The sequence below is a fragment of the Ostrea edulis genome, chromosome 1, assembly GCF_947568905.1.
Source record: "Ostrea edulis chromosome 1, xbOstEdul1.1, whole genome shotgun sequence".
In the NCBI taxonomy this organism is placed as follows: Eukaryota; Metazoa; Mollusca; class Bivalvia; order Ostreida; family Ostreidae; genus Ostrea; species Ostrea edulis.
Window position 1 is genome coordinate 87,678,334 of NC_079164.1, and position 144,179 is coordinate 87,822,512.

Consider the following 144,179-nt stretch of genomic DNA (forward strand, 5'->3'; position numbering starts at 1 on the left):
GATCAAATATCTAGTGGCTCTCGGCGTAATATGGCATTATCCTCTCTTCAGAAAGTTCTTCTTACTTTGAGGTTTCTAGCTACGGGCAAAATGCAGCTGTGCAACGGCGATGACATGGGTGTTTCTCAGCCAACTGTCTCACGGGCCATTACCGTAACACTGGCAAGCCTTACCTCCCCTCTTATGATCAGTCGGTTTGTACAATTTCCATCTAGCGCAGCAGAGATTAGAAGAAACCAAGAGTCTTTTCACGCAATCGCGGGCTTCCCAGGGATAGTAGGCGCCATCGATGGTACCCACATTCAAATAATTGCACCACACGAATATGAAAATGAATACGTCAATAGACATAACTACCACAGTATTAACACACAAGTTGTTTTTGATGCAAAATATAGAATCATTGATGTTGTTGCTAAATGGCCAGGCTCCACTCACGATTCCCGAATCCTTAACGAAAGTGGTTTGAGAGTCCTGTTCGAAAATAATCACATCCCCATTCACACACATTTGCTTGGCGACAGCGGATATCCCTCCAAACGTTGGTTATTGACTCCTTTTCTGAGACCAAACCAACCATCGCAGTTAAATTACAACAGGTAAAGATTTAAAATCTTCTTTCATACACAAGACACATGCACACCTTTAAATATTCTAAATAAACATGATAAACGAGTCTTTGCTTTTCTCACATCCATATTTCCCTCTTGGTATAAACAAATTCTGATTGGTGTAAAATTAGTTCGAAACTTAGCGCCCCCTATTTGAGAAACAATCGGGTGGATCCAACAGTTTCCAAATGGAGGGGTGTAAACATGAAACTAAATAAAAACCACTTCAATATTTGGTTTTATTACTATTAGTAGTATTAGTATTATTATTCCAATTTACATTTATTGTAAATTTTCTCCTCTTTCTTGCATGTATTGTTTAAAAAATGGGGGGGGGGGGGGGGACTTGTGAGATTGACAAAATAAGTATGTAAAAGTGTTTCAACATATAAATTATAAAATATATATACTGGCACTTTCATGAATTGAAATCAAATACAGACACTGCATCATGGATATGGATAATATTAGTTAGGTAACGTCAAATTCAGAATATAATGTCACATAAATGTGATGTAAACAGCTGTCAATTCTTTAGACTGTGCAATTTCAGCTTAATTGGCTCTTTTTGATTATTGCAATTCTTAGAATTTAAATTCCTTTTCTTGCATGTAATCTATAAAATAATAAAATATATATCTACTTTGATTGTTTTATTTCACTGACATGTAAATAAAGGGTACATTATTAATTATTTTGTAAATAAAAGGGGGAGGGTGGTACATGTCACATGCACCTGACTATCACATACTCAGGTAACACAGTACCAGAATATATATTGATAACCAATATTTTTTTAAACATAAAATTCAAACTTAGAAATTATTTCGATATAAACATATAAACATATAGCATAACGAGATGTGGGGAATTTTCTTTTCTTTTCTTCTTCTTTTTTAACAATTTGAAAATAGATGAGCATTGACTATTGGGGCGGGTGGAAGATTTTTTTTACTACAATAATTCATATGAAACATGCTTTTATGAAAGTTTTGTCATTCCCGGCAGTGTTGTTTTTTTTTTTTTTTTTTTTTTTTTTTTAATTTAATATTAACAATTAATGCCTACAATGGGGATTTACTATAGAAGTCTTCTGAATGATTTTTTTTTGTAATTCGCATCCAAGATATTATGCTTCTCAAATAACAATTGGTCATACTTAAAACATGCCCCCCCCCCTTCTCTCTCTACACATAATGATATCAATATTAACATATATAACTTGATTGTTGTATTCATGTGATTTATTATGTGTACAACAACCAATTTTTTTAAATAAGCAAACCAATCAGATTTTACCATACTGATTTATAGAGCTCACAAGAAAACAAGATCTGTGGTGGAAAGGGGTATGGACAACTGAAGAGGCGATTTCATGTACTACATGGTGAAATCCGCTTGTCACCTGAGAAGGCATGTCAGGTTATTTTGTCCTGTGCCATTTTGCATAACATTTGCAAAGATCGATGCATTCCATGCCCACAAGATCATGAAGATGATGGTGAAGATCAACAAGTTAATGTACATGTACCACACATATTTAACAACAATGGCAATGATGGTCTGAGATACCGACAACAGTTTGCAGAGACTCACTTTTGAGTTGCATTGGGAGTTGTGTATGTATTGACTGCATGTATGTAACTAGAAGTTGAAGAGTGGATCATTAAAGTACAAAATAATGAAAATGATGAGATATACATGTACTTCCCTATAAATTTTTAAACCTCATTATGACCTTGGGGTATACCATTTTAACCAATTTGAATCTAAATAATGATGTAATGATGCTTGTGTGGGTTGTGGTGGTATACATTAAACAACAACACCAATCAATGTTTAACACATGAGTTAATTTATATTTTTTCCAGCTCTGAACATATATATAACATTTACAAACAAACATACACACACACATACATACATACATACATACATACATACATATATAAAAGATAAAAAATCAACAACAAAAACTCATTTGCCAAGCACAATTTACAATCAACATCTTTACTTTAACAGTGCTTAGAAATGATAGATTATAAATGAACTTCAAATTTGGCTACTGATTTACTATATGGTATATAATTGATAAATAGATTTATCTTACTCGACTATTACTTTAAAAATCATAGACTGAATAAACTTCATATGAATATTCAAAAACTTAACAGAATGCAAAAAACATAAAATAATAACAAATATCAAATCAATGCAATGCAAAGCATACCTATGTGTGACACAGAACCTTTAATAAATATTAATCTATATACAAATAATCATATATTACCATATATTGACCACTTATCCACAGAAGGAAATTATAAAAAAAAAATGAAAATACATTGTAGTTGAATACTAATCGAACACTCCAAAATCCACACATAAATTTTTAAACTACTAAATTTTAATTTATCATGATAATTCATATTTTAAATGTACATTCAAACTGATGTAAATTTTCATTACTCTTAGTCATCCACTATCATACAAAATGCATACCATCTGAATATTCAGCAAATACATTATATACATGTACATAGATGAGATTAATGACCATAATGATTCTATAATCTATGAATAACTTAGAGATATGTACAAATTATCAAATTATACATAAATTAAAGCAGGTTAAAAATAAAGGCATGTGATAATCTTTATGAGCTACTTAAATTACAGCTTTTTTAAATAATAATATGTTTCATATAGTAATGAAATAATATATCTACTTAGGAAAACACCACACTGTCTTACAAATGTATTACATTTTGACCATGCAATTTAGCTATGGGGTTCTTGAGGGGGAAAATGCCCAAGGATGTATTGTGCCAATTTTGGTTGAAATTGGCCTAGTCATTCTAGTAAGGAAAATGAAAATGTGAAAAGTTAAAAGCCAACAACTACTTTATATGGAAAGTGAAAATTTTAACACACATATCATTAATTTCATCTATTGAGTATCTACTTATTAATGTTGAAATATGAAACATAAAAAACTTAACTTATTAATTATTAATATCTATTATGACAAACACAACAATGTCTGGTAAAGTATACTGAATTTCTATGTCTTTCAGATATCATATACAATAATAGTATGAAATCTAAATGTTTTATCAGTTACGGCATCATATTTACATGTCTATTTAATGTGAAAGAAAGAAAACATGTAGTTAATAATCAATGGTATTACAAATGGTATGGTAAATTAGAGTTTATACCTATAGCCCCAGAGGGTGACAACTGAATTTAATGATCTTGCTGGAGAGGATTTAAAAAAAAAATTCTTTGTTTATAATATATCCATGTTCTATGTAAAATTTTATCATAGATTCTAGCCCACCCTTAAAACCAGGTTCCTTGATGGTCCTACAGCTGTTATATGATTCTGCACTACAATAGATTGCTTGCTTGTTAATATTACTAACCATGGCCTTGTTGTTCTTGAAAAGATTTACAAAATATTTCCCATGTATAAAAAAAATGATCTATTCATGTGGCCCAACTGTGTGCCAACAGACAATGGACAGAGTTTGATCAGATTTAAAAGGTCACTTGAACCTTTCACTCAGATGAGATAAGAACATGTACATATAGTACATCAATTAAAATGCTTTTAAATATAAACAAGAGGCCCAGGGGCCACATTGCATTATGTCAGGAAGCTTTCATGTAAATCTCAGCTTTTCTAGTTCAGTGGTTCTTGAGAAGATTTTTAAAGATTTATCCTACATATTAGTATGTAAAACTTTGATCCCTTATTGTGGCCCCATCCAATCCCTGGGGGCCATGATTTGAACAAACTTAAATCTGCACTATGTCAGGAAGCTTTCATGAAAATTTCAGCTTTTCTGACCCAATGGTTCTTGAGAAGATTTTTAAATGACCCCACTCTATTTTTGCATTTTTGTGATTGTCTCCCCTTTGAAAGGGACATGGCCCTTCATTTGAACAAACCTGAAAGCCCTTCACCTAAGAATGCTTTGTGGCAAGTTTGGTTGAAATTGGCCCAGTGGTTCTTGAGAGGAAGATGAAAAATGTGAAAAGTTTACGACGACGACATACAACGGACAAATTTTGATCAGAAAAGCTCACTTGAGCCTTCGGCTCAGGTGAGCTAATAAAATTCATTCCTCTTGCTTTAGTTTTTTTTATCTTTAATTCCATATACTGGACTTCCAGTTCCAACTTCCTGCAAATTAGCTCCTCGATTCTCCTTTTCAAATCAGGCTGACTGCTTCTATTTTCAGAGGCCTGCAAACTTGTAGTCATGGATGTTAATGGTAGTGAAGGCTCTTGTACAGATGCGGCGACTAGAGGGCTAGAGTTGAGAATGAGGGGATCCATACCAGGAGGTCCCTCAAAGACATTGATTCCCCTGTGATGAAAAGAGATTAATTAAATGCTTACTTAGTATTCTCCTTTCTATATCTTCTGCAGCTCTTTTGAATTATTAAATTATATGATTGCATTGAATGTTTATTACAATGAATGTTATTCTTTTTTATGTTGATGTTCATATTCTATACAAATCGAATTAATACAGAAAAGACAATTCTGTCATTGAAAAAATTGAAGCTAATTTACCCCAAATTCTAACATTTGAATATACACAACATGACTGAGGTTGATTATATGATGAATTTAATGATTATTTTAATAATTGTTTTTTATTATAATTATTTAGATGTTAATAAAAAGATAATAATAATAATCCATTCATATAAATGGAATTACAAAGATACAAAGAACAATTCTATCATGACAGATTTCAAGTAATTTCATCTATCCTTGCAGTGCATGAATCACTGCATTCATGTACATATAATAATTAATGATGATGATGAATTATGACAGATAACTACATACAATACAATATAAGTGAATATGTAGACAAATTTTCTTGTATTTACTCACACTGGTTGACTCCCTTCTCCAATGTTTAATATCTGCAAGAGAGAGGAGTCAATCCCACCATCAATCCCACTGAGGCAAGCATTATCCTCTCCTACCACACCACACACTGTTGTGGCAACTGCGCTGAGAGGTTTTGGTGGTGGGCCCCCGCCTAAAATATATTCATATACTATAAAGAATATTCCTAGATGCCATAGTAAATTACTGTGAGTGAAAATACATGTAGTAAATATTGTTCCAAACTGTTAAAGATTAGTACATTTATAGTAATGTTGATATCCTGTGGGGCACCTCAAAATATTTTCATTGGAGTTATCCCCCTTTTCTCACCTTGGAAACGTAAACAATATTCAGACAAGCACGGAAGTAGTCAAGTCATAAGGCAACAGTTTGCTAAGTGCTTTACCTACTTCATAATGATATTTATAGTCAAATTCGATGCATAAGAAGACCGCTTTTCTTTGGTATATACCAATGTTGACAGATTTAAATAAAGCTTTACGCAAGTTCAACAAGTGTGCATGTACACACGCACATATTTATATATATAGACAGTTTAAGTATCTAAGTTCTATCAATAATAACCAACCTGTCCCAGTCACAACTCTTCTGTGATCTGAGATTTCAGATTTAGATTTGGAGAAGACGTTGTGCCACTTCTTCTCCACTTCCACCGCTGTCCTAGCTGGACCCACCCCCATCGCGGCTAGTCTTTCGGCAATACTTTGCCAAGTGCGGTGCTTCATCTCGGAGGTTAAAGTGGGCCCTAATTTCCCCCTCAGGATATGCTTGTTCTCTTCTACTAACGAAGCCAAGGCAAGCGTTTCATCAGCATTCCAATTAGGCTTTCTTTTCGTCTGCTTGGATTCCATGATGTTGTTGTTGACATCACTATCCTCAACTTTTTACCTCTTTTGCTGGAGAGTGCGGTAAAAATTCCGGGAAATCGTTCGCGTTGCCATAGAATTTCTACTTAAGTGTTTCATTTTTCTAAGATTGAAACTTAGTTAAGAATTATGCTTAACATTTTTATGAATTAATACTTAAGTATTTTTCTTAGCTAAGAATTTTTTTACTACTTAAGTATGAGATCTAAGAATTTTCTTAGAATCTTTATGAATCCCGGCCCAGGTGGACTGGTTTCTTTTGTGTCAAGTGCATATGGAGGTAGTGCAAGCGACAGACAGGTCTTTGCTCAACAATTGTGATCCATATGATAGTATTATGGCTGATAAGGGATTTAATGTCCAAGACATTTTCGCACCAAGAATAATAACCATAAATGTCCCTACTTTTTTAAAAAAGGAAAACCGCCTCTGATCAAAAATCATCATTGTGACTTTTTGTCCTGCGACTTTTTGTCCAACCGATTTTGTTACTTTTTGTCCTGTGACTTTTTGTCTTGTGACTTTCCGTCCGTATACATGTACCTAGGGGATGTTCTTCCTTTTCTCCAAGCATATTTTGCAAATTATACTTTTAATTTAAATTGAAAATGTTTCTTGACAGGCTGGTTCCCCAATCCTCCCACTTTTTGTCGCTGAGCAGTCAAATACTCATGTCGTAATGCATAATAGAATTCATTTTTTTTTTTTTTCATTTCAGAAAAGTCGGAACTTAACAACCTCCCCCCTCCAAAAAAAAATTCAACCGAAAGCGAATTTTCGTGTTCATGAAATTCTTTTTATTGGCTTGTCAGCTATATTTTAGATAAGATTGTGAATTATATTTCTGTCAACCCTCCCTTTCAAAACCCATCCTAAGTGTCTGTAAAATACTGATTGTGATTATTGTATCATCTGCACTCCTGCACTACGCCTTACTGTATATATGTTATTTATGAAATTGTATACAATAAGATATAAGTCCTACGTAACAAAGTGCATTGATGCTCTTTAAATGTAATTGTATCACATTTTAATTAATTAATGCTAATATTTATATTATGGTGCGTGTTTTGCGATATAGTGAAACAAATGGTTTACTTCATGATATGATAATGGAACGCTTGAATTATGGTATTGATCGCTGTAGACATGCTCTTGGAAATATTTAGTAAACCAATTGCAATAGGATATATTTTTATTTTCTTCAATAACATTTCTACTTTGGCTATTTTTTTTAAAAGATATGCTAATTTTATACATATATTTCGGGCCATAAGATTGAAAACAAATGATTTGTGAACGAAAACTCGATCAGGGGAATACTGAAGCAGATTTTGCAGGCAGGTTTGATTTGGCTCCTTTGCTGTCATGCCACCAACTCCAAAATATTTTATTCTCGGGTCTGCTTCGGTAGATCTTCCGAGACGCGAGACAAAAGACGATCCAAAAGACGGCAGCTTTTATGATGATATTAAACAGTGTACATACATGTACCTATCATATTATTGACTGACTGTAAAGAGTGAGATTCACTCAAAGTACTGCTCATTTTTACGTAGTTCCTTGTCATGAATTTGATATAAGAAAATTGTAATTTTATGATGTATGAAAAATGATTCAAATAAATGTTCCTAATTAGAACCAGGATCATGAAAATATTTCAACTTTTAAAGTCATAATTAATATATACATTGTGCTGAAATTATGAACCTTTCAAACCATTTACAACTTTACAAATTACAAAAAGTCACGGCCAATATGACCATGGGCAAATTTTATGAAAGTAGGACAAAATGTCACAATTTTATAAAAAAAAAAAAAAGAAAAAAGAAAAAAGAAAAAAAAAAAAAAAAAGAAGGACCAAGTCGGCGTCGGTGGCCTAGTGGTTAGGCCGTCAGACTCTCGACCGAAAGGTCGTGGGTTCGAGTCCTGGTCGCGGCAGGGCTGACGTTGTGTCCTTGAGAAAGGTACTTTACATGAATTTCCTCACTCCACCCAAGTGTAAAAGGGGTACCTGGCTATAGACAGTGAAAGATATTGTTAGAATGTTAGTGCTCTAGCGCTTGTAATGGCAGCTTGCACTGTATGCTTCCTAGGAGGCTGAGAAAGTTCTAGATTGATATAAGGTCTGCCGGGGTAATAATGTACATTGATAATTGTAAAGCGCTTTGAGCAGCATACGCTGGATAAGGCGCTATATAAAACCAATCATTATTATTATTAAGTCACAATTAGAATTTTATGATAGTAGAACAAAATGTCACAGGACAAAAAGTCACAGTTTGTAAGAAAATAAATAAGATTTTTGATATATATTTGAAAACATACATGTATCTGTTCTTTTTGTAAAGTTTAAGAAAATATATATGCAAAATTTATATTTTCTATGAGATTTTGATAATAATTATAAAATTGTTATTCCTTTTATCATATTTATTGTAAAATATCATTTTTATTTTTAAAAAGAGAGCTTTCTTATTTAGATAAAATAAAAATAAGTTGGATGATCATTTGGTTTAGTATACTTCATATTACATGTAATGATTGTCAAAACAAAATCTGATGACATAATTATGGTTGGCTTCCTTTCACTCCAGATCATTGTCAAAACAAAAAGTAAGTGAACTATCATATAATAATTGCTACATAAACAAGTTAAATGATTTTTTCCTCTCTTATTATCTAATAATGAACATTTAATAATGAACTAAAGGTGCTAAATATGGCAAAACAAACACCAATAATGATGACATGTATTCCCTTCTACCTCCTATCCACTGTAAGAAATGTCTGGTGTCTGAACAACAGCTTTAGTGAGCATTTGGGTACCACCTGTTATTATTAGCTTAAAGGTATATATGGGGTCTCATTTGCTAAGTCATTTTTGTGACTTTTCCTACATATTTTGTGACTTTCTGTCCAGTGACGTTTATCCTATGACTTTTTGTCCGTATACCAAACATGTATTCTATTCTGACTAATTTTGTGAAACTGAAACGTGTCCTTTGTAAGCAATTATAGTTGGGGCATAAGTGAAAACATATACGTTGACCTTGAAAATAAATAAATAGATATTAGGTAAATAAAGAAGAAAAAGCCGCCAGACGTTAGTTTTGTTGTCTTATGGTTTTTATTGGGAATAAGAAGGGTGGAACGATCCCTCATGCCTGCTGGTTCCTATACACGTCCCTGCTATATGTATATAGAGTCTAGTTGGTTAAATGTTAACACAAAAACAATTATCTCGTATTAGGAAAGTCGTCCACTTTTGTACAAAAATACCCAAAGTAAACCTCCCAAGTTGTATACAGTAGATGTGTGGTTGTTCGCATATCGGTAATAATTTGAATTCAGATAATCAGAAAATATATTTGAAATAAAAGAGTGTGAGAGAAGAAAAATACTATGCAAAATAAATAAATGAATGATGAAACAATGTTGAATATCGTTCTTAATTTGGTTGAGTGGTACTTGTAATTACATGTATACGATTACGAAGGTTGGTCACGGTAGAATAACCTGGTGTTTACAGGTAATTGTTTACACTTGCACGTTAATCCAAGTTTAAGACATCTAGCTGTGCCTTGTTCACACCTGTTATCATGTGATTAAAATATAAAAGATGACTTAAGAATTGTTATGGAGATAACACTATTGTAAATATGCTTTGAATAAAAAGCCATTGTTTTCAAGTTGTTTATTCGTTATTAGATATCTTAGACATAATCTAGAAATCTTATGCATTAAAATATCAATTTTGGAGTTTTATAATACAAGTTAATTTGTATCTTTCAAGTTATGATGTGCATACGAAACAGAAAACTGAGAAGGGGGTGTATTATTACTATATGGATTTAAAACCAATGGGGCACCGCTTCGAGTTAAACACCACGCATGCGCAGAAGTCGGTGATTCGAGTAGTTCTTTCCCTATATATTCTATTAAGAGCGACTCTGGTCACCAGCGACAGCCACCACGGTTACACCGGTTAAGTAAAGTTGTGTAAAATTCTTGAGCAATAAGATAACAACAAAAAATGGTGCTTAAATTGTCCGATTACGGAAACCGTAAATTGTGTACATGTGTGTATGTGGGGAGGGGGGGGGGGGCTAGTAATCTGAAACTGTCTCAATTCCTCCTTCCGACTTCAATTTCTTAAATCGCACAATGGGTAGGTCGCTACAAATTTCAAGCTTTCATATTACACCCTCTCCTATTCTACTTCCCTGTAATCAATATTTAAGGATGTAAAACTTCGGTGTCAAATGCAACTAGTTCATGAAAAAAGACTAATATCAATCTAAACAGAAATGACTTAACGATCATTTGCTTTTATTCATATACGCTATCGATTGTTAAAATCTTTAATTGATATATGAAATAATGAAATTTTTTAGATGCATTAGATAATGAAAGCAGCAGAGAGAGAGAGGGGGGGGGGCTCTCGAACAGAAAGTCACAGGACAGAAAGTCACAAAATCCGTAGGACAAAACGTCACTGGACCAAAAGTCACAAAAAAGTCACAGAAGTGCTCACTAAAGCTGTTCAGACACCAGACATTTCTTACAGTGGATGGGAGGTAGAAGGGAATACATGTCATCATTCTTATTGGTGTTTGTTTTGCCACATTTAGCACTTTCAGTTCATTATTAGATGTTCATTATTAGATAATAAGAAAGGAAAAATCATTAACTTGTTTATGTAGCAATTATGATATGACAGTTCACTTACTTCCTGTTTTGACAATAATCTGGAGTGAAAGGAAGCCAACCATAATTTTGCCATCAGATTTTGTTTTGACAATCATTAATATGTACATGTAGTATACTAAACCAAATGATCATAAAGCTTATTTTTATTTAATCTCTTTTTAAAAATAAAAAAGATATTTTACAATAAATATGATAAAAGGAATAACAATTTTATGATTATTATCAAAATCTCAAAGAAAATATAAATTTTGCATATAATGTATATTTTCTTAAACTTCACAAACAGAACAGATATATTTTAATATATATATAAAAATCAATACTTTTTATTTTCTTATAAACTGTTACTTTTTGTCCTGTGACATTTTGTCCTGTGACATTTTGTCCTACATTGTACTTTCATAAAATTTCTTATTGTGACTTTTCGTCCATGGTCATTTTTTCCGTGACTTTTTGTTTGTGGCTTTTTGTCCTATGACCTTCTGTCCTACATTCAGAGAGAGCATTGGTAATCATTGATTATAATATTCATGAATGTATGCAGATACGGGAATTCACGAAGTACAATGCATTATGAATAAGAATAGGAGATCGGATCAACGTAACTATAAAAAGCAGCATCAACAAATCTTCACAATCGTGAGAGTGGACTACTAATACCCCACCCCAAAAATTTCAGTCCCAGGGGTAGGGGTCTTCGATGATTTCGAACCCGATGTTTATTCACTAAGTGTAATGATTTATTTAAAAAAGTTGGAGGAGCGGATCTTCATAACAAAAGAGAGTAACATCACCATTTTTTCACAGTGGTGGGAGAAGACCACTAATACCATACCCTTAAAATTTCAGCCCCCGGGGTAGGGGTCTTCGATGACTCCTAACCCGATGTTTATCCACTAAGTCCAATGCATTATGCATAAAAATTGGAGGAGTGGATCTCCGTAACTAGAGAGAGTAACATCACCATTTCTTCACAGTGGTGGGAGAGGACCACTAATACCCTTACCCTAAAATTTCAGTCCCCGAGGTAGGGGTCTTCGATGATTTCGAACCCGATGTTTATTCACTTAGTGTAATGCGTTATTAAAAAAGTTGGAGGTGCGGATCTCCATCACTAAAGAGAGTAACATCACCATTTCTTCTTAGTGGTGGGAAAGGACCACTAATACCCTTCCCCCAAAATTTCAGTCCCCGGGGTAGTGGTCTTCGATGATTCCGAACCCGACGTTTATTCACTTAGTGTAATGCATTATGCATAAAAATTGTAGGGGGGATCTCCGTAACTAGAGAGATTAACATCACCATTTCTTCACAGTGGTGGGAGAGAACCACTAACACCCTTCTCCCAAAATTTCATTCCCCTGGGTAGGGGTCTTCGATGATTCCGAACCCGATGTTCATTCACTTAGTGTAAAGCATCATGCATAAAAATTGGAAGGGCGGATCTCCGTAACCAGAGAGAGTAACATCACCATTTCTTCATAGTGGTGGGAGAGGACCACTAATGCCATACCCCCAAAATTTCAGTGCCCGGGGTAGGTGTCTTCGATGATTCCGAACCCGATGTTTATTCACTAAGTGTAATGCGTTATTCAAAACTGTCGGAGTAGCGGATCTCCTTAACTAAAGAGAGTAACATCACCATTTCTTCATAGTGGTGGAAGAGTACCACTAATACCCTTCCCCCAAAATTTCAGTCCCCGGAGTTGGGGTCTTCGATGATTCCGAACCAGATGTTTATTCACTTAGTGTATGCATTATGCATGAAAATTGGAGGGGCGGATCTCCGTAACTAGAGTGAGTAATGATTTCGGTCACGTGACACAGAACAGGGTAGACGTGTTTTCGCCTTGCTCCTGTGTTTTTGACTATTGTCGCCGTTTTTCGGAACTTTGAACATTCTGTTCAATGTGAGTGTATATATGTGATATTTTTCTTTCTTTTTCCAAAATTGGATTTGTATATATTTTCTATACTGGTCGTACGAAGTACGAAGTGAGTGATTATCACCTGAGTTCACCTGTATCGTTTGTAAACTGCCCAACATGGTCGAACAGCTCGATAGAACTGTAGTGGTCCTGGAGGTGCTAGGCACGAATTGCCTTGCCACCTCCGATTACGTAGTACAATGATCACACGCCTGCTGTGACGTGTACAGCTCCTCGCTCTCTCTTGTCTGTTAACTGTCGACTAGGACAGACGTGTTTCTGTCAGCTTACTATTGTATTGTATATTGTAATTGCGGGCACTGGAATAAATGGGGATTATTTTACCGTAGTGTTTCTCTGTTCCGCCATCACCGCACTTGGGTTTAAGTTAATGTAGAGAAACGCTATAGAACGATAAAACCGTTATACCTGAAGGACTCTGATGTTCAGTGCTGTGACGATAATCGGGTTACTGATTTCATGCTAATGGAGCGTGTGATGGAAGTTATTGGCAACTCACTCCACTGCCTTCAGCTTGACAGGAACCTATGGCGTATATATGTGAAAACCCCAAATAGTAGGGGAAAACTGCTTAAGGAGGGTATATCCACACAAAGCATTTCCTTGTCATTTTTTTTTTTTATACAAACCCGTATTCTTCAGGAAATCACGACCCTACAGTCAACACATTGAAAATTCGCCTTTGCGGATTACCTCTCTCCATCGACGAGTCTGCCGTGATCGAGCTTTTGGATAAGCTTGGTGTCAAGTTAAGAAGCAAAATCCTGTATGAAAAAATACGGCATCCTGTGACAAACAAAATGACAAGCATTCTCAATGGGAACCGCTTTGTGTATATAGAACCCCTTGAGAACGGAAAAGTTTTACCTCGAGTAAATTACTGCGCAGGAATTCGCTGCCTATTGTTCCACTACGGTCAACCTAAAATTCAGAGAAATCTTACCTGTAACCAATGCTGGGAAACGGGGCATACTGCGAAAAACTGTAAAAACACACCTAGATGTAGAGTCTGTAAAACCACTGGTCACAAACCAGGAGATTCAAAATGCATTTCTTATCAAATTCAAGAAAATGTTGTATCTTTCAATGGTGAGAACAATATTCTGTCAAATTTTTTCCCATGCGAACTCAATGTATTTGGAGTACAGCATAAATCCGTGGAACACGCTTTCCAATATTCCAAAGCTTTAAGATGTGGGGACCAGGATGCTGCCAAATCAATTCACAATGCTACAGATGCGCTTTCCGCTAAACGCATTGGTGATAAAGTGAAAGTCAATGATCAATGGAACGAATCCTCTGAGGATGTTATGAAAGAAATAATAGAAAATAAATGCATTCAAGTGGAGAGATTCAGAGAAAAGCTCAGATTGTTAAAAAGGATACCCTGTTCGTCGAGTCTACTTTTAATGACAAGTGGGGGACAGGACTGGACCAGACAGGTACCCAAAACACGAAACCATCTGACTGGCCCGGACAGAATCTCTTAGGACAAATCATTGGTAAAGTGGCCCAAAAAAATCAGAAAACGCAAAAAGAGCGACCAATGGAGTCAGCCCAAGCCAAGTTTTAGGAACCAGAAAAGGCACGGTAAATCCCAGAAAAATATCGCCGAAATGTTCCGCTCTTTGCGCGCTGAAACGGAAGTCGAATCCACGTCAGGATGCGATGCTTCATCGGAAAATGACTCTGACCCTGGTGAATCCGCGAATGGATAGACTCCGAACTTATGCCCAGTACACGTATAAAAGATACGAACTTGAACGGACTGAACTAGGGACTGGATTTTGAAATTGCGGTAATGATGTTTAGATACATTAGTACTACCAATTGTTGTTTAACGTACTTAATTGTATTATATAATAATTTCATCATATTGACACTATATGGACACTATACATCATGGAAAAGATAAATTTTATATCAGTAAATGTTAGGGGTCTAAATACTGATGTTAAAAGGAATAAGTTATATTCATGGCTATTAGAAACGAAAATAGAAATTGTAGTTTTACAAGAAACACATTTTGTTAAAAAGTATGAAAGCAAATATAATCTGGTTGGAAAGGAAAATCATTCCATAACTACAGCGACTCAGTATTTAGTAAAGGGGTCTCAATTTTATTTAGAGAAAATCTTGATATTGAAGTTTTGAATGTTAAAAGGTCTTTAGATGGTAGAAAAATTCTTTTAAATGTTGATATAAAGGGTAGTATATTTTCTATTGTTAATATATACGAGTTATAAAAGATGTGATTTTTTCAAGAATTTAAAGTTTTATTTCAAAAAATTGTTTAAATGACAACATAATTCTCTGTGGAGATTTCAACTGTTAATTAAATGATAAACATGACAAAAGTATAGATTCGCTTAATAATATAGTAAATAGTTTTGATTTAATTGATTTCTGGAAAAGAAATTATCCCGACATGTGTGGTCTAACATGGTGTGATGCTGATAATAATCCAAAAAGTCGGATAGATTATGTTTTCATTAATGATAACTTTTGTCCCAAATTTAGCGGAATGATAATAAGAAAAATTCCAGGCACTCACTCCAAGGGATCTCGAATGTCTGATCATAGATTTTTAAAATTTCACTTTTTAATTTCAAACGATAAGAGAGGACCAGGGTACTGGAAATTAAACGTATCACACTTACAAGATGAGAAATATAAAAACGGAATTAAAAACGTCATAAACAACATTGACAATTCATTAAACCCAATTGATAAATGGGAACAAATTAAACGCGCAGTAAAAGAATTTTCGATAAATTTTTCAATATTTAAACAAAGATCGGTTAAAAAAAGGATTAAAGCAATTGAGGAAGAAATTGAAAAATTAGAAACTGGGAGACCCGAAGACTTAAATTACAAAAAACTTAAAACTCTAGAAGTAGAGCTAGATTGTATTTATGATAAAAAATCTAAAGGCTCACAAATAAGATCAAAAGCTAAATGGAGAGAAAAGTACTTCTTATTTCTTAAACTTAGAAAAACAGCATCAATCCTCAAATGTCATTACAGAAATTCTAAACTCAAACAATAAAAAGATAAACAAACCTAATAAAATATATGGGGAAATGGTTGATTTTTATCAAAATTTATATGCTAGTAAAAACTTAGATGATGAAATCATTGACAGTTATTTGTCGGAAGTAAATATACCACTATTAAGTGATGAAAATAAAAACATGTTGGAACTTTTCCCAACTTTCGAAGAATGTACGGAGGCGGTTTCTAATATGAAAAGTGATAAATCACCTGGTCTCGATGGTTTGCCTAATGAATTTTACCAAATTTTCTGGAATGAAATTGGACCATATTTTTATGATGCTCTAAAAGAGATTTTTAATAATGAAACAATGACACATACTCAAAGATTATCAGTAATATCGTTGGTTTTTAAAAAGGGAGCAAAGAATCAACTTAAAAATTATAGACCGATAAGTTTGACAAATACTGACTATAAAATAATTGCCATTATTTTTGCTAAAAGACTGCAAAAAGTTTTATCAGGTATAATTAATGAAAACCAAACTGCTTATATTAAAGGACGTTATATTGGGGAGAATGCAAGACTCCTACTAGACATATTTGAATATTGTAAAACTGAAAATTTGGAAGGAATATTACTATTATTAGATTTTGAAAAAGCATTCGATTCTGTGGAATGGAATTTTCTTTTTAAAGTGTTGAATAAATTCAATATAGGAAATAATTTTATCAAATGGACTAAAATTCTATATACAGAACCAATCTTTAAAAATGAAAAATAATGGATGGCTTTCTAAAATATGCTCGATGACAAGGGGGATTAGACAAGGGTGTCCCCTATCAGCCCTCCTTTTTCTTTTTGTAGCAGAAATCTTAGCGATTAGAATAAAAAAAACAATAACAGCATTAACGGTGTTGTGATAAATAATTCTGAAATAAAGAGTATACAGCACGCAGACGATTTAACAGTTGCGGTAAATAATGAAATTTCTATGAAAAATGCCCTAGATGAAATAAATAAATTCTGTGAAAGTGCTGGCTTTAAAATTAATATCAACAAAACTGAATGTATTTTGCTTGGAAGATTGAAAAATCAGTTTGAAGAACTTTCTGGTATTAGAGTTACAAGTAAAGCGGTCAAGTGTCTAGGCATTTTTTTAGGTCACGATAAAGAAGAATGTTACAATAAAAATTGGAAGAGAATATATAATGAAATGGTTGTATATGATATTTTTATGATTTCGAAAAATATTTGATATTATGTATTTTCATATAAATTATATATATGCCTTATATAAAATAATATTATAATAAAACACATTCAATCCAATGGGCCCCTGGCACCATTGGTGAAAATTAGAGGGGGTATCCGAGGATATTTTATCCCAAATAGTATGTATACTTTTTAATAAATGATGAAAATTAAAAAAAAAAAAAAAAATAGAGAGAGTAACATCACCATTTCTCTCATATCTACGTATGTAAGATACAGATATTCTATGAAAGAAAGGTATGTAAGATATTTCTATCTTTCATATCACGTGACGTTTATCTTACATATCCCGTGACGTCATAATCAATACACAACTAGCTTGCAACTTACCTCGCCTCGATTGACGAACACTATAGCGCGTATAGCGTCTGCAAAGCTCTTGTACAAAAAATGACAGATTGTAATGTCCCTGATAATCTCCAGGTGTATGTGACCGGACACAAAAATACACATTCCTTGAACAATTAAACTCTACTGCACACTCAACGACAGTCACAAATTCCTCATACACCTATGTCATCCGGTGCATTATGCCAGTTCACAGAAACCCAGCCCACACGGTCTATTACTTCTAGGCCTACCTCCACATTCACTCTGTCAACGTCTACTGTCCGTGTCTCAGGTGAAATAAGTGCCTTCAATGTCCATGAGACTCGAGTCCTTGCACGCGTGAAAAACGAAAGTCTATGGACTTGGATCCATGCCCATATTCACCAACAAAAACCACTTGGAATTTCTCTTCACACACTCGTCATTAAATAACTGCTCAATTAATATCAATATCAATGCTCCTCTAAGAAAAGAAAAAAACCTGCAGTTGTGGATTCATATTCTCTGATTAGGTCTGTCAAAATGTTTCGCGCTGATGGACTGTCGAGTTACGTCACGCATCACCCTGATTATTGATTTATTCAAAGAGGAATAACTCTAATACAATTCACTTATACACTCGTTGGCCGATTTTTTGTCGGCAACGTAGTTGCCAAAATGAAGGTCGTAGAATTCGATTCTGGTGTTATTTTTAATGTACAGCAAAAAATTAATTAATTGGGAATTTCTCAAAATCGCGTTGCTAGGCACAAGGAAAACGGAAAACTCTAGAAATATGAGAGAAAAATACTCTCTTATGAGTTGCCATGAAATATTAAGGTGATTCCACCCTTGGGGTTGCAAAAAAGCAGTAAAACCCTCGGCAAAGCCTCGGGTTTCACAGCTTTTTTGCAACCCTCGGGTGGAATCACCTTATATTTCATGGCTACTCATAAGAGAGTCTTATATTCTTCACAGTGGTGGGAGAAGACCACTAATACCCTACCACCAAAATTTCAGTCCCCAGGGTAGGGGTCTTCGATGATTCCGAACCAGATGTTTATTCACTAAGTGTAATAAGTTATGCATAAAAATTGGAGGGGCGGATCTACGTAACTAGAGAGATTACCATCACCATTTCTTCACAGTGTTTGGGGTTGGTAACTGGCACCCCATCCTTATAATTCCAGTGTGATGTTGTTTTATGCATATAGAAATTTGAATTGCGAACTGCGTTCTGGAATGCAGTTCACTATTGAATTGCGAATAGTGAATTGCGAACTGCGTTCCAAAATCTGAAAGCCTGATTTCCGCCTTTTTATGTCATGCAATACAAACATTTCCTCCTTTAGAAAATTGGAATATATTGAAAATATTGCTAAATAATTATGATTTAGAATTGGGGACGGATTGTCATTGTACATGTATTCAACGTCTATCCTAGAGGAATTTCTAAGGAATTATGATGTATACTGACAATGATAATAATCGGTATCAAGTTAAGTTCTGCTTTTATTGGAACTTAATTTCGATATTTACCGTTGTTTATTCCAAAAGATTGTGCGAAGGGTAAGTGAAACTACTCTTGGAAATACTTTATTACTTTATCATCACAGTGGTTACAGCGCAATGATCGTTCAAAGGATACAATTAGTTATCTCTCGTGGTTACGAAATTAAACAAGATATCCCTTCAACTATGCTAGCAGAAATACTCAATCAGTGAAAAACGTAGAACGATATCAATATCCTGTAAGTAATAGCTATTGTATATTTATTTCGGTGTATCTTGATTTATTTGGACGAAGGGCGGTGACGAGTGCGAAGCGCCCTTCGTCCAAAAAAATCAAGATGCACCGACATAAATATTCAATAACTTACTTGTATCATGACCAATTAGAAATATAATATCTGTCATGTGACCAGTGGTTATTGCATGATTTTTTATAAATACTCCAATGAAAAATACAGTTTTTGTCAGTTGATCGCTTGGGTATTTTCCTCTTCCAGCCATGCATGCTCATCGCGCACTTATCGCCCGTTAGTTTGTGATCAGAGCACCTCAGCCCTAGATCATTGGCGATTTACACGATTTGGGTTTACAGTTTTTATTCAATGATTACCATGAGGATTTTCTTACAAGCATGTGAGGATTACATATTTCGTGGATGATAAAATGGATATCAACACGGCCGCGAGCCAAGATCTTTGAACTTCACCATGTGTTGAAATTGGCAGGTGGTGTTCAATAATTTATTTACACAGATCAGTTTTAAAAAAAAATGCAAGTGATGTTTCCGTCCCATGGTGTATCTCCAGTTATTGTACACTTTTTATAAAAGGAAAAACACCACGGCCAAGATACAAATGATAGAAACAATATGACGATAACATACGCGTGTAAAAGCTCTCAGATGCGTTTCGCTTACACAAATTGTAAATACTGTGTTTCATAATGCATGCATCTTGCTGAAACACAAGCAAAAATTCACAACTCAAAAGGTCTATATTATTATATTTACATCCCACCAATGTCTGCAACAACAGTTTATCGATTCCCCGTGTCATTTCTGCACGGCGCGTAAGTGACTTGTTAATCTGAATTAAGATACCTACACTTATATGTACAGTATGTCATAGATGAATTTTTACGCAATATATATACATGATGAATTTGTCCACCATGTTCATACCGTAGGTGATATAGAAACAATGGTAGCATGGGTAACATCATATTAATTGAATTATCCCGTATTCTATTATGGACATACTCAGTGAGAGAATGGACATAAAATAAACACATACACCTTTAAGGTTTATGGACGTAAAATAAACATAATAAATTTTGTATATATATAATTATATATATATATTATGATAATCATAATAATGTGGGGGGTACCCTACGGCTTTCCATAGGGTTAAAAAAAAGGGGGGGGGGTCCTCAGTACCCCTTGCTTGTCGTTGAAGGTGACTAAATGGGGCGGTCCTTCGGATGAGACAGCAAAAACCGAGGTCCCGTTTCACAGCTGGTGTGGCACGATAAAGACCCCTCCCTGCTCAAAGACCATAAGCGCCGAGCATAGGTCGAAATTTTGCAGCCCTTCACCGGCAGTGGTGACGTCTCCATATGAGTGAAATATTCTCGAGAGGGACGTTAAACAATATTCAATCAATCATCAATCTAAAGATAATGTGTGACTTTAAATCGGGTTAGTTTATAATTATTGCGGCAGTATAATTATAATAATGTCAGTTAAATGAAGAATATTTCTTTTTCGGGGATGAAATTATAATTTGGTGTCTGAAAATCGGGACAGATTATTATTATTGCTGCGATTTAATAATGTCAGCAAATAGGGGGAGTTTTTTTTTATTTTTGGAAGAGATTATAATTTTGGTATTTTATATAGGGAAAAATAATAATGATGTGGGGGTAACCTACAGCTTTCCAAAATATGTACATATATACAATGTATATCTATATATATATATATATATATATATATATATATATATATATATATATATACATTATGTATATATATATATATATTCTTGTCTGGGTGTTTGATGACCTGTCAATACTTTTTCACTTCTATTAAAACGTCACCAGCTGTAGGTAAAGTACTACAAGACCAATGCCACCACTACTAACGTTATTGTTATTCAAATTTACACCACGTGGGTTTTAACCCATTAAAAGGTTAGAGGTAAGGTCAAATTCCGCAGTGAAGGAAACCGGAAATAAATCTGCCAAAGCTGTAGTCATTTTCTATATAATATACATACAAGTATCATCAATGCATTGCAATTACGTAGAAAATTCAATTAAGTACTGTCATTACCGGCGATGATTGTGAAATAACGAAAAGTTCAGGAAGTTGATCTAGATTGTATTAACAAAATGCAGTTTAACTGATATTTAGTCTTACCGTCGTGTCATGAGGGGGTGCCTTTTCTTCTTTTGTCTTGGGGAGGGGACGGTAATAATTCAATTTTTTATAACGTATGCAAATAAAGAAATTGGGGTGGCGGCTCTCTTCCATTTTCATATACATGTATAGTGGTAGTTAGGGTAAAGACAAAACTGCAAACATGTATCGATGGAGAATTTGTACATATGTCAACCCTCTTTCCTCCCCGAATTACGAAATAGAAGGTAAGAACAAAATTGATCTTTGCTAGTAAGTTTTTAACACACCCCCCCCCCCCCGAATTAAGAAATCAAGATTTTTTTTAGAACTTAGGAACCCCCGCCCCCTCCCCGATTAAGGATTTTGAAGAGTGGGCAAGTCACAGGACAAAAGATTTTGTTTTCAATTCAAATACAAATTATATGAATATATAAATATTTTCTATATATCTTAAAGGGACTGCTTCACGATTTTTGATAAAAGTATTTTTCATTTTTTAATGTAAACATTTAAAATATAACTCATTATATTATAAATTATCTCAATTGTGCATAGTCCAAATTTTAACTTTTAGATGACACATTTTACCCCAAAACTGCTTGAAATGTGAAAGATATATAATAAACTTAAATCGATATCCATTTCGTTTGAAAATTTCGTAAACAATAACATACAGCAATCTTTGTTTACAAAACAAATAATAAACATCAAAATGGGCTTCTATGATAATCTATAACCTTAATTTTTATGTGAAATCTTTTAAACACATTAGACAGTAGATTTTGATCACTAAAAAGTGAAAAAGAAAATTTGGGGGGAAATCGTGAATCAATCCCTTTAAGAAATAATCTGTGAAAAGCCTAACATGCATATTAAGATACCAATTTTACTCTAAATTATACTAAAGAAATTCATCAGCAAATGTGAATCATTACTACGGCTGTGCTCTGCAATGCATGCAAGCAGGTAGTTATAGTTATACAGTATTAAAGTTGGTTAAGAAGTACTATGTACAGGTTACTGCTCATAAATGAAAATTGAATAGTTCAAAATTTCCCACATGTACTGGAATATACATAGTTTTTTTTATCTACATATATTGATCCATCGTATTGATCAGAAAGTAAGACAATGTTACACCATTGTATCTGCATAAACGTTTTTTTTTTAGTCTTAAATATTAAAGAAATCAAACCTTTAGAGTGGAAAATCTCTAAAATATGTCTATGTATACATAAAATCAGATGCTGAAATTTTATAAAATTTAATTATTCAATATCAGTAAATATACATACATTTTAAAGTTATAACAATTTCTTAAAAATTCTTGAAAGTTGTATTCATAACTTTAGTCTGTGACATGCACATTAATTAGAGTATCTCAGACACCATAATACAGGATATATTTACATTTGCCAATGCACTTCCTTATATGACAGTACTAATGAAATTGATGTTCAATTTCGTGTGACATGAATTTGGTCACGTGATCATTTCTTGCGTATGGATACAATCACCGTTTCAAAAGTCAGTTCCTGTATTTTCATCTGGCTTCTTGCTTATGCAATGCAGTGGGGGATTTAGACACCCCCCCCCCCTTTCGTCACAAATTTAAATAATAGAAATAGTGTGAGTAAAATTCCAGATTGGCACCCAAAATGGCTAGGCATTTTGGCTAATACTTGACTTTCACACACACCCTTTCGTAAACCCTGGATCCGCCACTGCAATGACATCATAACAGAAATAAACGCAGCAGGATATTTATACAGTTTATTTTGTAAACAAACAAGAATTTCATCAATTTATAAAATAGAAACATTAAACATATATCGTTCTGTTGTTTCATTTTATACAGTTTTAAATACCGTCTGCAACTTCTGCATGGCGAATTTATAAAATAAAGTTCTATGATATTGGAAGCGAAAACATGTAGGCAGAGTTATAAGCCTACATGTATTTACTTCATGATGATAAGTTAACCTGTTGTTTCCATGCAACTTCCATCACGGCTATGACTCGGCATGATTATAAGCGAGGCTGATTTCGAGGCTCGAAAAATGTACATGTTCATGTCAGGGTACCGGTGCGAGTCTTCATTAAAATCCTACAACAAAAATCTCTCAAGTGAACAAAAACTCCGTCAGTTCGTTTTTATTTTATTTTACATACACTGAAGGTAAATAAAAGACGCAACCTACCTGCACTTGGTCTAAATCTGTCCTACTGTCTTGAATCGTCTCCTGCATGGCTACAACCGCGAGTCCTAACGATGAACATACCGTTGTTTCTTTCCAAAAACCTGACTAAGAGCTTAACGTTAACTTGACCCATCATATCCACCATCAATTCTCTCAGATCCTTTGAATTTCTGTCGAAATCTGTGATCAACAATTGCGTTTTCAATTTAGTAAGCTAGACCGACGCCAGTTTCTCCATCGCTGATCGCGACCAAATCACACCACGGATTTAGTTTACTCCGCTCTTCTTGTCGTCATTTCATTTAACTTTACGCTCTAAATTACCTTTATTTTTACACATGTTTCGTCTTTTTTTTAACATTTTCAATTAAATATCTCTATCTTATATTTTCTTTGATATTGTTCCTAATTTTTTATTCGATAAAACTCTCACGAACTATATTTTGTGTTCTATACGATCGTTATTTTGGTCATCTGCTACATAATCATGGAAGCTCGGTAAGAACACAAATCAAAAAAGAAAATATAAATATAAGAAATAAAATATCATTTTTGAATGTTATTGGGATATGACATGAAGTTGGTACGTGATCAAATCTACTATAACGCCCTGGGGTTGCGAAATTCACAATTTTGGTCAATCCATTTCTACTTTTCATAATATATGTAAATCAACACAACATGATGTACTAATTTGGACCCACCTAAAGTCAATACCCTGGGGTTGCGAAATTCACAATTTTGATCCATCCATTTCTACTTTTCATAATTATGCATGGGTTTTTTATACTGTATCAGCAAATTTACAGAAGTCCTTTTCAAATGATAAGGACAATAATCACCTTGGAATAAAAAGTCCCTACCCCTGGAATCATGAAATTAATTCCAATTTTGGTAAAGGCCTTGAGAAGATTTTAAAAGATTTGCCCATTACATTTGCATGTAAAACTTTGATCCCCTATTGTGGTCCCATCTTACCCCTGGGGGCCACGATTTTAACAAACTTGAATCTGCACTATGTCAGAAATCTTTCATGTGAATTTCAGCTCTTCTGGCCAAGTGGTTCTTGAGAAGATTTTCAAATGACCCCACCCAATTTTTGCATTTTTGCTATTATCTCCCCTTTGAAAGGGACATGACCCTTCATATGAACAAACTTGAAAGCCCTTTACCCAAGGATGCTTTGTGGCAAATTTGGTTGAAATTGGCCCAGCGGTTCTTGAGAAGAAGTCGAAAATGTGAAAAGTTTACGACGACGACAGACAACGGACAAATTTTTATCAGAAAAGCTCACTTGAGCCTTTTGGCTCAGGTGAGCTAATAAAAACAATATGTATTCCCCTGAAAGAGGAGAGACATTATAAACTAACTGTAACATCATGCTTCAAAATACTTACAATTTATACTAAGACACTGACTACTTACAATTTACACAAAGACACTGTACTATTTGTTGGGACTTCTAAAACAAGAAAAAAATCATGCAGTTATTCAGTATATAACAAAAAATGTAATATTATGAAATTATACGATTTGTCAATTATTAAGATTCAATATTCCATGAAACAGTGTGTGTCATCTACAAGTGTATTATATTCAACCAAGACAGAAAGACAGGCAAAGTGATAGCATAAGCAATGATGTATCTCTTCATGAAAATATTTCTAAGATCTGCTTCATGTAGAATTATTAGCTTTATTCTTATAATCTTAAATTTTTTGACTTGTATCTGATGAAAGTTTTGAGGTAGAAATTGTGTTTGTGCCTTTGTATGCATGTACATAATATGTAAATGTAGTTGTACTCCTATTAAGTAGATTTTACATAATAAAACACTAAACACATACCTGTACTTCATAACTTCTGTTACATGTACATATGTAAATATACAACCATAAAAAGATGTTTAAATACTATAAACAAAATTGTAAGAAACATAATTATCTGCATGCAGTGTATAGGTTGGCCAAAACTTTAAGGACAGATAAAATGATCTTGCTTTGTGGGTAACAGCTAGAATAATCTACTGTAAAATCTTGAAAACATAATCATTACATTCAATTATCATAGAAGATGCGTTACCTTGACAAATCTAGGATTCCTTTGAGGACCTCAATATACCTTTGTTCAAAGGGTGCATGGTGAATCAGTCGAATTTCCTAAAACGTACACTGAAAACAGACACATGCACAAATATGTATTATGATTTGAAATTTAGGCTAAAATATAAATTGCTGTGTTTCCTCGAACATTTAAGTCAAAATAATGACAAGTTGGATAAGGATAAAAAGAATTCCGCTTCTCTACGATACACTTCCATGTATTGAGGTGTACCGAAGACGAGTCGAATACACCAGTCTAATCTTAATTCAGATTGGGATATATAATTTGTATCTTATTTCTTTAACTGTAAACAAAGTTTTAACATTCTGATCATTATCTCCATTTAAACAAATCAATCATGTCTTATTGAACATGAGGGGCTCATTTTTCACCTGTGAATGCAACTTTTAGATTTAGTTTCATTAAAATTACTTATTATAGATGAAGTAATCGAATCACAGATTGATGTCAAGTCCCCCAAACAATGTTTCTTCAATGTCAGATCTCTTCAACAATATACATGTAATGCAAGGTGAAGATAACGAACAGTGATCCATCTCATAACTCCTATAAGCAATACAAAATAGATATATTGTTTATTTAAAAAACAAGGGGTAGTTTGTTTAATTTAGGGTCAAAAACACAACAATTTTTATTTGAGACCTTAATTATGCTTTTAAATTTTTAAACCTCCATCAACATGCAATATATTTGATCATTTACAATTGTATTTAATTCACAATTCTTTTTACAAGGCTATTCAGTTAAATATAGCACAAACTAAAACATGTAAAATAATTAACATTGCACCGTCAGCTTTTCATTAAAGAGAGCTGATAATTACAAAATTCTTTACTTTAGGTTAAATAATACTCAGTGCACACTTTGAACCTAACTTGGCCAAACTTGAAACAAAATTCATGTATGATCATGCAAAATAATTTCTTCTGTAGTAGAACAGTTTCTGGCTCACAGCTCAATTTTGATTTCTGAGACTTAACTATTTAATTATGTTGAGAAATGTAATACTTATATAATTGAAACAGCAAAGGTTTCTTACAGACAAAATATAGTTGATGTATATTAAAACAATAGTTAATTAGGGTCGTGCAATGTAATCCTAATTGTGATTCAATATTTGATTTAAGATTTTTAATTTTTGTACAGGTTAATTGTCCTCTAACGTACAGATACATGCCTAATCTAAATATGGAAAAGATTATTGATTATATTACATGTGTGTTTCTGTAATTATAAGTTTGTAATTGGAGTAAGTAAATCTTAGAAATTGATTAAAAAGAGAAATGCATGTAGGTATTTTAATCATAAAGGGGAACAATGTTAAGAAATGACTTAATGAAAAATATTTACTGATTGATGTATCAGTAATGTCATGATGTACATCCATGTGTATCGTCCTGTCACATTAATATAATGTGTTAATAATTATTTATATATCATAAATGCTTGCATAAATAAACATTAGTAATACATGTGAACTCTGAGTTATAGACTGTCAATCTGTAAATGAGTATGAAACCTGCACCACTCAGGAATTTTAAATGTTTTCTACTATGATTTTATATTAAGACTGCGATTTTTTGCTACATATAAGAAGAATCTATGGTCCCGGCATGATCTGATAAAATTCTTTTAATTAACGCATTGTCCCCTGGTGTCTTATGCACATTTATTACCAGATTTAACATACATGTTATATTGACAATTAGAATCCTGCATTAGATACAGGGAGGATCCTGTTAAATATAATGCACTGTCCCCTTATGTCTTTGCAGTTTTGTGATCAACTTTTAAAATTATCACTGGTACATTATATGCTTTGGCAATGGTATACATGCATTGTACTACATCTAGTCATGTTCTAATTTCCTTTTATTGTTGATTTCTCTCCACTTTAAAACAATCCATAATTGGTCATTAAATCATATCATATTTAGGAAAAGTTGGAATTTTTCATTACATATGTACCAAATGATTAGCATACAAATACATGTCATGTACTTTTCATTCAGTCTAATTTTCTTAGGTGTACTGCATGCATCAATGAGATTAATTAAGAAAATCTTTACATTTCATTAAATTATGAATGGGTATAGTATACATGTACACCCCCACCACAATAGATCCAATCAATATTTACTTTCTTCATAAAATAAATTCACTTTATTTATATTGCTAAATCAGAAAAAAAAATTATGTTTCCACCAAAGAAATATTAAGTTTAGATGTTTTACGATACTTGCAATGCATCTTTCTTTGCTTGTAACATGCACATTCACAGATACATATACACCTCAAACATGAAACAGACTATGGTATTTTCTGCGTGAAAATGGTAAATTGTATGTAACATTTCAATGTTTGATAAATTGAACACAATCCCTATGCAACATTAAAATTTAAATATGAGAATTTGAAATAGAAAGATGCCCTCTCAAATTTTTGTTGGCTTAGGTCCAAATCTAAGGACGATAACTCTTTCTTACCATTTCTTATTTAAGCTTTATTAGCTGATGGCGGTAGGAAAATAATGCATTGATACGTAGATCTACATGTATATATTGCAAAAAGAAATAAAGCACAATATACCATAATTTCTAATTTCTAACCTTAGCACTGGGATTCCTTAAAGCACATCCATATCCGGTAGAAAATTCACCGGGTCTCAGGTAGCTCGCGTTGGAGCCTCGGAGTAGCGAGATTATATTTCATTCGATAGTCTCTGATTTTACGCTCTACTTAACACCGATAAAGAATATGTTCCGAACACGTTAGTAGGGGTGTATGCTTAGCGGTTACGGCTGTTGTAGACATGGCTGTTTAACGTGCCATAGCCTCACGCGACTTCCATCTTTTAAGGTCATATTCGAAAGACCAGCGATTTTCACTTTTGAATGACAAACGTTTGGCGAAGGAATAATCACAGTTTACGTTTACGTCTTGTGTTTGACGCGGCCATGGTACAAGCGCGGCTCGAACTAACGACCTCAAAGTTACGACGCGAACGCTCTATACTAAGCTACCGCGAGCGGTAAGATATGTATTGTTTGATGTCGACACTCGATATATTTTTTATTTACAATATGCTTGTTGTCAGTAACATACATTTAGGATTAAGCTTTGTGACTGTTCTAAATAAATTTAACCCATAAGATGACCCTCAAGTCAAATATAACGATACAGTATCAGCGAATCAACTACATCATATCGATCCAATTTGAAAAGTAGACATATAAAGTCCGAGTGTTTACTTTCCCTTAGAATTACATTTCCTCATCACTCACTTTAACTGACCTCAACCTCGCTGTAAAACGTTCATAATCTTATCAGTTATCTATAAATATACCCTTCCATGAAATGCATAATTTTCTAATAGAGAAGCAGTAGTATTTGTTATACATGGTTATCTGAGTTAAATTTAGCAGTAAGAGTTCCAAGTACCTGTTTATGAATCTGTGATTTTATAATACTTATTTCTTTCACAGAGAAACAGGAAAGGTTTGCTGTGCAGGGTATGTGTGGAATAGTGACGTTAGAGAATGCCAAGGTATATTATCAAACATATTTACACACATCATCAAAATAAGATTAAACGACTTAAATAAAAATAAATGTGCCACCAAATAAAGTTCTCTTATTAAATACTTTCAATTTCATCTCTTCTTTATTCTTTAAAAGTTTGCGGGCATATATCACACGATATATGCCCAGAAACATTCCGGCCCGCAAACATTACGTCACAATCAAATTTCTACGCCGTTAATTTTCTAATTTTTCGTGTTTTTCATCTTTTACTCAGTTAAACCGATAAAGTTATTGTTAAAAATAAAATTATTGTTAGTTTCTAAATGAAATTGAAAGTATATAATAAAAAGGTTATAGACTTTGTACGGGAAATATGACGACCTCGTTTTTTGTCGCAAGCTCGGTCCGTCTTCGCGCCAAAAAACTCGGTCGTCATATTTTCCCATACAAAGTCTATAACCTATTAGTATGTGCCGCACATGAAATTTAACAAATATCCATCGAAAAAGTATATTGCCTGTAAAAGTATTGAATCTAGGTATATGGCATATACAAAAACCCCTAAACAAATTCAAATTCCTACTAAAAATCATATAGCGCTAAGTGTAGTTAATGAAATGTGGATCATGTGTACTTAGTCATCGTTGGATATATTTTTTCTACTTATTACCTATACCATGAATATTTTGTGCAATCTCTCTCTCTCTCTCTCTCTCTCTCTCTCTCCAACAAACATCACATATTATCTGAATACATAACTCAATTGCTTTATAGCTCTTTACCTGATAACCGTGATATTCATGTACTCGCTCAGATCAATTGTACATTTATATCTAGAATGCCTTCCTGGATATTTTGGAATCAATTGTTCGCAGCAATGTCGTTTTCCGAGCTACGGTGGTGAATGTCAAAATATTTGTTCCTGTGAGCCAGCCTCGTGTCATCATGCAATCGGTTGTAAGGAGATGAACAGTAGGTTTTGTTATCACCGATGAAATACACAATTATGTGCTTATTGTTGGGGTTATATGTATATCCTTGGAGCATCGTAAACTTACTCCACTCACCTACATGAAAAAATGAAGACAACGAACAGTGATTAATCTAAAACATCCTATGAAGAATTGAATATTAAGAGTAGGATAAAAATAGAGGTGGATACAAATGCCGAGAATGAATACGCAACCATGTTGACTGATCACAGTCATTGAAACGTACATGCAGTATGAGGAAATATTGTTATGATAAGCGAGTAAAAAGGTTTAGTAAGAAGAAACCAGCGTAGGGTTTTTAGGAAGTTAAAAAAATTATAATGATGTATACATTCACATCCCAATACCAAATATTCAAACACAGCATACATGTATGTAACATATTATGGTTCACGTGTAACATGTACAAAACAATTTCCTTATCAACAGATACAATTGTGAGCAGATTCCAAGGACAATAGAGGGAGAGGACAAAATGAATTGTATGTGGTGGTTTCATTGTCCAAATGTTAGAAAAATTACAAATGACTACTCGGTAGCGACCTACACTTCAGCAATAAATATGAGATGGCTATCGCTTAAATCTAAACTGAAAAACAAAGCCGATTTAATTAAAACTATCCGCACATCTATCATCAAATATCAGAGCATTCATCATCAAATGATATGACCTTCCCTATTCTCGAATAATTTACATAACCATTACACTTCCTTGTACATATTTACAATTTGAGATGAATTGCATTTATTTCTATAAATTCCCTTTGAATCGGTATAAATTAGTAAAATACTTAAACTACGATAACATCTTTTTCCGGTTTTCCACCTTTTGCAGTGTATTGATCACGGTTTTGAAGAACTATATTTAGCTGTTGCACCGCACACACTATGTGAGCGCACCATTATTTCCTTATCTGATGTTGTTTACACACTGATTGTTTACCTGATCAAGATATAGGACTCACGGCGGGTGTGACTGGTCGACAGGCAATGTTTACTCCTCCTGGGCACCTGGTCCCATCTCTAGGTATATTCAGGGGTCCATGTTTGCCCTACTCTTAATTTTATATTCCTTCTAGGAGTTATGAGATCGATCACTGTTAGTTTATGTTCGTTGTCTTCACCAAATTTTCATTGCAAAGCAGATATAAATTCATCATCAAAACATTAGTTTGTCTATTTTTGAAAACAGAGAGATATTTGAAATGAAACTTTGCTTTAAATTTTCAGATAAATCTATTCCAAAAGTTCAAGAAAAAGACGATATTACACAAACGGAAAAAACAGAACAGGAAAAAGAAACGACTAACATCGGCGCTAGTACTCAATCTGTGCCTACTCAGGAGAACACGAAAATACTGCTTCTAAGTATCATTGCCCTTATAGCAATTTTCGTTTTAATATTTTTCGTCTTTTGCACGTTCTACATTTTTAATAAAATGTGCAAAAGAGAACAAAAGCCGAAAAACGTATCTTTGTCATACGGGTGTCTCAACAAAGAACAATCCGGCGTGAATATCGAAATGACAACGTACAGATCTAGAGGTGCTGCGTTTGGAGTAGACAGAACGTCGACATCCACAGTAGACGGATACGAGGATGATCATTACGATAGACCAGAGGACATTATAGATAACCAAGTAACTTATGGAAACATTCCAACCAATCCTAACCAAAGTTATCATGTCAGTCCATTGACTAACAACATGTATCTTTCACCAGTTACAATCAATTGATATAATGGGAAGAACATACCATACACTTGAATCCACATAAGGCTGACTCGTATAGCGTTAATTACACTTTTAGTAATCGTACTTATACTCCAACTGCCCTTTCAAAAGATGAAATTCTTCAAAACCATGCTTCAGCTTTAGACACATTTAAAATACCAGTCAATGGGTCGAATGAATATGAGTTAACGTACATATACTGGATTCCTGAACTTCATAAAAACCCTTACAAAGATATATTGCTGGATCCAGTAAGTGTTCTACGAAGCCCCTATCTTTGCTCCTCACGAAAATACGTGGGTGAATCAATGAGTTACCAGTCTAACTTATTTGCAGTTGAGATCCACCTCTTTTTTGTTGTTGATATAATTGACCTCTAGTGTGATGCACATAGACCAACGGTGTTCAAGTGTCATCAGTTCAGAACTAAAAAAGTCAGGGTCCTTTCCATTGACCCACTCCTCAGCTGCCGCCACGACTTCTTCGTCAATTCGGAAATGACGTTCATGGATATCCTTTTTCAAGTTTGAAAATAGGAAGAAGTCGCTAGGAGCTAGGTCAAGCGAATAGGCAGGTTGTCGCAAAAGAAAATCATCTTTTGACCTAAAACGCTTCAACAAGGCGCTACATACTGATGCTGTGGTTGCCATTTGCTCATCGTTAAGGGATTTGGGGACCCATCAGACTGTTAGCTTGCACATACCTAAAGATCATGTAAGATTGTTGAAATGCTACTATGTGAAATGCCTAATTCCTGCACTATTTCTTCCACCTGAATTCGCCTATTAGAGTATACTAGATCCCGAACTTTCCTACACATTTCTTCCTCAGTGGTATCCAGTAGGCGTCCAGACGTTGCTTCCTCTTCTAAAGACGTTCTACCGCATTTGATTGCCCTTACCCAGAATTTAATCTTAACATATGATGGTGCAGAAGACCCATAAACATCGGCTAGCTCGCCGTGTATTTATTTGCCTGTTTTACCTACATTAAATACAAGTACCGAATTATAGCAAGGCACTCAACTTTAGATGAAAAACACGCCTTTGCATCACTAGCCTTGTTTGACATTCAATATGTTATTAAAGAATGACTTGATACGCGTGCACCCAGGTATAAAACATGTACTGTGGAATCATCATTGTTCGTGGGGGTTGATGTTCGTGGATTCGTGGGTCACTCTTACCCACGAATTTACGTGTTCTTGAACATTTTTTTAAACCAAGTGGAGTTATCTCTCCTAGTGACAACGTATCGCTTACCCACGAAATAACATCCCCACGGACCTGCACAATTCTGCTTTCCTACGAACATTGGCCCCCACGAATTGAAATGATTCCACAGTATTGAAACAAGTCATGAAAATTGTGACCGTCTCGGACAATCGGAAATGGGATAGGCTGGTTACATATTGACTTGCCCTCGTATTAACAGTTGTGAAAGAGAAACTTCAAACGTACTATGTCACTACATATGCCAGAAGTGGTGTAAATTGAATGTGGATTTTATAACAAATCTAAAGAACTTTTAGGAAAATTGAAATCGCAAAGCTTTTCTCAAATCAACAATATCAAAATGTATGATTTTTCAAATCTTTATTCGACCGTTCCTCACGATAAATTAAAGACTATGGTTTTTGACATCATGGATAGTTGCTTCTTCAACAAAATTGGAAAACGGGAATATTCCTATCTAGTGATCAATCATCCAAACAATTACTCCGTTAAACACCACTCCGATTCCACGCACAAATACTCTGAAATTTAAATTAAAAGTATGCTGGAGTTCCCCATTTATCATATCTTCGTACTCTTTGGTGATCAGATCTTCCAAGAGTCTGTTGGAATTCCCATTTGTTCGAATTGTGCTCCTTTGTTAGTTGACCTGGTTTTATATTCTTATGAAGCAGGTTATTTTGAAGAAAAAAAATTCTACGTGAGAAGAAAAAAATCTCTTGCTGTGACATTCAATATGACATTTAGATATAGCGACGACGTTTTATCTGTTAACAATAGCAATCTTCATTCATATGTTGATGCGAAATATCCCTGTGAACTCGAAATAAAAGACACCACAGAGTCGTCGATGTCTGCACCGTACTTACGTATTTTATTGAAAATAGATATGAACGGCAAACTAACAACTCAACATTATAATAAACGGTATTATTTCAGCTTCTTCATTTTCAACTTCCCATATTTATGTAGCAACGTTCCATTATCTCCTGCACATGGTGCTTATATATTTCAACTGATTCGATACACAAGAGCTTGTTCTGCATATGATCAGTTTTAAAAAATCGAGACAGACTAATATTGATTGATTAATGTTTTCCGCCACACTCAACAATTTTTCAGTTATATGGTGGCGCCCAATTTTTAATAAAAATAAGTTGATGGTGCAGGAATTTCAACAGCCTCCTGTAAAACCAGCATTTTGCAAATTCTGTTGTGGTTATAACAATCAAGTTTTGAAAGTCTGCATAATCAACTTGTTTGTCAGTAGCCTATCTCGATTTTAAAACTTATCATACGGATAACAAGCTCTCATAGCTCATTCCACTTGAGGTTATTTAAGTTTATTATTGCTACTTCGTACATTGCGAATCAGCTCTTTACACGAATAGGACATGTCCTATTTCGTTCCTCTGTTAGCATTGATTGGCAAGCTTAAAAACCAAAAAGATGAAGTCTGCGGTGTAAATACGTTTATAGATTTAGTGTAGATTTTAGTACTAGGTGTATTTACATATATTTTTCGTTGGTTTTGTATTATTCTATGTTAATATTGACCACATTATGTCATTCTTTTCGCTTGTCCCGAAGGAGCGCAAATTTGAGATCTCGTTTGGCTCATGTCGTTGGTCATTTTAGTGTTTTGTATAATTTTTGTATTTGACCTTGTATTTACATTGCGGATCCGATACTTATAGGTATCGGGTGTTGTTGGAACTTATACATATAAGCGTGGGTTTAACCACAGTAATATCAGGTTTCATCGGATTGCAAAAGTTATAGAAATGCATATAAAGAGATGTACTTAAGCTGTCAAGTAACAATTCACGAACTATGCATAAATGCATGACTAAGCATGGCGACATACTCGTCGACATACATACAATGGCTGTTATAATCATTAAATATGCAAATACTATATGTTTTCCGAAGAATCTCAAGTATCATATTTGAAAATGGGCTTCATGGAGCATGACATATTTCCACGGGTTTGTAAAGAAGAATCTTACGTTTTCATTCACTCTATTTCAGGAGCACAAATGCTCATGATATTTGACATCACGTCACGACAAGAAGTGAATGCCATTTTATGACAGTTGAAATGCGTAAAAGTGAAGGACGTGTTTTTAAAGAGTGGAAATAACATTGATTGATTGATTACTTAATTATTGTTTAACGTCCCTCTCGAGAATATTTCACTCATATGGAGACGTCGCCACTGCCGGTGAAGGGCTGCAAAATTTAGGCCTATGCTCAGTGCTTATGGCCATTGAGCATGAAGGGATCTTTACCGTGCCACAGCTGCTGTGACACGGGACCTCGGTTTTTACGGTCTCATCCGAAGGACCGCCCCATTTAGTCGCCTCTTACGACAAGCAAGGGGGTACTGAGGACCTATTGTAACCCGGATCCCCACGGGACGAAATAACATTGAAAAAAAATTGTTCCATGAAGTCGCAATCTGCCGTGTAAAAGTTATTGTATCCCCTTTTTTTATTTTGCAATAAATATGCAAGATTTTTACTGCAAGTCATGAAGTGCTGAAATCTAAATAAAATAAAACCCTCATGAAGCTATTCTCTTTCAACTTACCGTGTTTTTCAAGTGAACTTTCAACTATATTTTCAAACAGTCTCCATAGTAAAATGGCAAATTAAAGCCAGCCCAGATGCATGTAGATAAAAAGATTCAACTTTCACATCCGAACCCTCACCATGCATCATTTGAAAACTGAATTATTACTACCAAATTCCACATCATCTTTCTAATATCAACAATAAATTAACAATAATCTATACGAATTTGTTCAATGAATGTAAAACTATACTTTATGCAAGGTGAAGATAAGGAACAGTGATCAATCTCATAACTCCTATAAGCAATACAAAATAAATAGTTGGGCAAACACGGACCCCTGGACACACCAGAGGTGGGATCAGGTGCCTAGGAGGAGTAAGCATCCCCTGTTGACCGGTCACATCCGCCGTGAGCCCTATATCCTGATCAGGTAAACAGAGTTATCCGCAGTCAAAATCAGTGTGCCAAGAACGGCTTAACAATCGGTATGAAACACGTCAGACAGCATTTCACCCAAGGCGAGGTTGTACTGACGAACTAGATCGTTATAACGACCATAGAATTTGCGAAATGCTGACTTCAATCGAGACTGTTGAAACCCCTGTACCATCAACTTGTTTGTCAGTAGCTTACCTCGATTTAAAAACTGACTATACGCTGAACAAACTTTTGCATATCGAATCAGTTGAGATATATAAACACCATATGCAGGTGATAATGGAATATTACTACATAAATATGGGAAGCTGAAATCATCCCGTTTGTCATACAGTTGAGTTGTCAGTTTGCCGTTAATGTCTACTTTCAATAAAATATCTAAGTATGAAGCAGAAGTGGACGACTCTGTGGTGTCCTTTATTTCGAGCTCACAGGGATATATCAAATCGACATATGAATGACAATATACTATATCCAGGAAATATTGATCGGAAATAAATGAACATCGTCAGAGAAAAGCTATAACCTAGTGTTTTTAGACGCCACCTCTCTCTGGCTACATAAAGTTACAATTTCTGACAGACAGATTAGTCCAACAGTTAATACTATAATCAAAGCACCAACACTCCCGATGGCTTTTGCACTGTGACGCGGGTCATATGCAGATATCAAACTCAGCTCATATGCACTATTGTTGTGTCTAGGGACTCTAAGACCTTCAAAAGCATTTGGTGGCAAAACGAAATTTGTTGTATTGGTAACATTCGATCCTGAAAGGCAAAAATCAGAAAATATATGTATTGGTTTAATATGCACTATGTAAAATAAACTTTCAATTTTGCCTAACTTGTAGAAGAAAGAATACGGATTGTTAAGCCGTTCTTGGCACACTGATTTTGACTGCGGATAACTCCGTTTACCTGATCAGGATATGGGGCTCACGGCGGGTGTGACCGGTGAACAGGGGATGCTTACTCCTCCTAGGCACCCGATCCCACCTCTGGTGTGTCCAGGGGTCCGTGTTTGCCCAACTATCTATTTTGTATTGCTTGTAGGAGTTATGAGATTGATCACTGTTCGTTATCTCACCTTGCATAAGGACGGTTGCCCCCGGCGTATAATTTTTTGTCGAGATAATGTCACACTTACGAATGCCTATTACTGCAAACCAAAACTAAATAAAAATCAACATTATCATATAGAATACGAAATTATTAAATAAAAAACGAAAATATTAAATAAAAAACGAAAAAATTATATAAAAATCGAATTTATTATATAGAAAACGAAAATATTGTATAAAATATGAAATTATTATATAAAAACCGAAAATATCAAATGAAAAACGAAAATATCAAATTAAAAACGAAAATATTTCATAAAAAACAATCCTAAATAAAAAACGAAATTATTATATAAAAACGAAATTATTATATGAAAAACGAAATTATTAAATAAAAAACGAAATTAATGAATGCATAAGAAAAGGAACGTATTGTACTGATGTGAACTGATAAGCCATTAATTCTACATGACACAGCAATTTTTTCAGCGCTTGGCATAAACAAAGGCCACCAGTTTTAGCAGCCACACTGGTACACACCGTATCACACCGCCAAAACTTAATTAGTGTAAAGTCAAGTGATTGTTGAGGTACGTGGCTGATGAGAGTCATTTGTTTTCTTACTAGATTTATGGGGGCTAGTGTTGAAGCAGTTTTGGAGAAATTTTGTTATCCGAAACACAACGCCTGGGACCTTTCAGCGAACATGGTAGATAAACGTGTAGTGAATGAATAAGTTGGCTGTTTTGTATTTGTCATTAGATTTCTGTATAACTCCATTAACGATGATGAAATCGCCATAAATCAAAGAATTAGGAGCTATGTTTCCTTCCTTGTTAATGAGGTATGCTACACCAGAGAAATTTGATATGGATGAAATGTGGACGATATGTACAACAATATTTTGAAATTGAAACTTTCAAATTTACTTTATTAAGTAAAAAAAATGCAGTTTTATTTGAAAGCAATCTATATAAAATTTAAAACCCCTGCTGCACTGGAACACACGGTCTACAATTCAGCAGTCGACGTGCTTACCTACTGAGCTACTCAGCTAGGCGAGAATGTTTGAAATGAATAGACAAATATTGCTGATATTTATATTTTCATCCATGTTTGAAAAGGAAGTCAGCCATTATGACGATGTATAATACCTCCTTAAGCTCTACTGACACACACACACATAATATTCTCAAAACCTGTTCTTAATTTCGGTTTTTATTTAGTAATTTCGTTTTTTAGTTTAGTTTTCGTTTTTTAATTCAATAATTTCTTTTTTTTTATTCAGTTTTGGTTTTTTATACATTAATTTTGTTTTTTAATTAATATTTTCGTTTTCATTTATTAATTTCCTATTTTATTTAATAATTTCGTTTTATATCTAATTATTTTGATTTTTATTTATTGATTTCGTTTTTATTTAATAATTTTGATTTTTATTTAGTTTTGGCTTTTTATATATATATTAATTTCGTTTTATATTTAGTAATTTCGTTTTTTGAATTTAGTTTTGGTTTGCACTAATGGGCTTCTGTACACACTTATATGCATTTAATGTACATGAAGGTTATTTATGTTTTCCGTAGATCACTTATACTTTCATGTAAATAGATCCAAATTACATATTCTCCAGAGACAAAGTTGCAGTTTTTATTATTACAAACATATATGTTTTGATGTCCCCCCCCCCCCCACACACACACATAGAAAGAGAGATGGAGAGAGAGGGGGTGTTACAAGGAAATACAGACCATTAGAAACATAGGTCCATGTATCACAATTACAACCAAATACAAACCTTTAAATGCACCAGACACAGAGGTCCACTTTTCATAATTGCCAGAAAATACTAACTTTCACACACTCCAGAGACAGAGGTCCAGACTCCATTTTCACAAGCACTCCAGTGGACATCGCCAGATGCTCTGTAACCGGCTCTACAGGTGTACATCGCCATCGAGACGTTCCAGAAGACATCTGCGTTTGGTAATGGCAACGGTGAATCACAAGGCACCGGATCTACATGTACCAACATATATCCATATGTTCAATTTACCATTCATACCTCGAAATCCCGGGAGTTGTCAAACATTATACAATTCATACAGAATAGTAAACATTTCCATATGTATCTGTCTCCCTTACTCAATGTTTAGAGCTACTAAATAAATTCCAATATAATATAGTTTATTTTCATCATGATACAATTCCTTTTTCAATTGGTATTTCTTAATATTGCTCATTTTCGTGATCGGGATTACATCATATCCTTGCCAAATTAACTCTTTACCGACTAAACAGGTGTAGTTCGTCCCTGTCCATTGATCCCCAATACACCAAATTAATGGATCTGCATTATTAGCAGTGAATCCACTCATACAAAAGTACAATGTCACGTTTCCATTCGTTCGTCCACTCGAGGTCTTCAGTGCGTTAGTGATGTCTGGATGATTCGGGCATGACATTTCTGTGAATAATTTACATCTTCATGGTGAGAAATTAATGAGGAATTTTACAATCTACTGATGTCAGGCTGAACAATGCGCCCTCTCAGTCGGATATTATACAACCAACGACGATCTTATGCCTTGTCGAGAAACCCTAACGGGAATAGAATGTAGCATTTTTGTAAATCACTTAACACATGTACTAATTGTTTGAACACGATGTATTTATTTTATTATCACTATTATTTTCCAAACTAAAGGTTAAAATAGTCATTCCCAGAATCAAATTGCTCACGTCTATTTTTTGCCAACAGCAAGTGTAGTATTAGCTAGACTGGTATACTTTATCCTATCAAAAGATATTATTTAAAAAGAACAGAAAAAGCTCCTTGTGGCTTTCAGCACGACATATAGATACCTTGATGATATTTTATCTTTTAACAATATTCACATTAATTCATATCGCAATTCCATATATGCCAGGAAACTCGAAACCAATTTTTTTTTAATATCTACTTCACATTTTGATATTTTAGTGAACATATACGTTAACGCAAACCAACGACTAAATTCTGTGACAAGGGGAATGTCTTTGCATCTTCCCCATTGTTAGCTTTCCATAATTATGTAGCAATGTTCCACTATCAACTGCAAATCGTGCTTATGTCTCTCAACTGATTTGATAGGCGATAAAATGTTCTGCGAATGATCAATTTTCAAATAGTAAACATTTTGAAAATGATATAGTCGTTATAATGATCCAATTTGTAAATGCAACCTGACGATAAGTTGAATGTTGTCTGAAGTGTTTGAGACAAATCGCTAGGCCATTCATTGCAAACTGAACCTAACTAAAATCTACTAAATTAAAAGTTACGCTTTTTTAATATTCGAGACTTAGGGACCACGGAAGGTATGACCGGTCAATAGAGGTTGGTTATTATTCCTAGGCACATGATCCAACCTCTGGTGTTTCCAGTGGCTCGGAGTTGCCCTACTCTCAAATTTGTATTCTTTTCAGGATTTAATAATATGCAAGGTGAAGATAACGAACAGTGATCAATCTCATAATTCCTATATAAGCAATACAAAATAGATAGTAGGGCAAACACGAACCCCTGTACACACCAGAGGTTGGATCAGGTGCCTAGGAGGAGTAAGCATCCCCTGTTGACCGGTCACTTCCGCCGTGAGCCCTATATCCTGATCAGGTAAACAGAGTTATCCGCAGTTAAAATTAGTGTGCCAAGAACGGCTTAACAATCGGTATGAAACACGTCAGACAGCATTTGACCCAATGATAGGTTGTATTGACGAACTAGATCGTTATAACGATCATAGAATTTGCGAAATGCTGACTTCAATCGAGACTGTTGAAACCCCTGTACCATGAGCTTGTTTGTCAGTAGCTTACCTCGATTTGAAAACTGACTATACGCTGAACAAGCTCTTGCATATCGAATCAGTTGAGATATATAAACACCATATGCAGGTGATAATGGAATATTGCTACATAAATATGGGAAGTTGACGATGGAGAAGCTGAAAGCATCCCGTTTGTCATACAGTTGAGTTGTCAGTTTGCCGTTAATGTCTACTTTCAATAAAATATCTAAGTATGAAGCAGAAGTGGACGACTCTGTGGTGTCCTTTATTTCGAGCTCACAGGAATATATCAAATCGACATATGAATGAAAGTTTTTATTGTTAATAGACAAAACCTCATCGATATATCGAAATGTCGAATTGAAGGCCACAGCGAGAAATTTTTTCTTCTCACGTTGAAGTTTTTGAACAAATTCTGCTTCATATGAATATAGAAACAGGTCAGCTAACAAAGGAGCACAGTATGTTCACTTTCGTCATATTTACTTTCTGATAATCATTTGCTATGGTGTTTATCTAAAATATGTCTAAATTAACAGTTCAGAACTAAAAGAACTAATCGTTTTGAAGAGTGTCATCGAGTTGGTTTAATTCCTTTTAACTACATCTTAATTGGTAAAAGTCGTTATAACAACAAATCATCACCCTGTTTATGAGATTGATCACTGTTATCTTCACCTTTCATGTATACAACAAAGAACAATACTCTAAGTTAATACATTTAGACAAGAGGATATCTTTGTTAGCTTTTTGTCGTCCAAGGACCAATTCCAGAAATGTTTACTCATATTGATATCTCACCAGCTTTAGGTGAAATATTACAATTTCTGACGTACGTATGACGCTTAATGTCGTTCCTACCTTGAACCGTTGCCTCTCTTGTCGAACTCATATCTGAAATACTCGTGTCTGGCACGTGCCAGACGACTGGCTAAGGAACAGTCACTACATGTGTGAAAATGATTATGTACCAATTGCCCAAAGTCCTAGAATACCGTCAACCATTACAAAATGATTTATGGAAATACATGAATTCCATAATTTAATATCACTATTCTGCCCTTTACATAGTTAACCAACACTAACACCAACAGAACACAACTCTAAGTATGACCCAGCTTTATTCCTCCAAAATCCTGTTCGAGTGTGTGTACATACATGTGAGTGCGTGAGAGTACGGTAAGAAGCTACACATTAACAAATAGCTTGTAGAAATACAACGTTACACATTCCATAGGCATCAGTACGTAATGTCAATGTTCATTAAATAACACTACAGAAATTACTTTAACTCTATAAAACAGGTTTACGAATTCTCAAAAGTATCCCAATTACAAAAGTGATTGTTTACATGTATATACAACTTACAACATTATATATATATATATATATATATATGTATAAATTCAAACAATTACTATGACCAATTATATAAAAACAAGTATTTACTTAGTTCTGTAAATGACCCGGTCTCCAGTGTTTTCAGAATATGTCGGAAATCACTTGTACATGATTCCACTGTGCACGATATGTATCCTTTGTGTCCAAACTTTCTGGTAGGACAGGTAAGTAATTAACTTTTCCAGTTAACAACATTGCAGGGCGAAGAACGTCGATTTCGGATCGGAGGAAATCTGCACCAAAGGTATTGAGTTTTAAATAGAACACACTTCTGCCATAAAGACAGTCAAAGTTTCATGTGTTAGCTGTTCAGCATTTGGATCCAGCAGCATGGAATCGAGAATCCTTCTTATGAGGCCGATCATGCGCTCCCATGTGAAAGGAATGTGGGGAATTGAATATCCACACTGCTACAATTTCATTCAAATGTTTGCCGATTGGACCAGCCTCTACAATGAACAAATTTTATTTTTTGTAATACTTTTAACAAATGTATTCGTTACAACATTTCATAATCCAGTAATGTTAACGTCGAATAAAGTCAATTTCAATACACTCGAAAGACACTGGTATTCAAACTTGAATTAACAAAGTTAATAACGCGTGTGACCATCATTTGCATTCACGCATGCTTGACAACGGCGCCTCATTGATGCCACTATAGTGTTCAGAAATGCTTGAGGGATGTTGTTCCAGATGTTGGTTAAAGCCTGGCCTAAATCAGCCAATATCACTGGTTGATTTGGCAAACGGCGTAGACGTCGTTCCATTTCATCCCAGACGTGCTCGATCGGCGATAAATCGGGGGAAACAGCTGGCCAAGGCAAGACATCGACATTCTGTTGAACAAAAAAGTCCCTGACTACACGTACACCATGTGGTCTTGCGTTGTCTTGCTGCAGAGTGATGTGATTTTGCTGTCTCTGTATGAAGAGTATCACATGGCGCTGAATAATTTCGTCTCGATAGCGTATGCCGGTGAGATTTCCATTGACAATTTGTAGAGGGGTCCTTCCACGTGCTGTTATTCCACCCCACACCATAACGATACCTCCACCGAATTGTCGACGTTGCACAACACAAGCGTCTTGGTACCCCTCCCCAACGCGACAATACACTCTACAACGGCCGTCACTGCTATCCAAAAGAAATCTGGATTCATCAGTGAACAGAATATTGGCCCAGTCCTGTATTCTGAATCGCAGATGTTGTCTGCACCACCACGCTAGTCTAACGATACGATGACGCTGAAGCAGTATTGGACGCACCGCTCGACGTCTTGGTCTGATGTGCTCGTGCAGACGATTACACACAGTTCTTTGACTGATTGGTCGAAGTCCAGGAATGCTACGAGGAGTCAAACTTGCTGTCTGGAAACGATTTCGCAGGTGCACAAGTCTAATGTGGTTGTCCAGTCGACGCGACGTCACCCGAGAATGCCCAGAACGTGGTCGATCCCGAGTGTTACCAGATTGTTGAAAACGTCTCTATAATGACTGGATGGTGTTCCGATGAACTCCAAAGTGTCTTGCTACGATATTTTGTGCCATTCCAGCTTGAAGCATCCCAACAGCACGATTGCGTTGGTTTTCGCTGAGTCGTGGCATGACAGAATGGTAAATTTTGTCAAAACTAAAGTGCTTTCCTTAACGAATAGTGTCCGAACAAACCTTATACACTTCTTACTCCAAACAGTATTGGCCAGTAAAACTCGTGCGTATGAATACTTCAATAAACAACATGTGTTCACTAACCATGAAAAAGTCCGTGCATCTGAGTCGGGTACTATCCGATATTGTTAAAAAAACATCACCTTTATCGATTGTTTAGATTTTATAGATATAAACAATAAATATAGAAAAATTATACTAAAATTTATAATGCACAGTTTCTTTTTTCCGCTAGTATATATTGGATTGATTTATCCTGTAGGCAACATATGTTTCACATTGTTGAGTTGTCCACCAACTCTCAGTAAATCATCACAGTCTAATATAGGACAAAGTTGTGAAATAGAACTGCTCTTTGGTAAAGTTCTTTTTTCTTCAAGACACCGAATTTCATCATTGAAACATTCTTTCTGTACTTCACGCAACACAAATTTTTGTGTTTCTTGACACGACTGGACACTCACACTCTCTCTGCAGAAATGCCATCCAAACGTGTGTTGTTTACGGTTGAATGTTTTTACAGAATGACGAAGGAATGCAATGGAAGAGATCAGAGTTTTCCATTTTTGAAATTTTTTCAGAGAGGTCAGTCAAAGGCTTCTTTGATGTATTGACTGAAGTTTTTATGACCTTGACATCTGAACAAATCTCTCAGGGGATACTGAGAATCTGAAGTTGTCTCATCATCTGTATGTTGGATATTGATTTTCCAAGAATGAATCCAAGGTTACTGTTGTTGGTCGCTGCAGTGGCTTTTCTATGCATCCGAAAAAACATGCAGTTCTACATTGCTGACACAACTCAAAGATACAGGAATTCCCATTTCATGTAAATACTCCAAGGATGTTTAACACTCTTTTCACTTCCAGTCAAAAGAGAAAGGTAATAGCTGATCCCAGTCGATACCAGTTGTTTCTCGGAGGATTTTTCCAGCAACAGTAACAGGTGATAGAAATCCAAGTGGGTCAAAAATCCTATTTAGAAGCGAAAACATTTCTCTTCGTGTGTTTGGTATCATTATTTAAGTACCATGAAAGACCAAGGCTATGTTGAACAGGTAACATGGAGTTATTTTCCCCGAACTCAATTTCCTTAAGATTCTTATTCAGGTCTTCTTCACAAAGGCTGTTCAAAATTTCCGTCATTTGAGGCAATGCTATGTGGACGAAGTTTACAGGTGTCTCGTAGGGCTGATTTAGTTCGAATGACCAAGTCGAAGACTTTTTCACGAGATGATGATACTAATCCGTCGTCAACATAAAAGTCTTTGTGCACAAAGTAGTTGACATCAGAACGATAAAGATCTTCACATTCTTCTGCAATTTTCCTAAGGTTGTAAGTGACAAAAGCAGAAGACTGCATTGCCAAAGACGTGTACTCACATGCGATACTCAATGAGGCGAAGTTTAGGATTATTGTCTTTATACCAGAAAAACCTAAGAAAGTCTCTTTGTCCCTTCTTAACATAAAACTAGTAGAACATATGTTCTATGTCTGCATCCTGGTCCTTGCGGAAGCGAATAAGGATTCCAGGTAGACTGTTTGTAAGGTTTAGGCCCTGTCATTAGCATTTTGTCGAGATATATTCCTTCAATATTCACATTCTTTTCAATGGACGGTAGTTGATGTACAATAGAGTTCAAATGTTCATGGAAAAGTGCAACAAGAATTTCGAATCCTATCAAATTAAACACCAATTTGGTTACAGCACAATCACATTAATTCCATATATAACAACAGTCAATATATATATAGGGAATCATTTAATGTGTATAAGATTCGAATTATTTACTTTTAAGCAGGAAGAAAAACGAGACGTGTACAAGATTCGAATTGTTTACTTTTAAGCAGGAAAAACTGACTGTGAAACCATGATCTTGGGTGATTTTAACATTTGTACAGCCAACAAGAACCATCCGTTATATAAACATTATTTGAATACTTTGAATTTATTTTGTCTCGACCAAATTATACTTGATCCAACAAGAGTTACCTGCAACACAGAGTCTGTAATTGATCATATCCTTTGTAATTTCAATATAAAACATTGTTAACGCAGGTGTTATCACCACTGGTATAAGTTATCATTATTTAACGTTTTGTACAAGGAAAGTATCTAGAGGTACTTTTAAGGATCACAATACAATTAAGATTAGATGATTAAACAATTATTCTGTTGAATCAATTCAATTTCTTTTGTCTAGTGTAGAATGGAGTAACTGTTTAAATTGTGAATGTGTCGATGGAGCTTGGTCCATTTCTAAACAAATATTTACAAAAGTATTAGATACTTTGGCTCCAGTTGTTGAAATACGAGCAAAGCAGATAACCGAGCCATGGATGACTTCTTATAATTATTTGGAGTCTTATTAAAGATAGAGATAAACATTGTTACTTATATATAAAAAAAAAAAACCCACAGAAACCAAGAGGACTACAAGCAATTTAATAGACTGAATAACAGATTTAGAAATTGATTTCAAAATTAAGGATGATCTCCCTCACGCATAGCTCTTATCCTTAGACGAATTTGACTCCACTTTTTTGCACTTTGTTTTTCCATAAAATAGTTCTTACAGCTTTATTGTTATTTCAGATTTCAAAACTTTCGGTTGAGCATCACTGAAGAGACATTATTTGTCGAAATGCGCATCTGGTGCATCAAAATTGGTACCGTATAAGTTTTACATTATGACGCCTGGGTCGAGGCCTCTGCTGGTGGACTGTTAGTCCCCGATGGCCTCTACAGCCTAGTAGCTAAGTACTTCGTTACTAGCTTGAAAATACGGATGTATATCGAATTGCTGTGATAAAATTTAGAAATTCATTTCAAAATTAAGGATTATCTCCCTCATATCCTTTGACGAATTTGACTCCACTTTTTAGCACTCTGTTTTCCCTTAAATAGCTCTTACAAGTTTATTGTTATTTCAGATTTAAAAAATGTCGGTTGAGCATCACTAAAGAGACATTATTTGTCGAAATGCGCATCTGGTGCATTATAATTGGTACCGTATAAGTTTAACATTGAGAAATCTTGTACAAAGAGAAATTAAAAAAGCAAGATCATGTTACTTCCAACACACACTCGAAGAAAATAGGTCTGAACCAAAGAAATTATGGCAACAACTTAAGAATATTGGTTATAAGAACAAATAAAAACGTAATGACAACATTGTTTTAAGAATTGATGGACAGGTTCAGCATGAAGGTAAAACTATTACATATTTTTAACAGCTTTTTTACTACAATTGCACCCAAACTCGTGAGCAAGTTACCTTGTAATGATAGGTTGTATTGACGAACTAGATCGTCATAACGACCATAGAATTTGCGAAATGCTGACTTCAATCGAGACTGTTGAAACCCCTGTACCATGAGCTTGTTTGTCAGTAGCTTACCTCGATTTAAAAACTGACTATACGCAGAACAAGCTCTTGCATTGCATATTGAATCAGTTGAGAGATATAAACACCATATGCAGGTGATAATGGAATATAGCTACATAAATATGGGAAGTTGACGATTCAATTTTAACCCAATAGATTGTGGAGTACCTCAGGGGAGCAATTTAGGCCCTCTTCTATTCTTAATGCATGTCAGTGATATGTCTAGAAGTATTGACAAAGACTGCATGTTGATTTTATATGCCGACGATAGTGCTGTATCTTATGTTTATAGAGATTTTGGTGCCATTGCACAAAAACTAGGAAATGTTATGGAAAATTGCTCTTCATGGCTTGTAGATAACAAACTGTCTTTTCACCTTGGAAAAACATTAACCATTTTATTTACACCACCCCAAAAATTGAAAAATGTTACAAGTTTTAAACTTCTATGTAATGGTCATGAAATCAAAGCATCTGATAGTGTTAAATATTTAGGTGTATGTATAGATAGATTTTTCTCATGTGAAAATATTGTTTCAAGCATTCTACAAAAGGTAAATGCTAGACTTCATTTTTAGTACAGAAATGCATCTTGCCTAAATTTACAGTCAAGACAGACGTTATGTCCTGCTTTAACACAATGTTATTTTGATTATGCATGTTCTTATTGGTATTGTGGTATTGGCAAAGTTGTCAGATTTAATTTAAATCTAGGTCCTATAGTTAGCATTTATAGTGACATTCTAGATTCTTTGGGCATGTTAAGAATGGATGACAAAGCTACTCAACTAAGATTTAACCATGTATTTAATATATTTCATGGTAAAGCCCCACGTTATCTCTGTGGTCGATTTGCTCGAAACAATAATAATATTAGAATTGCTACAAATAAAAAAAATATCATACCTAAGATAAAGGCAAAGAATCTTCTTGGTTTTTTTTAAAAGGCTGTAAAGTCCTTATTAGCTAGCAAGGCAAGGGGTATAACCAGATAACATGTCCAATTTTGTTTAATACTTATGGTTTTTACACATTAGTAATCTATTATAAAATATGTCTGAAGCTTGTCATTTTTCAACGCATAATGCAACTATTAATCAAAACCTGCCAAAATTCCAATTGTTAGTCATATAATGTTTATTCTTTTTGTCTGTTGATCATATCTATTGTATAAATATATGGACCCCATTGGAAATAAGCTAATTTAAGCTTTTATGGGTTATCCTTAGGTTATTATATCATCATTTGTCATGTTATTCATACAGTTACTTATTCTTTAACTGTTATAACTACATAGTGCTATAGATTATGCCAGGTTTTAATTTGTTATTCTAAAATAATCATGACAGTCTGTGGTATTTTATACCTGAATAAAATGAAATGAAAAAAAAAACAATGAGACGTATATGCGTCTTTTTTTTCTTCCGAGACTTATTGAAAATAATGTTTTATGAAATTGCATATGTACTGAAAAATATCTACATTACATAATTCAAAGCAGAACGGACGTCATCATATGAGCGAGCCACAAATGTTTTCAGAGGGAGGGAGTCTTTTTATGAAGATAGTTCATAACCAGTATCACATTATCTACACCTTTATTTACATAACAGATAAACTATCTCTAGTAGGTAGCCGCGACAGATCTAAGTCGTTAAAACAGGTAGTGACAGTTGTTCCATCGCCAAACGCTTGACATCAGGTGTGAATGTCACGGGTCCTTGGAAATTACCTTAAAAACGGATATCCCTGTCACAGTAGGTGGTGCATGCTAAAGAAACCTCACTGTCATAAGCGCCGAGCAATGGCTTAAATTTGAAGCCCTTAACCGGTCTTGGTGATGTCTCCATATGGGTGAAAAATTCTCGAGAAGTTAAACAAGATACAATCAACCAATGAATGTCTAAGATTGAAATTGAAGTGAAAGATTCTGTTTTTTCCAATATTTAACATAGATTGTATTTCCAAATTTGTGATCAGCCACCGGAAAACCAGGCTTATTGAGTTGGGTTTTTTTTTTCTTCAAGAAAATGAGATTTTAACATTTGTTAAGAGGTTTAATATCAATAAATAAAAATATTAAATATTTCAGTAAAGCTCCTTATATCTATTGAGTTACAACATTGCAAAGTTGACACCTTCCTTCTGAAAATTGCATTACGTCGATGTAACGTTACGTGTGTACGTGTGTAATGTATTTATAATGTTTACTGTTCATTTATTTCATTTAAGAACAGGAATCACTATATGAATAGAAATTATAAACTTCTACAGTAAATTTTATGCATGCTAAAATGACTCCCTTGTCATATTCTTTCAGAATTAATGAAAGGAAAATCAAATTGATTTATTGATGTTACATAATCTCTGTAAACTTAAAACTATGATACAGAGGTGTATTTTTTCGAAGGGGTGTGTGTGTATTTTTGCACTTTTTACTATGATCCAGATGTAATATTGATGAGTTATAAGACGTAAATTCCTACTATGTTTCTTATAACAATATAAAGATAACGGTGTCATATTAGAATACAATTATATGATAGTGCATTAATAACAATCATCAATCATTATATATATATATATATATATATATATATATATATATATATAAAGAGAAATATATATTTACATACATTTCCTCTGCACCAGGTAGATAATCATCGTCATATATGTCAAAATCACTATGGAGAATTATGTAATACCAATGATTGTCCTTAAAAATGGAAAATATGCCTCATGAAATCATACATATACGTAAATAAAAAGACTACACATTTATAGATAGTTGTATTGATAAAAGAATATGTAAGTATACCTACCCAAATACATTATCTAAGTGAATTCTGTGTGTTTCGGGTTGCAAAAAAGTAAAATTAATGGAAATTTCTCCTTCATGGATAATTACTAAATATACTATTTCAGATAGAGGATGAGATACCCAATGTCTGTTTCTTCTTTTGTTTCATCCTTTTGGTGTTACTGAAAATTGTTGTGTGGGTATTATTATGTATCGTTGTACTGTAAACGTCTGACCATATGTGTATATCATATTGATTACATTTCCGATGGTTTTGCCTTCAAATCTTTACCAATTGAAATGATAGGCATTTCCTCAGGAATGTGAATTATGTGCATGGGGATCTTAATAGATATAGTACGACTATTTTAACGACCGGGAATTCTCGACAGAAATGAAAATAGAGTTTGAATATAAAACATAGAAAATAAATCTCATTTTTGAAAATACATGAAGGTATAAACACCAACACTTTACGCCGGCGTACTTTTCCTGTAGGACTGAAGTATACAGGCGTAAATCTTCACAGTTCATACCATCATGTGCAAGGTGAAGATAACGAACAGTGATCAATCTCATAACTCCTATAAGCAATACAAATAAATAGTTGGGCAAATACGGACCCCTGGACACACCAGAGGTGGGATCAGGTGCATAGGAGGAGTAAGCATCCCCTGTTGACCGGTCACATCCGCCGTGTTCGTTATCTTCATCTTGCATGCTGATGTGATTTACCGGAACCCTTTCCTTTTATTTCCCTTATCGCATTCCAAACTTTATTTATAGGAGTATGTGAATTTAGACTCGAAACAATTATTTTCCTGGATTTTGTTTTAATAATATGTATGGTTCTATGAGCCTTTGCTTGATATATGCGAAAATTATTCAGATTTAAAGAAGTGCGTGATGAAAGGTGAGGATAACGAACAGTGATTAATCTCATAACTCCTACAAGCAATACAAAATAGATCTATTGATCTATTGAATGTCTCTACTTTTTTACGAGCTTTAATTGCTTCTTTGCATTGACCTTTTAACAGAAATTGTCGAGGTTTTAGGTATGCATTTATTTGCTATCTGTAGTAGAGTTTCGGTAAATTTGTTAATGGGGTCTGGGTGGTTTTCAAACTTTTCAGCAGAGATATCTTGCACACTCAGAGTTCTGAAACATGTCCAATCAGCTTTGTCCAGTTTTAACAGAATCCTTTTCTGGAGGAGTATTTGCTTTAACAATAATAGGGAAATTATCGCTTCCGCACAAACCATCATGTACAGATCAGTTTAAATCCATAAGTAAAAGGGATCCACTATACTAATATCGATTAAAGAATATGAACCAATGCCCGGATGAAGATACGTGTTAGAGCCCTCTTTGAAATACAAAGATTGTGATGAGATATTTCATCTTTGAGTGTTTCTTCTTACTTATATCTGTCATTTTATCACTACCCCATAGCGGGTTATAGGCATTGAAATCGTTCATAAGGAGTTGGAAGTTGTTGCATTAAATCTACAAGTTCCCGAAATTGCAGTTGATAGTTTGGAGGAATATATCTAGAACAAAGGGAATTTGTTTTAACAAGGGAAAAACGAATTGCTATAGCTTGAAGATTTGTTTTCAAGTTAATTTGGCTATGAATGTAGTTGTTATGGACTGCTATTGAAGAACCACTAGAGGTTCTGTCTGCTTAAGCGTAATGGTTATACATAGTATATATTTTTGTTTAATATTTATCGTACATGTAGCTGTATCTTTCAAATGTGTTTCTTGTTAACATACATGTATGGTTATCGGGTTGTGGTTCTGATTAAGTAACGATAATTCATTGAAATTTACTCTAAAGCCTCGAAAATTCCATTGAATTAATGTCGGATGATTCATGATTTCTTATGTGTTACCTCCCATCATTATCCCAGACTCGTGATGAGGAGTGTGATGGATTAAACTCCATTTCCCCCCAAATCCCAAATATTATACATAGCGACGGGATCTTTCGCCCCCTTGGGCACCCAATCACTATACTGTTTTGGTCGATTTTTGTTGTTGTGAATATGAGTTAGATGGTTTGGCGGCATCTGCAGCTGCAGGCTCCGCAGGAGTTGCAGCTTCAGGCTTTTTAGAAGTTGCAAGTACAAGCTTAGCTGCGGACCCTGAAGCAACTGTTGAATTTATTCTACATTTGTCTTTAGGAATATGTCATTCTCACAGACTTGAGTTGACATATCCTTCATTGAGGATGCTTTTAAAACTGTTGCAAATAATGGAAAATTTGGTTTTGGAACACTACATATTGACAGTGCGTTGGCCTCGTGGTAAGTTAAGCGTTTTTCTGCTTAAGGATGTATTGGACTGACGATTTTGAAATTACCGCGCAACCTTGGAGGAAGCCGTGTGGGAACCTTTCCAATTTTTTTTATTTGTGTTCCTTGTGATAACTTTTTCCTCACCACACCTAAAGAAAGCTTCGGAGCCTTTACAATTTGTTTGTCCATGGTCAGATCGCTGATATATAAATCCACGCAGCGGATTTCGTACAAACATTTCTATCTTCTTTTGGTAAGCTCGACTTTAATATTTGTTGGAAGTATTGGCATTCCAAAACTTAATAAACAAGCATTTGTTGCTTCAATGTTCTCATTCCGTTTTCTAGTAAACCTTTTGACATTGACCACTCCCCGGGGTTCCAATTCTTTTTGGATTTCCTGTTCCTGATCTCTGTAAAAAGGATGTCATTATCTTTGATTTAGCCAATATTGACTTAAAGCTGTTGATCATGATTTTGGACACGAATTTACAAATGGCTCTAAACTTGCAATGATATAATGAAATTCAAATTTTCAAAACATTCAAATCTCTATTTGTATGAGGCAAAATTGATCATATGAGAGTATTAATTATGAGTTTTGGCCATGAATTTACTAATTGCACCAACATTTCAATACTAGTATATAATTTAAAAATTTGAATTATTAATTTTACCATTTAAATGAGAAAAAAGACGTCACTTGTGACTGTCAATCATACCTGGTAATATTTGGGCATCAATTTAACTACTTCGAGCAAAAAGGGCCCTTAAGTAATTTGGTGCTAAAGTATAAACTTTTCAATTCAATTTATTGGACCTCATCACCATTATACAACAGAATACAGAAATATAGCAAACAAAGAGCTGTTACATATACAGTTGAGATATATACACATCACAAGTAGGTGATAATAGAGTATTGCTACATGTACATAAATATGGGAAATTGACGATGGAGAAACTGAAATCATCCCGTTTGTCATGACGTTGAGTTGTCGTTAATATCTATTTTCTATACAATGTCTAAGTATGAAGCAGAAGTGGACGACACTGTGGTGTCTTTTATCTCAAGTTCACAGGGATGTATCGAATTAACATATGAATGAAAATTATTCTTTTTGATAGATAAAACGTCGTCTATATATCTAAATGTCGACCCGAGGGCCACAGCAAGATATTTTCTCTTCTTACATAGTAGTTGATATAATTTTGCTTCATAAGAATATTAAAACAGGTCAGTTGACAAAGTAGCACAATTTGCGCCCATGGGAATTCCAACAGACTACGAAAATACTCTCAATGAGGAACTCCAGCAGATTTTTAAAAATTTCAGTTTCATAGTACTTGTGCTTGGAATAAGTGGTGCTGAATAATTAATAGGACAAACACAGACCCTAGACACACCAGGGGTGGTATGAGGTGTCTAGAAGGAGCAAGATCCCCTGTTAAACGGCCACACCCGCTGTGAGCCCTATATCTTGATGAGGTAAACGGAGTTATTCAAAGAATTTGCGAATTTCGGAAAATTCCGTATCTTTCCTTGCGGTAATCTTGCTATATTATAGTCAGATTCCCTTGCAAGAAGTGGTTAAGGGGAAGGGCTACTTTACAATACCACAATCAGACGTAGAATTCCGAGATATCAACAATTGGTATGAAAGCACGGCAGACAGATTTGACCAAATGACAAATTGTATTTGCAAATTAGATCCTTATAACGACCATATAATCTGTGTATTTTTTCATGATATATGACTCACGATATACCAAGAAGAAGCAAATGCGTTTATTAGAAGAAAAAAAATGGAGTTTATTTGTTCCTTGATTTACTGTTCAATACAGTCTCACTAAAGAGCTGGTTACATTCCATCATCCAATTACATTACCACTGTAGATGACGGTCGTGTTTCTACTGTAGTAGCAGTAGTGGACGGTGTGGTAATGATCACAGTCCTCGTCATACGGGTAAAAATGATAAGAACAGCGGCTGTACGAGTATGCGTAGGGATACTTAACCCACTCATCACTATATCGCATTCCGAACACCTTTTGACATTTCCTCGTTCTCTGATCAGGATAAAGGTAGAAGGGTTCTTGGTAAGGTAGAATTATCGGCTGATCAACCGATCCATCATTCCTTTTGCAAAAATAAGAGTAATTATGTAATAATAAAACAACTAATGCTGAGATAAAATTGACGATATAATGTATGTCTCAACATTGCCCCCAGTACTACTGCAGAGAAAAAGTCTCGGCATTTGATTGGACGACAAGCCGGGAATATGAGGGCATATACCCTGCTAAGAATAAATGGGATACAAAATGGATTCGATAGATCTGCTATTTTACCACTTCGTAAAATATACTATTTTTTATCCACGGTATATTTTTAGCAATTTTATAAACTATTTCTTTAAATCCAACTTTTATATACTTTTAATTTATATGTAAAATTACATTTATCTACTTTGATTAATGAAAATAGCTCCGCTCGAGACGTAATAACGATGTTTATCGCCTGTGTGTTTGTAAAAAAAACCAAAAACATGAAGCGATTTGAAAGCCACTCAAATGAAGATATCTTTAGAAATTGAAGAAAATGCAATTGTTCTTGTTTAAAAGTTGTTGAAATAGTTAACAAATGTTAAAATTGACGTTTTCTCTCAAGTTTCTTTCTCTTTGTTTCCTGACCCCTTACTCCCCTATCCCATCTTTTTTTATATATATATATATATATTTTTTTAAACATACACACAGTATATATATACATACATTCTGCAAAGAAACTTGTACAAAATGTTTATAAGAACTATCAAAGGTATGTGTATATATAATCATCTTGATTGTCCGCTTTTTACAATGATCCCTCTGAAGATGGACATATTCGTTATATGGATTATTGGCAAGGTATATGGACCCACATTCCCTCGGGAGTATATAAACTTTGACAGGGATTGCAAGTCCACATACCCTGCTAAGAATCCATAAAACTATTAATACCTATAAGTATAGGACATTACATGCAACATCCAAACATTTTGATAACCTTACTATAATTTGGTATGATAAAGAACCATCACTGCATGGAAAATAGCCTAATGGAATTGTTAGATCTGATATTAATGATTCTGAAATTTCAAAGAAATAGCTAATTTTCTACATTGGTATTCACTAATTTTCCTGACGCAGTGCATAATTAGTGCCCCACTCCATAAAGAAACGTATGTATTACCTGCAGCAGTAATTCACCACATAATTTTGTCCCGGCGATGTTTGAATGTTCGGAATTCCTCCAGAGATTCCTACCAGATGAATGACTTGTTGGGGGTGATGTCTAGAATATAGACTGTACCTGATGTATCCGCTGGAAAACCCTAAAAGTAGCGAAACACTAAGCATTGGTATTGTCATTGTCATCGTATATAATATCCATACTCCAGTATTGAGATATGTAAGGATTGTTATGATATGCGATATATATTTCTAAACTTGGGTTCGTTTCCGCTTAATAATCCGTTTCAAGTTAATTTTTACTTACGTTATACGGTAGAGAGTAACCTAAATTGGTGTAGTTTACACTTGATCACCCGCGAAGCGGATTGTAAAGAGCGTAGACTGCCCTACGACATCACACAAAACACGTCGTCAAATACATGTACCAGAAAATGCAACGATTTTGCGAATTTGGCTTTTATGAATGTTTTAAATCACCTAAAAAAAACTTTTCATAGCATGTAACATTATCACTAATTAAAATCCGACACAATAAAATAGAACGATTCAATAAGACGTGACGTCATATGATAAAATGTGACGCATTCAACACGCTTTGAGAGGCGGATCAAGCATCCTAAGTCTAAATGTATTAAATGGCAAAATTTGCGAATATTTGATATACTATTCTTTTGCATATGCTGTTGTTGTTTCACGCTACATGTAATATCTTTTACGTTGCGACCGTTGAAATGAGTGAAGAGCCACAACATCTTGCAACACCTATCCAGGCATTCAATCAACCAATTCATTTAACGCGGGAAATATAACGCAGTCGATGTAAACAGTGTACAACCGGAAGGGAGAAAATACAACGGACCTGACCACGATTAGAATCCGGACCCACTGAATCTCTATTCAGGTGTTATACCAACTGAACTATCTGTCCATCGGCGATCGAACCCGTCTGACCGCTACATCCCACCCTCCTAGGTGTCTTCACACCAACTGTACATAGTATAGGAGAGGAGAAACAATGCCAAATGTAACAGAAAGGGATTTAAACTCGGGCTTTTCTGAATTCTCTGGTTAGGAGTTCTACTAACTGAGCTATCTGGCTACCGGAGATCGAACCCGTCTGACCCCTACATTCCTAATTTTATTTCATTGTGACGTCATACATGTAATAGCTGCGTATTTCTTCATTTTTTCTTTCTTTCAAACCAAGCAACAACAAAACGTACGAGGGTATGAGAAAGCTTGTCTGGAATTCAAAAACCTTCGTAGTACCTTCCAAATTATTTATTTGACTTATCTAAGGGGTTGTCCATGAAGTATACCGCAGTAACGGTGACATTTTTCCAGATGCATTAAGTCAAAATTTTCTCAGTTGATGAAGAGCAAATCACGTGAGTCAAATGTGTAATCATTGGAGCGAGCTCTTTGCGTCGCTTTGCGAGCTTCAATCGTTACTACTTAAATGCATGTATCATAGAGAAATTATATTGAAATTTTATCGCATTGCTTTGTATACCACTAGATCTACGTCTTGTTCGACATAAAAAAAAGTTTCACTAACAACGATATCTTATTCTGCACGTATAATTCCCTTGATTTTTTAAAACTTCATGATAAACTTACAACTCAACAGTGATACGATGTAAAGTTGAAAAAAAAAATACCCTCTTGAGTTTTCAAGGTTCTGTGTTCCCATACCAATGCTTCGTTCACACTTAGAATTTAATTCGTATTAAACGTAAGTTAATGCAAATTAAATCTGAACCACGTTCACACGGATAATTTAATACGCATTATTTTACTTCGAATTAAGTTTACGCCGCGATTTTTAAACACAAATCAAAACTTCCCATCAACTGTGTGAACGCAAAGCGAAGATAATGCGCAGTAAATGTAGACACATGAGTATTGGAAAATTTTGATCGCATGCATTATACCCGTGGTCGGCTTTATATATATTAATGTTATTTTTGAGCGAAAAACTAATCAAAATGATAGTAATCACTAAAAACATGTACAAACAGCATGCCATTAGATAATGTCAGACGTAAATCTGTGCTCTGTATAGATATATTGAGTAATTTACATATGGAAGGAATTGTTTTTGAATATGATAAAAATGTTTTAAAATGACATGACTTTTTAAAAATACATTCCAAACAAATAATTGTAACTCAATGTGTAAATTTCATACCATATGACGTCATAGTAGACTTCTAATGCGTATTCGTAATTAAATATCACTTCACAATATTAATCAGCGGAATGGTGAGGGTGTTAAGGGTTCATGAAGAATTTAAGGCGAAGTTAAATTTAATGCACATTCGTGTGAACGAGCCATAAGTTAGGTTCTACAATATAAATAAATTTTCTTTAGTGTGCTCAGCCAATGAAATTGAGTGTTACAAGTTTACATTATCTAACAATGTGCTAATTTACCTGCAGGACATTGATTTGATACTTGAGCAATGCAGTAAGATCCTTTAGGCCAGGGATCCTCCAAAGGAATACTGGACTGATTTCGACTACAGTAGGACATTTCGAAAACCGATGACTTCTGCAAACCTGAATGAGAAGTAGATAATTTCAAATAAAACTAATAATGAGTAAAAGGGCTGCCACACTGAGGGGACAGTATCGTTATACGATTTTTTTTCCCATTTATGCTAAAGGCAGAATACAACATAGACATGTCGTCGTAAAGATATTCAATTATTGATATTTCCTCAGCTTGATGTGTTAGCTTCCCTTAAGTACAATATGCACTTTTGGGCATATAAGACAATGCCTGATTGGCCACCTTTGTTTTCAAATATAGCGCAAGACTTAATCAAAACTGATAAGAATAACAAGATTTCATTGGATGACCAAAATATAATAACCAATCACATCAGTTTGAAAATTTCACGTTTTTTGTTTTTTGTTTTTTTTTTTTACCGATGTCGAAAATTCGAATTGTATATTCATAGGCATGCGGAGGTGAAAATGATATTATTTTTCTAATATTTTGGATCTCAGTCATTCTTAAATTCGTATTAAGATATTTAAGTACTAAACATATGTATTCGCATATTTGACGTCAATGCAATGGTTTAGCTACCTGAGGAGTACGATATTAACATATAACATAATACATATTAACATATTCAATGTTTTAAAGTTTGGTACTGCTATTCATTCTCTAAATTTCTTTGTATTTGGTATATGACAATATTTAGGAGCCAAACATTCTTTCCGCAAAGTGGATAGAAATTTACTTATGTTGGTTTGATGTTCTGAATTTAACAGGGGGTTTCCTATTTTTGAAAGAATGCTTTAAAGTATTTTTGGAAGCAAAATTTTAGCTTGAAATTTTATAGATTTGGTCCTTTGACGAATCATTCATATCATTTGTCCTCTTGTATTGATGGAGATGTTTTATCATAAGATTGATTAATTCAAAACATTGAAAATGATGCTCGAACCTTAGATATTTACATTTGCCAATGCACTTCCTTATATGACAGTACTAATGAAATTGATGTTCAATTTCGTGTGACATGAATTTGGTCATGTGATCAGTTTGCTCTTGCGTATGAATACAATCACCGCTTCATAATTCAGTTCCTGTATTTTCACCTGCCTTCTTGCTTATACAGTGCAGTGGGGGATTTAGACCCCCCCCCCCCTCTCGCCACAAATTTTAAATAATAGAAATATTGCGAGTAAAATTCCAGATTGGCACCCAATGGCTAAGCATTTTGGCTAATACTTGTCTTTCACACACACCCTTTCGTAGACCCTGGATCCGCCACTGCAATGACATCATAATAGAAATAAACGCAGCAGGATATTTATACAGTTTATTTGGTAAACAAACAAGAATTTCATCAATTTATAAAAGAGAAACATTAATCATATATTGTTCTGTTGTTTCATTTTATACAGTTTTAAATACCGTCTGCAACTTCTGTATGGCGATTTTAAAAAATAAAGTTCTATGATATTGGAAGCGAAAACGTGTAGGCAGAGTTATAAGCCTACATGTATTTACTTCATGAGGATAAGTTAACCTGTTTTTTCCTGGCAACTTCCATCACGGCTTTGACTCGGCATGATTATAAGCGAGGCTGGTTTCGAAGCTCGAAAAAATTACATGTTCATGTCAGGGTACCGGTGCGAGTCTTCATTAAAATCCTACAACACAAATCTCACAAGTGAACAAAAACTCCGTCAGTTTGGTTTTTTTTATTTTACACACACTGAAGGTAAATAAAAGACGCAACCTACCTGCACTTGGTCTAAATCTGTCCTACTGTCTTGAATCGTCTCCTGCATGGCTACAATCGTGAGTCCTAACGATGAACATACCGTTGTTTCTTTCCAAAAACCTGACTAAGAGCTTAACGTTAACTTGACCCATCATATCCACCATCAATTCTCTCAGATCCTTTGAATTTCTGTCGAAATCTGTGATCAACAATTGCGTTTTCAACTTAGTAAGCTAGACCGACGCCAGTCCCTCCATCGCTGATCTCGACCAAATCACACCACGGATGTAGGTTACTCCGCTCTTCTTGTCATTTCAGTTAACTTTACGCTCTAAATTACCTTTATTTTTACACATGTTTCGTCCTTTGTTTTAACATTTTCAATTAAATAACTTATATTCTCTTTGATATTGTTCCTAATTTTTTATTCGATAAAACTCTTACGAACTATATTTTGTGTTCTACGATCGTTATTTTGGTCATCTGCTACATAATCATGGAAGCTCGGTAAGAACACAAATTAAAATAGAAAATAGAAATATAAGAAATAAAATATCATTTTTGAATATTATTGGGATATGACATGAAGTTGGTACGTGATCAAATCTACTATAACGCCCTTCGGGCGTTATAGGATTTGATCACGTGACCAACTTCATGTCATATCCCAACAACATTCAAATTGGTATCTTATTTCTTAAATAACTGATCGGCCATTGCAATTTAAAACTTAAGTACGAAACCTAGTCGAAAGTGATTAGATTTTGTTAATTACATGATTGAATAATTTTAAAAAAGCAAACTAACTACTAGAGTTTACCAAACGGTACCTGGTCGGTCATCTTTATATCTTTAGGGTCCAAGATATGGTCGAAAATAGTCTAGATCATCCCGACATTCGTATATAGTATTTTTTCGGAACTATATAGCTGCAGAACTGTAGCTCTCTGAAAAAATATTTTGACATTACAGAGAGCTACAGAGCCACCCCTTATAAAAACCTTCGATTTACGGCGCACAAAAAGCTGCGCATGGTTGAGGCCTTATATCGTTGTATTCTTGAGTTCCTGTCTCATAAATCTAATATCAAAAAATTCTTAACATATTTTCCTACTATACTTGTGTCTAAACATACCTTCAAATATTCATTAAAGCCCCATACGACCTGAAAACTCCCAGCTTCAAATGATTTCGTTTGTTGACGTAGCCATGTTAGGTGGCCGGTCAATTCGAATCCTGGTTAATTTTCATACTAGCACAATACCGTCTAGATGTGAACTAATATCCCTACACACATTTTAGCTCAATATTTTAAATAATATATCATCCCAGTGCCTTTAAATAATAATTATTCAAATAGCTAAACTCATGGCAATGCGGCTTTCATTAGTCTGGTCCGATCTCCATCCCTGCCACACGAGTGTTAAGGACTTTAGTAGCATTTTCATGAATCAAGAGCTGTATTTACCTTTAGAAAAACTTTATTTTTTTAATTTCTATAAATTATTCGTATTGATAATAAATGAAGAGTGAATACATAACATATAAAGAATTTTATGAATATATACCAACAACAACAGGGTACGAATTGACCGGCTACCTAACATGGCTACGTCAACAAACGAAATCATTTGAAGCTGGGAGTTTTCAGGTCGTATGGGGCTTTAATGAATATTTGAAGGTATGTTTAGACACAAGTATAGTAGGAAAATATGTTAAGAATTTTTTGATATTAGATTTATGAGACAGCAACTCAAGAATACAACAATATAAGGCCTCAACCGTGCGCAGCTTTTTGTGCGCCGAAAATCGAAGGTTTTCATAAGGGGTGGCTCTGTGGCTCTCTGTAATGTCAAAATATTTTTTCAGAGAGCTACAGTTCTGCAGCTAGGAACTATAAAGAAAAGCTTATCAACGTACTGATAAAGACGCCATACCTGCACTTATAGAAGCATAAATTTTCCACTGAATGAAAAAGAAATTCAGTCTTTAGAACATTTTTCTCCGGAAAAGATGCGTCAATATTCTTCCTTGCATATCTATTATGTAAGTTGAATGTAACGCCAAAAATAACCCTATTTTGAAATACAGTATTTTCAATTAATCCTGCCTAATCAAGTATCGGTTTTCTTTTGATACGCCAGTTTTTCAAGGCACATACATGTATATGTCTGTACGTCCATCCGTCTGTTTGAGGTCTTCCGTATTCATTTCTCTGTCACATATCAAGCTGAAACTTGCTATATAGCCTTTTTGTGGGTCACTCTTGATATTGTTGCAATTTTAATCTATTTTGACTTCTCTTATAGACGTTTTGCCCCTGTATTTGAAAATCAATGTTAGATTGAGGGTATATATAATTTGTCCAACTAACTCCTCCCACAATTTGCAAATGAAGACTTTCGTATTTTATAGTGTTTTTATGGATATTAAAGATGTGCATGTGGTAAAAATTTATTTTCTTCAATTTTGGGGGGAAATTACAATCTTTTTGAACTTAGTCATTGGGTGGGGGGTACACAGAAAGTATAAAGTGTGTCTGTTTAATTCCTCCCAAAGTTTTCAAATGAAAAACTTCCTAGACTTGTGAGAATCCAAATTAGAATAGGTCCTCAGTACCCTTTCCTTGTCGTAAGAGGGGACTAAATGGGGTGGTCCTTCAGATGAGACCGAAGCGAAGTCCCGTGTCACAGCAGGTGTAACATGACACAGCCCGAATAAAGGCCTACATTCCGCAACCCGTCACCGGCAATGACGACGTTCCCAGTAAGAGAAAAATTCTTGAGCAGGACAAAGTCTCTATATGAGTGAAATATTCTCGAGAGTGTTTGTATGGTATTAAAGATGTATATGTGGCAAGAATTTTGATTTTCTTCAATGTTGGAGAAAATTACACTTTGTTGAACGTAGTCAGTTTTGAGGAAATTTTACATAGAAAGTACATGGTTTGTCTGGCTAACGCCTCCCCCAGTTTTCAAGTGAAGACCTCCATATTTTACAGTGTTGGTATGGGTACTGAAAATATGCATATGACAAGGATTCTTCAATATTTGATACATTCACACGCTGTTGAAATATCATATACTAAGTGTATGATTTGCCCTTTTAACTCCTCTAACACTTTTAAAGCTAGGGCCTTTGTAAACAGTTAGAGATGTACATATTGCAATGATTTTGATTCTCAACAGAAAGATGTCATGTTGATGGAAGTTGAAGGAGGAATGAGAACCCAAGAAATTCATAAGAAAAGGAAGGCGACCAACTCTGACCTCCAAGTAGCTAGATTACAGGAGTACGCCACCACTTCCAGTCATATAATATTGAGCTGATGTAATAGATTTTGGATAAACTCTTGCAAAAGTACATTTATTGTTGAATTAAAAATTCAAATTCTGCGAGATTCAAATCTATGATCCACATATTTCTAGGTTAACCCAAATATCGAATAAGCAACCCTGAATAGATAAAAAAAATATCAGATAATATAAATTATTGTTGACCTTCATTATTTATATGTTACAAAACAAAGTATGTCACAGCTTGATGATGGCTGATACTACCTTAAGGAAATTTCTACAACTCCTGGCAATTTTGCCATGTCACAAATCAAACATCTTATGATAAAAACACCCTAAATGTTTTATAACCGTCTCACGGGCATACATGTATTATGAACCGTTTACGGTACTTTTCTTTAATCTCATACTCTCGATTTTCATCAGGCACTATTGCAAACATATTTTCTTTTAAAAAGTCCTTATAACTTGTTTAACAGATCAATGCCAACTAACTTGGATATTTTTATCTAATGAAAGCTCCCAGGCGTTTGTGGTAAGTATGTGCAAGCGTACCCATGTCTGGAGCTTAAATTCGCAACAACCTATCAGTGCTTACCATGATACGGCCCTTCGATTTTAAGTTCATTAACCTTTATATCGGGCACTTGGAAAAGATAGGTCACTACCTATATATATCAAGGGTTTTATGTTTGTTGTGACGTTGGGATGGATAACTGAATTTGGACCTCCCGGATGCGAACCCTAGCCACTAGGCTACCTCGACCGGTCTGCAATTAAAGTATGCATACCTTTCAAATGTATTCCTTGATAATGGAAAGTGTTGTTGGGAAATAAAACCTTGCCGGCACCAACTTGATGGGTCACATTTCCAATTTTCCAAAGACTTTTATCTCCAGGGCAACCTGTAAGGGGTTCTGGAAGTGCAAAAGGCGGCCTAGGCCAGGAGAAGGAATGTTCCAGAGTTGATTCTTGCATGCGAAAAAATCGAGAGAATTCTTTCACTGTATTACAAAATCTTGCGGACCAGATAAATAGCTAAAGTTAGTTTCATTACAACATGAAATATAAACTCATTATAAAGTGTGAATTCTAAGTTTTAACCGTAAACCTGTAGCAGTTGGTGCGTTGTGATATGCTGCGTAAAGACCCATAGCTTTCTTGATGTTTCGCTGCCACACAGGTAGTAAGTTCTCAAAGCCTGATGCACAATGTCTTTCATCCACAATATCAGCCGGAGTCTGCCAGTAATCTACATTCAACATTTCGTCTATGCTTACAACCTTGTATTTTATTGGTTCGCTGATTTGCTTACTGCCCCTTGACGACGTTGAGACGGTGGTCATCTTTGCAGTTAGGGTTTTGAGAGAGTTCTGGTTTTCAGTGAACGATTTGGACACAGAGATCGTAGAAGTGTGGACATTGACAGCACCTGTTGGTACCAGGAGTTCGGGATTCTAAAACACAGGTTTATGAAAGACATGGCATTTTTGTAACTACTAAATAAATCAGTAAACAGAAAGACATCGGTAATCCAGTAGTTACGGCACTCATTTTGTACCCGAAAAATCTTTCGAATGAGGACCTCATTCTCAATGAGGGCCTCAAATCACTCATTCTAAAAAGTCCTAAATACAGAGAACCTTGGTCTTTCAATTGGCGACAGAACTTCATCTCGATTATGAATTCTGTCGATGGGCTAAATATGAAAAATAAGAACATAATACATTGTTTGGCACGCTGTTTTAGACTATATTTAGATCTAAAACTTCATAGTTATTTCGGATTTCAAACATTTCGGTTGAGCATCACTGAAGAGACATTATTTGTCGAAATGCGCATCTGGTGCATCAAAATTGGTACCGTATAAGTTTTACATTGACAAAATCGTTAAAAGTATAAGGAACATTAAAATCCCACATTAGACATATTAAAATAAAAGTACGTACCATCTATCCTTCTGTGTTAAGTAAACCAGAGGTGATAAAAGAATTAGATAGGTTACATGAGGAATATGTTTTGGTTCCAGCTGACAAAGCTTGTAACAACGTAGTCTTTGCTTGTAAGGCACATTATTACAACTGTATTTTAAATGAACTTGGCATTAATTCCACTTTTGGTAATCGTACTTATACACCAACTGCTCTTTGGAAAGGGCGAAATTCTTTTTAAACACATTTAATATCCCAGTCCATTGGTCGGATGAATATGAGTTACCGTACCTATACTGGATTCCCAAACTCCAGAAAACCCTTACAAACAAAGATACATTGCTGGGTCCAGTAAATGTTCTACCAAGCCCTTATCTTTGCTCCTCACGAAATGGAAAACGCAAATATTCCTATCTAATGATCAGACATCCAAACCATTACTTAGTTAAACCCCACTCTGAATCCACGCAGAAGTACTCTGAAGTTGAAATAAAAAATGTCCTGGACTTCCTCATTGACAATACCTTCGTGGTCTTTGGTGATCACTTCTTCCAACGGTCTGTTTGAATCCCCATGGCAACGAATAGTGCTCCTTTGTTAGTTGACTTGTTTTTATATTCATATCAAGCAGAATGTATTCAAAAACGTCTACGTGAGAAGAAAAAATCTCTTACTGTGGCCTTCAATTCGACATTTTGAGATATCAACGACGTTTTGTCTATTAACAATAATAATTTTCATTCATATGTCGATTCGATATATCTCTGTGAACTCGAAATAAAAGATACGACAGAGTCGTCTACTTCTGCTTCATACTTAGATATTCTATCAAAAGTAGACATTAACGGCAAACTGACAACTCAACTGTATTTCATCATCTTCTCCATTGTCAACTTCCCATATTAAGCAGCAATATTCCACACCTGCACATGATGTTTACTGTGGAATCATTAGAATTCGGGTGGCTCAATTTTCGTGGAATTCGTGGGTACCTCTTACCCACAAATTTACAACCTCAACGAATAAAGAAAAAATCAAACATTTCAGAGTTTCCTTTCTTACAAATATATAAATCCACGAAATTACGTCCCCACGAACCCGTAAAAATTCAGCAATCCGCGAAAATTTACTCCCACGAATTTGAATGATTCTACAGTTTATCTCACAACTGATTCGATACGCAAGAGCTTGTTCTGCTTATGGCAAGTTTTTAAAACGAAGCAGATGACTGACAAACAAGTTGATAATGAAAGGGTGCCAACAACCTCGTTTAAGGTCAGCATTTCGCAAAATCTATGGTCGTTATAACGATCTAGTTTGCCAATACAACCTGTCAATGGGTCAAATGCCGTCTGACGTGTTTCATACCGATTGCTAGGACGTTCTTGGCACACTGATTTTGATTACGGATAACTCCGTTTACCTGATCAAGATATAGGGCTCACAGTGGGTGTGATCTGTCGACAGAGGATGCTTATTTCTCCTAGGCACCTGATCCCGCCTCTGGTATATCCAGGGGTCCATGTTTGCCCAACTTTCTAGTTTATATTGCTTATAGGAGTTATGAGATTGATCACTGTTCGTTATCTTCACCTTTCATACAGCTTGCAACATGTAGGTCACGGTAGGTGTTGACACGATATCGCCTACTAAATGCTAAGGCCTTAAGCAACGTGCAAATCACTTTACCTACAGTTGGTGATCATTCTATGTGAGTGAAATTCTCTAATGGAACGTGAAAGAACAGTAAAACAATTCAATGATGACAGATAACCTACAGTTGCAACAAGAGACTGAACGATGTTTTTCATAGCTATTCTCTTTCTTGTCTTGGTCTCCCAACCAAATTCAACTTCCATGATGACATGCTGAAAAAATATATAATTTAGAGTTTCACAATTGAACATTTCTTCTTCTTTATCTATACACAACACCACACCATAATAATTTAGATTCACACTTACAGTGCCCCAGTCCTGCAGAAATTTCATGTAGATTTGCTGGTCGTATGCTCTAGAAAGTGTGCATACGGAAACTGCGAACTCGTCCCCGATATTGAACTTGTGGCTGCGTGCCAAACTGGACATGTACCTGGATCTACCCTTATTGCAGAAGCTGATTTCATCGATATACACAAAATCTTCTTGACTGGTTCCCCGACTTATAACCTGAAAACCTTTACAGAAATCGTACAGGCATTAAGGTAGTATTAAGGTAGTCTGTATATATAGATGACATTGAATTATAAACAATCTTTATCTATTAGATTAATTATATATTCGCAGATTCGTTGGTCATTATAACGATCTAGTTTACCAATAGAACATATCATTGGGTTAAATGCTGTCTGCCGTGTTTCATACCGATTGTTAGATAGTTTTTGACACACTGACATTGACTACGGATAACTCCATTTGCCTGATCAAGATAAAGGGCTCACAGCAGGTGTTTACTCTTCCTGGGTAACTGACCCCACCTCTGGCGTGTCCAGAGGCCCGTGTTTGTATTGCTTATAGGAGTTATAAGATTGATTACTGTTCGTTATCTTCGCCGTTCATACTAGTAATAAAAAATGAATTGTACTATCATATATTCGAATCATTACTGGTAATTGCTGTGTGGTATAGATTTCCCAACAAAAGAGAGGTTATCCTGTTTACTGTCTGGTTTTGATGGTTTGTGAATACTTACCTTCGCTTAAAGAGAATGCATGGCTTGTTATATTCGCTGTAGTATTCCCTACAATAAACAGGTGTTTTATTCACAGAGAATGCTGAAATTGCATACCATAGATCCATAGCAGTTTAAATATTGTTACCGATATCTATGAGGTCATGGAGAAGCCTGCTTTGGTAGGATTTGGTTCCGTAGAAGACTTCTCTATAGTGAGTAGGGAAACACAGGGAATATTCGTGGTAAGATAGTTCCCGCGGGGTATCTGGTGGATCCAGTTTTAGAATTTGGCGCGTCATCAACAGCCCCGGATCTTTTCCAACATTCACATGACTATCACCGTCCGGGTTTCCCTTAAGAATGTCATATCCCATCCCCACAAACAGGGCCGCCGAGGGAACAGTGCCATGTACAACGTGTACTTGTTGAAAGAGTGATATATAGAGACCCACCGTCAAAGACCACTGGAAAAGGAAACTATGTAAAAAAGTATACGTGCTTTGTGTTAATATTAATACCCATACATATATATAAACGGCCATACATATCTACTACGCTTATAAAGTCTATAATCGTGGATCTTGTTCTACTTACATACTTGGTAACTTAATTATTGGTTATGGGTTTCGGTGGTAGGGAACTCTTTAGCTGAATTGTTTCTTTAAAAATTGTATCTTGATATTTATCTCTTTGTAGTAGATATACTTTGGAACCTGATACTTGACACAAAGGTCAGTTGAAGCCAAATATTTGCTCTAGCCACAAGTATGATGGAGAGACATTTGAAGTTCATGTTTGATACAGAAGTAGGTTATAAACAAATGAGTCATGAACCAAAAAAATTAAATTAAATTTATATTTGCAAATAATTCTCCCCAGATGAACCTACTAAATATGAAACCAGTTCATTTTTGTGTAAACCTTCTAAAGGATCAAAAGGTCATCCATCACCTAATCACGTGTTGTATTCGTATCTTTCTATAAATGAGTTTTAAAAAGCTATCTCTTTCAATGAAATTTCTATGTTACTTGTAATGTAAAACTTATACGGTACCAATTTTGATGCACCAGATGCGCATTTCGACAAATAATGTCTCTTCAGTGATTCTCAACCGAAATGTTTGAAATCCGAAATAACTATGAAGTTTTAGATCTAAATATAGCCAAAAACAGCGTGCCAAACAAGTGGAGCCAAATTCGTCCAAGGATAAGAGCTATGCATGAAGCAGAATTTATTCAAAAACTTCTACGTGAGAAGAAAAAATCTCTCGCTGTGACCTTCAATTTGACTTTTAGATATATCGATGACGTTTTGTCTATTAACAATGATAGCTTTCATTCATATGTCGATTTGATATATCCCTGTGAGCTCGAAATAAAGGACACCACAGAGTCGTCCACTTCTGCTTCATACTTAGATATTTTATTGAAAGTAGACATTAACGGCAAACTGACAACTCAACTGTATGACGGGATGATTTCAGCTTCTCCATCGTCAACTTCCCACATTTATGTAGCAATATTCCATTATCACCTGCATATGGTGTTTATATCTCTCAACTGATTCGATATGCGAGAGCTTGTTCTGGGTATAGTCAGTTTTTAAATCGAGGTAAGCTACTGACAAACAAGTTGATGGTACAGGGATTTCAACAGTCTCGATTGAAGTCAGCATTTCGCAAATTCTATGGTCGTTATAACGATCTAGTTCGTCAATACAACCTCGCATTGGGTCAAATGCTGTCTGACGTGTTTCATACCGATTGTTAAGTCGTTCTTGGCACACTGATTTTGACTGCGGATAACTCCGTTTACCTGATCAGGATATGGGGCTCACGGCGGGTGTGACCGGTCAACAGGGGATGCTTACTCCTCCTAGGCACCTGATCCCACCTCTGGTGTGTCCAGGGGTCCGTGTTTGCCCAACTATCTATTTTGTATTGCTTGTAAGAGTTATGAGATTGATCACTGTTCGTTATCTTCACCTTGCATGAGGGAGATCATCCTTAATTTTGAAATGAATTTCTAAATTTTATAACAGCAATTAAATATACATCCGTATTTTCAAGCTAGTAACGAAGTACTTAGCTACTGGGGTGTAGAGACCCTCGGGGACTAACAGTCCACCAGCAGAGGCCTCGACCCAGGGGTCATAATGTAAAACTTATACGGTACCAATTTTGATGCACCAGATGCGCATTTCGACAAATAATGTCTCTTCGGTGATGCTCAACCGAAATGTTTGAAATCCGAAATAACTATGAAGTTTTAGATCTAAATATAGCCAAAAACAGCGTACCAAACAAGTGGAGCCAAATTCGTCCAAGGATAAGAGTTATGCATGAGGGAGATAATCCTTAATTTTGAAATGAATTTCTAAATTTTATAACAGCAATTAAATATACATCCGTATTTTCAAGCTAGGAATTCATATTGTTCATCGCTTTCTTTGTTTAGATTAATGTATAAGACAAATTCTGACTCAAAAAAATCGGAACAAAAGTTTTAGTGTCTCATTTAGTTTAGATATTAGGCCTACTATATGGCGGATATTTAGAATCGTAATTCTGAATTATCACTTTTCTGAAATATGAATGCAAAAAAATAAAAATAAAGAACAATGTTTAAAAGCTCACTTGGTTATAGAGTTGGTTGGTACGTGATAAGGTCTTTACAGGATTCAAGATTTTTTAACAGTGTTCATTTATTCTTCAATGGATTTTGTAATAGAATCAATACTTGGCACAAGGGTTGCTATTGAGCATATGTAAGATGTTGTATTTATATATAAATGACATTTTGGCGAGGTCTCTAACATTAAGAAAGTTAGAAGTATCTCCTCGTGGAGAAACTCTTTAATCTTGAATCATTGGAAGGTAATGATTGACACATATATTTTTTATGACCAAACATTGGGTCATGACCCGAAATCAAGGTCATATGGTCAAGATTACTGATTTCAGGTTTAAATTAGGAAAATAACTCCGTCAGGAAGGGTCCCACAGAGAACTCAAAAGTAGTCCAGTGGTTAGGACTCTCAAACTGAAGACGTTTAACATACGTAGTGACTATTCCTTCGTCAAGCGCCCGGCATTAGAAGTGAACGTCAGTAGTCTTTTGGCTGTGACCTTCGAAACGGAGACATCGTGACAAGAGATGGAGGTCCCGTGTCATAGTAGGCGTTCACACGATAACGAAACCCCAGTGTCACGGCCATAAGCGTCAAGATAAGTTAAAATTTTATGGCACTTCACCTAAGCTGTTACCGTATCACTCAGGGAGTTCCTGGTGTCTGTTTCTGTCCGTTGTCGTGCGTCGGACGTAAACTTTTGAACATTTAGAGCTCTTTTCTGAATAGGCTAAACCATTTTCAACCACATTTAGTACATGCATATAACATCTATGGGTGAAGAGGAACAAAAAGTTTGAATTGCATGGACCCTACCTCCCTGGAGCTTGAGGGGTGTGGTCAAAATAATGAAATCTTCAAAAAATTTCTGTACTCCTAAACAACAATCAGTCAAACTATTAGCATGATTACAACAAGCAATGAGCCCTTTATCAAAATTGTGAAATTCATGAATGTTGGGTTCAGACCTCGGTTAGAAATCTTCTTTACTTTTGGACATCAAAAAGTTAAACTGTTGGCATGGTTAGAATGAGCAATGTAAAATTCATCATCCCCGCGTTCAGAGTTTATGTCCCAGGATAGAGCTACATGCAAGTTAAAATGAATATATTAAATAACATTATATATTAGAAAATCTTCTTTATTTCAGGACAAATATTGCTTGTATTATCATATTGAACATTTACCTCTCTACCAAATGTGAAATTCATTACCCTTGGGTTGGGGTCCTAGGATGGGGCCAAGTTGGTCATATATTGAAACTATCATAACTTAGAAAACTGTCTTCACTTCTGGACATCCAGGAGGTATTCATAATTATAATTGGCATTTAGTCCTCTACCAGAACTGTGAAATTCATCTCTTTAGGGTGCAGATACCAGGGTGGTGCTAAATTGGCCATATACATTATACATGTATAAAAAATTCTTTATAACTGGACATCAAACAGACCGATTCTTTGTATGATTATCATGAGGAATGTGATATGTATCACCCTTAGTTTCAGGTCCCATGGTGGGGTTTAGTTGATCACACGTTAAAAACTCAATATATTTAGAAAATGTTTACATTTTGACTCCTAAACAAATATTTTGCATATGATAACCTAATATGAGCAAGAACCCTCTTAGAAAACTGTAAATTTGATTTGGCCTTTAAAGGGGCATGGACACGATTTGAGCTGCAAATTTTCAAATTTTATTTTTCCATATTTATTGTTTCCAATGCTTAACTAAAGTATTTCTAATGGTCAACCAAACTGTGGATATCAGTTTTTGAGTTATGAATGAGATACAACACTCGGAATTCTTTGTTATGTAAACAAGTATCGTGTCATGTTTTTGTTTACATTAGACTGTTTAATAGCAAAATAGCGTGTTTAAAACAAAATGAGATGTGCCAAACACGAGAAAATATTGAATTGTGTTGAGAATTCACTTATAAATTGAAAAAATCTGCTGTAAACGAAACATTTACTATTCTATTTAACCTATGTAAAAAAAAAAATGGCACCAGCCTTGTTTACATAACAAGGACTTGTGACCTCAGTATCTCCCATGTACCTTGACTACTGATATTCAAATTTTTGCTGATCATTAGTAATACCTTAGTTAAGCATTCTAAACATTAAAAATCAAAAAAAAAAAATGAAAATTTTCAGCTCAAATCGTGTCCATGTCACTTTAAGAAATCAAATAGAAAATCACCTCTGTGACGTGATAAAACTTCCTCACCAATAAAAGAATTCTAGATCACTTCGACCTTGTAATTCCCATAGTGTATTAATTTCTTTGAAAGGCTGGCATAGCTAAATTCCTGTGTCTGTATTTTTCTTGAAATGTACAAGACAACAGTGTTTGAATCATACAACAGAAGTTGCTCTCTATACTACTTTTTAATTGAAATATAAGGATGACGTCACCAGTTGGCGGTTCCTTTCTTTTACGTGTATGGTAAATGTCACGGATAACTCTCTCCATGTCACTGGCATTTCGGATCTCATTTTTCCATCTGTGCACCCGAAGTTTTAAGACTTTCCAGACATTTTCAATAATGTCAATGTCTGGACTCTGTGGAAGCCATGGAAGCCTATTGATGATTCTGCTTCCACTGTTTAGAGGGCAAAGATACGTGACAAGGGACAACTGGCGAAATAACTCATCTACTTATAACTGTTAATGTTTCCATAAACATCTTTTAAAATGTCAGCACCATAGTAGGATATACAGCCCCTGAACCTAACAGAAGCTCGACATGCGTCTCTCTATCATCGCGTAATCTTTCATCTCATTTCCTCCAAACATAAATCTTATCATGACCAAGTTCAATGGAAGATCAGTGATTATCACCTGTCTAGTGTAATGATTGCCCACAAATCTAGTCCTTTTCTTCCGATGCACTTAAGATGTTTTCTTGGAAACTACACATCGTTTATAGTCGTCTTCAAATAATCGTCTGCTCACAATCCTGGTCGACACATTCATCCGGTCCATGCATTAAATCTGCTTGTACATATAACATATTTAAATGTATGACGCCGATTGCTTTTTTATGCTACGATATAGGATTCTGTCATCACGCGGCGTAATTTTTCTCCTGCATCCACTTCGAAGTAAGTTTAATTTCTATCGTGACCCTTTCTTTCACAAGCTTCAGAAACTGAACTGTTCTGCTGTGTATCCCCGTCATTACTTCAATTTTATGATTTGAAAATCCATCATTTGACATTTAGAAAAATGATATCTTTCTGCTCTCTTGTCGAATCCTTGTCGTGCGGTTCCATATTGATAACGGTATTTGTTTATCAAAGGGAGATAATTTAAAAACTCAAAGAAACGAAAGTAGAGAACAACTAAAAATTATCGGGAACACATATCTTAATTCTGGATAACAACGAATGTATCTTATTTCTCATTCTGTATATACGCAGGTCGCATGTGATAGTTTACAACGTCAGCCATCTTGCGGACTCATTTATGTGTCCTATTTACTGTAATGGGAACTGGGAATACTTTTGTGCATGTTTGGATGCAATGGCCCCATAACCTGGTTGTCTTGCCACTTTGCTTACAAAACAGGAGACGTGCTTGTGATATATTATTACTTATTAGGTGTGAGCCGTCTATGACATTGATCAACCCAAAACATATCCGTAAGCAGTCAGTTACAAACCTAATAAGTTATTTATTTTCTCGAGGAACATTATGTGATACTAGTAAGAAGTCGACATATAATCAAGATATTGAATATAATGGCATATATTTAATTCATTAAAAATAAGCAATAAATCAACAGGATTGAATTAAACATACTTATTCTGTCAACAAATCACCAATAGTTCAACATTTTTTGTGCCCATAAACAATTTTGAAAAATTAAATTTAAATACTCCTGTGGTAACAATGACATACATGTCATCGATTGTTTGTTTTACGTCCTGTCGAGAATTGTCACTCATATTGACACGTCACCAGCTGTGGTCAGTCAGACGCAAACTAGAAATTCTAATTCAAATATATTGTGTATTCCCAGGGCAAAAACAGAATATTTTAGAAGCACAATGTGGAATGCCTTGAGTGAAAATATAAGAACCTCAACAAATGTTGTGTGTTTTAAGAGAAATTATCTCGCAACCTCGTGCATTTTCACAGTCAACTCGCGCCAATTTTCACCAATGTAAGTTCGATAACCCTATAAAATTGAGGCTAAGAATAAAAGTGTTGCGCATCCCCTGTGTTAAGGGGGATATACGTCTCGCTTCATTGTGAAAAATGTATCCCATTTTGTTTTCCAATATCCCGAGAATATATATGTCACAATTGGTCGTACGATATCTAAAAAGTATAGGTCTACTAAATACAAACGACCACGACTTCAGACAGGAACGATTACAGAAGTAACCTTAAACAACCGGTGTAAACAGTTCATCTAAAACAACCGGTGTAAACAGTTCATCTTAAACAACCGGTGTAAACAGTTCATTTTAAACCAAATTTGGAGATAAATTCTCAAGAAACTCTTACCATTCCTGACCCTGTCATTTATGAGTTGGCCTACATGCATTATGTTTCGATAAGGGGACAGATGAAGTATATAAGAAACATAGATAAGAATTCCTTTGAAATTTATCATAGAACGTTCAATTGCAGGGTGTTGCTAAAACGCGGAACGGAACGTAAAATATTTTATGCAATAATGTTATGAGGAGGTCATCATTTTTTAGAGTCACAAGGCTTATTATGAACAAGGGCAGCAGAAATTACAGAGAGATGTCATCCACATAATCTACCGTTTGATGTACTTCATACTAATGCATATGTATTTTAAAACCACTAACTTATCATGAAAAAAATATTAAAGCAAGCGCCGGTGGGTACCATCCTTTTCACCGGCTTGGTCATTGTCTGCCCCCCCCCCCTCCAATTGTGACAGTATGTTGTTTCAAAAATAAAGGGGGGAAAATAAACATACTGAAAAAGACTGGGATTATAATTCGACCCCTTTCAAATTTTATTAATTTATTCTGGCAGCTACCTCAATTAAAGATTTTATGAGCCTATCCAATGAATGAAAGGTGAATTTTACGACGAACAGTGAACAGTGATCAATCTCATAACTCCTACAAGCAATACAAAATAGAGAGTTGGGCAAACACGGACCCCTGGACACACTAGAGGTGGGATCTGGTGCTTCGATTCAGATGTGAAAGATATAAACACCACATGTAGGTGATAATGGAATATTGCTACATAAATATGCAATGTTAACGATGGAGAACCGGAAATCATCCCGTTTGTCATGAAGTTGAGTTGTCGTTAATACCTATTTTCTATACGATGTCTAAGTATGAAGCAGAAATGGACGACTCTGTGGTGTTTTTTTTATTTCAAGTTCACAGGGATGTATCGAATCGACATATGAATAAAAGTTATTCTTTTTAATAGATAAAACGTCGTCGATATACCTGAATGTCGACCTGAGGGCCACAGCAAGATATTTTTTCTTCTTAACTGTTGCAGTTAATATAATTCTGTTTCATAAGAATATTAAAACAGGTCAGCTAACAAAGGAGCACAATTTGCGCCCATGGAAATTCCAACAGACTGTTCGGAAAACCTGATCACCAACGACTACGAAAATACTGTCAATGGGGAACTCCAGCGTATTTTTTTTCAATTTCAACTTCATAGTACTTGTGCTTGGAATAGGTGGTGCTGAAAAATTAATAGGCCAAACACGGACCCTAGACACACCAGAGGTGGTATGAGGTGTCTAGAAGGAGTAAGCATCCCCTGTTAAACGGTCACACCCACCGGGAGCCCTATATATTGATGAGGTAAACAGAGTAATCCGTAGATTTTGCGAATTTACGAAAATTACTTATCTTTCCTTAGGGTAATCCTGCAGTCAGATTCCGTAGTGAGAAGTGGTTGAGCGGAAAGACTAATTTACAATACCGGAATCATACGCAGAATTCCGAGATATCAACAATTGGTATGAAAGTACGGCAGTCAGATTTGACCAAATGACAAATTGTATTTGCAAATTAGATCCTTATAACGACCATAGAATCGGTGTATTTTTCATGATATATGACTCACGAAATACCAAGGAGAAGTTAATGCGTTTATTAGAAGAAAAAATGGAGTTTATTTGCCCCTTGATTTACTGTTGAATACGGTCTCACTAGACAGCTGGTTACATTCCATCATCCAATTACATTACCACTATAGATGACGGTCGTGTTTCTACTGTAGTAGCAGTAGTGGACAGTGTGGAAATGATCACAGTCCTCGTCATACGGGTAAAAATGATAACAGCGGCTGTACAACTGTGTGTAGGGATACTTAACCCATTCATCACTATATCGCATTCCGAACACCTTTTGACATTTCCTCGTTCTCTGATCAGGATAAAGGTAGAAGGGTTCTTGGTAAGGTAGAATTATCGGCTGGTCAATCGATCCATCATTTCTTATGCAAAAGAAAGAGTAATTATGTAATAATAAAACAACTAATACTGAGATAAAATTGACGATATAATGTATGTCTTAACATTGCCCCCAATCCTACTGCAGAGAAAAATCTCGGCATTTGATTGGACGACAAGCCGGGAATATGAGGTCATATACTCTGTCAAAAATAGATGGGATACAAAATGGCTTCGATAGATCTAAATACTTAACCGCTTTGTAAAATAGACTATTTTTTTATCCACCGTATAGTTTTAGTATTTTTATAAACTATTTTTTAAAAGCCACCTTTTAGTTTTAGCATTTTTGTGTAAAATTACATTTATCTACTTTAAATAATGAAGATAGTTCCGCTCGTGACGTAATAATGATGTTTCTCGTCTGTGTGTATGTAAACAAAAACATGAAGCGATTTGAAAGCCACTCATATGAAGATCTGTTTTGAAATTTAAAAACAATTACAATTGTTCTTGTTTGAAAGTTGTTTGTTGAAATAGTTAACAAATGTTAAAATTAAGGTTTTCTTTCAAGTTTCTCTCTCTCTCTCTCTTTGTTTCCTGACCCCCTACTCCCCTATCCTATATATATGGATTCTTAGCATGGTATATGGACCGACATTCCCTAACGGCTCGGGAGAATATACACTTTTACAGGGAATGCGAGTCCACATACCCTGCTAAAAGTTCATATAACTATTATTACCTACAAGCATAGGACATTAAATTCAACATCCAAACATTTTGATGACCTAAATTTTTACAATTGGGGCTATAATTTAGTAAAAGAAAGAACCATCACTGTACGAAAATGGACTAATGGAATTGTTAGATCTGATTTTAATGATTCTGAAATTTCAAAGAAATAGCTAATTTTCTACTTCAGTATTCAATAATTATCCTGACGCAGTGCATAATTAGTGCCCACTCCATAAAGAAACGTATGTATTACCTGCAGCAATAATACACCATATAATTGCGACCCGGCGATATTTGATACTTTGGAACTCCTCCAGAGATTCCTACCTGATGAATGACTGGTTGGGGGTAATGTCTAGAATATAGACTGTAACTGATGTATCCGCTGGAAAAACCTAAAAGTAGCGAAACACAAAGCATTGATAATGAATGTCTTTTTTCACTTCGTATGTCATTGTATATACAAGTAATATTCATACTCATACTCTAGTAATGAGATATGTGAAGATTAAAGCTAATTTTTACCTGTTATGCTATGCGATATATATTTCCCAATTTGGGTTAGTTTCCACTTAATGATCCGTTTCAACTAATTTCTACTTACGTCATACGGTACACAATAACCTAAATTGGTGTAGTTTACGCTTTATCACCCGCGAAGCGGATTGTAAACAGGGGCGGATCCAGGAATTGCGCTTACGCGGGCGTTACTTTATGAGGCAGTGGGTCCAGGGCGAAATCCTGGTGGGGGCCAAGGGGGCGAAGGCCCCGGAAGCTCCTGGTCTTTACAAATTTTATAGGGCTTGAAATATGTCTCCTATTTAGTCATTTGTATTATTTTCTATCATTTTTTTATAAGGTGAAATTAATACAATTACGTAAATTTTAAGGGTTTTTCGAAAGAAAAAAAATAAGTTCTCCTAATAAAGTAATTCAAGAAATCAAAAGATTGTGTCATTTTTTTCTCCGAGAGTGGAAGAAATCATTGCTTCTTTTATCCTTTAGTACATTTTTCTAATTAAGATACCACGATTTACCTTAAATTTGAAAATTTTAGGGGTGGGGGGGGGCGCCCCGGCCGCGCCCCGCCTTGACTGCCCTACGACATCACACAAGTCATGTCTTCAAATACATGTACCAGAAAATGCAACGATTTTGAGAATTTGGCTTTTATGAATGTTTTAAATCACCTAAAAGAAAAACTTATCATAGCATGTAACATTGTCACTAATTAAATCCGACAGTCAAATAGAAGCAAGTATTTTATCGCGATACACAGGTTAATTGATTCAGTAAGACGTGACATCATCTGATAAAATGGGACGCATTCAAGACGCTTTGAGAGGTGAATCAAGCAATTCTATCCTAAGTGTAAATGTAGTAGCAAAATTTGCGAATACTTGAGATACTATCATTTTGCATATATTGCTGTTGTTTCACGCTACATGTAATATCTTTTACGATGCGACCATTGAAATGAATGAAGAACCATACCATCTTGCAACACCTATCTAGGCATTTAATCCGCCTATTCATTTAACGCGGGAAATATAACGCAGTCGATGTAAACAGTGTGCAACCGGAAGGGAGAAAATACAACGGACCTGACCACGATTCGAATCCGTACTCCCTGAATATCTATGCAGGTGCTATACCAACTGAGCTATATGTCCATCGGCGATCGAACCCGTCTGACCGCTACATCCCACCCTCCTAGGTGTCTTCACACCAACTGTACATAGTATAGGAGAGGAGAAACAATACCAAATGTAACAGAAAGGGAGAAAACGGACCAGACCGGGATTTGTTTTCGTTATCATATATGTCTAATAAATGTATGACATTGAATGTAAAACAAAATAATGTATGTAGTTGAGGGTAACATTGATTTCACCCCTCGAAAACTAGTGAAAAGTAATCAGAATTTTCTGCAGAGAAAGTTATTACGAATTTGTTGACGTTTTAAACTAGAACTGTCCTAATGGGACTAATACCCCCCGCGGGGCATATAACTTCATTGTTGAACTTCTTTCCACTTCTTCAATTCCTGATTGACTTATGAGCGTAAAACGGTATTAGAAATAAACTCTGGACAAATTGTGTCTATTACTACAAGTACAACCAAACCAGAAAATGTCCGTAACTTCCATAACTGTTAAAATATTTCAATGAAAATAGCAGATGCACAACTACATTATATATATAAGATGAGAATAAAGTTTGAATCAAATCTGTTCAACGGTATTAGAATTAAACTCTGGACAAAGTGCGCAACCCCCAAAATGAAAAGAAAATGTGCGTAACTTCTATAACTGTTAAAATATTTCAATGAAAATAGGAGATGCACAACTACATAATATATAGATGTGCATAAAGTTTGAATGAAATATGTCCAGCGGTATTAGAAATAAACTTCGGACAAATTCCGTCTACGGACAAACGGACGGACAGACGGACGGACAAAGTGATTCCAGTATACCCCCCCCCCCAAACTTCGTTTGCAGGGGGTATAATAAAAAAAAATACATGGTACAAGTTAATAAATGTGTAATAGTTTTTTTAACGTTCAGATTATTCAGGATAATAAAACTATTATGGACTGTTTAGCAGGAAGACATCACAAAGTATCAGGTATTAGTAAAGTTATCACCCTCGGGCGCATAGGCGCCCTCGGATGATAACTCTACTAAGATCTGATAAATTGTTATGCCTCCCTGCTAAACAGTCCATAATTGTATGTCAGACGTAAATCTGTGCTCTGCATAGACATACTGAGTAATACATATGGAAGGATTGTTTTTAAATACGATTAAAGATGTTTTAAAATGATGTGATTTTTTAAAAAATATTTCTAAAACAAATATGTAACTCATTGTGTAAATTCCATACGATATGACGTCACAGTAGATGTAAATATTGTTCCACTCCAAATCGTCGCCCGGCATCCGAAATCATCGCCCCGGCGACGATTAGGTACAAGATTGCACTATTACTAGAGGCGACGATTTGGGACAAGATTGCACTATTACTAGGGGCGACGATTAGGGACAAGATTGCACTATTACTAGGGGCGACGATTAGGGACAAGATTGCACTATTACTAGGGGCGACGATTAGGGACAAGATTGCACTATTACTAGGGGCGACGATTTGGGATGTACTATAGTAAACCTCAAATTGTCGCCTGTCCTAAAGCGTCGCCGGTCAATATTTGATTGACGTTTTTAGGATACATATGTAGATTACACAGAAGTTGTTTTATTGTACCCCCTCTTATTGCACAAATATATCTGGTGTTTGTCAACCTATTGGGCTGACATTTTGTATGTAGATTACAAGTGACCCTCTGACATGTCTCCCCAAAAATGAGAATTCTGGAATGAGAGCTAACAAGATTAATCTAGTACAATCTGATGTCACTAACAAATCTGCGGTGCACAAGACCTAACAACCTCATGATTAGCAGAATGACCCTACAACAAAAGGTAAAATGATATAATATCGTACTGTCGGACACCCCCCACGCTCTCTCTCTCTCTCTCTCTCTCTCTCTCTCTCTCTGACTGGACGAAAAAATTCATATACATATGTAGACAACAATGACACCACCAACAACAATAAATATATTTTTTTCAATAGTAACAACACCACTACCAACCACAACAACAATAACTAATACTGTGATCATCATAAATCTTCTTCTTTTTTTAAATCAGAACAAGTAAAAGTCGAAGTAGAAGATTAGAATGTCTTGCGTATAGGGTCCAGAGAACCTTTTGCGGTTATTACTGAAGAAGAAGAAAAAGGAGGAGAGGAAAAAGAGTTAACAAACACGACCAGTTTTTATGTAAACGATGTTTCCAAATTCATGTAGTTGCAGCAAGGGGGACGGCAGTTTGGAGTGTGAAGTTATGCCCAAATCATCACCTGATTTTGGAAGGGCAACTCTTGTTGTTACATCAGAAACCCCAAATCGTCGCCGGCGAGGATTTGGGAAGGGCGGGGATTTGGGGTGTAACGAATATCACCTCACACCATTAATCATCGGAATGGTGAAGGTGTTAAGTGGGCTCATGAAGAATTAGATGCGAAGTAAAATTTAATGCACATTCGTGTGAACGAGGCATAAATTAGGTTCTATAATAGAAACTAAATTTTGTAGTGTGCTCAGTCAATGAAATCGAATGTTACAAGTTTAAATTATCTAAAAATGCGCTAATTTACCTGCAGGACATTGATTTGATACTTGAGCAATGCAGTAAGATCCTTTAGGCCAGGGATCCTCCGAAGGACTACTGGACAGATTTCGACCACAGTAGGACATTTTGAAAACCGATGACTTCTGCAAACCTGGTTGAGATGTAAATAATTTTAAATAAAACGAATAATGAGTAAAAGGGCTGTCACACTGAGGGAACAGTATCGTTATACGATTTTCTTTTCTTTCATCCTAAAGGCAGAATACAACATAGACATGTCGTCGTAAAGAAATTCAACTATTAACATTTCCTCAGTGCGATGTGTTAGCTTCCGTGATGTACAATATGCACCTTTGGGCATATAAGACAATGCCTGATTGGCCACCTTTGTTTTCAAATATAGCGCAAGACTTAATCAAAACTGATCAGAATAGCAAGTTTTTATTGGACGACCAAAATATAATAACCAATCACTTCAAGTTGAAAATTTCCTGTTTATTTTTGGACCGATGTCGAAAATTCGAACATTATATGTACGAAGGCATGCGGAGGTGAAAATAATCTCATTTATCTTGGATCTCAGTCATTCTTAAATTCGTATTAAGATATTTTTAGAAGTACTGAACATATGTATTCGCATATTTGACGTCAATGCAATGATTTAGCTACTTGAGGAGTACGTTATTAACCGTGCTCGGAGGGCAATTCAATTCATTTATTCGCTCAAACCATTCATACGATGCTACATGAGGTATCTGATCATACATGTATAAGTTTACTTAGTATTTATACAATATTGCCACAGGTACAAATATATAACTAATACATGCACTAATACATGGCACACTGATTTTGACTGTGGATAACTCCGTTTACCTGATCAGGATATAGGGCTCACGGCGAGTGTGACCGGTCAACAGGGGATGCTTACTCCTCCTAGGCACCTGATCCCACCTCTGGTGTGTCCAGGGGTCCTGTTTGCCCAACTATCTATTTTGTATTGCTTATAGGACTTATGAGATTGATCACTGTTCGTTATCTTCACCTTGCATGCATGTATTCAATGTTTCAAAGTTTGATGCTGTCATTACCGGTAATTAATTCTCTAAACTTCAGTGCATTTGGTACATGACAATATCTAGGAGCCAACTATTCTTTCCGTAAAATGGATAGAAAATTCTTTCTATGGGCAAATGTTGGTTTCATGTTCTGAATTTGACAGGGATTTCCTATGTTTTGACAGAATGCTTTAAAGTATTTTTGGAAGCAAAATTTTAGCTTAAAATTTGATAGATTTGGTCCTTTGACGAATCATTCATATCATTTGTCCTCTTGTATTGATGGAGATGTTTATCATTAGATTGATTACAGTGTAATTCATACCATTAAAAATATGCTAGAGTTCCTTATTGACAATATCTTCGTGATCTTTGGTAATCAGGTCTTCTAATGTTGGAATTCCCATGGCACGAATTGTGCTAATTTGTTAGCTGACCTGTTTCTATATTCTTATGAAGCAGAATTTATTATAAAAAAAAAAAACTTCTACGTGAGAAGAAAAAATCTCTTGCTGTTGCCTTCAATTCGACATCTAGAGGTATCGACGACGTTTTGTCTATTAACAATAATAACTTTCATTCATATGTCGATTCGATTTATCCCTATGCGCTCGAAATAAAAGACACCACAGAGTCGTCCACTTCTGCTTCATACTTAGATATCTTATTGAAATTAGACATTAATGGCAAACTGCCAACTCAACTGTATAACAAACGGAACGATTTCAGCTTGTCTATAGTCAACTTCCCATATTTATGTAGCAATACTAGTATTCCATTATCACCTGTATATGGTGTTTATATATCTCAACTGAGTCGATACGCTGGAGTTTGTTCTGGGTATAGTCAGTTTTTATACGCCCGTCTTTAGACGGGACGTATTATGGTACAGCGTTGTCTGTACGTACGTCCGTCCGTTCGGTGTTTTCTCTTTATAATTTCATTTCCCTTTCACATATCATGCTGAAACTTGCTGTGTAGCTTCTTTGTGGGTCACTCTAGATCATACTGCAATTTTGATCCATTTCGACCTTTTTTCCAGGAGTTTTGCCCCTTTATTTGGAAAAGATTATTATATGAAGGGTACATAATTTGTCCTCCCTACTCCTCCCACAGTTTTCAAGTGAGGACCATCTTATTTTGTGGAGTGTTTGTATGGGTATTGAAGATGTGCATCTGGGGAAGGATTTTGATTTTCTTCCATTTTTGAAAAAAATTACAGGTTGTTGAACTTGGTCCATTTTGAGGAAATCTCGATTTGTAAGTCAAGACCCTTTGTTCATATGAAAGTTTGTCACAGCCTTATTATGGCTGATACTACCTGAAGCAAAGTTATACAAATTATAGCACAAGAAAAACACCCTATGTAAGCATTTCACGGGCGTATTATGTACCGTTTGCGGTACTCTTGTTAAATCGAGGCAAGCTACTTACAAATAAGTTGATGATACAAGGGTTTCAACAGTCTCGATTGAAATCAGCATTTCGCAAATTCTATGGTCGTTATAACGATCTAGTTCGTCAATACACCCTATCATTGGATGAAATGCTGTCTGACGTGTTTCATATCGATTATCAGGCCTTTCTTGGCACACTGATTTTGACTACGGATAACTCCGTTTACCTGATCAGGATATAGGACTCACGGAGGATGAGTCCAGGGGTCCATGTTTGTCCAACTATCTATTTTGCATTGCTTATAGGAGTTATGAGATTGATCACTGTTCGCTATCTTCAACTTTCATTGAAACGGGTTCTACAACCTTAGAAACGATTACTGATCGACCATTGCGGTTTAAAACTACAGTAAGAATCCTAGTCGAAAGTGATTAGATTTTGTTAATTACATGATTGAATAACTTAAAACAAAAAGCAAACCGACTACTAGAGCTCACCAAACGATATAGTCGAAAGTGACTAGATCATACCTACATTCGTATATAGTATTTTTTCGGAACTATAAAGAAAGGCTTATCGACGTACTGATAAAGACGCCATACCTGCACTTATAGAAGCATACATTTTCCACTGAATGAAAAACAAATTCAGTGTTTAGAACATTTTTCTCCGGAAAAGATGCGTCAGTACACTTCCTTGCGTATCTATTACGGAAGTTGAATGTAACGCCTAGGATAACCCTAGTTTGAAATACAGTATTTTCAATTAATCCTGCCTGATCAAGTATGAAAGGTGAAGATAGCAAACGGTGATCAATCTCATAACTCCTATAAGTAATACAAATTAGAGAGTTGGGCAAACACGGACCCCTGGATATACCAGAGGTGGGATAAGGTGCCTAGGAGGAATAAGCATCCCCAATAGACCCACCATGAGTCCTATATCTTGATCAGGTAAACGGAGTTATCCGTATTCAAAATCAGTGTGCCAAGAACGGCCAGACCAATCAGTATGAAACACGTCAGACACCATTTGACCCAATGATAGTTTGTATTGGATAACTAGATCGTTATAACGACCTTGCGAAATGCTGATTTTAAACGAGACTGTTGGGACCTCTGCACCATCAACTTGTTTGTCAGCAGCCTGCTTCGATTTAAAAACGAACTATAAGTAAAACAAGCTCTAGCGTATCGAATTAGTTGAGAGATATAAACACCATATGGAGGTGATAATGGAATATTGCTACATAAATATCGGTTTTCTTTTATATGCCCGTTTTTTCATGGTACGGCGATGGCTGCACGTCCATCCGTCGGGTTGGGGTCTTCTGTTTTCATTTCTCTATCTCATATCTAGCTGAAACTTGCTATGTAGCTTTTTTGTGGGTCACTTTACATATTATTGCAATTTTAATCCATTTTGACTTCTCTTGCGAGAAATTTGTCCCTTTATTTGAAAATTAATGTTAGATTGATGGTACATGTTTTGTCCGTCTGACTCCTCCCACAATTTTCAGGTGAATAGCTTCTTATTTTAAAGCGTGTTTCTATGGGTATTGAAGATGTGCATGTGGCGAGAATATCATTTTCTTCAATTTTTGAGAAAATTGCATGTTGTTGAACTTAGTCATTTTTAAGGGGAAAATTACATAGAAAGTAAATGGTTTATATGTTTGATTCCTCCTAGTATTCAGATGAGGAACTGTTTAGTCCCGTGAGGATCCAAGTTAGAATTAGATCCTCAGTAACCCTTGCTTGTCGTAAGAGGCGACTAAATAGGGCGGTCCTTCCGATGAAACCGAAAAAAAAACGAGGTCCCGTGTCACATCAGGTGTGGTACGATAAAGATTCATTCCTGCTCAAAGGCAATAAAGCGCCGAGCATAAGGCTAACGTTTTGCAATGCCATCTAACGTGGATATTTATTCTATTGGTTTCCGGGCGTTTGTGGCAAGTATATGCAAAACGTACCCATGCCTTGAGCTTAAATTCGCAATATCCTGTCAATGCTTACCATGACACGGTCTTTCGATTTTAAGCTCATAGTTATATAGGACGCTTGCCTGACTTGGCAAAGAACGGTCACTCCCTATATATATTAATGGTCTTATCTTTGTTGCGGCGCTGGGATGGATAATTGAATTTGGACCTCCCGGGTGCGAACCCTAGCCACTGGACTACATACATGTACCTCGACCGGTCTGCAATTAAAGAATATGCTAAAGTGAATATACCTTTCAAATGCATTCCTTGATAGTGAAAAGTGTTGTTTGGAAATAGAACCCTGCTGGCATTAACTTGATGGGTCACATTTCCAATTTTCCAAAGACTTTTATCTCCAGGGCAGCCTGTAAGGGGTTCCGGAAGTGCAAACGGTGGGGTAGGCCAGGACAGGGGATATTCCAGCGTCGATTCTTAAATGCAAAAAAAAAAACCGAGAGAATTTCTTTCACTATATTACAAAACATTTGCAGTCCAAATAAATACCTAAAATTAGATTCATTAGAACATGAAATATAAACTCATTATAAAGTGTGAATTCGAAGTTTTAACCGTAAACCTGTAGCAGTTGGTGCGTTGTGATATGCTGCGTAATGACCCATAGCTTTCTTGATGTTCTGTTGCCACACAGGTAGTAAGTTCTCAAAGCCTGATGCACAGTGTCCTTCATCCACAATATCAGCGGGAGTCTGCCAGTAATCTACATTCAACATCTCGTCTATGCTTACAACTTTGTATTTGATTGGTTCGCTGATTTGCTTACTGCCCCTTGACGACGTTGAGACGGTGGTCATCTTTGCAGTTAGGGTTTCGAGAGAGCTTTGGTTTTCAATGAACGATTTGGACACGGAGACCGTAGAAGTGTGACCATTGACAACACCTGTTGGTACCAGGAGTTCGGGATGCTAAAAGACAGGTTTACGAAAGACATGCTATTTTTATAACTACTAAGTAAATCAGTGTTATATCAGTGAACAGAGAGGCAGAGGTATTCCAGTAGTTACAGTGCTCATTTTGTACCCGAAAAGTCTTTCGAATGAGGACCTCAAATCACTTATTCTAAAAAGTCTTAAATACAGAGAACCTATGTCTTTCAATTGGCGACAGGCTTTTAGGAAAAGCATGAAACGGGTCACGGTAGGCGTTGACACGATATCGCCTATTAAACGTTACTGCCTTGAGCAACGTGCAGATCACTTTACCTACAGTTGGTGATCTTTCTGAGTGAAATTCTTGAATGGAACGTGAAACAACAATAAAACAATTCACTGACGACAGATAACCTACATTTGCAATAAGAGACTGAATGATGTCTTTCACAGCTAGTCTCTTTCTTGTCTTGGTCTCCCAACCAAATTCAACTTCCATGATGACATGCTGAAAAAATATATAATTCAGAGTTTCACAATTGAACATTTTTTTCTTCCGTACAGAATACCACACCATGATCACTTAGATTCACACTTACAGTACCCCAGTCCTGCAGAAAGTTCATGTAGATTTGCTGGTCGTATGATCTTGGAAGTGCACACACGGAAGCTGCGAACTCGTCCCCGATATTGAACTTGTGGCTGCGTGCCAAACTGGACATGTACCTGGATCTACCCTTGTTGCAGAAGCTGATTTCATCGATATACACAAAACCTTCTTGACTGGTTCCCCGACTTATAACCTGAAAACCTTTACAGAAATCGTACAAGTATTGAAATGTTTTGTATGCATAAATGCTATTGAATTATAAACTATCTCTATCATTTAGATTAATTATATATTAGTAACAAAATCATACATTTGAATCATTACTGGTAATTGCTATGTGGTATAGATTTCCCAACAAAAGAGAGGTTATTCCCTTTACTGTCTGGTATTGATGGTTTGTGAATACTTACCTTCGCTTAAAGAGAATGCATGGCTTGTTATATTCGCTGTAGTATTCCCTACAATAAACAGGTGTTTTATTCACGGAGAATGCTGAAATTGCATTCAATAGATCCATAGCAGTTTATTAAATATTGTTACCGATATCTATGAGGTCATGAAGAAGCCTGCTTTGGTAAGATTTGGTTCCGTAGAAGACTTCTCTATAGTGAGTAGGGAAACACAGAGAATATTCGTGATAAGATAGTTCCCGAGGGGAATCTGGTGGATCCAACTTTAGAATTTGGCGCGTCATCAACAGCCCCGGATCTTTTCCAACATTCATATGACTATCACCGTCCGGGTTTCCCTTAAGGATGTCATATCCCATCCCCACAAACAGGGCCGCCGGAGGAACAGTCCCATGTACAACGTGTACTTGTTGAAAGAGTGATAGATAGAGACCCACCGTCAAATACCACTGAGAAAGGAAATATGTATATCATAGTGTTACTGAAAATTAACATAAATATAATCCATTACCGAATTTGAAACTTATGGTCTCTTGGTTATGGGTTTTGCTGCTATGGGGACTCTGTGACTGATACCGGTATAATGAGATTGAATTGTTTCTTTGAAATCTCTATCTTTTTTTTAACAACATTTATTCAGGTATATAGTCAGGCTTTTATAAAACCCTTACAACCCAACCTGACCAGGGGGTACAGGGTTTTAAAAGAATTCTAACTCTTTCGCTCACACATTCACACGGACAGACATTCATACTAAACGAAGGCTAGAAGTAAAGAAAGTAGAAAAAATTGACAATGTACTCTGGCTGAGTTCATAAATATCCTACTATAATAATTAACAATCAGATAAAGGTTGTTATTTAAAAATTACTACGTTAAACACACTTATTGATTGAGTATACATTTACTTCACCTCGTACATGTACGAAGGAAAATAAAAATTATAACAAATGTATATAATATTAAAAAAGAAGCATTTTAGGATATTTTTGTTTTAACTTAATTTCCGTTAATATACTTGAGCTAATGTTTCAAATAATTTCCATTTCTTTTCAAACTGATCTGTACAATTATATTTACTTGCAATTTGTTTTTCCACTCTGTATATATTATTCCAAGTGGCTTTAAATTTACTCAATGACAAATAATCTCCTGTACATTTGGAACAGTATATATAATGTTTCAAATGGTAATTTACAAAGTTTACCATTTTAATTTTCGAACATCCAAGGATAAAAGTCTTCTTATCAGTTATAATATTGAATGAAAAGGTTTCCGTAAACCAACATTGCACATTTCTTTAAAAAAAATACCGACTTTTTCACAATCATACATAATGTGCTTCAATGATTCTCTCTCCTCTAAACAAAAAGTACATAAATCGCTGTCTGATTTCCCAATCATTTTCAAAAAAGGGTTTGTAGTTAAAATTCTATGATTTACTCGATATTGTAGCCATTGTAATTTACTATCCTTTGTGTTCATAAAAACATCCTTATGAATTCCTCTCCATTCTTCACTAGAAATATCTATCTTAATATGAAAGGTAAAGATAACGAACAGTGATCGATCTCATAACTCCTATAAGCAATATAAAATAGAGCGTTAGGCAAACTCGGACCCCTGGACATACCAGAGGTGGGATCAGGTGCTAAGGTGGCAGGGGACAGTTTCTTTGGTTTTGAAACATTTGGATAGGGGGTATACACCAAAGTCAGATTATGACAGACTAATGAAAAATCATATTTCCCTTTTATGTCAATACTTGTATTTCATATTAGTGTAGTTAATAAATTATGATCCTAAATTACATGTAATCTATAAATACTGGTGCTGGTGCACAAAACATGCTCTGAGCAGGTTCCCCTTTTTTGCTTTGATTTTCCCTCATTTGGGCTAATCCGCACCACCCCCACACCATCACAGTACCAAACATGGGGATTTAGACACTGTGCACAATCAAGAACCCTATCTGCCCCTCTCAAAAATCTACCTCTCATATGGGACCATCCACCTTCCCTCACAGCTACAGACCTTTTGCTAGACCCTGCATGTTTTCACCGGAATTTCTTCAGCAACTGACCACGTGTCTTAGTTTCGTATTTGCACCCATCTATATGCTAGGAATCATGGTGACACCTACATATTGTATATCAACATTTTTACTAAGCACTCAGCTACACTTGACATGCATCCTAAAATTATTGTATACATTTTTACACATGTAATATCACTTCAAATACAGGGTAATTCCATTTTTTGAAAAAGTTGACCGGGCCTATAGTGCGAAACTGTCCCCTGCTACCTAAGGAGGAGTAAGCATCTGTCGACCGGTAACACCCAACGTGAGCCCTATATTTTGATCAGGTAAACGGAGTTATCCGTAGTCAAAATCTGTGTACCAAGAACGGTCTACCAGTCGGTATGAAACACGTCAGACAGCATTTGACGCAATATGTCTCTTTGTAGTGAATATACTTTGGAACCTGATACTTGACTCAAAGGTCAGTTGAAGACAGAACGTTTGATGACCTGAATCAAATTGACTGAGCCAAGACCAATATCATATATACATATATATATATACCACAATCAGTCGATCGTGTCGTCTGATGTTATCAAAAAACAACAACATGCATATGGGTTTACGAAATACAAATGAACCACGACTACAGACGGGGATGATTAGTAACCTTAATCAATCGATGTGTATCACAACAGTCCATTTTAAACCAAATTTGGAGATAAATCATCAAGAAATTCTTACCATCCCTGGCCCTTCCATTCATGAGTTGACCCATTTACATTATGTTTCGATAAGGGGGACAGATGATGTTCAAAACTCCATATACATGACACAGATAAGAATTCCTTGGAATTTATCATTGAGTGTCTAACCGCTGCTTCTGTTTCAGTTTGTTCTCAGTTTGTTAAGTTGAATGAGGTATGTTTAATGGGGCATTAACTTTGGAAGTGATGGTAACCATTTTTTTTCTCATATATATATATATATATATATATATATATATATATATATATATTAATGACAAATAAAAACATTTATTTTGTACAAAAACAAAGAGAAACCTAATAAAACTACATTAGATAACCGTTTTTAGTGTAAAGAAATATATAAGGAAGAAGTATTGTTTTGCAACACACTAATTATCTATAAATTACTAAAATCACATATTCATGTGCCTGTTTTGAGGTTAAAAAGTGTTTGGAATAATCAATTACTGGTGTTAGTACTGAAATATAAAATATAGAGCAATTTTCATTGAAATTAATTTTCGTGATCAAATTACAGATAATGCCCCTTCAATTAATTTTACCCTTGGAAATATGATCATACGTGTCAAGGTCATACGTGTCGAGGTTGATTGATAAAGACAAACATGTTCAAATACAGCTGTAGACTGAAGTCCGAGGACAGAAAGGAATTCAAAGTTCTGATAAATGTACATCTCTTGAGTAAATTTGCCATGTATAGAGGCCAGAGCCAAATATGTTTTTCTTAATGATTTATCTCAATGGTGCATATATATAATGGTTCTTGTATATGAAAGGTGAAGGTAACGAACAGTGATCAATCTCATAACTCCTATAAGCAATACAAAATTGATAGTTGGGCAAACGCGGACCCTACACACACCAGAGGTGGGATCAGGCGCCTAGGAGGAGTAAGCATCCTCTGTCAACCGATCACATCCGCCGTGAGCCCTATATCCTGATCAGGTAAACGGAGTTATCCGTAGTCAAAATCAGTGTGCCAAGAACGGGATTCGAACCCGCGCCGACAGAGGTGAGAGGCCGTGTGATTTTGAGCTCTGACCAATCGGTCACGGGGGCCAAGAAAACATGTCACAGAGTTTCCTGGTGACATTCAAGACCTCAACACTGGCATGAACTGTACCTCACTATTACTAGACGTGAATCACTGAACACTGTGTCCAACATCGGAACATAACACAACGCTGTCTGCGACACCGATCATTCGTTATTAGTAATTACTTCTAGTGTGAAGTCCAGACCTAAGAAGTTATTTAGTTTACAATGAGATTATATAATACAATATAAATTACAAAAACTATAACGCATATATAACCCGATGTAGCGGTATGTAAGCTGATGTGTAATGTAGGTTTAACTACGGCGTAACATAACCTTATGCATTGTATACTACGGAGGAACACAAATAGCACATGGACATACACTAAATAAATTGAGACAATATTAGTAAAAGAATTGAAAATCAGAATTCTCTTCTCAATATCGTTATTGTTACGAAAAATTTTATCAGTTCATCGCATATATAATTTAGTATTTCGATATATATTGAATCTTTACCTTACTTTATGAAAGATTCGCTGAAGAATTTCGTGGGCATGGTTTTGCGCTAGGTCGATATAGTTTTAATTCAATATTAAATTCGCAGTCCGTGTGACGTTATGGTAGGACGTGATGTAATGCACTTAAGCAATTCGGCATTTGTGTTCATCCTATTTACAACCAAAAACCGCTTCGCACTTAGATATTTTACTATACTTATATGTGAACGCCAACTAACAACTTAACTTTATGACAAACAAGATTACGTCAGCTTCTCCATCGTAAACTTTCCATATATATGTAGCAATATTCCATTATCACTTGCATATAGTGTTTATATCTCTCAACGGATTCGTAACGCAAAAGCTTGTTCTGCGTATGAGCAGTTATCGAGGCAGGCTATTGACAAACAAGTTGATGTTACATGTGTTTAAACAGTCTTGTTTAAAGTCAGCATTTAGCAAATTCTATGGTCGTCATAACGATCGAGTTTGCCAATACAACCTATCATCCGGTCAGGTGCTATCTGGTGTATTTCAGAGTGATTATTAGGCCGTACTCTACACACACTGATTTTGACTACGTTTTACTCCATTTATCTAATCGAAGATATAGGGCTAGGGGCGGATGTGACCGGTCGACAGAGGGTGCTTACTACTCTTAGGCACCTGATCCCCCTCTTGTATTTCCAGGGATCCGTGTTTTACGAGTATTAATGTTGTATTCCTTATAGGATTTTGAGGTTGATCTATATTCGTTTTCGTCACCTTTTCACTCTGTACTATTTATATTGTCATTAACATATGAAGGTGTAACTGACCTTGACTTACATGCGTGCAGCACAGAAAAATAACACAAGGCATGCTGTTTTATTGTAGAAAGAATGAAAATTAGAACTGTTCAAGATTTTATCCCTTTGTTAACCGAATGCGTTAATGCTGGAGATGGTTGTATCTGTGGTGTAGTAACAGAGGTGGATGATTTCATACCGATTGTTAAGCCGTTCTTGGCACACTGATTTCGACTGCGGATAACTCCGTTTACCTGATCAGGATATAGGGCTCATGGCGGGTGTGACCGGTCAACAGGGGATGCTTACTCCTCCTAGGCACCTGATCCCACATCTGGTGTGTCCAGGGGTCCGTGTTTGCCCAACTATCTATTTTGTATTGCTTATAGGAGTTATGAGATTGATCACTGTTCGTTATCTTCACCTTGCATGGTGATGGTTACAGTCCTCGTCATAAGGGTACTCCTGCGTACAGTAGTCTTCTCTTGTCGGTACGTCTGGGTATTTAATCCACTCGTCAGTACATGTATATCTCATTCCGAACACCTTTTGTCATTTCTGTGTTCTGTAGTGAGGGTAAAGATAGAGGGATTCTTGATGAGGTAGAATTATCGGCTGGTCAACCGCTCCGTCATTTCTGAATAAGAATATTGTTACGGGTCAGAACAAACCCTTAATATAGCGCAGCAGAATTTACTAACAAAAGGCAATTTAACAATTGATAATATTTATTGACAATAGTTGATAGAAAATTGTAACAATAGCAAAATACTAACTTACAGTAGGTGAACAATAACAAACAGAATCTACACACACAAAATTAGTAGTTCCAAAATCCTAGTGCCCAGTATAATAATCCAAAATGCATAAAAAGTATCTAACCAGAGCTTTTTCAGTTATCTGGTGGTGCCCAGTTTATGTGGAAGAGAGAACCCATATACAATGTTCCTGGGAAAATACCACGGACCTTCCGAATGTAATAAACTAGGAAATTTTCTCCCTTCCTGGCACGAGCGGGATTCGAACCCGCGCCGACAGAGGTGAGAGACCGTGTGATGTTGAGCACGATGCTCTAACCACTCGGCCACGGAGGCCCCGTTTTACATTGTATTTATAATAGGAATGAATTTTCTAGTATAATCTTGAAAGACAGTGATGCAACCATTACGTAATCTTTCTACTAAAAATAACATGAGGTCTAGAACAATCTCGGTTACAGGTGTCAATAAAATAAACATCACTTTTCTAGAATAATCTAGGTCATTTTAGTGCAAATAATGTTATAAACATTAATATGAAATTAAAGATTGTCACGAGTAGAGTTGTATTTACAGCGTGCTTGTTCTTGCTAGGAAATCACTTTTGTGAACGATATCAATGGCTACTTTTTGTGATCAAAATGAGCTTGTTAATTCGCTAGCGATACCTCTGCCATTTTTTGGCATCATAATTATGTATATCAAATTTGTATGGTAATTTTTGTGTGCAGTGTTGTCATCTTCAAGCATTTGGATTTTCAAAAACTGATCTTATTTATCATAGATAACATGGGTTCTAAGTGTACAATATCGAACTTGTTTCACGGTATTATCGTTAAAGGAAGGTTAAGTTGCTTAATCCTACTTTTTTTTCATTATGAATCTTTAACGTGATATTATCTTTACAAAGTTAACGTTCAATACATGCTTGCCAGTCTTAACTTTAATACATTTACCTGAAAATTAAATTAGCATTAATTTTTTGTCCTATATTTTTCATGCATTCCTTACTCCACATGGAATTCTAACATTAAATCAACGTTAAATTCTTCACATTATATTCACGTTAATAATAAGTTTTAAAGTGAAATTGTTATTTCAAGAAAATTTTATAATCATACGTTCTTTACATGGATTACGAGCATATACTACAAGAAATGTAAACATTGATTTAAACTCAAACCTTTATCTAACTTTAATCTCTTTAATGTTAAAGAATTTACGTTGATTTAACGTTTTATTTAATTTAACGTAAATTTAATATTATAATAAGGTTAACATGATAACGATATGCATAATTTGCTATATGTAGGGCTCGGCACGTCTAGGTTGATTTGGAGTAACATGAATAAGGCTATGAGCTAGACATTGAGAATTGTCTTTGCTCTATGTAGGGCTCGGCACGTCTGGGTTGATTTGGAGTAACATGAATAAGGCTATGAGCTAGACATTGAGAATTGTCTTTAGATCTGAACTGGATGACACAGATGGAAGTTCAAATTTAGATTAGTGTTGCTATTATCATACACGCCATATTTTTCGTAAAACTAGATATCTGTGTGGGTGGGTGTGCATTTTATATGTTTTTTTCTATAATATTTACGCTAGAACTGTCTCACTGAAGCACTCGCTTTATGTTTTGTACCACAGCCCTACTGCAGATTTTTTTAAATTAACTTTCCTTCAACTTTTTTTCCAGAATACATGGATCTACATTGTATAAGGTTTTTTAATTGTCAAACACTGAAATATGATTGTAAATTGGAATTAGTTCATAACCCGATTATCGTGATAAAATAACTGATTTACCTGCAGCAGTAATGCATGGTATAGTTTTTTTGTGGATTTTGTACGATGTATGGAATATCTCCAGAGAGACTCGGTGTATTCGATAGATGGCGGTGTCCGGAAGTCAGACTAAATCCCACAAATCCTTTGGAAAACCCTATCACAGAAAAGAGATTATTGTTAATTATTGCTAAGACGTTATCGGTTTTTTTATCAATTATGTTAATAATATTGTAATTAGAAAGACAACCCCACCTTGTGGACAGTCTTGACTTGAAACTTGAACGATGCAGTACGATCCCTGGGGCCATGATTCGGCTATAGAATTCCTGGTTACATTCAAACTGCAGTAGGACATTTCGAGAACCTTCGACGTATGTAAACCTGCACAGACGATAAGAATGTAGTTGTTGTGAAATTCATATTGTTCACTCGATTATCAACGATATATTGTGCCATCTGTATAAATGGGAAATGAAAACGCCATAACAATAACAATATCAAAGTCATTATTTAGCAATCAAAAGTTTCTTGAAGCCTTTTCCACAAAGATAATAACTATTTCTACTATGGCAACGGGCAGTCGACAAGTGAGCGAACCGATCAAATATAATGTAGTAGATAATATGTTAGATAGCGATTACTGGCAGGCCCCAGAAGACATTGAGAACAGAAGACTGTGCATCAGGCTGTAATGCGTCACTTCCTGTGTGGCAACAAAACATCCAGAGAGTCATGAGTTTGTACGGAGCATATTTGAACGCACCATCAGGGAAATGGTATATATATATATATATATATATATATATATATAAGCACTAAAGTTCCAACAACACCCGATACCTCAGAGTGTCGGATCCACAACATGGATACAAGGTCAAATACAAAAAATTATACAAAACACTAAAATGACCAACGACACGAACAACGAGATTGTCAAATTTTCGGGACGAGACAAACGAAAAGAATTACATAATGTGGCCAATATCAACAGAGCATAATAACAAAAACTACATATAAATACATCTAGCACTACAACTACACTAATCTACAAGCGTATTTACAACGCAGACTACATGTTTTTGGTCTTGAGGCTTGCCAATCAATGTTAAAAGTGGAGCGAATTAGGACATGCCTTATTCGTCCAAAGTGCTGATCCAATATATATATATATATATATATATATATATATATTTATTTATTTATTTATTTAGCTTCCTGTACCTGTAGAGTCAACTCCAGAATATCTCTTGTCATGGCCCTCTCCGGCATTTGCACTTCCGGAACCCTTAACAGGTTGCCCCAGTGGTAAAAGAGAGTGGAGAACTGGGAATGTCACACACCAGCTCCCAGCTAACATCGCTTCATCCCCAATCAATACTTTCCGATATCAGGACGGTATACCGGTACACCTGAGAGGTAAGCCACTCTACATACCATAATTCCTAACTCCAAATGATATCAAACAACTGAGTAATTTTTCGGAAATATCGTGTGATTAGTCATTCAAAAATTACTTTGTTAAACAACACTCTGATTCTACATACAAGGGCTATGAAGCTGATATTAAAAAGATGTTGGAGTTCGTCCTTAACAATATCTACGTGGTCTTTGAAAAAATTAAACCCTGGTGGTATATGAATAAATCCTGGGTCATAAGGTACTAGAATTCGACCTGGATTAAATTTCCGTCAGGTGTAATTATAACTAGTCCGAACCAAACACGCAGTTTTCATGAACCTCAAATATCTATATGCTACTAATGTAAGTGAGTACCCAAATACTATTACCTCATCCCTACTTAAAATCCTACATGAATGATTCCTATTTACGTTACCGACAGATGGTACATGTATAGGAAATCCACATGCTTCTGCACGTAACCTACTAATGCAAGGAAAAGGTGAAGATAACGAACCGTGATTAATCTCATAACTCCTACAAGCAATACAAAATAGATAGTTGGGCAAACACGGACCCCTGGACACAACAGGGTGGGATCAGGTGCTTAGGAAGAGTAAGCATCCCCTGTCGACCGGTCACACCCGCCGTGAGCCCTATATCCTGAATCCATATCCCCTTCTATATGACCTACTATGGTATGTATATTTGAAATCCACTACATGCTATTAAATGGTAATCCCTATTGTCAATACGAAACAATAAACTTTCATAAAGCATAAAAAGTATCATTTAAAAAAATTATATCATTATTTAGTATCATTTTACCACTTATTAGAATTTCTGCGGACCACCTGTACCATGAAATATACCGAATAACACAACTTGTTTATGCATCTAGACATTTACATTAATTCATATTTACATATACAATTTCAAGTGTTCGTGGTTGTCAATCAACAAGATAATAATAGTCATGGTTGCTGTTTAGAATGTGATTGGTTGGACTGGCATTGTGAGGTCAACGTGATTCCTACTGGGTATTTTACCTTGGAGAAATATCATACAGATTTATAGCTGCACAACTGTAGCTCTCTGAGAAAATATTGGACACATGTATAGTAGGAAAATAAGTTAAGAATGGTTTTATATTAAATTTATGAGACTGTGATGCAAGAATGCAGCGATATAGGGCCTCAACCGTGTGCATTTTTTCTGCACCGTAAATCGAAAGTTTTATAAGGGGTGGATCTGTAGCTCTCTGATCTGTTACAATATAATTTACAATTCTACAGCGAAAAGATTTTGAATGCACAATGTTCTTATGAAAACTCATACTATTGATCTCATAAATCACTCATTGTGCCCCTGTCCTGTAGAAAGATCATGTAGACTTGCTCGTCATATGTTGTGGGTAATGAACACACGGATGCTGCAAACTCGTCACCGACATTGAACTTTTGGCTCTGTGCCAAACTGGACATGTATCGAGAACTACCCTTATTGCAGAGGCTAATTTCATCAATGTACCCCCCCCCCCTCACTGGTTTCTTTGCTGATGATCTGAAAGCCTTTTATGAAATTATTTTGATTAGCATGCAAGTTGAAGTAATTCGAATGGTTCCAATTCAACAGATTATCCAAGAGATATGGTGAATACATGATTAACTTCTGTACATGTACCTTCGCTCAGAGTAAAAGCGAGGTTTTTGATATCCTTGGAGGTATTCCCTGTAATAGACAGTGCATTGAAAGACACAAATAGGCAGCATCTATTGTAGAAAGCTACTGCTTAAAGTGTACAGAAAACAAAATCTATAGGACGTTTCATGATACTGATATCTATGAGGTCATGAAGAAGCCTGCTTTGGTAAGATTTGGTTCCGTAGAAGACTTCTCTATAGTGAGTAGGGAAACACAGAGAATATTAGTGGTAAGATAGTTCCCGCGGGGAATCGGGTGGATCCAACTTTAGAATTTGGCGCGTCATCAACAGACCCGGATCTTTTCCAACATTCATATGACTATCACCGTCCGGGTTTCCCTTAAGGATGTCATATCCCATCCCCACAAACAGGGCCGCCGGGGACATGGTCACATGAACTCCGTGGAAGAGTATAATAAACAGGCATGTAATTAAGACACACTAAACGTAATGTAATATGTAGGGTGGTGTGATGAATAATGAATTTTATTCCATTCCCTCATTGCAAACAAGTATTCAAGTGAATAGATGTGAACTTAACTTAACATTTAGTTAAAAATCTATATTTTACAAACTAATTTAAAATATAAACTTTAAATTTTCATATAGTCGCCTGAGAACCATAGTGTTCTATGTAAGGTGAAGATAACGAACAGTGATTTAATATAGAGTTTAACATAGGATTCCATGTTCCAAAGAAGGGTAGGTGTGATCAGTGCATGGAGTATGAGACTCAGACAGACGCAAACAGAGTCACAAGAGCACTTCAAGAAAAATTTGATGGTTACCAGAAAGATAAGGCTGAGACTCAAGAAGAAAGAGAAAGGGATAGGAAATCAAAAAGCCCAACCGAGACCATTATTTGTTTCGATTTGCAAAATGTCATCACATGTCCTCGGGCAAATGTATCTAATTTTTTCTACAAAAGAAAATTAAACATATACAACTTGACTGCACACTGCTCACTTGACAAAAAAGCTTATAATGCTCTCTGGGCAGAATGTATTGCAGGCAGAGGGGCAAATGAAATAGCAAGTGCCCTTCAAGTCATTCTTTGTACTATTTTGAAGGACCACCCAACAGTGGACTCTATCATTCTTTGGTCAGATTCCTGCGTTCCTCAGAATCGTAATTCTGTTATGTCTCTAGCCTTGAAAACTTTCATGATACAGAATCCTTCTATCACACAGATAATACAGAAGTACTGTACCCCGGACACTCATCAACACAGGAGGTGGACAACATCCACAGTCATCTAGAGAAGGGCATTCGGATATCCGAAATCTACAGTCCTGTCAGTTTGATACATGTTTTGAGAAACATTAGACCTAAGCATTCAAAAGTGATACAATTACAAAAAACAAATTTCTACAAATTTCAGAACGTTTCAAAAACAATGAAATTTTGTGGAGTGCCATATTCGAAGGTTAAAGAGCTCTCGTATGTGTCAGAGAAACCATTCCATGTACAATTCAAAACATCATTTGCTGACAAGGAGTTCACAGAAGTATCAATCAGAGGACAAGCTACCAGAAATAAGGAACCATGCCCGAATGTACTTCTTCCCATACCAAAGAACATGACAAAGTCCCCAGCACTTTCTAAAGAGAAGAAAACAGATTTCCGATCAATGTTGAAATTCATACCCCTTCAAGATCGTGAATTCCTTGAGATATTTTGTTAATTGAAAAAAATTAAAACCAAGAAATGTGCTAAGTAATACGAACAGAAAATTGATAGCGAAAAAACTGATTATGTACAAATGTTTCTTGTTTCTTTGAATTTCAATGTTTTTGAAGTTTCTTGTTGAAAAGTTCATATTTAGGATAATGCAAAGCGAGTAAAGTAACTCGGTGTTTTGATGTTTTGGTATTAAAAGTTGATTTTTAAGGATTTGTCAAAGGTTTCGTTTTTCTTTTTAAAAATCACTGTGAATCAATATCAGAATTTACATAACATTACGTGTTTAAATTTGCCATAATTTTGTAAATAATAAAAAATCAAATAATATTGTTCCCAAAGCGTATATTTAATTTTGATTTGAAATACACATATTATATGATAAGAAAGGAAACTTTACTGTAAACAGCAAATGTTGTATCTCCAGTAACATCTTGTTTTGTTTATAAATTACATAGAATCATTGTGTGCTATTTCCAAACTCACAATAGTGCTCATCAAAAGTGCAAAAAGTGAATGCAATAATGTTCTATTTCCAACTGAAATGCTCTGGATTTTGTATTTCTGGAGTTTGTACATTCAATCAGGATTTAAATTTGCGAAATATACACCTTTTGAATCATTATCTTGAAAAGTTTGCTTCACCACTTCATAAGGATAAAAAAATATAGGGTACCAAACTTTGAGGTCAATTTTCCCAAAATCAGTTTTTTTGGTGATAGAACAGAATGGTTCTCAGGCGACGAAATTTATTATTATTCTACCGATGTATTCATCAAGGACAAATAAGTATATGCCCATGAGGTCCATTGACAACAAACAGATAAGGTTCCTACCATTTCAGTGATCAAATGGCTTACAGTCCTTCAGTGTAGATAAAGCAGAAAGTTTTGGGGGAACTGTTATATAACCTGTTAGTCGCGGACAATACGTATCCTCAATTATCAGTCACAGTTAAAAATGGAATGTGTGCAACGTATGACTTTTACAAAGAATGAGGAACATCTGTTCTTTAATCAGAAATATTTTGGACATTCAGAGACATAGTAATTATATCCTTTAAAATCATGTATACAGATGACAGAACCTCCTTTTTCAAATATGGAATAGCTCACTATTAAGTCTGAAAAAGTGGGGTACCTGTAAAGTGTGAAACGAAATCTACCGATACGAAACGAAAGATTGTATAACCGAACTCTTTTAATCATAATAATTAAAAATGGTATCTCATGCCCCTGTGAAAGTTACCACATATTAATAAAATTCGCCTCCCCTTTGATGTAGGCTTTCGGGTTGACTGATACAAAGTTTTAAATGTTGGAAAGGGGCAATGAGTAAGCACTAAATACATATCCGAAGTTGATTAAATCATAAATCATTAAATCATAAATACCATGTGCAGTTAGTTTCGGGTCCAGAAATTTCAGAACAGAGGGTTACAGTCGCACATGTGGATATTGTGTATTTGTATGAAATATATCAAACGGTGGATTATGAGTATGTCTTCCCATTCTCTTTGTAATTTCTGCTTCATTTATTCATAATCTTTTGATTTTACAAAATGCATAAAGTATTTTCCGTTCCGTTTTCAATTCCCCGTTTTAGCAACACCACAAATATATAGAGCTATTTTTAGACTTATTGCATGAAAGGTGAAGATAACAAACAGTGATAAATCTCATAACTCCTATAAGCAATACAAAATAGAGAGTTGGGGAAACACGGACCCATGGACACACCAGAGGTGGGATCAGATGCCTAAGAGGAATAAGTATCCCCTGTCGACCGGTCACACCCGCCACCGTGAGCCGAATATCTTGATCAGGTAAACGGAGTTATCCGTAGTCAAAATTACTGTGCCAAGAATGGCATAACAATTGGTATGAAACACGTCAGACAGCATTTGACTCGATGATAGGTTGTATTGACAAACTAGATCGTTATAGCGACCATACAATCTGCGAAATGCCGTTAATATCTACTTTCAATAAAATATCTAAGTATGAAGCAGAAGTGGACGACTCTGTGGTGTCTTTTATTTCGAGTTCACTGGGATATATCGAATCAACATATGAATGAAAATTATTATTGTTAATAGATAAAACGTAGTCGGTATATATCTAAATGTCGAATTGAATGTCACAGCAAGAATACATGTACATATATCTCTTGTCGAATTGCATTCATATAATATGGTACATGTATACTATTTAATTTTTTCCATTACTGAAAATACTCGCACCTCAGCAGTTAGAGATAAAATAATGATGTTAAACGTCTTCCTGTTTTCAACTTTCTCAGACACCAGCTTCTTCAAACAATGTTTGATGCTAATCGATGGACCGCTTAAAAATGTATCAGTCAACCCGAAAGACCACATCAACAGGGAAAAGAATTTCATTTATAAATATGTGGTAACTTTCAAAGGAACCTGAGATACCATTTTTTACAATCATGATTGCACAGTTCGGTTCTACAATCTGTTTCGTTTCGGTAGGTTTCGTTTCGTTTCGCACTTTACAGGTACCCGAAAAAGTGGGATGTTCTAATAAATCAGAAAACTATGTGACTAGAAGAGAAAGTTTATTTACTAATATTGTATTGCATTCAAAGAAACCCCATAATTATTAAATAACTCAATAAATGAAATAAACAAGAGGCCCTTGGGTCATAAGGCTCAACTGAGTCACGTTAGCTCATGCCGTTTAGATCATTTTCCACACTTATCACGTGACAATTCTTACCTTATATCATGACCCAAATCTAGCCCCATGGGGTTGTGACTTAAATGAACTTTAATCCACACATCATGGGGATGTTTGTAATATCAATATGACTAGCATGGCCTTGATGTTCTAGAAGATTTTCAACGATTTGTATATTGATGTAGTGTTACTTTCATTGATCGTTGTTACACATGTTTATTTCAAAAAGAAGGCGACATCAAACTTTCGCAGAAGGTCAGGCCTATGTCAAAAAATAAATACTCGGTCAATAGTTGTTATCTTGTTGGAATGGCAAAATCATTATTAATTATAAACTATAATGCCTTCTAATACAGCTTTGTTCCATGATTTCTCTTATAAAAATGCCCTTTTGCAATATACATGAATCGATTATAAGCGCACTATTTTTTCCCGCGCAAGGAAGATTAATAAGTACGATGCCTGTGCCACGGATTCAAAACAAATTCAATCAGCTGTTTCTACCATACTGTGGATCATCTCAAAATTAAGCAAAAAGACGTATGAGATAAATAGAACATCTATAATTGCGTGTTTTGATATTTTGGTTTATCCAACTCGTTGATATGGTGTATTTATTTTTCTTGATAACTATCTTTACATTTCATATGAATCATCTTTGAGTCAAAGGGAGCATAGACAAAGGGGGCATAAATGAATTTGACCAATTTTCAAACATTTTTTCTACTACAACCGCTTATCTGTAAGAAAAACTAAATGCAGAGTTATGTAGAGCAGGAAGGCTTTTACCACAATTGCTTCATGATCCCGGGATACAAATTCTGACTCCGGGGCGAGGCCAAACTTAACAGTTGGTGTTTTTATATGTGTAAAACATGTACAAGTACATACATGTACTTACTAATAAATGGATTTTTTCCCAAACTAACGTTATATCTATAATGGTAAAATATGATACCTTGTGCAAGGTAAACTATTTCATTTCATCCAAGATAAAAGGAATATTTCGAAATATTTAGTTGATTCTTGCCTAATTTAACTCTTGAACATCTTCGGTCTTGTAATTGCGATCACCTTCTTTACATGTGATCGGAAAGTAAACAATGGCGCCGGTAAGTTTTAACATCGAGTTCATCGACAGTAGATATTGGAATCAGACGAAATTCATTATCCTTCATCATGTGTAAAACATTAATGGGTAATTAGATATGCACAGACCCAAGAATTGCTGGGGAAATAACACGTGATATGCTAATACTAATGTTGTCAGCACTCGACTCGAATCGGAAAGAAAGTGCTCAGAAAGATCGACTTGTTCTGTCTTTTAATACTATTTTTATGCCCCGCCATGACGGAAGACAAATATGATAAACACTGTATGCCCCTTATAGTGTTTGTCATGTCCGTCCTTCCGTCACATTTGGCGTTTAGCTCTGTTTCAAAGAAACTAAGATATTTTCATCAAACCTTACATGCTGATACATATTGATATCATCTATTCAACTGCATCAATGTTCTTTTAACTTGACCTTTCCTGTGAACTTGACTTCTCTTTTCCATATTTGATGTATAGCTCAGTTTCAAAGCAACTATTGACAATATTTTTATGAAAACTCTTGCTATGATACATATTAGTGATAGCAATTTAACTGACCTTGACCTTCCCTATGACCATGACCTCACTATTTCCTATGTTGGTGTTTAACTCAGTTTCAAAGCAATTAATGAAGAATTTTTTGTCCCTCTCCGAATATGGCCAGGGCATATAGTAGAGGAGCAGATTTACAAGTCAAATTTTAATTAAATTGGTATTTATCATGTCAGTTTATGATATCCATGTATGTAAATGAGTATCAGCATTTCATGCAAGTATAATATTTTAACAACTTTTGTTAGAAGAAATTTTGAATAATGATAACCTTTCTATTGATAGCTAGGCAACATTGCTGATTATATTTATAGCAATTTTCTTAAAAATAACATTCAGAGAGTGAAATGAATGGGTGATACTTGAGTTAGATAGTTTACAGATAAAAAAAACATTTTGAAAGGTGACTTTTTTATTAGAACACTTCATTTTGCCATATAAAAATAATGCATTAGATTGATAAGGGGTAGTGATAGCAATTTAACTGACCTTGACCTTCCCTATGACCATGACCTCACTATTTCCTATGTTGGTGTTTAACTCAGTTTCAAAGCAATTAATGAAGAATTTTTTGTCCCTCTCTGAATATGGCCAGGGCATATAGTAGAGGAGCAGATTTACAAGTCAAATTTTAATTAAATTGGTGTTTATCATGTCAGTTTATGATATCCATGTATGTAAATGAGTATCAGCATTTCATGCAAGTATAATATTTTAACAACTTTTGTTAGAAGAAATTTTGAATAATGATAACCTTTCTATTGATAGCTAGGCAACATTGCTGATTATATTTATAGCAATTTCCTTAAAAATAACATTCAGAGAGTGAAATGAATGGGTGATACTTGAGTTAGATAGTTTACAGATAAAAAAAACATTTTGAAAGGTGACTTTTTCATTAGAACACTTCATTTTGCCATATAAAAATAATGCATTAGATTGATAAGGGGGTGTTAGAAAGGTTTTCCATTTTTATGTGGGATATGACTTGTAAATTTTAGAGTTAATAATATATCAGTGCTTCGAAGGTTTTCTTTATATTGTATACATTTGTGATATGACTTGAACACAACTCAGATTTATCTGTATAAAGGCTAGCACCACACCAGACTAAGTTCACTAAAGTTTAAACCACAAGGTGCATTCCCTATTGTGAAAGCACTGAATTTCTCTTCTAATTCATGATAAGGTGAATAAAAAAGTGTGTAACAATTCTCCCTCTCCATTTAAAAGCTTCTTTTCTTTTTCTTTTTTTTTTTTTTTTTTTTTTTTTTTTTAGTTTTTTAGCTCACCTGAGCTGAAAGCTCAAGTGAGCTTTTCTGATTGCCTGTTGTCCGTCTGTCAACTTTTTACATTTTCGACTTCTTCTCCAGAACCACTGGGCCAATTTCAACCAAACTTGGCCAAAAACATCCTTGGGTGAAGGGCTTTCAAGTTTGTTCAAATGAAGGTCCATGTCCCCTTCAAAAGGAAGATAATCACAAAAATGCAAAAATAGGGTGGGGTCATTTCAAAATCTTCTTAAGAAACACTATCCCAGAAGAGCTAAAATTTACATGAAAGCTTTATGACATCGTGCAGATTTAGGTTTGTGAAAATCATGGTCCGCGGGGGTAGGATGGGGCCATCATAAGGGATCAAAGTTTTACATACAAATATATAGGGGAAAATCATTTAAAATCTTCCCAAGAACTACTGGGCCAGAAAAGCTGATATTTACATGAAAGCTTCCTGACATACATGTAGGGCAGATTCAAGTTTGTTAACATCATGGCCGCTGGGGGTATGAATGGGCCATAATATGGGACCAAACTTTTAAATACAAATATATAGGAACAATCTTTTAAAACTTTCTTCGCAAGAACCACTAGGCCAGAAAAGCTTATATTTACATGAAAGCTTCCTGACATAGTGCAGGTTCAGGATTGTTAAAAGTGAAATCGCAAAACCTTTCTCAAATCAACAACATCAAAACGTATGACTTAAACACTCCACACCATGATGAATCAAAGAGTAGTCTTTTTGGCATCATAGACATTTGCTTCTTCAACAAAAATGGAAAAAGGAAATATTCGTATCTAGTGATTAGTCCTCCGAAAAATTACTTTGTTAAAAACCACTCTGATTCGTATGAAACAGAGTTTATTCATAAGCTTCTACATGAGAAGAAAAAATATCTTGTTATGGCCTTCAACTCGACATTTAGATATATCGACGAGTTTGTATCTATTAAACATAATCATTTTCATTCATATCTTGATTCGGTATATCTTGTGAACTCGAGATAAGACACCACGGAGTCGTCCACATCTGTTTCGCGCGTAGATATTTTATTGAAAATGGATATTAACGGCAAACTAACAACTTAGCCTTAAGACAAACGGGATGATTTCTGCTTCTCCATCCTCAACTTCCCATATTTATGTAGCAATATTCCATTATCACCTGTATATGGTGTTTATGTCAATCAACTGATACGATACGCAAGATCTTGTTCTGCGTATGATCAGTTTATAAATCGAGGCAGGCTACTGACAAACAAGTTCATGTTATATGGGTTTCAACAGTCTCGTTGAAAGTCAGCATTTCGCAAATTCTATGGTCGTTATAATGATCTAGTTTGCCAGTACAACCTGTCATTGGGTCAAATATTGTCTGACATGTTTCATACCAATTATAGGCCGTACTTTACATATTGATTTTGACTACGGATTACTTCGTTTACATGATCAAGATATAGGGCTCATGGCGGGTGTGACCGGTTGACAGGGGATGCTTACTCTTCCTAGTCACCTGATCCCTCCTCTGATATATCCAGGGGTATGTGTTTGCCCCACTCTTATTAACAGGGTTGAGACAGAATGTCTCAGAAATCAGGGGGAAACTAGTCAAAAAGGGAGATCGAGATATAGGGCTCAGGGCGGATTTGACTGGTCGATTGGGTATGTTTTCTTCTCTTAGACACCTGGTTGCACCTCTGGTATATCCAGGGATCCGTGCCTGCCCAACTCTCACTCTATGCTCAATAAAATATCTAAATACGAAGCAGATTTGGAAGTCTATGTGACGTCTTTTATTTCGAGTTCACTGGGATAAATAGAATCGAAATATATTGTTAATACATAAAACTTCGTCGAAATATCTAAATGTCGAGTTGAAGACCACAGCTAGAGATTTTTTTTCTTCTCGTGTAGAAGCATTTGAATACATTCTGTTAAAAAGAATATAAAAACAGGTCAGCCAACAAAGGAAATGAATTTATGCCCTTGGAGCTAACAAATGAGCTCAATTTGTGTCCATGGGAATTCCAACACTGTTCGAAGACCTGATCAACAAAGACTATGAAGATATTGTCAATAAAAAACTCATATGCTTGATATCAGCTTCAGAGTACTTGTGCATAGAATTAGAGTGACGTTTAACAAAGTAATATTTGAATGACTATCACTAGATATGAATATTTCCGTTTTCCATTTTTATACCCCCCGAACGAAGTTCAGGGGGGGGGGTGGTATATAGGAATCACTCTGTCTGTCTGTCCGTCTGTCTGTGTAGATTCGTGTCCGGGCCATAACTTCTTTGTTCTTTGACTTACTTACTTAGCCCTTTGCTCCTCTAGGGAGCATAGACCATTGACGAACTTCCTCCATCTGACTATGTTTGGCGCTAATCTTTCTGCTGAGTTCCAGGTGTAGCCTTGCTCTTTTAATTCTGCCTCCGTAACTCTGCACCAGCTGCTCCTTGGTCTTCCTCTGTTTCTTTTTCCTTGGGGGTTCCATTTGAGGGCTTGTTTTGTGATGCTGCTTGGTGGTTTTCGCAGTGTGTGTCCAATCCATGACCATTTGCTTTTTTTGATTTGGATATCTATGGGGCTTGATTTGCTCTTTTCCAAAGATCCTCGTTTCTTACTTTATCAAACCATCTGATGTTCATTATTCTGCGCAGGCAGTAATTGATGAATCTTTGAATTTTTGAAATCGTGGCGTTTGTTGTTCTCCATGTTTCTGCCCCATACAGAAGCACAGACTTTACATTTGAATTAAAAATCTTGATTTTAGTGTTTCTCGAGATGTTCTTTGCATTCCATACTTTCCCCAGAATGTTGAATATGACCCTAGCCTTGTTTATTCTGGTTTTAACATCAGCATCGGTACCTCCATTCACACTCACAATGCTTCCTAGGTAAGTAAACTCCTCAACTTCTTCCAGGATGGTATCCCTTATTTTGATAGGCTGTTTACTCTGCATTAATTTTCATAATTTTTGTCTTGCTTTCATTAGGTTTCAATCCTAGTTTAACTGATGTTGCTGCTAGGAGAGATGTTTTGTCTTGCATTTGTTGTTGGGTACTGGAGATGAGGGCAATGTCATCAGCAAAATCCAGGTCATCCAGTTGTTGCCACATTGTCCATTGGATTCCATTTCTTTTCACTTTAGTTGTTTCTCTCATGATAAAGTCCATTGCCAGGAGGAAGAGAAAAGGAGATGGCAAACAACCTTGTTTGACTCCAGTCTTGACATCAAAACTTTCTGTAAGTTGACCTTCATGTATAACTCTACATTTCATGTTGTTATAGGAGTCCCTGATGATGTTAATGAACTTTTGTGGTATTCCATAGTGTACCATTAGATTCCATAAAACTTCTCTATCTAAACTGTCAAAAGCTTTCTCGAAGTCTACAAAGATGAGAAATAGGGAGGTTGTTCCATTCTAGAGATTGTTCTATGATTATTCTCAGTGTTGCTATTTGGTCCGTGCATGATCGATCTTTTCTGAAGCCTGCTTGTTGGTCTCTGAGCTTCTCGTCTATGGCCTTCAAGAGTCTTGTTAGGATGATTCTGTTTAGCACTTTTGCAACTACTGATAGTAGTGCAATGCCTCTGTAGTTTTTGCATTCTTTAAGATTTCCTTTCTTGGGCAGTTTAATTAGATGGCTGTTGTTCCATTCTTGAGGCATTTCCTTGTCTTTCCATTCTTTGACTTAGGCATACCATATTTGGCACACAGGTGGATCACCATGAGACGATGTGTCGAATACCTTCATGACCTCTATATGACCTTGACCTCAAGGTCAAAATTAAAGGGTTTTTTTTTACAATGGATTCGTGTCCGGGCCATAACTTTTTTGTTCTTAGACTTAGGCATACCATATTTGACACATGAGTGTATCACCATGAGACGATGTGTGAAGTACCTTCATGACCTCCATATGACCTTGACCTCAAGGTCAAAATTAAAGGTTTTACAATGGATTCGTGTCAGGGCCATGACTTCTTCGTTCTTTGACATAGGCATACCATATTTGACACATGAGTGTATCACCATGAGACGATGTGTCGGGTACCTTCATGACCTCTATATGACCTTGAACTTTGACCTCAAGGTCAAAATTGATTATAGGGTTTTGACATAGTCATACCATAAGGCATGGGTGTATCACTATGAGACTATGTGTCGTGTACACTTATGACCTTTTTATGACCTTGACCTTTGATCTCAAGGTCAAAATGATAGGTTCATGTCATGGATTTGTGTTCGGACTATATCTTCCACTTTCTTCTACAAAGGCATACCTTATTTTCACACTCAGGAAAGAGGTAATTTATACCTATTAACAACACCCTTTGGGAGATTGGGGTAAGCGGGGGGGGGGGGGTATTCTTAGCGAGCATTGCTCACAGTACCTCTTGTTGTTGAAGAAGCAACTGTCTATGATATCAACAAGAGTGTTTATGTCCTTGATGTAAATTCAGATCGGTTGAATTCTGGCCATAGTGTTATTGAAATTAAACAAGCAGATTATAAACAACTTTAATCTAAATATTTCTTTTCTTTCTTTCACACACTACCCCTGGTGAAGATAGCAGCATTTATAGCAAGATATCTTTCAAACAGTCTCTGATGAAATATGCAGCATTCAGTACATTTCTCTAGGTACTTCTGGTGAAGTTTGTAATATTCTATGACATTTCTGTCGGTGTTACTGGTGAAATTTACAGCATTCGATAGCATTTCTGTCGATGTGTCTAGTGAAGTTTACAGCATTCTATGGTAAGTCTGTCGGTGTGTCTAGTGAAGTTTACAGCATTCTATGGTAAGTCTGTCGGTGTGTCTAGTGAAGTTTACAGCATTCTATGGTAAGTCTGTCGGTGTGTCTAGTGAAGTTTACAGCATTCTATGGTAAGTCTGTCGGTGTGTCTAGTGAAGTTTACAGCATTCTATGGTAAGTCTGTCGGTGTGTCTAGTGAAGTTTACAGCATTCTATGGTAAGTCTGTCGGTGTGTCTGGTGAAGTTTACAGCATTCTATGGTAAGTCTGTCGGTGTGTCTGGTGAAGTTTACAGCATTCTATGGTAAGTCTGTCGGTGTGTCTAGTGAAGTTTGCAACATTCTATGGTAAGTCTGTCGGTGTGTCTGGTGAAGTTTGCAGCATTCTATGGTAAGTCTGTCGGTGTGTCTAGTGAAGTTTGCAGCATTCTATGGTAAGTCTGTCGGTGTGTCTGGTGAAGTTTGCAGCATTCTATGGTAAGTCTGTCAGTGTGTCTAGTGAAGTTTGCAGCATTCTATGGTAAGTCTGTCGGTGTGTCTAGTGAAGTTTGCAGCATTCTATGGTAAGTCTGTCGGTGTGTCTGGTGAAGTTTGCAGCATTCTATGGTAAGTCTGTCGGTGTGTCTGGTGAAGTTGTTAGTATTCTATGACATTTCTGGCCGTGTGTTTGGTGAAGTTTGCAGCATTCTATGGTAAGTCTGTCGGTGTGTCTGGTGAAGTTTGCAGCATTCTATGGTAAGTCTGTCGGTGTGTCTGGTGAAGTTTGCAGCATTCTATGGTAAGTCTGTCGGTGTGTCTGGTGAAGTTGTTAGTATTCTATGACATTTCTGGCCGTGTGTTTGGTGAAGTTTGCAGCATTCTATGGTAAGTCTGTCGGTGTGTCTGGTGAAGTTTGCAGCATTCTATGGTAAGTCTGTCGGTGTGTCTAGTGAAGTTTACAGCATTCTATGGTAAGTCTGTCGGTGTGTCTGGTGAAGTTTACAGCATTCTATGGTAAGTCTGTCGGTGTGTCTAGTGAAGTTTGCAGCATTCTATGGTAAGTCTGTCGGTGTGTCTAGTGAAGATGGTAGTATTCTATGACATTTCTGGCCGTGTGTTTGGTGAAGTTTGCAGCATTCTATGGTAAGTCTGTCGGTGTGTCTGGTGAAGTTTGCAGCATTCTATGGTAAGTCTGTCGGTGTGTCTGGTGAAGTTTACAGCATTCTATGGTAAGTCTGTCGGTGTGTCTGGTGAAGTTTACAGCATTATATGGTAAGTCTGTCGGTGTGTCTAGTGAAGTTTGCAGCATTCTATGGTAAGTCTGTCGGTGTGTCTGGTGAAGTTTACAGCATTCTATGGTAAGTCTGTCGGTGTGTCTAGTGAAGTTTGCAGCATTCTATGGTAAGTCTGTCGGTGTGTCTAGTGAAGTTTGCAGCATTCTATGATATTTCTGTCCGTGTGTCTGGTGAAGTTAGTAGTATTCAGTGACATTTCTCTTGTGATTCTTGTGAAGGTAGCGGAATGAGTGACATTTCTCAAGGTGATTCTGGTGATGTTTGCAGCATTCAGTGACATTTTCCCCGTTGATTTTGATGCAGCAATGGCACTTCTCTCGAGTGACATTTCCCTCAATGCGCCTAGTGAAGTCAGTGGTACTGTATAATCATTTAAATTCGTGGGGGCCAATTTTCGTGGATTGATGAAATTCTACGGGTTTGTGGGGGACGTAATTTCGTGGATTTATATATTTGTAAGAAAGATAAATCTGGAATGTTTGCTTTGTCTTTATTCGTTGAGGATCTAAATTCGTAGATGAGGGGTACCCACGAATTCCACGAAGAATTCTAATGATTTTACAGTATTCAATGGCATTTCTCGTGTAGACAACGGTATTGTCGACATTTCTCACAAACAATGCATCTGATAAAGTCAGCGGTATTTAGCCACATTTTTCAGACACTACTTCTGATGAAGTAAGGAACATTTCTTGTAAACTCTATATATATTGCTGACATTGAATCACAGTTTCGTGTAGTCCCGTGAGGATCCGGGTTAGAATAGGTCACTTGTCGTAAGAAGCGACTAAATGGGCGGTATTTTGGATGAGACCGTGTGGCACGATAAAGATCTTTCCCTGCTCAAAGGCTGTAACCACCGAGCATGGGCCTAAATTCTGCACTCTTCACCGGAAATGGTGACGTCTTCTGAGTCCGTATGAGAGAAAAATTCTCAAAGCGGAACGTTAGACAATAATCAATCAATCATAGTTTGTGTACATTATACGCATCTGTCTGGGCATCTTGTTTTATTTATTTCCTGTTTACATTGTCTAAATCGCGATGATGGCAAAATCTTGTCCTTCTCTGCCCTATTAACATTATTTACCTTGCTAAGAAACAACATCATGTCCATATTGTGACCTTCTATACCAGTGTGTAATGAATAAAGAATGATTTTAATATAACCATTTAATTAAGACACCTGAAATACTAGTACCAAATTCATCAATATTGAATGATATCATTTAATCAATCAGATCCCTCCCTGCTCAATGGCCATAAGCGCCGAGCATAGGCCTAAATTTTGCAGCCCTTCATCAACAATGATGACGTCTCCATATGAGTGAAAGATTCTCGAGAGGGACATTAAATATTATTCAATCAATCAATTGAAATTATACGATATCAACCGTTATTTGGGATTTATTCATATACATATAAAATTGCATTGTGTTTCTTCATAAATTGAAGAGACGTTGTTATGGATACAGAATACTATGTCCATTTAATGTACTTTGACTCGGTCAATATTTGCCGTAGACGTGTAGTGGACACCACCCAGTACAAAGTCATGAGTACAGACTGTTGAATCAAGCATCATAACGCCTAGATGGAAGATTTTCGAGATGAACGGAACATGTAGACAGACATTATGATTCTTCTATAACATATACGGGTTGTTAGAGGGATTATTGCAAGTCAATTGATTTTCGTTCACTAGATGATCCATATGAGCTTAGTTAGTATGCAGATATAGTACAACATATATGTCGTTATAACAGGTAGTAACTGTTCCATCTCCAGACGGTCTGCATTAAATGTGAAAGTCACAGGTAGAAACTGTTCCATCTCCAGACGGTCTGCATTAAATGTGAAAGTCATGGGTAGTAACTGTTCCCTCACCAGACGGTCTGTATTAAATGTGAAAGTCACGGGTAGGAACTGTTCCATCTCCAGACGGTCTGCATTAAATGTGAAAGTCATGGGTAGTAACTGTTCCATCTCCAGACGGCCTTCATCAAATGTGAAAGTCACGGGTAGTAACTGTTCCCTCACCAGACGGTCTGCATTAAATGTGAAAGTCATGGGTAGTAACTGTTCCCTCACCAGACGGTCTGCATTAAATGTGAAAGTCACAGGTAGTAACTGTTCCCTCACCAGACGGTCTGCATTAAATGTGAAAGTCACGGGTAGTAACTGTTCCCTCACCAGACGGTCTGCATTAAATGTGAAAGTCATGGGTAGCAACTATTCCATCTCCAAACGGTCTGCATTAAATGTGAAAGTCACAGGTAGTAACTGTTCCATCTCCAGACGGCCTGTATGAAATGTGAAAGTCACAGGTCTTCGGATACGACCTTCAAAATTGGAGTGTCTTGTTGAAGTACTAGTAGGTGTCATATGTTAAAGAATCAGAGCGATTCCCGGAAATAATAAGCATGAAGCAGAAATGTATAATTTGTACAATTTCTTGATTTAATTCCCATAGGTATTAAATAGACTACTATTACATATATATAATGAAAATTGTGTGTATATTACGATGCTAAGGGTAAATGGTATGAACGTTTCGGTTTATTCCCTACAAGAATTGCAAATGTCAACTGATCAAGATGGTGAAATATTTGTGTAAGTCATGCTTATCTTCCGTTGCACGTGTACTTCCGTCAAGTCACACGGAATGAATGATTACTGTCCTTACAATAAAATCAACCGTGGCGAGGATATTTCCATTTTACTGATTTTGTATAATCTATTTTGATGCCTTATATATAAAAAATGGATATGCATGTAAACTAGGTTTTGAACAAAATATACACGTGATTATGTAAGATATGAAAAAAAGTGTTGAAAAGGCGAAATAAAAATAAAACTGTGGCGTGAGGCAGATTCGAAACATGGCAAAAAAATATCACTTCATATACTACCAGAGGTGCAGCTGACGTGACTGAGCTATTCTGAGCACTATACGTGTGTAAATATGAACCAGGTTGTTCAAACCAAGTTTCCCAAATGTTTGTCGTGAATTTCGACCCCAAGACAGAAGTGTCCCTAAAGGTACTATATTGTAAATTGTTCTTAAGTTTGTAACCTATCAAAATATCGAAAAACAGTTTAAGGGCAGGCCTGCCTTCAAAGCCAAAATTCATGTCAAAAGGGGAAAATGCTGTTTAGGCGAACTTTGAATTAATTTCAACATTGTAGATAAAACATGATAACTTCATATATATATATATGTATGACAGAAAATAGTAGAGAAACTTGATACAATAATGTGATCTTTTCCGGAAAATTGTTTTCTATTATAGGCCCTATTGTTGTTCTATTATAGGTCTTTTCCCTTGTTACTCTGCATCGATCCTTCACCCAGGTCGCGTCTAGAATTGCATGCAGCTTGGAAAATGTTAATGTGGACACTTCAAAAGCAGACAATTTTCTTATTTGTATTGACAGTGAGCATATTGATTTTAACTCGCTAGTTAAATCTGAAGTTAAAGAAATCTTTATGGATGGAACTTTCAAGTGTTGCGCAATTGTACACTTTTCATGGCTATAAAAATGGGAATCATGTGCTCTTAGTGTTCTGCCTTCAAATTCTGATCATATATATCGTTCAAAGTTGATGGGAGTATGGCCAAAGTTTTGGAATTACAATTTCAATCATTCCTGTAGATTAAAAAACCATGGTTCTGAAAGTCATGTTTCCTGATTCTGTCCTCACATTCATCTCTGACAATCTTGGAACTGTTAAATACAGTCACTAAGACATACCCAAGAGTATAAAGATGGGGGTTGCGAAATCGGAAAATGGCTGAACTCCATTTTTGAATTACCATTTCTCGCTGCAGATGAGGGTGAAGATGCATTTGCAGGAGATCTTATGTCAGTCGCTCCTGAAAATACCCGCTATGTAAAATTCGCAGATTACCTCACAGAGCAATATATATCTAGTGAACCCAAGTGCCCACCGTCCTGGTGCAAGGGCAGAAGAGTCGTCGTACAATAAAAGGACGACAAATGAACCCGAGTCCTTTCACGCGCACTATAACGCGCAGCTCCACGCTCACCATCCATCAATTTTTATATTCCTGGAAGTGATTTTTCAGCAAACAAACAGTTATTACATCAAAATGATATTTCTGAACCAGGACCTGCATAAAGTTGAGGAGAAGATCGAGAAATTATAAGAAAGGAACATAGAATTTAGAGCGGGAGAGTGACCAGAGGAAGTCTGCCTCGGTGAGTTGGAAACCGGTTCAAAGCCCGTACAGATTTATAACAATGACAGCCAAAACTTTCTGTGTTTAAGAGCTCAACTTTCGCTATTTTAGTGCTGTTAATGAAACACTGTATATAAAAGGAATATCGTGTTCAAAATCCGACTTCCATCTCTCCGTGGGGAGCAAAGAGTAACAGATTAAGTCTGGCTAACGGAAGAGGTACTATCAGTTTCAATGAAATATGTATATTTTACAAGTAGAAATGATTTGATTCAAGTAAAATACCCTAGACGTTCAATATGGTGCAAAATGTCCTTACAATTTTCACCAGGTAACTTCGCGCAAACGTCCTTTTTCTTCGCGCAAATGTCCTCCTTTTCTTCGCGCAAACGTCCTCTTTTTATTCTCGCAAATGTCATTTTTCTTCGCGCAAATGTCCTATTTTTTACTCACAATACGTCCACTTTCGCACAAATTTAATGTCCGGATCCATATAACCATTTGAAATTTCAGTTTTGGTACATGTGTCCAACACTTTATGACCATTCAATGTACACGATGTTCAAGATATTGCATATTCACTCTACGAACCATAAAACCCTGCCCTAACATCAAAGTCGAACATGTACGAATATCCTGATGTATCAAATTTGATGTCCAAATTCAAGACAACGAATTTAAAGGACAATTTTAATTGTATAGGTCACCTTAGAACCCCCAACCCAGTACTAGAACCCGAGAACCAGGAATTATGATGGCTACAATTTGGGAGAAGCTTTTCCCTGTAGTATTGTCATGTACTCAGATCTCAAAGAGAATGACTATTGAAGACCTGTCTTAAGGAAGTCCAAAATGGATGTCTAAAATCAAAATATAGTGTAAGGCACCGATGCATGGCTGCCTAGGTTTACAAAATCGGTTTCTGTGGTATGCACCAAGACATGATATTAAACGTTTACAATCGTTTTAGAGAACATCGGTGATCGATATCATTTTCATAATTATACAGAAACAGATCCATCTCTTTTCGTACATGTCATACAATGAAATATTCCACACACCCATCTTGATAAGTCTGCATACTTTCTTGTTAGCGTGGATTAGTAATATTTTTGATATTCCTACCCGTATCTGTGATGTTCTTTTTCATTATTTATGAAAAAAGAAACCTGTATTGTGATTTATATTTGATTACTATCTGTTTAAAACTTAGCCAGATCAAATACTAAAATAACTCAAAACATGCAAGTGTTATCACAATATTCGTACGCAGTCATTCATTTCAAGAAATCTGACGCGAGGTAAAATCTTACTTCAAAGGAATTAATATTTCTACATATCGCACTGAAACATTCCTTTTAAATGTTTAATCACGGGCTTGCATTTTTCGAATATGATTGACATCGCAGCTAAGATTCATAAAAGTTTAAGTTCACCATACCTCGGCCTTCTTCACGCAAGTTTATAAAGTTTATATAAAATCGACTTTTAATGGCAATGATAATCAAACTCTGGTACGGTTACATTTCAAAGTGGCATCATCATTAGATATACAACAACATACTGCACATATTGACATTCATATATCTTATTGATATTTGGAATTTCTCATGGATTGTTACTTGGTGTAATTAGTATGCATCACTGGCAATTGCATCACTTGGGGTCGAATTCACTATTGCTTTTTAATAGTAAACTCGACCCCAAGCGATGCAATTGCTTGTGGTATGCAGGTTTGTTTTATTTTATTTTTATTTTTTTGATGGGGGAGGGGGTGCGTGCGTGTGTACTCAAGCCTTGCCTTGGCTCGGAAATTAAAAAGAAAAACTAAAGCATTCTGTATAATGAAAATTGTGTCATAAAAACGGGAGAGATTCTGTTAATTATAATGTTTTACATAAATTTTTATTCCCCTTGCGTCGTTCATAATAAAAAGTTTAAATCCATGAAAATATGAGCATACTCGTACATACTGCCTACCCAAACCACTTCACTATGATGGTACCGTGAGGCGCAAGAAGAAAGTATAATACATGCAACACAGATACATAGCAAAAGAGGTAAACATGTAATGAAATACATAGGGGTTTACTCTGCACGACATGATTCCATTTCTTTACTGCTCAAGACTTTCATCTTCAGGGATAATTTAATAAATCAAAACAAAAACAAACAAAAAACAGAGAGTGTGACTGATACCAACAGTTTTTGTAGAGCACGATGACCGATTTTCTTTATCACGGGGATTTCCGGAACCTCGATAATAACTTCTAATCGATCACAGTATCGGTGAGTAAAAGTCGGATTTCATGAACTAAACACATTATTTTCAAACTTATCATTATCAATCAAGCTTTGCAGAGGGATGGAGGTCTGCAAAAAGTTTGAGAAAACTACGCTTCTGTGTATTGCAGTACAGAATGAGATGCGAAGCAATTTTTATAATTGAATGGCTTTTCATATACTTCTCCTTTAGTGATTTATGTTTTAAGCTACAACTTTATAAATTTTGTTTTCTTCTTTCAGTTAAATTAGACGATCTACTAAAGAAGACAATAAAATTGGTTGGTTGTCTTGGATTAGTGATATATCTTTCTTTCGCTTTGGTTTCCATAGCTCTGAATTTTAACTAGAAACTATTCAGTTTCGTTGTAATGGCTGTGTGTTGTTCACGCGACTGGTTCAATTCTGTCTTTTAATTTGAATTTGTGGAGCTTTATTCTGACCGAGTGACACCCTGTGTTGTATAGGGTTGATAAATCATGTACTTAATTAAGCCCATTTCTGAAAATATATTAGAGGAAAGAAATACTGAACAAAACGTGGACGATTACCTGTAAAAGTCTGTCAGGATTCTGATTTATCTCCCTTTAAATGTTTCAGATTTTGTCAAGTAGGTGTGTGTGGAAATTGACAAATTGACGTTCCAAAACGATCATTCTCAATGTTATCGCGCCCTGTAAATTCTTAAGAGGACGAAGGACGAAATGGGCAGATTTGGGGAGATTTACGACAAAATGGTTCTTTGGATTTCCAAAACAAACAAATCTACCAATTAGACTCTTATAATTGAACTTGACTTGATTTAGGGCCAACTTGTAACTTTATTAGATCTATCAATAATAAGTCCTGCCTCAGACCTTCCTGTGATCGAGCTCGGATTCCATTTCGGCTGCGTAAAAATGTTTCGTCGTAAGATGAAAATTTGTTGTAGTAAATCAAATTTTGATTACCTGTGGCGCTGCAAAGTCATGTATCTACACATAATATGTAATATATAGCTGTCGTTAAAAGCTGAAGGCTGACTGCCGCCAATCATAGCTATCGTCCTTACTGGTGTATTTTACAGTAAAATACAACATCTACTAGTACAGTGCTTTATGGTGTTTAACAGTAAAAGTTCAGAACCCTGATTGTCTTTGATTGCCAAACTGACTAGGGAATACTTCCTCCATTCAAGTCATCATTTGAAGATTTTTTGTTTGTTGTTTTTTCTATCAATACCTTTTAAGTAAAACTTTTCGAAATGCTTGTTATGAGCATGCTGCCTTCGATGAAGCTCCCTCTTTTTTTTTTTGTCTTTTTTTTTTTTTTTTTTTTTTTTTTTTTGGTCCAAACAACAGAACACAAGTTTTATGTTTTCAAAAATTGTCACTTATTGAAAAAATGACGTAATAAGAGTGTAGTTATGATAACACTGGGAGGTCATTCACAATCACAATACATATTATACATAACCAGCTGGGTCAAACTGGCCTTATTGCAAACATATTACATAATCATCACAAACATGAAAGGATAGAATGTCCTCCAGTACTACATTATAAAACCGAAGCAAAAAAGGTGATCAAAAATTCTGTCACAAGGTCTTCAATATCTTGCCTTGTTTTGTGTATATGTGACACTGAAAATGATCAAGTATTATTTCATGTATATACATTAAACCTACCAACTGTAAGACTCATGGTAATAAACAATAATTATAATTGGAGTCATATACTTAAATGTTAGATCCGCCTGTATACTCGCTGCACAAACATCTTACGTGACCCTGTATGGGATGTTAGATGTTTGTATAGCGGACCCACTGTGACCGTCACAATTCGACGTAGAGCAATTTAATGTATGCTGACGTATGAACGAATATATTAAAACACGCTGTCGCGTGTTGCCTACGTTTTAGGAATAACTTTTCAACAAGTTACAGTCACACGGAAATATGGTGGTATACATATAAGTTTACGTACGAAAATGTTGTCCTTGCATATAATTTTCGACGTATGCCAACGTCACTGTGTAGAAACGGACTAGGGCAAAGTCCGGGGTGGCGACAGACAAGTATGCTTCTGTTATTTTCCACATGCGACTGAATCAAGTATATATTACGAAAGTAGTTGTTAAAGTTGTAAAAGTCTAAATAGTAGAAAGTAAATATTGCGAAAATGTTGCATGATCCGCGCCTATTACTGCTACAGCTGGTAAGCAAGGTCAAGACACCATGCTTTATTGATTATGCTCTGATATGACTTCTTCAATAGTTTTGAAAATGTGTTCTTCCTTATTTGATCCCGTGGGAGTTAGAATAGGTCCTCAGTATCCCTTGCTTGTCGTAAGAGGCGACTAAATGGGGCAGTACTTCGGATGAGATCGCAAAAACCGAGGCCCCGTGTCACAGCAGGTGCGGCACGATATAAAGATCCCTCCCTGCTCAAAGGCCGTAACCGCCGAACATAAGCCTAAATTTTGCAGCCCTTCACCGGCAATGGTGACGTCTCCATATGAAATTCTCGAGAGAGGCGTTAAACAATATTCTATGAATCAATCAATCTTGCTTATCTGTACACAAAGGGTAGGAAATCTTAACGTTTAATGGTGAAATGTACACTTTGATTGATTGATTTTATAATGTTTTACGTCCCTCTCGAGAATATTTCACTCATATGGAGACGTCACCACTGCCGGTGAAGGGCTGCAAAATTTGGCCTATGCTCGGCGCTTATGACCATTGAGCAGGGAGGGATCTTTATCGTACCACACCTGCTGTGACACGGGACCTCGGTTTTAGCAGTCTCATCTGAAGGATTGCCCCATTTAGTCGCCTCTTACGATAAGCAAGGGTACTGAGGACCTACTCTAACCCGGATCCCCATGGGACTGTACATTTTGAGAAATCATGGCAATTTACATTCGATACCGTAAATGGTATTCATGTTACTTACAACATAAATATATTTTGCATAATTTTTGAAAAAGTTTATAGCAAGCGTCATTGGAGTCCAGGTAGAGTACAAGGTTAACACACTCACATTTTACGACTCGAGTTCAATCCTCATGATCGGCAGTGGTGGTATGTGAAAGGGTATAATAGTCGTCCATTCGGACACGCGAGTTTTCTCCGGGTACTTTGGTTTCCTCCCACATTGATGACCCATTCGCGCTAATATCCAAGCCGACCAGAGGCATTGATACAATTTGTAGAAATTGATTAGTATTGTATTGTATTACGATTTTCAAGATGACAATGTACATGTAAATCTTGTCTATCTTTATACGTCCGTCTTTTGACAAGCATTATTATGGTTTGGGTTTTCTCGCCTGTCTGTGTCTGCCCGTCTTTTAGCTTTTCGTGTCCCGATCATATCTTTCGACTACAAGGGGTCCGTGTTTGCCCAACTCTATACTTAATATTCCTTATAGGAGGTATGAGATTGATCACTGTTTGTTATCTTCACCTTTCACTAAGAGGCCTATGGCTATTAAACCTAGTCAGTTGATGCATCTTGGGAGAAAGGTGTGTCGTGACTCAAACATAGATCACTGTGACCTCGTTTTGGAATTGTATGGCTTTACATAGGTCAAATAATGTCCGGATTATAACTTGATTAATGTGAGACCTAGGCCATCAAACTTGGTCATTTGATGCATCGGGTATAGAAATGTATGTCGTGACCCAAAAATAGGCCACCGTGACCTCATTTTGGAATTTCATGACTATACATAATCAAACTTATCCCGGATCATGTCGTGCACACAATATCGCCTAGCCCCACCAAACCGTGTCTGCTGATGGATCTTCTGGGGAAGGTGTGTCGTGATCAATCACATACATGTAGCTCCAGACGGAAATATTTCAATGTACCCTAGCAATACAATTTTTTATTTAGATGTATTAAATAAGGTGTATTTTTGTTTCATCTGATAGACCATTCCAAAGTTTCATTGTGACAATTCCAGAGTTCTATTGTTGATGGTATCAAGTTATTCATGTCCGTGTTTGCCCAACTATCTATTTTGTATTGCTTATAGGAGTTATGAGATTGGTCACTGTTCGTTATCTTCACTTTTCATGTATGAAGTTGTATGCAGATTGGAAATTGATATATTTCTAGATAACCATCAAATATTATATACAACATTGACAGTTGGTGGAGTATATCTTTTCAAATTAGAAATCCTCGACTTTTAAATATAGTACCAAACACCTGTAAAATCAATTTTCATCAATATCTTCTTAAATTCATTATAATTCTCCTCAATTAATACCAATATTCAATGCTTGTCTGAACAAACTAATATAATCCATGACATGCATTTGGCATATTCTGAAAAATATAGGAAACATCCTATATATTGGAGGTCTGGGAGTCTAAATGTTAAACCACTCGCGGTAAGCTCAGTGGTAGAGAGTTCGCTTCGTAACCGGGAGGTCGTGAGTTCGAGCCTGACTCGTGCCATGGCCGCGTCAAACCAAACCCAAGCAGTGATTGCTCTTTGGCACGCGCTCTTTCGGATATGACCTTAGAAACGAAGTTCCCGTGTTGCGGCAGGCGTTGGCACGTCACGGAACCCTCACTGTTACGGCCCTGAGCGCTAAGAATAGGTCTAAATTTGTGGTACTTCTCCTGCAAATGGTAACGTCTCCATATGAGTGAAGAATTCTCGACGGGGCGTAAAACAAACGTATCAATCAGGACCTATTCTAACCCGGATCGGTGACGTCTCCATAGGAGTGAAAAATTCTCAAGAGGGACGTTTAACTATCCATCCACCCGTAGCAGTGAGGTTTCTTTATCATGACAACGCCTGCCGCGACACAGGACCTCTGTTTATAAGGCCATATCCGGAAGAAAAAAAAATTCAGGATGTTCATAGAGCGTACATGATTTGTCCATATAACTCCTCCTAAAAATTCAAGTTGTTGAACTTGGACAATTTTGTGGAAATATTTTACACACAGAGTTGTCTATCTACCTTCTGTCACAATTCTAAGTTAAGACCTAATATTTATACGATGCAAAAGAAAATATGCCACAGCTTGTTGATGGCCGATACTACCACAACTCACGATGACATAGGTTTTTGCAAAAATTATTATTAAATTAAGCCTTGCGAACGATAGAAATAAATCTTTCAGACGAATTTTATATACTTGATAAAATCTATAAAAAAAATCTGGTAAACTATTGATAGTGAATTTCTTTCTATTTCCCATAGATAATCAATTATTTCTGGGGAAAATGTTGTCTAGGGCAAAAACTCCTTGTATGTCCATTATACTATGATTTCCCTTGAATTAAATTATGTGGAAATTTATTCATACAGTTTTTCCACTCCCAGTCGTTAATATTGATAAGTCACATGAGGGTGGAGCTACCTACATCCTTCACATTAAGCTTGTGGCGGATGTTACTATTGATAAGTCACATGATGGTGGAGCCACCTACATCCTTCACGTTAAGCTTGTGGCGGGTTTTAATATTGATAAGTCACATGAGGGTGGAGCTACCTACATTAAGCTTGTGACGGGTGTTAATAATGAGGGTGGAGCTACCTACATTAAGCTTGTGGCGGGTGTTATAATGAGGGTGGAGCTACCTACATCCTTCACGTTAAGCTTGTGGCGGGTGTTACTATTGATAAGTCACATGAGGATGGAGCTACCTACATTCTACATATTAAGCTTGTAGCGGGTGTTACTATTGATAAGTCACATGAGGGTGGAGCTACCTACATTTTACATATTAAGCTTGTGTCGGGTGTTAATATTGCTGAGTCACATGAGGGTGGGACTAGCTACATCCTACATATTAAGCTTGTGGCAGGTTTTAATATTGATAAGTCACATGAGGGTGGAGCTACCTACATCCTACATATTAAGCTTGTGGCGGGTGTTATGTATCGTGTACCGTTCCTGGTACTCTTGTTTTAAAGATTAAACTAGAAATATTAAATGTTAAAACCATACTGTAGATAATAATAATAATGTACGGCATTTATATAGCGCATTATATAATTTATAATTACTCTAAGCGCTTTAACAATGTAAAATGTAAAACATGATAAGATTAATCAGAGCATAAAATATAACATCCAAATAAAATAAAACAATTTAAACATTACGAGTTCATGCGACAAACCAGCCTTTACTTAAAAAAAAGAATATATTACAAAATATGGTTATAAGATTTCCTAAAAAGATATGCTTTGAAGTTTGTCTTAAAACTTTTGACAGTGCCACACGAACGGATGTCTATCGGTAAACTGTTCCATAGTGTGGCAGCTGTTACATCAAACCAGATCTATCTAATGGTCATTGATACGGGATTACTGTTGACCAGAGGTAGGATTTTGATATAAATCATAAACTGACGTCACTGTTTGGTATCTATAAATAATTCGATTCATTGACTTTACATTTATTCGATCTATATCTTAATTTAGAATTTCAACATTATTGTTAGTAAAAAAAAAACAAACAAAAAAACCCATGTTAGCTATCAATCGATAAATTTTATATGCCCTCCGGCCTCCCCCTTTTTCAGATCTTGGACGATGCTGACAGGTATGACCTTGACTTCAATGTCAAATTACTGATAATTTATACACTTTTTATTTCAATAAATAAAGTTTGTGATAATTAAGATGCAAAACTATATGGAATTGTGTTGCAGTCATTGGCCAGCAAGTCTTTATCTTTTGACAAATGCTTTTGACTTATGACCCTAAGTGTATCACTACCCGACATCGTATACCTACCTGCGCATGTGTCCATGACCTAGATCGTTGAAAAGATGCTGTGAAACGTAGTGGATCCATGCATTTAAGGTCGGGTCAAACGTGATCGCAATAGGTCTAGGCCACGTTCCCATATGTAGTATAAGTTTGACAAACTGTCATCTTGTTCACTATAATTCTGAGATAAGATTGATTTAGTCAGAAACTATATAAACCTAAGAATGACTAGAGCAGAGGGCTAAATGAATCGAAATGCTTACCCAAATTTAAGATGTTGATCGAGGATCTAAATTATCTGGCCTAGAGCAGCTAAGTATGATTATTATAAGAGGCTTTAAGTCATGTAACAGATGTAGTGGGGGGGGATGCAAATACAACTCACGACACAAACTGTATGCAAAACCCGTGCACCAAAATGACTGGGTTTTATTCCACACGTGTGGTACTGTCGCTCTCTATTCACGTGTATGTCATTTTCTAAGTCTGTGGATTTCTACATACCAATATTATAATGTGTTGGTTGATTCTGATCTCATCTTATTGACGACTCTATCAAAATATTTGGAAGCATTTCAGAAATATTTCAAACGTTTAGCGAGCATCAGATACACACATATATAACATACAATGCATTCGACGTACAATATAGATAGAGCCGGGAGCATCAACCGTAATCTGTGTGATCCAGAGAACTGAGCGGGAAGAGAAAGTTGCTGTGATATCCTGCTCTGTGTTGATATTGAAAATTCATCGAATGAAGTTCAGTGTTCCTCTCTTTTTAAAATAAATAAATAATAAGTGACAAGAATTGTTACTTGGGTTTACATAAGATGAAAGGAAACTAGATAAGGTAATGTCAATATTTTATCTCACAAATATTGTATGACACTTTGAAGAAACATCACAGGCTCTTCAACACCTTCCCAAGCCTGCTTCCTGTCGACTTTGTCTGTGGATTTCAAACAAGACTAATACAAATACGGGATTGCAGGCAACCTGAAGCAGTGTTTACCCGATACTTCTGTGGACAACATTGACATACAAACAACATTGGTAATCTTCACACTTCGCCGCGGACTTGTACCGTTTGCTCTCGAACTCCTCAGGAACTCTAGCAAGCCGATATGCTGCTACAACCGTCCATTATTGGCCCTTAATCCCGGGGATTTTTATTCTTTCGCAAGGCCTATTCAGAAATGGACTCTTGAAATCAACTATTACAGTTTAAGTGGCTCGTTTGCTCCCTCTTGTGAAGTCTAAAATGACTAATATATCACGTTTTATTGAAATTCGGGCGTGTATTTCAATACCTCCCAATATCAGTTACTATTTAAACTTAAATACATGTAATGTTGTAACCATTCCGAACGTTAATCATCCGATTAGGTCTTTTTTCACATCTCGTATGAACCTACTGTGCGCGTGAATGCTAATTAACACAATATCGTTTTGATTTCAGTGGATCTCACTGGGTGAGACTACAAATCCGTTGGGTTGCGTAATTTCAAAACCGAATTAAATAGCAGTAAGAAACGTTCTAATCGTGATAACTAATTACTTTCGTGAGCAAATGCTTATGATCGAAACCTGTTATGTAAACACATCCGCATTATATTTCTGATAAATATTGTTATTCACCGAATATTTTATAATTAAACCAATACACAGTCCGAAGAAGATTAGAAATGTGTAAATGTTTACAATATGTTAAGTCACGCTTAAGATAGACCAGAATCGCTGTATGACACGAAATTGTCGCCCAATCGACCCTACTACACGTGTATAATCACTGGTAGTGTCGGTTAACATGAACTAAATTTCTCAAGTCTCGCTGGAATATTGACCTTCAATAAAACGTTTCGATATAAAGATGATATTCCTATGAAAAGAGTGCAGATGCTGAACAGACAATCTTTGATATATGAGCCATTTGTATTATTCTGCTAGAGGTGTAGAACTGCAGTTTAATTAAATATAATGTAATGCCGAGCAGCGGAACTATTTTCGTCACTGCAGGCAATCACTCGACAAGCCTGAAAATATTCAGTGAAACACCTGTGAATTCTTTTTTTGATTTTGTCCAATTAATTCGTTAACCGTTTCCGTTCAGGTTAATCATAACTCTTTTAATCTTTTAAATACGTGATGAAACAATTCGCATAAGTTCTTGCAAAACTACGGTTCAAGAAGTCCCTTCCTGCCTGTCAATCATCTAAGCCCTGCCCAGTTTCTTGCAGGTAATAATTTAAACATGCGGAATGGTCAGTGACAAGAGAAATTTGTTATCGGTGATAGCGACCTACATAGGACAGGGGACACTATTTATGTACCTGTAATCCTCTGAGGCAGGCCCCGCGCGAGAGCTGTTCCGCAGGTGGGCGGTCCGTCTCCTCTCCTGCATCGCTGGATAATTTTTGTTTGTGTATCATTTAAAGGAACTGTACTTCTACTCTGCTGTTAGATCTATATACTGACATTTAAGAACTTTGGAGTACGGATTTTTCTCGGAGGACTTAATATATGTTCATATTTTCTTCGCTGGATCCCCAGCGTGTTCAATATGTTAAAATCAGCTTTTGAATTCGAAATTTGATTGATTTCGGAATGGACATTAACAGGATTTTGTTATGCATTGTGGGTAAGTTCTTCAACAAAAATAAATTTCAAGACCAATTAATCATGTTAAACGTCTTTTCCATTTCTTAATTATTTTCAATCACATATCGATTTACCTAATTTCACAGCCACATGTATTCAAGACTTAATTTTCACTAGATATTGAATTCAGGAAGATTTAAATTCAACCTAAACGCACGTGCATTATCGCTGCTGATTACGATTAAGATAGTAGAAGAACTAATTTATAACAGAAACAGCTAGAATGTATTTTAATTTAATGTTTGACATTTCTTTTATTTCAAAATATTTTTACAGAAAGTAAATTAATAGAGATGATTGAATTTACTTTAATTTCAAGTGTCATGTTTTTGTGTTGCGGGGCTGACACTTGTATAAACAAAATCAAACTCGAACAAATCTTTCAAATGTCATATTATTCAATATTTCACTAATGTTCTTGTTGTGCTTTATCAACGTTTTTCGACAAATTAGCAAATTGAAAGTTTTTAAAATGTGATCCAGGTAAAACCCTACACTTACAATAAATATTTTATCGCATTTTCTTTTCTTTTGCATTTTTATTATTGTTTTTTTTTTCAACAGAAAAGCAATTTTTTTAAACTGAGTTCTTTGATAATGATTGTAATTTAATTGAAGTTTCTTTTGAATATATGAAGACCAAAAGGACCACACATAATTTAATCCAAGCTCATCTTTAATTATCAATATTCATTTGTGAAGTTTTGTTTGAATATATAGATGTGTGTGAGAGAGAGAGAGAGAGAGAGAGAGAGAGAGAGAGAGAGAGAGAGAGAGAGAGATCCTCAGACTGAGCTTCATGTAGATGTTGTAGCCAATGCACTTTGTATCACGGGGGGCCAAGTACAGTGAGTTGACGAGACATAGTTAGCGCAATGTTTTAAGCTCCGTGGTATCAGACTTGACACTTTAATTGAAATTTGAGAATGTACATATTTTACTCTGTAGGTAATGGATTTCATTTCTGGGAAATTAAGTTGGGTGTCCGAGTTTTTCCGTTTTTGATATATAAGAAATTTTATATTTACGTACTTTTAAAGTGCACGGAATGATATGAAAATCATTTGTTCCTCTGGTCCTAAGTAAGAATAAATGAATTGAATTCTAATTGAGGATTTTTTTTCCTTCAGATTGATGTTTTACTTTAAGCATTGTTCCTTTTATATGTGGTAAACTTTTGTTCGTACCTCTTCTTTTGAAAATACAAAAAATCATATTTGTACATGTATGTCCATGCGTTGTGTGGAACGCACTAGGCATTTGACTTTGATTTACTCGCTATTCTTACATAACATGATTAGTGGAGAGTCTACGGTAGTTAAGGGGGTTGGAGAGGAAATCGTAGGTCGCTCTCCCTTTTCAAAATACTGGAACTGTGCATCAAACGGAGCACCAGTGTTCTTAATAATTGGAAAGTTTATTATTTTTTAAAGTAAAAAGTGCACTTGTCAATCGTGACGTCTGAATGAAAAACGAGTTCACGAAAGATGAATGCGACAACTTTCAACCTTTTCTTTTAAATACGCCTCATCCATGTTACTTCCGGCAATACAATCTAAAAAATAATACCAAAAGCCCTTATACTATAACGACATTTAATCATCGTTAACCTTTGACACCGCATTTTTGAATGCGATCAACCGTACAGTCATACCCAGCCAATGTCATGCAAACTTGTACTTTACCGTGTACTGATGCAAGTGATAAGTTAAACAACCCCAAATCTTTGCCACTGATAAGAATGTATTATTACCGGTACATTTTAATGCACTTTACACGCATCAATACCTGTTATATCTATATTGTTGAGGTACGAGTATTGCACATGTTTCAAACTTTTCTGCCAGGGGCTCGAACTTCTCGCCGTCCAATTAATTGTATGTAACAAACGCACTTCATCTTCTATATTTAATCAAAAAACACCGCTTTTTTGTCTCTTAAATTGTTAAAGTAGCCTTACGACACGCCACATCAGCTTCTATTGTCGTTTTTGAAGTAAAATTGTTATTTTAACACACCAGGGATGAGCTCGCGAGGGCACTTCACGTTTACAATAAATTAGAATCCAACTTGCAAGATTGGATTTTATTGTGACGAGGAATTAGGTTTGACATACAATGAATGAGTTCCCTACTCTGTAGTAACGGTCAGCTGACGGACGACGCTCCTGTGTTTTGTTACAGATCGAGATCAGGTTTCGTGTCCCGGTGGTCTGCAATGGGCTTTCCCTTTCTGGGGACATGGACGGAGTCCTAAAGAGGAACAACACATTGTTATATGAATGGCTGATTTTCTCTTGAAACATGAATGAAAATATAAAGACCAGCAATACTTGTATATTCCTTTAAAATCCAATTGCCTAGCCGGGTAGCTCAGTAGGGTAATTTGTCGGCTGCTGATCTGTAGATCGAGAGTTCGAGTCTACCAGGGGTTTTAATTTTTTTTCCCCAGATTACTTTCTACTAAAACTGCCCTTTTAATTAAATAAAGTTAATTTGAAAGTTTCAGTTTCAAAATATTATTGTCCATATCCTCCACTTTCCAGCCATATCAGATTTCTTTCTCCATACATTGACTTCGTCCTCGTTTACATCGGCCGCATGATACATGTATATCAAATACCGTATTATTTTGCTGCATCGTTTCTTTCTACATTCCATTAGAAAAATCAACAGCCAAGGCTAACTACAGTTTTCAGAAGAAGACCTCCCTGTTATGTGGTCTGCAAGGTCGGTATGGGGCTTTGTGATGTATGCCGGCTCTGACAGATTAAAGAAATGTTCGCACCCTCTCTGTATACGGGTTGTCGGAAGTTATCCCTATAATATTTAAAGTAGATTCCTTCAACCGGACGCGTCGTCACTTTGTCTTACCTGGTTACAGCGCCATTACATAACAGATAGATCTAGGCAATGGATGTAATGGAATCTTGTTTGTATACTCCATGCGCTGTATTGATTGAAAAGGCAAACAGTTTGGAAAGTCTATTATCTGACCATTTCTGTGGTACTCGAAAATAAGACCCACGCTCTATAGAGTTTGGGAGTTATGCAAAATCTCATTTATTTTAAATTTGTGAACGTGAAAAAAGCAACCAATAGTCTTTACGTAGAAGAATTGTAAATCGCACTTTAAGTAATATCCATCAAGATTCAAGACTTCATTATTATTGTAATCTTTCGCTATCTTCACAATAATGATATCTCTCTTTTTATCGTAGATACGACAAGGTTTGTAAATCTAAATCTTTTTTTGATATACCTTTAATTGATGGCATTTATAGAAGAATGTTTCATTTACTTGGTATTTGGCTGCCACTAAATTGCTTCAACAGTAGTATTTCATTTCTGAATTACAAGTCATCCACTTCATCATCAAAAGAGCGGCAAACCAAATAGAAGATAAAAGCTGAACCCTCTTACGAAAAATTCCCGGATTCGTCAGCACTTTGGCTCATATATATAGTGATTGTATTGACACAACTTTATCATTATTTACCTGTCTACCTTTTAAAGCAACTTAAAAGGTAAACGTCAGTTTTATTTCTGTAATTGTTCCATGATCATTTTATCCCCCATTTAACAGCCACGCAAGACGTATTTATATCCACTTTTGATCTATCTTCTCCAGTATGAAGAATTTGATTCATTTCTACAATGTGAATCTTGTAGCGATTGTGGAGCATTAGACCTACGTGTATTCGCCTAAGAAATTGTGAGGGCCTCACTGCTAATGTGTTGTGTCACTGGTCTAATATAGCGGGGACCTTCAACGACTCGACAACACCCACCAATCTCTTGTTGTTTGGTGAAAACAACTTTGTGATAATACTACTAAGTATATACTGAAATGTCCATTTACACTACATTCTGGATAAAGGCATTGGACTTTTTTCTTTGGTGTAGTCCTTTCAGAATCAAGACAATCGATTTTCCTGAATGTATTGTCTATGCCGGTCTCCACTACCGTTCACATGACCAGGAAGATTGTAAAGCTGTCAGAACCAGGCATCCATCTTAACCAACAGAACGATTGTCTAACACAATATTGTTATAACACGAAATCAATTCATACGTAACATATTAAGGACGTTGCAAATTCAAAACAGATGAGAGAATCGCATCAGGTTTAAGCTCTTTGTTTGGAGTTGTCGTAAATACGGGGTATCTTTGATTATTAAATTCATACACTCTGTCTCTTTATTTTTGAAGTTCATCTATGTCAACTCCAAACGTCTAAAGTTTGACCTTTTAAGGGATCGTATCTTGTTATACGATAGCGTCGTTGAACTGCTTTGAGGTTTGCCATGAATTGTAGAGAGCTATTGAATAACCCCCGTTCCACTGTTAACACCTCTTGGTACTTATCAACCGGTAGTAAATGTAGCGTATACATTACATTCAAAGATTTGTTGGATTTAATGATAAGATTCTAGTTTGCATCGAATTGACCTTAAAGTGTTTGCTTTCATAGAGTTTAATTTGCCCAGCCTGTGGAGCGATCGCTTCGTGTGCGGGAGGACTGGGTTCCATCCCAGGCCGTGAGATGACTTATTTCACTAGTGATATTCCCTCTCGAAACATTCGGCATTAGAAATGATAGTCGTAAATATTTCGGAAGAGCTTTTAGAAACCGAGGTCCCGTGCGACGGTAGGCGTTACCAAGCAAATATGCCCCTGATCGCCTTGCATGTCTAAATTTGTGGCACTTTTACACCGATTGCAAAAAGCGATGAATCTCTAAATAAGTAAAATATTTTCGTAGAGATGTAAAACAATTAAAGCAGTAAGGTGTCCGTCTGTCTGTCCATCGATATTTTCCCCAAATTTTGTGGCAATAATGTATATCCCTCCTATGGATTGATCGATTAAATATTGTTCTCTCGTGAGAATCTTTCACTCATATGGAGACGTCGCAATTGCCAGTGAAGGGCTGCGAATTTAAGTCCATCCTTGGCGCTTACGATCTTTGAGCAGGGAGGGATCTTTATCGTGTCACACCTGTTGTGACAAGGAACCTCGGACTTTTGCGGTCTCATCCGATGTACCGCCCATCTAGTCGCCTCTGACGACAAGCAAGATGCAATTGAATTGAACCCATCTTTCATCATAAAAATACTGACAATCACAAAGATCTACTCCCCACAACACTTTCTATACATCATTTATTGTTTTTGGGGCGAAAGGTTACAAACTTCCTCCTCCGTAAGTCTGGTCATATCTTACTCTCACCCATATTTCATAAAAATATCTAACATTATATTCATATTTTTCATTCATTTGCCAATTCGATATATCCCAGTGAACTTGAAAAAGACACCACAAAGTTTTCCACCTGATTAGATATCAACGGCAAACTAACAACTCAACTTTATGACAAACGGGATGACTTCAGCTTCTCCATCGTCAACTTCCCCTTTTTATGTAGCAATATTCCATTATCACCAACATATGGCTATTATATCTTACAACTGATTCGATACGCAAGAGCTTGTTCTGCGTATGGTTTAGTTTTTAAATCAAGACAGGCTATTAACAAATAAGTGAATGTTAGAGGGGTTTGAATAGCATTTATTAACAATACAACCTGTCGTTGGGTCATATGCTGTCTTGAGTCTAACGTGTTTCATACCAATTGTTAAGCCGTGTTTTATACACTGATTTTTACTACAGATAACTCCGGTTACCTGATAAAGATATATTGAGTTCACGGCGGGTGTGACCGGTCAACAGGGGGTGCTTACTCCTTGTAGACATCTGATTCTACCTCTGGTATGTCCATGCGTCCGTGTTTGTCCTACTCTTAATTTTGTATTCTTCATAGGTGTTATGAGTTTAATCACTCTTCCTTATCTTCACTTTTTCATACATATTTTAGATTTTTAAAGCATCATTATTTCTGCTTTCAATCTGGTTGTCATTGCTCAGTGCCCCATTTTCTAGCTACACATATTTTCAATAGCATGAAAACGAATTGAACATGGCTATAGGTATACTTGACTTGTATCTTCAAATCCTTTATTGGTTGGTTGTACATTTCTCTGCAATTTTTCACCCTTATGGAGACGTCACCATTGCCGGTGAAGGGCTACAATTTAGGCTTATGAGCTTGGCGCCTATACGGCCTTTGAACAGGGAGGGATCTTTATCGTGCCACACCTGCTGTGACACAGGTCCTCGGTTTTTGCGGTCTCATCCGAAGGACCGTTCCCATTAGTCACCTCGTAAGACAAGCAAGGGATACTGAGGACCTATTCTAACCCGGATCTCCACAGGATTCAAATCCTTTGTAGAGATTTTATATGGGTTTTTTTTCTAAAGATAGGTGTGATAATTTACACCTATACGTTTAGATCTATCTTTATAATTCAATTATACCGATCTTCAATTCATCTGGAAATAGGTTCAATTATTTGAAGATACAATGTAGGTACAAATATTGAGATAGAAACAAATATTGAAATAGGTACACATATTTAGATATATGTTAATTTGACTTTCCATACATTCCATTTAAACACGTGTACCTAAATATTTCAAATTAATATTTTGAATTTGTGATAACTTTTTCCAGATTCATAGTTAGAATATCTCTTTAGTACATTCTATCAATATGCTGACAGCATGTAGAGAAAAAGTCCATTGCTGCTTATGACGCAATGCTGAAATAAGACTTCAGACTGCGATCGACGGAAGAAAAAAATATCTCAAAACAAAGCAGACAACAAAAGTTTGGACAGATTACACGTGACATGACCTGATCCTTCCCAATGTCATTGAACAATGGCATGGTGACGTGGAGAGAAAGAAAATGTACATGTATATTTTTTTTTTTCCCTGGTCGAATATGTTTACAACGGGGAAAGATAGATGTTTTTATAAAAGGTGACCAAATATAAGCTTTTGCAGTTTTCTTTTTTTTTTAAAGTGTGGTAAATGTATAACATACAGAGGTAAATAACAGTTGAAAATTGTATTTTGGATATTTCGTACATCGATACTTGACAAAAATGTTTGTATAGTTTCGTTAATGTCGAGATGTCACCAGCTTTCGGTGAAGAGCCAGCCGTTCATGGCCTTAGCAGTGAAGTTTCCTTGTCTTGACAATCTCTACTGTAACACGACAACTGTTTTGAGGTCATATGTGAAAGCCCTGTGATGCTGGCAAAGGAAGCCACCACCTAGGTATGACGCTGCACCGAGATCGAGAAGTGGACCTCTCGATTGTGGAGCGAGTATTCTAACCATCTGACTATCGCCGTGTAAGATACTAGGCTATGTCCTAATTAATCTGTGTCCAATGTCATTTGGATATGATCAGGGGAAGGGGGGGGGGTTAAAAAAATTGTCCATAGGACCATGCCATGTCTTTGGAGCAACGGACGCATAGATACAGTAGCCTGTGGCCACCTACGGTGTGTAATGATTCTATCCCAATGACGTCTGATATATTTCAAGGTCTTTTAGAAAATGGAAAATTATCTTTGTAGAGTTGAAATGTTACTTCCTCATTTTTGACTGTAGGTTCATTATGACCTTAAAGGTGTGTTATGACTCTAACTCAAGGTCATTTATCAAATATCAGAATTTTGTCCTGATTTGTTGAATACGTGTAGAGCGTTTACTACGGGACCGGGAGTTCCCTCTCGTACCTCAGCCGCGTCAAACCAATGACGTAAAAAAAATAATGGCTGCTCCTTCGCCGAACGCTCGAAATTTATAGTAGAAGTGAGAGTCATGGGACCTTAAACTCCGAGGCCCTATGTCACTGCAGGGGTAGGCACGATAGAGAAATGCATGAGATTCGCCTGTGTCTAATATGAGATTCGCCTGTGTCTAATATGAGATTCGCCTGTGTCTAATTTGAGATTCGCCTGTGTCTAATATGAGATTCGCCTGTGTCTAATATGAGATTCGCCTGTGTCTAATTTGAGATTCGCCTGTGTCTAATATGAGATTCGCCTGTATCTAATATGAGATTCGCCTGTATCTAATTTGAGATTCGCCTGTATCTAATATGAGAGAAAGTTTCGAAAGGGACGTAAAACAACAAAATGTCTCTCGAAAGTGAATTCATTTGAATATGTTTCGCGGGGTTACTACTCTATTCTATTAATACAATTGTTAAAGTCATTGGATGTTTTGAATATCTACGCTATAAAGCAATTATTTCCTAACTTTAATATTTTCAGTGAAAATCTGAATATATATCTCGTGTCGCACAATTTACTCTTAAAATGCCAATTATTAGAAAAAGTTTGTTTTGTGTGAATGTATGCGATGATCATCTACACGATGCATGACTTTCGCTTCAGGTCCTGAACTTTCAGTACGTAATAACCACTAATTCCATGCATGTTCACCCGGTGCTACGAATGCGCGTGGTGTTTTGTTTTAAACAAGAAGTGTCTTTAAAGGAAAGTCAACACAGGGCTAAATCAAAACAGAGTCACAACATCTTCTTATGGCGGTGTCTTCAAAACATTTCGTTAAAAGAGTTTAAAATGATGTAACATATTCCTGAATTTGCCAAAACAACAACGGTGGTATCTTTGAAGTTGTTTTAGATATATCCTTCGTATGAGTTTGAATAACCGAGTTTACAAAGAAGAGGATCGGAATTCCTCCTCGCTCTGCGGGTCCCCCCTCAATGTACCTTAACTGGAATCATAACAAGCTTTTTTCTGCAACCTCAGGAGGCCATTTCCATTACAGTCAGGCTTTATACAGTAATCTGAATGTGTATACCAGACTTCTAAACGAAATCGACAAGTTTTATTTATCTTTTGGTAGTCTCTACCACCTCAGCGAGTCATTGTTGTGGAGTAAAAAAATATATTAATTATATACCGGTAACCGAGCGTTAGGGAACCCCCATATCACTAATCGATGCATCATTCTGAAAGCAAAAATATATCAGAGACAGCTCGGTCTTAAGAAGTAAGTTTTATCAGAATTTTTAGTTTTCACAAACTTTCATCATTTTACAATGATGTCAGTGCTGATTATAGAAGCTCTACTTTGCCAGACGATCGCTGCCGAGTTTTCGCGGTACTCTGCGCTATGACATGATAGCAGATCAGCCGCAGAAATCGTGGAGTGGCTTTTGATACATGTTTTACACAATGAAAAATTGCTCCAATAAATCTCGTGTTAACTAGATCCAAAATCGCACCGATTATTGGCGCTATCGACGAGCAGACTTCCTTCTGCCTGTGACTAAATGCATCTTCAGATACATGCCAACGCACCGTTTATCATTTCTGTAAATCGCTGTAGGTTATTTTTTTTTCAACGGATAATCTAGTGGATCATAAATATACCGCACTCTTTACACTTCTGAGTATAATGAAGCACATCTTCCCTATCTAGTCAGTCAACGACAGAGGACGTCTCAAGCACCATGAAATATTCAATTTTTGCTAGGAAGAAATACCTACCCTTGTTTTTTTTCGCATGCAGCAATGTATTATGTTTTTGAAATTCTTTTCTCATTGGTACCTTTGACAAGAAGAATTTGTCCAAAAAATTAAGAGATTAACTGATGTAAGTAAAGAAAGAGATTTAATTAGATTGTGAGTGACGCCTTCGCAACCTACATCTTTGTTTAGTCAGAATGTTCCACGTATTTCTCTTCTTTAACTTCCAAGAGTAAAATAGTTCTGTACAACTTTCTTTTATTGCATAATTTTCTTTACATTTATTAAAAGTAAAATTGTATGTGAACTATTTTTATCCTCAAACCAGTCTGGATTACTTCAAATTACATTAGACTCATCTGGTTTGAAATCAGTAAAACGGAAAATTCAGTTTTTGGCAAAAATCATGATTTTTCTTATAAAACCCCTTTTTATTACGATACCAAAGCAAAAGATATTTGGAAAAACGGTTATTTTCATGATATTTTTTTCCAAGCTTGACGCTGCTTGAATTGTATTTTCAGTCCATTAAAGATATTTTCACTCCAAATAGATTTTTAATTGGTATGTTTCATGTGTTTACATTTCATTTGTATAAAGCTCTTTATTGATTGCTGTTTGTTTCAGCATTGCTACAAACCGGGTTAGTGACGTCATATTACCACCTCTACCGCAGTAAGAACTGGAGAAACAAAAGCTGTGATCACATCCTTAGCAGAATCGGGCACCTATCAATCCAAGCTCCTCAACCTCCCAACATCGCGGGCGAATGGACATCACATAGGTAATAAAGCTGATAAAATGAAGTTGGTTTTCCACCGTTGATTTATAATAGACTTTGTAATAATCAAAGATTTGGCAGTAACAAGTATACGTTTACAAAACATGTTCCTAACATTATAATTCGTGATTGAAACGACATTTGGGATTAGTTTCATGACTTTAAAAAAGTGGTTTTCTATCATAATTGCAAATTCACAAAGATAGCTTCATAATTTTGAAGATGTTTGACCAAATATCAAGACATACTGAGACCTGTTGAAATCCTGCTTTTCTCGTGTAAGGATTGCAATATCCGTCATTCCAGGCCATGATGTATGTTTCTCCGTGAAATATACACGGTGAACATAAATCCAGGCCTTACTCTCCGTGCCGTACAAGCTCATAACAGGGATACCTAGTCACTCCGCAAGTATGCTAGTAAAGGTGAAATATGTCAATTATATATCTCCTCCCGATTAATTAAAGACGAGTGCCCCACCGATTTTGTCTGAGGCGATAAGTGCCATGAAAATATCAAAAGAGGGCAAAGGGGGGAGCCTAAAATCCCGAAATATCTACTTCAAAGGAAAACAAATGATGTCCTTTATTTATTTATGGGAATACCATGAATTCACATGAATAAAATTAATGTCTCTGAAATTTATATGATAAACATAATTGAGTTATCGTTTTAAACCGTCTTTCTTTCGAAGAGAATTTTTATTGAATTAAGTCTCCGTCTACAAAACAATTACAAACTAAGGGTTCTGTGAATGATGGTAAAAAAAAAATTCCGTATCTCTTTTTCCAATTTTATCAGATTTTAACGGAATTATATCTGTGATAGGAGTATAGTTTATTTTCTAATTGGGGTCAATGATGAGCAATGTCGAGTAGTCCCTGTTTGTACAGAAGATTAACCAAGACAGATAGAGGACTTAGGTACACACACCATGATGATTTGGCCGAGCCCCTTTGTCTTATTACGACAGAATTTTCGTAGATAACATTGACGAAGGTTAAAGTTTTTGTTTAACTTCTTCCACTTTAACACCCGAGAACATTTCAAGAGTTTAGATACCCTTAAACTAGGCATTAAGGGTAATTTGATCTCGCTGAATGTAGCGACTTTTAAATTGGAAATGTATAAATTGTTTATCGGAACAAAGCGAATAGAATACCTACTTTTTCTCTGTTTGGCACTCAATCTTATTTCTATTTCAACGATACTCTGAAATAAATCTCCACATCAAATGTGTCTAGAACCCTATCTAATTTGTGATACGATTCTCAAATTATTTGTGTCATTTCGTAAAGTAATTTGAAGAGGATTATTTACCCGTGATCTTATTCTTTCCTTAGTAACTCGATATCTGACCAACGAGAACATCACAAAAATGGCAGCAGACTGGTCTTTTATGGTGTGAGGACAAACTGCTTATTGAGGGAAAAGTCCATTAGCAACCAAAGAAAAGTTGGACTCAATTTTCTGCGGCTAAACTTAAGAAATCTAAAAATCCGTTAAAATTAGATTTATCATGAAAGATAAGCCGGTGTTTGCTAACTATATACACATCTTTAACGACATTTTAGATGGCAACATGGACAGTAATGAGATTTTTGTGATAATCGAAACAGAATATTACTTTTTAATCACACATTGCTTTCATCACAAATTGAAACATGCAGGAATCCAGTTCATTTATTTAATGTCTGTCACCACTGTCTTGGAAATGAATTTCTTATTGGCGATTTTGCTGATAGAATAGAGGCACCACGAAATCCCCGTAAAAGATACTTTCTTTAATTCATTTAACTTTGAACAATACACCCAATCTCTTTCTAAGATCTTTATAATCACGCCAATGGTTCCGGATAAGGAACTGTTACATGTATTCATACAAATATACTAAGGATTTCAAAATCAGTAAGCTAAAATAAAATCATTTTCATGTACATTAATTAGTTGGAATCACGTACAGGTCAACATGGATTCCAAGTAAACTTTAAACACTTATCTTTGTGTAAATTACAGGACGAAGGTTTCAAGAGTCAATGGATAGACTTGTACATGTATGTTGTAATCAAAACTATCAAATCTAACGATATATGTCTGCAGTAAGATGTTAGGAGAAAAAATGTTATTACTGTTTCAATAACTAAATATCGATGATATTATCAGTATTTTTCTTTTACATTTGTCAGGCATCACTTAAATGACGTTACTTAAGTAAAAACAAGCTTTTAATCAGAATTAAGTGTAAGGTGAAATTTTTCTTTGGACTGAATTTTTAAATACTTTACTTAGATATTTTCATGTAGGTCAAGTGCTACAAATTTGACAAATATATAATGTTTCAAAATATTTTAAAAGCTAACTTCAGAGTGATTACTGTGGTTTGGGATTACAGAGCAACGAGTAATGTTTTCCTCTTTATTGCTCTATCGTTCTCCATTTTGAGCACCAGAGATTATGGTTAATCCCCCTCCCTTATTAAGCCTAGCATGGTAGAATATAAACGTTTGTAATCGACATCACTCAATACACACTGTAACCCGGGACGAGTTACCCAGGGTGTGGAAATATACAGTTTCGCTGACTGTCTCGTTTGTTAAGAACATGTGAAATATCACATTCCAAACTCTATTAAGTGTTTGGGCTTAAAGCTGTTCTTTTTTTCTAATTTAGATGCGAAGTTCGGCCGGGACCAGAATTCATTTTGCGTCGATATCATTTTCGAAGACACCATTTTACACTACATCAGTATTACTACAAAGACCCCGGATGTAAATATCCAGCGTATGGCGTGGTCGCTGAAGGACATTATAAACATCAGCGACCGTCTTGGATCGTCCAGGGTGGGACTGAAACCGCTTACACAGTTCGCAATGTGTCTGTAATACCATATGCAGAAAATATAGCGAAGAAATTCACAAAAATATCTAAACTTTGTTCTGAAAAAGCCAACACCAATTTCACTATGTTCAGAAAAACAAAAATTCTAAATTTCCCGCCTTCTGCGAGAAATTCCCATGTTGCATCACGGGACTACGACTGCAGCTCTGTGTTCAACCTAACATTCCATGAATTACAGTTGATTCGCTTAGAGATACAACATCACCACATTTATAGTTCTACCAAGTACTTCAGAGTGGTCAAAGCCAAGAGAGCGCGCACAGAGAAACAACTCCTTCTCGGGGACATCCATACCGACATCAAACAGCGGGCATCATACAGACCAATGGCGTATCAGACAGTGCTCAAACTTGCTCAAGTATGTACACTATCATCATCCCAACATGATTTTCCTGTGAAAAACTCAAAAATCTGATTTGTCTTGTGGGATAATAACATCAACGTAACGTTGTTGCTGAAATAGCAATCACTTTGATAGTAGAATGCCAATTTACCCCCCAAAACGTCCAAAAAAATAGGCATGTTTGGTATAAATTTTATTGACTTGCAAGCACGGAACATTCAAGATTTCTGAAAATACTGGGCACTTTCTAAACAATTGAATGTTAACAGAATATTTTTTTTCACATCTATTACACAAATACATGCAGCAGCTGGTTTACATGACGCGTCATCGCTCGTCACTCAATGTGTCTGTACACCAGCTGCTGTTATTGACACAACAGATGTGGGGGGGGGGGGTGAAGACAAATTGATCTTTTACGGTAAAAATATTCCAAACTCGTCTCCTAAGTAAAATTGTGTGACACCAAAATCCTTCGACAGTCAAAATGAAAAATTCCGATTTTATAGTATGTTCTACATGTACCAGAATTAATTTTCTTCGTCATAATCGCCTTTGGTATCACTTTATTTTACTTCCTTTCAAACTCATTGTGATTGGGACATACGTATACACTAAATTATTTGGATGAAACAATTTATCAAAATTACAATAATGATGACAACTTTAATTAACGACGTACTCTGAAATGTATCCAAACTTGATATACTAGAAAGAATCCATTTTTACTTTTTATACGCCCATCCCGTGGCCGAGTGGTTAGAGCATCGCGTTCAAAATCACACGGCCTCTCACCTCTGTCGGCGCGGGTTCGAATCCCGCTCGCGCCGGTAAGTGAGAAAGTTGCCCAGTTTACTTTCGGAAGGCCGGTGGTCTCTTCCCAGGTACATTGTACAAATCTGGGTTCTCTCTTCCACCAGTAAAGACTGGGCGCCACCAGATAACTGAACAATTGTTGAGTGTGGCGGAAAACATCAATCAATCATATACGCTCGTCGCAAACGGGACGTATTATGGTATGGCGTCGTCCGTCTGTCGGCACCTTGTGGGCAGCATACAGACCGAACCGTAAGCTCCAGGATTTTACAGCTTGATACATTTGATCAATAGGAAGATACCTATTGTTTTTCAAGGTTAGAAGTCAAACGTCAAAGTCGTAGTATTACTTAGTAGGAAAACCTTGTGGGCAGGATACAAACTAAACCGTAAGCTCCAGGATATTACAACTTAGTATATTTGATCACCATGATGAGAGGAGGATGCCTGGTGTTTTTCAAGGCCAGAAGTCAAAGGTCAAAGTCGTATTATTACGTAGTAGGAAAATCTTGTAGGCAGGATACAAACCGAACTGTAAGCTCCGGGATATTGCAAATTGGTACATTTGATCACCATGATGAGAGGAAGATGCGTATTGTTTTTCAACGTCAAAGGTCAAGGTCACCGTATCACTGAGTATGGAAATTTTGTAGACAGTATACAGACAGAACTATTGGGGTTAGGCCGGTCAAACTTGGTACACATACACCTTATGCCAAGTGAAAATAATAAATAGAGACTACATGATTTGTCTGATTTTACGATGCAAAGAAATTATGACACACCCTGATGATTGCTGATACTACGTGAAGCCAAGTTCTACAAATCATGGTGTTAGAAAAACACCCAATATTATCTGTTCATGGGCGTATTATGTACCGTTGGCGGTACTCTTGTTGTCAACTCCGGAAATGACGTATTAGGCTCATTCCAATACGGTCTAACATCGTAAATGCCTGAGACTTTACGATTTATAAAAATCTACAAATAGTTTTCAATTGATCCTTTTGTCATATCGTAATTTTTTTATTTCCTGGGTGGGTGTAAACATTATCATGACACTTTGGACAACATGCATTTCGCAATTTCTTCACATTGTTTTCACTTTTTGACATATAATTAGAAAACTGACTCAGTTCGGAAAAAGCCCCATAAATATCACATTTTCAATGCAGAGTTCTTATATCATTTATTTTTATATCTAATTGTGCAAGTTTAACTGAGACCTGTAGACCGATTAAGGCACTATTTACGGAAGCACAGAATTATACTTAGCTAAGTAAATGTACTTCAGTACTGCATGAGCATAAGTATTGAATAAAGGTCAGGTTATT

At 35.8% G+C, this 144,179-nt stretch overlaps 5 protein-coding genes, 2 long non-coding RNA genes and 1 pseudogene across 7 annotated transcripts in view; 3 read left to right on the top strand and 5 right to left on the bottom strand.

Annotated features, from left to right (window-relative positions):
* The first annotated feature begins 958 nt into the window (after nucleotides 1-958).
* On the top strand, nucleotides 959-5,118 carry LOC125661147 (uncharacterized). Its single transcript, XR_008802849.1, has 2 exons — nucleotides 959-2,230; nucleotides 4,862-5,118. It is a non-coding gene; the product is annotated as an uncharacterized LOC125661147 (long non-coding RNA).
* LOC125676275 (uncharacterized) lies at nucleotides 2,444-6,655 on the bottom strand. Its single transcript, XM_056164602.1, has 3 exons — nucleotides 6,118-6,655; nucleotides 5,529-5,679; nucleotides 2,444-4,989 (listed from the first exon to the last, which is right to left on the bottom strand). Exons 1-3 carry the CDS (start codon nucleotides 6,398-6,400, stop codon nucleotides 4,584-4,586), a joined length of 840 nt encoding a protein of 279 aa, XP_056020577.1. The 5' UTR covers nucleotides 6,401-6,655; the 3' UTR covers nucleotides 2,444-4,583.
* A 12,373-nt stretch (nucleotides 6,656-19,028) lies between these two features.
* On the top strand, nucleotides 19,029-35,939 carry LOC125664814 (uncharacterized). The gene is made up of 4 exons (XM_056164615.1): nucleotides 19,029-19,225; nucleotides 29,383-29,444; nucleotides 30,260-30,394; nucleotides 31,645-35,939. Exons 1-4 carry the CDS (start codon nucleotides 19,119-19,121, stop codon nucleotides 32,148-32,150), a joined length of 810 nt encoding a protein of 269 aa, XP_056020590.1. The 5' UTR covers nucleotides 19,029-19,118; the 3' UTR covers nucleotides 32,151-35,939.
* LOC130054557 (uncharacterized) lies at nucleotides 23,332-24,284 on the bottom strand. Its single transcript, XR_008802848.1, has 2 exons — nucleotides 23,774-24,284; nucleotides 23,332-23,679 (listed from the first exon to the last, which is right to left on the bottom strand). It is a non-coding gene; the product is annotated as an uncharacterized LOC130054557 (long non-coding RNA).
* An 18,705-nt stretch (nucleotides 35,940-54,644) lies between the features above and the next one.
* LOC125675646 (uncharacterized) lies at nucleotides 54,645-75,435 on the bottom strand. Its single transcript, XM_056164574.1, has 10 exons — nucleotides 75,393-75,435; nucleotides 68,386-68,704; nucleotides 68,259-68,306; nucleotides 67,532-67,743; nucleotides 67,346-67,435; nucleotides 64,748-65,093; nucleotides 64,428-64,607; nucleotides 58,530-58,655; nucleotides 56,092-56,233; nucleotides 54,645-54,996 (listed from the first exon to the last, which is right to left on the bottom strand). The coding sequence occupies exons 1-10, from the start codon at nucleotides 75,408-75,410 to the stop codon at nucleotides 54,729-54,731; spliced, it is 1,749 nt and encodes a 582-aa protein (XP_056020549.1). The 5' UTR covers nucleotides 75,411-75,435; the 3' UTR covers nucleotides 54,645-54,728.
* Nucleotides 75,436-76,981: 1,546 nt separating this feature from the next.
* LOC125676191 (uncharacterized) lies at nucleotides 76,982-91,367 on the bottom strand. The gene is made up of 10 exons (XM_056144784.1): nucleotides 91,350-91,367; nucleotides 88,713-89,031; nucleotides 88,583-88,630; nucleotides 88,162-88,373; nucleotides 87,981-88,070; nucleotides 87,253-87,598; nucleotides 86,927-87,106; nucleotides 82,261-82,386; nucleotides 78,290-78,431; nucleotides 76,982-77,342 (listed from the first exon to the last, which is right to left on the bottom strand). Exons 1-10 carry the CDS (start codon nucleotides 91,365-91,367, stop codon nucleotides 77,078-77,080), a joined length of 1,746 nt encoding a protein of 581 aa, XP_056000759.1. The 3' UTR covers nucleotides 76,982-77,077.
* A 2,466-nt stretch (nucleotides 91,368-93,833) lies between these two features.
* Nucleotides 93,834-96,708, bottom strand: LOC130048264 (uncharacterized; annotated as a pseudogene).
* Nucleotides 96,709-128,177: 31,469 nt separating this feature from the next.
* LOC125676174 (protein APCDD1-like) overlaps nucleotides 128,178-144,179 on the top strand; it is a 17,928-nt gene continuing 1,926 nt past the window's right edge. The window contains exons 1-3 of the mRNA XM_048914072.2: nucleotides 128,178-128,569; nucleotides 138,635-138,791; nucleotides 141,459-142,044. Of these exons, the coding sequence (XP_048770029.2) occupies nucleotides 128,536-128,569; nucleotides 138,635-138,791; nucleotides 141,459-142,044 (777 nt within the window). The 5' untranslated portion in view covers nucleotides 128,178-128,535. The remainder of the gene's footprint in view (nucleotides 128,570-138,634; nucleotides 138,792-141,458; nucleotides 142,045-144,179) is intronic.

Excerpts from the sequence above, each read along its gene's own strand:
- LOC125676191 (XM_056144784.1), bottom strand. Across the intron at positions 88,071-88,161 it reads TTCTGCAGGACTGGGGTACT|CATGTCATCATGGAAGTTGA; the intron begins GTAAGTGTGAAT and ends ATATTTTTTCAG. Across the intron at positions 78,432-82,260 it reads ATCAAATCAATGTCCTGCAG|GTTTTTCCAGCGGATACATC; the intron begins GTAAATTAGCGC and ends CGCTACTTTTAG.
- LOC125664814 (XM_056164615.1), top strand. The coding sequence starts at position 19,119 with ATGATGTATACTGACAATGATAATAATCGGTATCAAGTTAAGTTCTGC. Across the intron at positions 19,226-29,382 it reads TCCAAAAGATTGTGCGAAGG|AGAAACAGGAAAGGTTTGCT; the intron begins GTAAGTGAAACT and ends TTTCTTTCACAG. Across the intron at positions 29,445-30,259 it reads TGACGTTAGAGAATGCCAAG|AATGCCTTCCTGGATATTTT; the intron begins GTATATTATCAA and ends ATTTATATCTAG.
- LOC125676275 (XM_056164602.1), bottom strand. The coding sequence starts at position 6,400 with ATGGAATCCAAGCAGACGAAAAGAAAGCCTAATTGGAATGCTGATGAA. Across the intron at positions 5,680-6,117 it reads AAGAGTTGTGACTGGGACAG|GCGGGGGCCCACCACCAAAA; the intron begins GTTGGTTATTAT and ends AATATATTTTAG. Across the intron at positions 4,990-5,528 it reads GGAGAAGGGAGTCAACCAGT|GGGAATCAATGTCTTTGAGG; the intron begins GTGAGTAAATAC and ends TTTTCATCACAG.
- LOC125675646 (XM_056164574.1), bottom strand. Across the intron at positions 67,744-68,258 it reads TGCATTCTCTTTAAGCGAAG|GTTTTCAGGTTATAAGTCGG; the intron begins GTAAGTATTCAC and ends ATTTCTGTAAAG. Across the intron at positions 56,234-58,529 it reads ATCAAATCAATGTCCTGCAG|GGTTTTCCAGCGGATACATC; the intron begins GTAAATTAGCAC and ends CGCTACTTTTAG.